We start from the raw sequence: 144,179 nt of genomic DNA, 5'->3' as shown, positions 1-144,179 counted from the left end.
GGTTGCTTCCTCCAGCACACCAGCTTCAAACAATGTTTTAAATCTTTTGTGGAATAAGAACAACCACAGTTTAAGTATTATTTCTTGGTACTTGAGGAGTATCTCACAATTCTTCCACCTTCACAGGAAATTATTCACATCCTTATGGGCATCAAAAGCCTCAGACAGTATTGGCTGGGAAAGACACAGTGGCCCCTAACACTAATTTGGATGCATAATTTATTTTCAGACTCGTGCAGGAGAATCTAGGGTAAAGACAATTCAGCAAATTCAAGTGAGAATGGTCTTTCAACCTAAGGATGTGTGAGCATAAAGGCCTTACGCCTTATTTCTGCTGCCAATATTTGCCACAGCACTGCCTGAGCCACTCAGTGTGACTGTGATCCAGCTCAGTGGGTCAATTTTAGACATGCCAAAACCTTACCCATGCACTAACCACTTTGGAAAGCCATAGAGCCAGTGGCACCAGTTCACCATCTCAGTCAAGCTTTGCCAAATGCAGGAATGGAGGAAAAGAGGAAAAGATTAAGCAAACTTTGTGCTCTTTACTCACCCTTTTCATGTTAGAACTGCCTCTCTAACTTAAATTAGATCCAAAGAGGGACTCTGGCAACCAGAATGACGTGGTGCAAGGCCCTACAGGTTACTGGTTGTCTGGGGGCAGTGTTAAAAGGGCACATTGGACTAGCTGTCCAGGCTCGGAAAATGCCTTCATGGGGCTTGCCAGATCTCTTTCCATGTTTCAGTTGTCACATATGAGATTTAGATCTCCTAACATTTTATGCATTTTACGTTTCTACAAGTTGGCACCAAGCCTCTCTTGCTCTGTGACCTCTCATGCTAGCTTCACCTGGCAAAAAGGGCCTCAGTAAAGGAGGCAATAATGCTCTGCAGCTAGAAACAGTTGGGCCCTGCCTCAAAGGAGCTGGGTTGGAAGGCACACATTCCCTGACTGCAGTCTCATGCTCAGGTCCTTCCACACCAAAACCAAACCCATGGAGGCAAATGTTAAGCAGCCTTCATCCTCACTGCTGGAGCAGAAAGGGGCAGGACGGAGAACTGACATCACGAATGCATTTTAACTGAAGAGCCACAATCCTACGTTCTGATTTCCTTCCCAGCTTGCTTCTGGGCTCACATCATTAGCAATCATCCAGTGCTCCAAATTAAGAGCAAATGAAAGGTATAACCACCAGAACGGATGGCCTAGTGTTGTTGGATGTTCTGCTCGATTTACTAACACACTTTTTTTCTTCCCCCATTAAAAACAATAGGCTAATTCACTCAACCACATTGGGTCTGTAAGTGTTGTGGTCCAGGGGGAAGACATTGTCAGGATTCTCCCCCAGGTCCTTCAGCCTGCAAACTATTTAGGCTCAATTTCTTCAGGAAACCACACAGTTTTATATCACAGATACTGTATAACAATTAACCTGCACTGATGCAACATTTTTCTGTGGTACAAATAGGGATGCTTTGGGTATGCACCCCTATATTGTAATTTCTGTCACACTACGTTTCAGTCGCTTCTCAACCAGGCAACATACTGGGCAACTCTGTTCACTTATGACATTTAAACTCAGTAAAATACTCTTCAGCAGATGTAGCTGCCATAACTCATTAATGGAAGGCTTATAGCAGATCTGTTGATAGTAAATGAAACCTTTTCACTATTTCTGTCCAATTAGAAAGACTTCTTTATTCAGGTAGTAAAGATCTGATTGGAGCACAGGCACCAAGAGTCCTCATTACAAAATCAGCATAAGTGATTTGGGTGAATGACACATTACTAGTGAAGCTTGAAGAACACAGATCTGCTGCACAGTACAAGGCACATTGGACTAGGTTTGTTTATCTCTTGCAGTGTGAAACTGCCTCAAATTACATCTATGCAATGCTATTAATTTAGACAGCAGCTGGCCCACTAGCCTTGTGTTAACTGTTCAGGAGCCTGCAGTGTGACAAACCTTATAAAGTGTTGAGAGCACCAACACACCTTGAGCCACAGAAAGGCACTACGCAGCAGTAGGAGAGACAAAACCATGCAAAGATTTCTGAAGACAAGGCAAGGTATCAGGGAAGAAAACATCCCTGTGCTGCTTCTTTTTGTCTTTCCAAGGAAGCTGTCTGCCGAATTCTACAAGGCTGGAAGCAAGCTGGCACCTATACGACTACCACAACACTCGAGGGAAGACCTTACTTAAAAACTTATTATGATGAAGAAAATACATCTACCAGAATTGATCACCAGTACACTAGCATGTTCTCATTCCCAGTATGAGCAGCAGAAATTTGAAGGCACACCAGAAGCTTTACAGAGTGCATACTCACTTCCAGAACACTGACAACGCAACAAGGAGTACTAAAACAATGACTGCTATACTTACAAATGTTTTTCTGTCTTTTAAATACTCCTTTTTGTTCCACTGATGAGATAGGTACAGAGTTCTTTTGTCCCCATGAATGCAGTACAATGACACTGGAAAGAAGTTTTTTAAAAGTGAGCATTAGAGACCCCAATTTCAGAGAGCAAGTTACAAGACAAATACATCTTTCAACCATGGTTTTAAGGAAACTTATGATTGGGAGCAATTGGAGCTGGTGATACTGCAAGCTGCTGTAAGAACGTACCATTCTGTCCTCAGGCAGCTGTATCAGTAGGGAGGCATGGTACAGCTTGATATTTATTCTAACCTGCTTTGTTGTTTTCTGTAGCACAGAGTTCATTAAGAAGGAAGTTTTTCAGACACAGAAAAACATAATCCAAAGTTACAATGACCTCTCTATCTCAGCTCCCTGCTGCATAGGCAGCTAATTATTTTTCACTTGCACATTTCCTGGGCCTTTCTTCATTGAGGTCAGTCAAGAAAACCTAAGAGCTACTAATAAAGGGTGACTGCTTCTCTACGTATTCTGGCACCTGGGCAGAAGATGTATATGCATCCAATCTTCTGCTCTTAACCTTTGAAAGTTTTGAAGACAATGGAACAGAGGTGGCACCTCCTCTAAAATCGGACTTTCCTGTTTCGATTTGGATTCCAAACCAAGGCAGGGAGCGCAGAAGCGACTACTGGGATTTCCGAGCTGCACCTGGTTATGCCTCCTTCGGCATTCTTCCATACACACAAACGAAGAGGACAGAACATGAGATAGAGGAGGCTCTTTCAGAGCAGAGGGGAATTTTGCAAGCATTTGGGGGAATAAAAGTAAGTCAGAAGCATTATAACTCTGTCAATAATGCATTATACTTGAAAGGGGCTGGGTATATCTATCACTTAGCAAGTTACAGTCTCCCTTTCAGGGGAGTTTCTGAATATAAAACCCTGACCTGATTTGATGGACCAGTGCCTTCAAGCTAGTCAGCACCTGCTCTCAAACTTGATATACTCTCAAACCGTTTTAAGTGAAGCCAAAGGATCAAACCTTAATTAGCGATGAAATACTTCTTATACTGATCAGTTTGCTCCAGATCTCCTGAGGGACATAGATTTGTCTCTATCTGGAATCCCCACCCTACCCTCAGCTGCTCATTAGGAGGTTTGTGTTTTGTCATTTGGCAGACACTTACCTGCTGTGCATGCTGCGATGGAAGAGTGCTTTTGGCAGTGGAGGCTGCATGGCTCTGGGAGCAGGGGAGGCAAGTTGTAGCAGCTTCGTCTCTTATGAGCACTCCAGCTCTGCCAAACCAAACAAGACAAGGTGACACGCTTTTCTTGCTGCTCCTGAGTCGACAGACTCACTTAGTTATTTGTTGGTCCCATCAGAGTTTTTTTCTGGTTTTTTCCTGCAGGGATAACAGTCATTCAGGTGTAACACTTCAATTAAAAGGCTTTCCTTCTCTGGCAGCCACAGCACCGAGAGTCACACCTCTGCTTAGGAAAAGAGCTTTGCTTCCAGCCAAAGCGCAGAGGTGAAGGTGTAGCCATTACGAGTTCCCACTCCTAATGTTTCACAGGTATCAGATGCCCAGTTCAGTCTTTCACAAAGCCTGAGCAAATGCTTTAGCATCTCAGGCAACACAAAGGTACAAAATATCGTTATAAATGAATGACACTGGCAAGAATTCAGGCCATAACTCTTATTGATCTTAATACCTCTGCTGAGCAGAGTCTGCTGCTAACAGAAAGAACAAAACAAACTCCATCACAGTCCAGAACAGCTGGGCCCTGATGTCTTGCTTGCTTGCTGTGGCAATGACTTTTGGTTTTTGGTCACTCAGCTAACACAAAGCTAACCTTGTCATTCCCTTAATTTTTGCAAATCTCTAAACACATCTGTCTAAATATCCATGACCTAGAGGGGAAAAATAATATATTTAAAATACAAAATGGGTGCCAAATCTAACTCATCAGTCTCTGCTGGGATTCCTGAGAGTCTTGGGAGGTGGGACCTCGAGCAGTTTATTTTGGCACCATTCTCAGCTAGGGAATCTTTTGATGGCAGTGACTCTGGAAGAGACTTACGCTTTGAGAAGAAAGAAGGGTAAGCATTAATGTGAGAGCTGAAGAAAGCCTTATAGTGCAAAAGCAGGGAAATTCATCTGCCTTTCAGTGTTTTTCATTCAAGGAGAGTAAGGAGGCAAGAAAAGGAATAAAACAGTTTATAAGTTATGAAAAAGACCTCATCTAGGTAATCCTTTTGACTACACAGGATTGCCCTTATCACAATCTAGGTGTTTTGTCCCTCCTTCCTTTCCATCTCCAAATGGACAGAAACTGTCCCAATCTATTGGCACTATCTTTGAGATAGTTTTCTTTGATTAAAAATGTTTTCATGGCTAATATGCTACTCGCACTGCCTCTTGTAGCTCTGCCCCAGGATTCAGCCCCAGAAACAAGAAACAAGGGAAATAAAGTGCTCCTGTAATTGGAAAGTTCATTTACCTTTTGTCTCCTCTACTAATTTTGTGGCTCAAATGCTTTTTAGGATACTGTCTGATCTGACAAGAAGGCCTAAGGTTTCAGTTTTCCTTTCTCAAGAATACAGCCAATCAAGTAATCAAGGTAACTATCAGTTATTATCTTTTTCAAGTTGTAGTTGTGAATAGGATGTCAAGAAAAGAACCGGGCAAAAGGGATTTTTTGACTAACTGTGGTTTCTTATCTTCTTGCAGCTATTTTTAACATTGGGCCAATATTTTTAGCTTTGTCTGGGGCAGGGGGAAAGAGTGAGAAAGAAAGAAAGAAAGGAAAGTTGTTGCTAGATTCTAAGTTTTCCAGAGTAGCTGGAGAGCTGCTACTGAGGCACTAGGCTGGGCTGTAGGAGAGCTGGATCCCATCTCTGCCTTTGCCTCAACGGTGCATGAGCCAGTGTCTGACAGGTATTAACCTACCTGCCAGGCTGTCTGCCTGGGGTCAGGCTGTCTTAGTCTCTCTTGCTCAATCTTTTATATTTTACATAGAATAAATCACTCATTAGGGCTCCATGCGCAAGATAACTCCATCAGTAAATGGTTAGATGAGCCATGGAGGAAGCAGCAAAGGATTGCAGTCCCTGCTCCAGGAGACATTTACACTCTTAAATTAAGTAGTCAGTGTAACGCAGCCTGGAGCACAGATCTCATTTCTCCTAGGTGAGTGCACCAAGCCACAAAATTATTCTTTCCATGGCCTCCAAAATATTTCAAGTATTTTCGCAATAGAAGTTGAACAACAAGAGGAGTTAAGAACTTCTCCTCCAGGAGAGAGAAATAAAGCCCTAATACCTGAGTGATACTGATTCAAATGTCCTCAAGGTGAGGAAGGAATGTAATCCTGGCCTCCCACATACAGAGTAAGTGCCCTAATCACGGAGTTCTTGGGTGAAAGTGATTAAATCTACTTTGTTATTTCCTCTCCTTAAAAGTGCCATAAAACAAAATGTTGCATTTGACACTGAGTATTCTGTCCTGAATGAGAAAAATCCATTCACATCCTAGCAGTAAAAACAAATAATTTTACTCAGCTGAAGTTAAACTTTTGTTAAAACTTTTGGTTAAACTGAGCTGAACTTCTCTATTTTTTTCCCATTTAGTTGCCATCCCAATCTGTAAAATCAGTGATTCACACTAGCATAGCCCAAATCTTTGTAAATCAATGAGATGATTTAACTAAAACCTTCTGTAAATAATCTGTTCGAAAAGCCAACTTCTGTATGGAATATCCAGCCCTCCTTTCTCAGGGACTTCTGTTTGAACATGGGAATTGAAAAAAAGCAGTTCTTGATTGAATCTTGTCTTGTGCAGTCTCAGCTTGTAAGGAATTTTGTTTAATTAAATTGGCTATAAATATATAAAAATATGTATATACATGTGCATGTATGCAGCTTGCTTTAAAAGAGAGAGATGGGCTAGGGGATGGGCTCCTGTTTTCCCTGCTTCCCACTGCTGGACCCAGGTTCTCGCTATCATACAGCCCTCGTATGGATTGTTTGCGCATGTTCACCAGGGAACTGGGTTAAATGCCTGTCCTGCCAAGCCCACTGCACTTGTACCATGAAGTATACTGCAACCAGCATTTCAACTGTCAGGTTGAAAAAAATGAAAGGTGGGGTTTTTTTCCCCAGAGATAATGGGTTACCCCTTCACATTTTGTCTCTTATTCTTAGCATCTTCGCCACAGCCTCTCTTCTGCTCCAGCTGTTCAGAAATTCTGCCTAACACCTATCTTAATTATTGTCTGCTACTGACCAGTCCAGCAAGACTGAAACCCTCAGCCCCCACTTCTAGATTCACCCACTGCAATGGCATCTTCTTTATTTATTCAGAACCAGGCCAAAGGCTCTTGCCGTAGGTATTGACAATGTCCATCTCCTTAGAAGTTTTGGACTTGTATACTCAAAGCTGCTGAAAACATTCTCATTTATTAATCCAGGCATGAAGAGGGGTTAAGTCAGTCACTACCAGGACAAACACACAGGAAAAGTTGCCTTTTTATGACCTATTTCATAGTCCTTCAGCTCTTCTAGGAGCAGAGAGAATCTGGAAAGTCTTGAAAAATCTGTGTCCTTTCCCCCAAAAAAGGAAGATTTCTGAAAAAAGATTGGTATTTTTCTTGCTGTCCTTGGATAGCCAAAACTAAAAGGAATTACTCAGCACTTAAAACAATTGGCCATAGTTTACAACCACTAAAAAGAAAGAACTCAAGCTTGCTGAAAATGGAACTTTTATTCAAAACTCTTTTGTATTTTAAATGATGAAAAGAGAAGAAAAATGAAAACATTTCATATCCTTTCAGGAAGGATGGAGCTTTAAGCAAGGACCTGACACCCCCAGCGGCGGGCTGGTGGGAAAATCTGGGATGCCAGACTGGCAGGAGCACCACAAGCCTTTCTCCCCATCTTCCAGTAAACTCAATAGGTTCCTGAAAAACCGTTTGGTTTCACTTAGCCAGCCCCTCCTCACAGCAAAGTGTTAAGTTTGAACATTTGGGCTGAATTTTTGAATCACACTTGCTTCCCAGGTGCTCAGTTCCACCCATACCTCAGCTTCTCATGGGCCATACGGGACGTTATATAGGGCTGGTAGATGCAATTCTGCCTGTTACCAGCACCTTTCAATACTGCAGAACAGTACAGATGTGGTTCAAGGGAATGCGAGGTAGTTTATGCACGACTTATTTTGGTGACAGAAAAAAATTAGAAACGTTATTGCATACCTAGACAATGAAAGACAACTTTCCTGGAAGGAATGACCTTGTATTTATCTAGAGACCTCAGTCAATATCTGATTCGGGCTGTGCTTAGCACAATGGGTACATGTGTGTGTGCACGCAGGTACAGATTTGCTTGTGTGTAAACAGAGCTGCAGCCTCTGCCCTGAAGAGCCTACATTCTTTTAAAGCTTTTAACATCCTTCATCACACCTATCACATAACTCTCCGTCTTTGCATCCTGCTGACCTCTGCAAACTTATGAGAGCTAACCTGCTTCTTTACACCTGCTTGTTGTGATTATTTGCCCCTTTAGGACTGCTGTACCAGGCACAGATGAAGTCAGCATGCTATGGACCTCAGCAAATGCAAGGACACTGGTGAGCTTGCGGCGTTTACCAGAGGGACCTTTGCAACCTGCAGGCAGGTCTGCTGAGCCACTTTTTTTCCAACCGTAGCTCCCTGTGGCCTATGGTTATGCACCATTTAGGCCCATTCAACAGCAGAACTAAAACACAGAAGCAGTAAATCCCACTGCAATCCTCTCCATATACAACACACTTTATTATAAAAGAATAAGGGGTTCAGCTCTGCTGGACCAAATCAAGTTGGCCAGTGTTAAGTATCACATTTTAGATTCAAATCCCTGCTAAACCCTCTGCTTAGGCTCGTGGTTAACATTATTTTTATATCTGTCTTCAGAAATGAAAGACAGCAGCAGCTCACACATAGCAGCAACAGCATCAGCAGCTTTTAAAGGCCAACTCCATAGATTAAAGGGTGATACACTGAGCACTGAAATCCCACCACCCCAGTGTCTACTGATTAGGTTGGGAGAAAAGCTGAGTGACAAACATGTTTCCAATCTGCCTAGCCCATGCAGCGAAATGGAGCAATCTGGCCTGAAAAGGGATTTAGACTTTTGTTGTGCACAAGGGGAGAAAAAGCTGATTTAAATCCATCAACAATGCTCTCCCTCTTGGTGATCTCAGAGATAAGGAACAGAGTCTGGACACAGTTCATATCCCACCTCTCACCAGGCCCCACACTTCCACTGAAAGACAAAAGCTGGCAGATGCGGGCAAACGATGCTGCCTTACTATTGAGCTGCCTGCTCACATAAAAACATGTTGTACAATGCATGGAGCCTGCCTGGGGCATTTGATCTAGCCATTTTTAAAGGGAGAGTGAATCCCCAGCCCATAGGAAGACAAATAGGTGGCTTTTTAGTTCATCAAGACCATTGCTATTAATTAATGTGTATAGCACTGCATAAGTAGAAAGGATCTTTACACGCAGACACAAAGGTCTTGCTCCAACCTGTTTACAGCCTAAACCAGATGGACATTTACACCAGAGAATAAACAACAGCCTACAGCTGGTACAAGTGGGGCAGGCTAAGAAGAGACTGGGGGGGGGGGGGGGGGGGGGGGGGGAGGAAAAACAAAAAAACCCCAAACACAAAGGAAAAGGAAATAAGGTTTCTAAGAGAGAGCTATTAGATCCCCTTACAAGGAAAGCAGATCACATGGTTTCCTTTATCCTGGTTATTTAATATATGCCATCCCTGTGACTGCCATAAGGAGTGAGCCATTACATTCTCTCTTTATCTCTTGTCATAAGGACTGAGAATGAGGTGATAACCCATTTTTCTGAAACCTCTCTCATACCATTGGGGGGGCGGGGGGGAATTTGCCTTGTTTTGTCCGAAAGAGACGAAAAGGTTAAAAAAATACAATTCTGGTTGCCTATAAGCAAACCTGCTCTTTGCTCATCTTTAATAATACTAATTTTTTAACGTAAAAGTAAAATGAGACAGCCATGCAGGGATGTATATGAGGAAAGTCAATCCGTGCAAAAAGCAGAGGCTTGTTTTCTTGTAGCAGAAATGCAGATGGTGCCCTATGACAGTTGTGAAGACCAACAAAACAGTCACTGGAAAACAGCAGCAGCAACAGCAGCAGCCATCACCTCCATTACTCTACGGATGCCCCTCGCGATAGGCATTAGTGCAGAGCTTTCTGGTTCACAATGATTAAAACAGACTTCAGCAAGCCCTTATTGCTACCATCTTTGGAGAGCAGTATTCAGATGCAGATTGACTTAAATCCCATCAACCCATTCAAGCGTTTGTACGCAAGTGTGTCTGTCTCTGCATGCGTGTATGCATGCATGTGTTTATACACATACACAATTCTCGCTATGCGCGCACCTTCTCTCCACCCTCTCGTTCAAAGAGAAAGAGCTAAAATTGTCAAAGACAAGAACGTGTATTTTCCAGGCTACTTTGTCAGATGCTCGTGTGTGCATCTTATAAATATTTCATACCAAATATTTAACATTATTCCTTCCCCAATCGGATCAGCTTTGAAATGCTCCTCAAAGTGAATTCTCCCCTAACAATGGCTTGACGCAAAAGCCTTTTTTCTCTCTTAAGAAGAGGAGGCTGCACATGGTCTGCTACCATAGCAGCATGAATAGTTCTTATTTAATGGAAAATAAAAGATACTTTACATGAATTCAGTGGGGGATGGAAAGCTGGGCACATGCGTACCTTGTGCTTCAAACATGGAGGAGCATCATACCTTGACCTCCCCTCTCCTGGTCCCATGATTATTACCCAGCTTGCATTAGAACCGTAATGGGAAGTGACAAGTTTATGTAAATGATCCACACAAGGATTTTGCTCTTGTACAACAGAGCAGTTACTCTGGGCTTTCTAATTATTTCATGCCTTGTGGTTCTGTGATGGGGCAGAGATGACTATTACTTGAAAAGTATATTGTGATTGACAAGCCACTGTCCCCCTGGAACTCATTAAGGCCTGTGCTTTGCAAGAGGGGGTAGAAAACCCTACCAGGCACACCACGTGCACACACACACACACACATCCTCACCCCAGTGCGGGTTGTTCTTTCAGATCATTTGTTGGGATTTTTGCATTGGTAAAGAAAAGCATAATCTGCATGTATCTCAAACAAGTACCACCTCCTGGCTACAAATTGACCAATTAATCTCTGCTTTCCCGTTTTTATTTTAAAATCTGTAAGATTACCAGCAACACACCTGTCAAACATGCAGCAGTCTTTGGATTTTATCACACTGGATGGAAAAGTCAGTTGTTTCACGGTACACCGTTCCAAAGAACAGGGCGCAGAGAGGGGCTGGGACAGGAGACAGGGGCTACCATAAAAGCTGCCACTGGTGCATTTCTGCTGCTGTGCGATTTGCACCACGTGCCTTCCAGTATGTATGGAGGGCCATTCTGCTACCACTGTGTGACCTGCTTGCCTTTTTTCTGGACTTCAAACTTGCAAACAAAATTGCAGTTTTGTTTGATGGAAGTAGAGCCTCTGTCTTTTTGAAACATACACCACACTCCAACCACGGAGAGGGGAAAAATGCTATTCAGGCAGCTGCATTAATGTTTCCCATTGTAGAATTGGTTTTGAATTCTGCTGCTGGTTTGGGATGTTACACAGTTTAGCATAAAATCAATTCATTGTTAACTCCATTGTGGTTGGATCTTATGGGCATGCAGCATTTCTTACTTTTAGTTACCTTTGATTCGTGATTGAAGTAAATCCTCCGGAGATGCTTAGGAAGGGCACACGGCCCACTTCAATAATTCCATTAGAAAATGCTGGCACTTTGGCTACTTCAAGCTGCTTCAATCTTTGCAAACAATTGAAAAAAACAACACACCAATCAACTTTTTTTTTTTTTTCCAGTTTTAATTTGACCAGGAGTTGGGTACTTAATTCACAACCTTTCTAGCAACCCACGTGACTATGGCTGCAAGAATTCAGCAGGGGACTTTTATGATTTTACAACCATGTTCCATGATAGCATTGCATTGAAATAACAGCAACCCATCTTTTCTAATACTTTTGTTGTGTCTAATTTATCAGTAAATTTCCCCCCAAAACATCTGGGTCACAGATATTTGATAAACAAACAAAATCCTCAAGATTCAACTCGTGAAGCTTAGGCCAGAAGCTGTATATCGTTGATAATCAATCAGCATAAAGACAAAATACAAGACAGAAGAATAATAAAACCAGTGAAAAAAGGGAGAAAGACAAAGAAGCATCTCTGTGTCAGGTACATTTTGGAGCAGTGAAAAGTAAATACACCAAGGACTAAGGAGGATTTTCAAGCACACTGAGCATTGGCGTAATTTGTCTCTGTTGAGGTGGCTCCCACACTACAAATCTCATAAGCACAGACATAAGTTAGTGCAATGATTGTCAAGCTCTGCCTTTTGAGTATCTGCAGTTTGCAAGCAGCTCAAGTGCACTATCAGGCTGAGGATGAATGATATGCGAAGGAATAAAGTTCAGCAATCATGTAACTCCTGTGCCAGTCCAAAATTGTGGCCATAGCAGGAAGTCAGTTAGCAGGGAGGGCAGAGGCCAGTGTTGTTGAGTTTCTCTGGCACATGGTTTTACGCCCTCTGTTCCTGCTTTTGCAGTGAGAGGCCACAATCATCTCCTGCTGGTGAACTGCACCCACTGCTCCCCCTTCCTTGACTCTCCAACAAGATACAAGTCTGATGGCTCTCAGCCACTTGAGACATTTCACATGCAGTTCATTGGGAGAGGAAAGTTGCTTACGTTCAGCGTGCACACCTTCTGCATATCTGCACTGAGTCAGACTGCTTGGGAGTGACAGCAGGAACCTCATTTGACATCTCATCTGATTTGGAGGCCAGCAGCTAGAAAATCCATAGTTTTAAATGTAAGCTGAGCAAGTACAAACTGAGGGACTCATTTTGTGTAAAGCAGAACTGTCCAGTAATCATTTAGCACCAGCACAGTACTTCTCTACTAGGCAAATTTTATCTTATCTCTGCTCAACCCATTCAAGTTAACACTCTAGCAATAGCTCACTCTCTCCTTCAGCGTCCTTCAGAAGCAGCAGTAGAGGACAGCTACTTTTTTTTTTATCGGAATGTTCGTGTAGCAGCTGAGAATCTATTGCTTATGCATCTTCAATAGCAGAAAATACATGGGCTGCAGGTAAGCCTGCTCTGATTCTCATCTACAATTGGATTACAGGCCAGTTTTAAAATACCTATTCTAAGACCCAAAATGAAAACAGGGGACTCCTTGAAACTGAATCTTTTGGAAGTTTGGACCCTTCTGGCTCCAGAGGATAAGCAGACACCTTTTCATTTTTATTAAGAACCTTGTGCTGTTGCTGTAACCAATAGCCTCTGACCATAGAGATGCAGAAGGAATGATAAGTATTGACGATAGAAAATATTTTAATGGACAAGAGCACCGTAGTCACTTCTACAGAGACTGTCAAAAACTTAACAGATAGAAAAATAGCTTAACAACAATCTGAAGTAAGCTCAATTAAATTCACCAAGGGACTTCTGAAGAACCGTTCATTTACACTGGAAGGGCTTTGAAAGAGGCTGGCCAAAATTATCAGTTTTGGTCATATTCAGCATGCCTTTATTTTAATAGCCCAATGGTTCTAATAAGGTTTCATTATCATTTTGAAGAGTACAGCTTGTGATCACGTACATAAAAACTGAGCTCAGGGAACTCCTGATCATGAACCTGTACCATCAGCCACAGCCACTAACTCTGTGGAAAATGGATCAGAGAAAAAACTAATGGTTTATTCAGAAAACATCTTGGAGAGTTTGGTTATAAAGAGAGATTCAAAGAGGCTGAACCATTTGCTTCGATGCTGGTGGTAATCAGGCCTATTATGTGGGAACTGTTGTCAGTGAAAGGCATGGCATAAGTGCCCACAGCCTATACTTCACCAAGTCTACGGGATTATCTATGGAAAAAGTTAAGATGGCTCAGTTCATATAAGTACACTAGTACAAATATTTATGTAAACTATGCCCTTAAAATCATCTCAGCTGCAATTCAGGCTAGCATACTTCTGACATGTTTACCTAGTCTCAGTGGAAGTGTCTGACCTTTATGTCACTTTACATGGATAATGCAAACTGCTGTTAATGACATATTTTAAATTGAATTCTGCATATTTTGGAATGGAGCAAGGCATATTGCGGAAGTCACATCCTATATCCACTCAGATGGTAAAGCTGAAAACTCTGCTTTTTACTAGAAAAAAATGCACTATTTTACTAAGTGTGTCTGTATATGCATGCATAGATTTATATGACTATTTTTATATATTAAACTATATATGTATAACTATATAGTATACAGGTGTTTACAGTCTTTAGACCTGGCTACTTCAAGTTATGCGAGTCTGATGATCTTCTACAGGTTGTGGAGCTTGGGGGTTTGACTTCCTTTTTCAACATTTAAGCAAATGGAAGGACTCGTCACACAGGGAAAACCTCATTCTCTCCATTCCGTGAAACTGAGTTGAAAGCCTCCCCAAGCCTTTTCTATGTGCGTTATTTGTCACATACTTTTTCTGGTTTCTGAATTCCAGAAACAGGAATCACAGCACATGCTAAAAAACCTGAAGGGAGCAGAGCAAAATTTTATTTCAGCTCAGGCAGGCTACTCCCTCCAAAAACCACAGAGAACATGGGCAAGGCCAAGATGGTCAAAGCCTCTTGGAGGGAAAAGCTGAACTACTTCTGAGCTCAAACCATCCACACAGCACCACCAGGGGACACAGCCAGAGGAAGAGTTTTAAACTTGAACCATCCGTTTCATTTAAATACTACATTATTAACAGCAGAGGCCACAGCTAATTACATCAATAACCTAAACCCTACCTAGACACAGCAAGACAAATCCTGTCAGCTTCATTTGCTGAAGGTTAGATGAGTTCAGTGTGAAATACAACTGCATCCTGCAGGTCTCAGTAAAGAACAGTCACAAAATAGCAGTCTTAAGCACTTGAGAGCACAATGAGACCATCCCATTTCATCACAGAATGAGAATCATACGGAATTTCAAACCTAGCTGCATCTGAGTCATTCAGATCTAAAAATCTATAGCTGGCCTTTCCATATACATTTCTGTTCTTTACCTTGCCCCCATCCTGCTGTGAAACGTGCAGTAATTGCACAGCAGATGACATTTGTTTTCTAAGAACATGACATGGCTATTATTAATGTGGCCTGGTATTACTGTTTTTCTTTTCATCTTTATCAGACATCTATATCTCTCTCAGAGGTCTTGTTTACATAAAACAGTGCACTTGGATGCATGGTGCTTAATGAGTTTCTGTATAACCAGAACAGAGTGAGTAAAGTACACTACCCTTTCTAATTATGAATCATTTGACTGTGTTAAGAGAAAGAGAACTTTAGCAAATTGTGCCAGAAAGATTCTTTCCAAATTTTTTTTATTGCTATGAAGAACAGCCATAAATTTTGAGTTAGGACAATGTTGCTTTGGCTCCAAGCAGAAGCAGTAGGGAGAGAAAAACCCCCGGCTGTGCTCATATTTCATGCTCCCTGATCAGTCAGTGATTCCTTGCAACATTTACAAGGCTATGCTAAGGATGATATAATGAAGTCAGGCAAACACTGGTCTGAGTGGGTCTGACTACACTGGGGATCCTGAGAGCACTTCCCAGCTTCAGGTTCACATTTTCCCTTGGATACACAGAGTCCACCCAACACCTCCCACCTTCTATCAAAAGAAAACCCAGGTGAGGGAGCAGTAAAGATGTCACGTTGTGCCAGTGCTGTGGCCTCCAGCCCACCGCAGAGCTCGCTGGCCTCACAGACAGAGGCACCCAGGCAATCCATGGCATTTTGATGGCCCCAGGCATTTTACTGCACGCTCCAAAAACTTGGGGTTTGGTATGAAAGCGAGACATGCTCACTTCATCATCCACACGCCTACCAGCATAGGGAGAGATGCAGCATGGCTAACTGGCTCTGTGCCCTTAGCAGACAGCACAGTTTCCACAAAAAACTACACCAGAGGACATGATTTAGCCCCTTTCTCTAAATTTTGCCAATCTAGTTATAAATGACTGAGTTCTTCCCATAAGCAAGGCAAACAATCACAATGTTCATTACTGCCGATTCCCTTGAGTGAGCACTGCACAGTACAACCACAGGCTGTCTTGTGCAAGCTCCCACGAAGCCCCAGCACAAAAGCATACCAGAGGTTGGAGGGGCAGAAACAAGGTCCCATAGCACACGTTTTTCAAGACTACTCTGAGCCATCTCACCAGGACACAAAGTGTCATGTTTCCTATGAGAGCTGCAGGAGCAGCAGGAAAACAGAATGTGTGAAGTTGCTTCAAGGCCACCTTTGTTTCCCTCCACCCTCCTTTCCCTTCCCCTACTCTGGACTGCATCCCCTAGGAGAGCCAGCTGCATTTTGCAGGATCTCTGGTGGAGTCCAGCACTACTAGGGTGGCCAGGGGCATACTTTCTTTTGTATATTTTGCAATACAGTAAAATGAATGTGTCAGATTAGTCAAAATTGGCACCCTCAGCCCAGAAGCCCAAATTGGATTTAACAGCAAATAAGAATAGTGATATCATCCAGTAAATAATGGAAAGCCAACTTGCCTGAACCAGAAAATTATTTCAGAGTATTACGCTGATACTTATTTTGGGGTAACAGAAAACTCCCATTGCAAGTCAGCAACAAACTTTACTTTCATCAAAATAAAGTAGGAACATTCTCACATTTTGAATTTTAACTCGACTGTTAAGCAAGATATTCCTTCCTCCAGCAGAATTTCCTGTTAAAATCGAAGCCTTGGCTAGATGTGAGAATACAGTAGATAAATTGTCCTGACTTCCCATTTAACTTGTGGAGCTTTACGCCCTCGTTAGGAGGACAGACTGTTGGGAATATCATAGGTCATGCTGCACATAAGCACTCTGGAGTAAGAGACATATAAGACATGAAAGCAAATAAGGGTCAATAGCAGAGAAAGAGTTAACAGAGTCATCTGTTAGGGAAACAAAATGCTCCATGCTTTAGGAAATATTTTTGAATCTGCTTATAGGTGTAATTTGGCCAGGACATTGTTGATCCCAGGCTGGAGTGACATCTTCTAATGCTAATTATTTTGTTCTACTTCTACATGCATCAATCTTTTTCAGATTAAAAAGGTAATTATTTTTTTTAATTAAATATCCAAATTATTTCCCTGGCTGAAGACTGATACTCTGCAAGCATACAGGATTACAAGGCATGATACATGCTTGATAAAATAGAAACTCTTACATAAAAAGAATCCAGATAGTTACAAAACAACATTAAAACTGAACTCTATGTGTGCATTTAGAAGACTGATCTTGCTTTGTAACTAAGCATGTCAGCACAGTGCAAATAAGTCTTGATTTTCTATCTGAGTGAGGAATATAAAACTGGCAGTTTCCTCAAGAAATACCATTTAGAGGGATTGGAGCTCTCAAGGACATCAGTCCAAAAGCATGGGAGAACAAAAGCCTGTAATTGCTACAGAAACTGAGCTGATGTGAAGAATATGGTAAAAAGAAGCAAAGCAGCAAAGGGTTCAGGGGAAAAAAAAAAAAAAAAAAAGAAAAAAAAAAGAGTCATCTTTCAAAGGTCAGAAGATTTTCAGAAACCCAAAGTAGAAAAGGGAACATAATAAATAATAGTAAACAATTAAAATGGTCGTTCTTTTCTTAACCTACAGAAAGACTTATTTTGAATATGGGCTGATGCTTATGGAGTGGGAGGAGGCAGGGTCCTTTTTTTATTTAGCTCATGGTTGAATTCAAAAGGAACTAGAAGGGAAAACCCAAGTGCGTTGGGTGCTTCACATATTCATCATAGACTCAAGTGCTCCTGTTCCATTTCAGCACAGAAAAAAATTCCAGGCTTTCTAGTCAAATAGGATATTTATTTCTGCAGCACATAGTCTGATTATTATGGATCTGCTCCCACATGCTTCATGCAACCCCTTCCTTAAGACTATTTCCTATAGCTCCATAATCCACAACATTGTTCCACATAGTAACAGGCTAATCACTGCCCTACTTCTAAAAATGCAAAAAGTTTTTGACACGCTGCCTAACAGTACTTCCCAAACAGCCCATAAACCTGTCCAGCAGATTCCTCCTCCATTTCCTTGCTTGCTGTTATCTCCCTCAGCATCTTGTCTTGGACAGTTTGATTTAGATTGCAATGTCTCTGGGCCAGAGGCCATGTAAATCATCTATAGTTCCACACAAATACTGAGTAATAGCAGAACCTCACTTCACATAAAATGCTTTCCAGTCTTTAAGTCCTAGAAGAAGTCTCAAACTTTTTGGCACTCCTGGATGGGTAACTGAAAGACAGTACTCCCCAGACTGTCAAATAAGTGAGAATAAAATCCGAGGTGAAAGGGAAATTTTTCAGAGCCTTCCCGAGCATTTTCTCTACATCCCACAATTAAGTCTTCAAGCTATACATTTAGATTCCTGATCACTTAGGTATATATCTAGTAACTCGGTTCCCAAGTGCTTTTTGATGCTAAAACTTTCAATCCTGGCTCTGTTGAAGCCAAAGATAATTTCGTGCAGTTAGACTGGGGAGGTTTTGTGTCTAAGTGACTTCCACAAAGGGCTGCCACCAGGAACTCTGCCATCAAAACTACTAATGCTCATGCACTGAACTTGGCACCACTTTCACAGTTGCCTTCCTTTACATCACTAGACTCTATAGGGGGTCCACATTTATCTGATAAAGTTATACATTGCATTACAAGAAGGGCTAAAAGTCCGCAATTTACCAGTGTCTTCAAAAAGCTACAGCAGGGAAAAAGCAGTCTGAAGGAAGGAATGTGTAATCTAAGTATACAATGGAAGTGTGGAGATCCTAAGGAGGAGGAAGGAAAATACTTATACTCCCACACCACCATGTGATACCCCAGTGCCCAATCATATGAAATAAGGTACAGGTAAAAAGGAAGAGAAAAAGGTCATTATCTTCAGCATAACATTTGACTGGGGAAAAAAACCCAATACATTCTGGGGTATCCAGGCACCTCTTGTATTTCTACGGCAAGAAAAACTTGCTCTAGGAACTCCAGAGGGCATAAGAACAAAAAAAGACATTACAGAAGTTAGTTTTCAGGCAGACTTCAGTGTGTGCAATAGCTTTTCCCTTTGATCAGCTTTATCCAAAAAACTTCCCCAGCATGAAACAAAGGTGGCATTCTGGTATGTGCCTCACTGGTCCAGGTCCAAATGCAACGGTCACCTACAGCGGTGGCATGGACCAAAGTCCACTGCTGCTGTTGTACCAACTTCACTGAGCTTCTGATCAGGATTTTGCTACCTGTGAATGAAATGTAAGGAGTCCTGCCCCTAGCTGTTTTTTTGCTCTTCAGTCACAGTAAGAGAGTCAGCAACCCACATCCCAAGCATGAGTCACAGTACATGTACAACCATTGTTTTAAGCTGTCCTAGGGTCTTGAATTGCAAAGTCCAGGTTTGGCTCTGAATTTCACACACACACCAAATCAGAGCTGTTCAGATGTGGAGTTTGATTTGGTTTGAAGCCTATGTAAGAGAGGCTGGTCCTGGTACACCACAAAGGCCTTGTGTCTCCCTGGGGAGAATACCACCCTTCAGACTGTAATATGCGGGAAATGAGGGGAAGAGAATGGAGACAAGCAAGGCCAAATCCCCCTTGTTTTCCCCTGGGAGCTTGTACATGTACAAACTCTTCAGTTCTTGCTGTATGTTGCACCACATCAGGATGGAAGCCCATTTTCCCGTGACTTTTTACTGGCATACTGGACACAAGCACTGAAGGCTGATGTAATGAAATGAGAACATGGACTGGGTAATTTACATCCTTCTGCTAAAGCACAAGCAACTTTATTAATAACGTGTCTTCTAGTCTCAGCCCCTCATCTAGGGTCGTTTTGCTTTACACAATCTGATCCCATATAAAACACTTTTCATCAAAATGCAGTTAGGTTTATCAGCACATGCTGTATAGATGTAAATCAAATAGTCTTTGTATAATAGGCTGCCCAGCTCCTAAAGTCCTTGCTGTGAGATGGAAGTTACCTATTCACCCCAAACACATTCAAGTATTCAATATAAAAAGCACTCTTATTACTAATGAAATATGCGACGCTAACATGTTATATGCTTGGGCTCTCCAGTTTGAAATAATGGGCAAATATAGATGCAACGCTATTTTTCTTCATAGCATTTTGAAGTTGCCATGGATATCAGATTCATATAATAATGCCCCTCAAAGACAAACAGTGGCCACAGAATATATCTCAGATGTCAGGCACTGAGAAAGGGGTGCATGTGAATGGTGCTCAAAGTAGTAAGCTCTGACATTCAGCTCCACAACTCCTGCAAGTAACAGCAATTTTGATCTGCTCTGAAGAGCTGATACGGTGCCTGGCTGTCTCTTTGTTGTAAGAGTCTGGGAATTTCCTGTAAAGTATGTAATATGCTTGAGGCATCAAGTTTTTTATATTTATTTGCCAAAAAAAAGGGTGTATTATTTGGCATTTTTCCATGGTGACTTAATTCAAGGGCTATGAACAAAATGGAAATGGAAAACACCTTTCAGTTACAAAATGCCACTCATGCACTCTCAATCTTGATAGTTTAAACCACAATAAGCACCATAAGAACCAAGAGAAAACCCCAAAGAGTTTCATAGCAGCCAACTGCAAGCATCATTAAGCTAAGCACAGCAAAGCCCTTTAGTTCAGTGGCCAATGCAATGGGGTCAGAGTGAGGAATGATGGGGTTTGTCCTCATACTATAATCCTGGGAGGAATAACATCACTGCATCTTATTTCAGCTTCCCCATCAAAGGCAGATGAAACCTACCCTGTGGTCAAAGATGAGGCAGAATACAATACATAGTACTGCAAACTTACTTTATCTCAAGTCTTGTGTTTAAAGTTTCTTATTGCCTTTTCTGGAGTTACAAGATTCTGTAAAAGTCCTCCTTTGCTTAAAAAAGGCTTCAGTCTTTATTATAAAGCGTAATGCCACGAGCCTTGAGTTTTCAGGAAGGCAATAGAGAGGTGGCTACATTATCTATGAACAAATCTGATTTAAGAGCTTGCCTTGCTTTGAACACAGATATTGCAATACCACATACAGGAAAAGTAGCTTTGAGATCCTTAAATGAAACACTAAAACCAGGTCTTTCAGTTATTTATTTCGTCTGTTTGTGATTTCTTCATGCTGAACTTGAGATACCTGAAAATACTAAGAGGGGCAGCAACTGAGTTTTTTCCTTTCATCACACTCCTTTAAACAGACTCCACAGATATGGAGGCATTGTTATTACTAGCCATTTCAAGAGATGTCTTGAGCCCAACCTCAATTCATGTTTTAACCAGCCTAAACATTGTTAATCCAAATCTTATGCTACCAGGATAACTTCAGGAATGCCTCTGGTTTGGTATAGACTCACCAGTCCACAGACAGGCCAAATACAAGACTCTGTCCTTGAAGCCTTTCAAAACCCCAAGGCAGGGGAAGTTCATTTCTCTTCTTTAGAAGGGCTACTTTTCCTAGACCACCAGAAAAAAAATTGCTTTTGGTTTTTGTAGCATCCTTGAGGCTGAAATTGGAATATTTCACAAAGAATCTATCAATATGAAGAAGATAAAGTTCAACTGATGGTGTCCATTTGCAGTGATGAGACCACTTAGTTATTTGTGAAGTGAACCTGAGAGGCAGGTTTAATAATAATGTGATATATTTTTATGCTCCTGGGACCTGCCTGCCTGTTCCTTCAGCTTCAGCCTTCCTGTGCTGCTGGTCACTTTGCAGTCAGAACCACTTACTGGATGTACATAAAGTAATATTAATTTAACTAGCTACTTCTATGCAGAAGAGGGTTTGGCTTATTTTTTAGAATTGTGCAGTATAGGGAATAGGGCAGTCCCATAACACTCCTTCCCCATGGAGACCCTGCACCCTCTTGTCTCTTGCCACCTTGTTTCTTATACTGGGATTTCCTGCAAGGGATGGTGCAATCTGCTTACATGCTAGCTGCTCAAATCACCTATGTGGTCTGGTGAAACTTTCACAGGCAATTTTTCACATCTGAAACATCAAGCTACAGTCAACAGTTGTGTCATGAGATAGACACAACTGCCAGTGGGGCAGTCAGAAGTAAACAGTAATCAACTTTTTGAAAAGCCGGCATTTATCACATGGTTATTGCTAGAATTTAAGAGTGATTCTTTAATACAAATGTTGAGTGCACATTGCCTTGAGGCAATGCATTTGTAACACTAAGAGTTCACATGTGGCAATAACTAGATTGATCATTAGATAGCAAAGGAGGGAGAAGTGTCCTCAGACTTCCTACAGAGTAATGCTCTTCTAGTTGCCATTTACGTTTAATTCCAAGTCTTGATGTAAGACAAGCTAGAGTACCTCATCATATACACAAGCATTTCAAAGTCTAGATCACTATGCAGTTTTGTAGCAAAATGCTACAGGTTTTTAAATAAACTATTAAATTGCCGTTGTCTTGACTTTCATTGTCTTGTATTTCATACAACCAGCTGATGTTCAAATGTGTTTTGTAATTTTAATCTTCTCCCTTAGGCTTACCCACAAAACTCTACCACATACTTATTCAGCAAATTAACTAAATTATTTCCTTCCCAAAGAAAAGCTTAGATCTTCATGGGGAAGGCTGATGTGTTTTTGGCAGAAAAGTCTGGAATTATGGAGTCACTGACTAACTGTAAATCAGCTACAACCATGGATTAAGGAAGTGTAGATTCAAAGAACATCATAGTGAAACAAATCCTGATTTTTTTTTTATAATCTGTAACTTCACTGACATCAGATGAACTACAATCTGACTCCTTCAAATTCTCATGCCCACAGTACACCGAGTTATGCATATGCAACACAAAGGTATTTTCACCACAGCCACCACACTAGGCCAACTTCTTCACTTTTATGTCTATTAAAGGTACAGATTATAAGCAATATATTTTAAAGAAAATACATAACTTGTAATTTATTTTTAAGAAGCATTGTGAAGTTCATTACATATAAAAACCAGAACAGGGCAAATTCTCACTCAACGTGTCAGTTTTGAGATGCTCTATTTAAGCAATAAGTAATCCTTCCTGCAGCTGCGAGGTGCAGCACACAAGTCGCAGACAGCTTTGGAAGACAGATACTTTGATGGTCAGACATGGACATGCCAGTTGGCTGCCTACCTTCTAGACAGGAAAGCTTAACATCCCTTATTGCCCAGGCACGACCCCACTGCCAGTCCCGCTTAGACAACCTCAGCAGGATAACTTATTCTTAGCTCTGTAGAAATAACATTGGTCCACACTGCCCACAACTCAAAGGCACAGAGCCTCTCAAGCTAAGACGACCCTTCCCTTGTAATCCCCCTTCCCCTTCGGCTGCTGACAGCTCTGGGTAAGCCCTGTGGGACCTGCAGGTGCCCAGCCGACTGAGTGGGGATCACTCTTCTTGTAGCAGTGGCAGGAGAGCTATCTCACTACCATCCATCCATCCCACACAGGTAAGGGAAGAGGAGGAATGGGGGTGCTGAGGACCACAAAGCCCATGCAACCCCATGCAGTGCTGATGTCAGTGCTGTTTCAGGGACGCTTGGCCAAACACTTGTGTCTTTACCATGGCCTTCCGCGTCTATCTCTCCAAAACTACACTGTACTCCTGAGTGGTCTTTTAGGCAGCTACTGGAGACTGTCCCCTGCTACATACCCCAGTGGAGAGACTTCCTCCAAGGGCAGGCTGTCTGTACCAGTGCTGGCGATGATGGTGGAGGGTCTCCGTTTCCTTCATTTGTGATGGAGGGATTTGAGTGGGAGCTGATTCCTGCCAAGCTCTTCCTATCCTGCACACACCCTTGTCGGAGTTCTTTGGAGAATACAGAAAGAGGATTAATGCTAATAGCTATCTGCCTGTCATTTGAAAATCTCAAGCAGAACTTGCTGGATTTTCCTCAAGAATCTCTAATGCACAATACTGCAAGGGCACCTGAAAGGAAACTTTGCAGGGAGTACACACAGCAAGCAACAAGGTGGACAAATGACCCTGGCAAGGGTACGAGTACAGATCACAGTCTACACACCAGAGGCGCTGAAGCCTTTTGGAGCAGGAAAAAGGCATGCATTTGAAGCCATTTTGCCACCAAAGTAGGGTTACCAAATTCCTTCCTTTCAATCATGTGCTATAATTCATTCTGCCATGCATTTTAGAAACAGTCACCCTGGGACTGCATTCATTTAGTATTGTTGGTAACTTAACACTATACAGGCAGTCCTTATCCAGCACTAGCACTCAGAACTTGCATGCGTGTAACAGATATTTCATTTCTTGGATCAGGCTAACAGCTTTATTAGTCAGGCCCTAACGAAGGATTCAATCTTAATCCCATAGGAAGCTTCAATAGGAGCAATTTCTGACCCTCGGGAGTCCTGACTATGTTTTACTTAAATAAAATAACCAAACCATTGGCATAGCCTTTGGAGATGCTGCATATAATTCTTGGAACAAGGCAGCAGAAGAAAATGCAAGGTGTAAAGAACTGATAAGATGACCAAGAGCTCACCAGCTGATCATGCACATTAGCAGTCAGCTCTCAAAGAATGGGGCCATCATCCAAAAGCCCCATGGATTATTGACATTACAGGAGGGAAGGCCACCCATCTGCAGTGCTGGATTTGTTTCCTTTACTTTGGCAAGGGGAGCATCGTAAGGACATTCATGCTGACCTCTCTGAAGAGCACTGTAACTCAGATACTCCTTTGGCTCTGGAGACAATTCCTTTAGATACTGTACTCAGCTGTATTCTTGTTATCCACAACTTTCTTCCTTTTGCCATGCCCCTACCCCATCTTCTGCACTTTCTCCAGCTATCCTAAAGAAGCAGCCATGCAAAATGTGAAGCGAGGTGTGAAATGTGACTTCATAGTCTCAAACCATGTGCCCTCTACTGACAATTTACACTAGTCAGGCTGCCAAGTACCCAAACACTTACTCTCCCCTTGACATGCTTCCATTCTGTTGTGGGCTGGCCCTGGTAGGCAGCTGAGCCCTACGCAGCTACACTCGCCCTCACACACACCCAAGTGGCATGGGGCAGAGAATCAGAAGGGTAAGCATGAAAACCATAGGTTGAGATAAAAACAGTTTAATAGGCAAAGCAAAAGCTGCACACACAAGCAAAGCAAAAGAAGGAATTCACTCACCACTTCCCATGGGCAGGCAGGTGTTCAGCCATCCCCAGGAAAGCAGGGCTCCATCACATGTAACAGTTATTTGGGAAGATGAACACCATAGCTCCGAATGTCACCCTTTTGTCCTTCTTTCCCCCACTTTTTATTGCTAAGCATGATGTCACATGGTGTGGGAATATCCCTTTGGCCATCTGGGGTCAGCTGTCCCAGCTGTGTCCCTTCCCAGCTTCTTGCGCTCCCCCAGCCTACTCACTGGTGGGACAGTGCAAGAAGCATAAAATGCCTCAACACTGTGAAAACCCTGCTCAGCAGTGACTAAAACATTAGTTTGTTATCAACACTGTTTTCGTCACAGATCCAAAACCTAGCACCATACAAGCACCTCCAAAGAAAATTAACTCTTTTCCAGCCAAGCCCAATACACATCCTCACCACAACTGCAAAAGTAACACTAGGATTTGTACTATAGCAACAGCAAACAGTTCCCCTTCATTCCATTACGGGGTATTTTTTAGTTAGGGTTGGTGGGGTTTTTTTCAAATCTAGAGAAATGCAAAAATATACCTTTTTCATTTTTGGCCTTCTCCCTTTGGTCACGCTCGTTGAAAACAACAAAAAGATCTGCAAGATACGTGCTGAAGAGCGGTTAAGCAGAACATGTTTTAAAATAGAGAAGTCACCAGTCACTGAGGTTCGGTGCTGTTACTATGCAATAAAAAACTACTGCCTTTTTCAGATTATGCTTTATTTACTTGCATGATTTTCTACAAAATGAGCATTTCTCCAAGGCTCCATGCCAGCCAGGCTAGGTTGTCAGAAAGAAACACATGGATATATTTCTAAGACATTGCTGAAAGTAGGTGTTGTATAGAGTATTTCAACTGAGGCGGGGGGGCGGGAAGACTGTCTGAGCCTTAACTGTGAAAAAAATGGACTATTCCAACTGTCTCTAAAAACAAATAAAACAGCAGAGAGCAGAGAAACTAGCTGGGCTTGGAGCTGTGAAGGCCAACATTCCCTGCCAGCCCCAGGCCAGCAGGCTTTTACTCTTTAATGGCTTCATGCCCTCTAATTAAGGTCTCCAAGTACGATCCCTTTGAACAAATGTTTACATTTCTCTTGTTAATTCCCATTACATAATAATCAGAGGCCACTGCAGTTACCTCAACACAGGCAAGATGAACCAAACACATGATCATATCAGAAGTTTTGACATTTAAGTACCTGATTAGTGCAAGCATAACAGAAGTGAACACCCGCAGGTGTAAAAAACAGATGAGCAAAACTGACAAAGCACATTTAAACTCCAGGTAAAAGTATGTAAATGCATCTCATGGGATTATAAAACCAAGGTATGACATGAGAGTCTCATACAACATCTTTAGTGCTTTTAAAAAACATCTTGCCCAAATTTTTCTTAAAAAAACATGAGTTACCCAGAAAAGAAGGAAAGTTGCCTTTTCCCTCTGACAGATCAGTCATTTGCTGTCTGTGCTGCTCTCCTTTGGGCAAGTCATTAAATCTCATTTGGGCTATATTTAGTCAAATAAATGGAGGCAATAGCACTTCCCCATGTCAGTGCTGTAAATGAGCAGGCCCTTTAACAGATGCGAGTCAGTCAAAGCTGTGTTTAGGGGAACTACAGAAGCACCTGGACAGCTGAGATAGAGGCAGGAAAAAGTCAAGAAGATTAGAGAAGCCAAGCAGGTAAAGACCTTCTTGTTCCGAATGTTTTTTTCTCTCTTGAGGGGGCATTGAAAGCTGTGCCTCTAAAAAAGAGAGCATAGAACTACAGAAAAATGTATATATAGGTGCATGGCAATCTGTAACGCTGGTTTGCTGAATTTTTTGTTTGTGTGTTCTCATGATGCTAGGAGACATCCTTAAAAAAAAAAATCATTGTTTTGCCTACTTGAAAAAAGAAAACCAAACCCCAAAACAAAAGATAAAAGCAGAAGGGAAAGACAAAAGCAGGTAAAAGGGATGGAAAATGTGTCGTGTCATTTTGTGCAAGAGTTGAGGGTATGGAAGTTTAGTGGAGACATGACATCACTTGGTCAGAAGGCTGTATCACAGCAGATACGTTAACCACCAGTTCAACTGAGGGCTAGCAGACCACAGTATGCAGTACTACAGCCAGGTACCACTCTGTCCAGGACAGCCAATTAATACAAGCATCACACAACCCCACCAGGCAGTCATCAACAAGGTGACAGAATCTCGGCTTTCCACTCAGGAGAATAAGGGTCCCAGCTCTTCTCCACAGCAGGCCTACATTTACTGCAAGCCTACTAGATTGGGCCAAGCTACAACAGTTTCTTCAAAATCATGATGCCCACTTACAACTTAACTTGTAATGGGTATTAACATTTTTCCTCCCCTCCTATCTTACATATCACATACCTGCCTAGAGCAACATTTTATGGACAGATATAAAATTTAGATAATGGAGGTTTATTGTAAAAATGCTGGCACAACTGTTACCAACATGGGACAAACTGGCGCCACTATAATTAAGTAGACATTTAAATGGGCAGTTGCTTGTTCAGTAGGATGAGTGTTCAGGTGCACAACATTAAGCCATTTCTCAACACCTCATCCTAGCCAGCCAGCTTTCATAAGTAAGTGCAGGAAGTGCTTTTTGCATGTAGCAAGAATGAAATGCTGGAATTCTCATGTTCTCCTCACATGCTTCATGGCAGGAACCACATGCTCATTTTACTAGAAGCAGCCCCAACAAAATGGCTGTCTGTCCCTAGCACTTGAATCACAAAATGTAGAGTCCTTCTTCTAATGGCAATCTGTGTTACAACTGTGGGAAGCTACACCTCCACTTATTTTCTGCTTTTTCTTCTGCTGCTTTCAGCAATGCTTACACTAGCTCAGCTGTGACCACTTTGCCAGCTCTAACATGCCAACAGTAATACCAAGCCACTCCAGATCCAAACACACAGAGATCAAGGTGCGCTGTACAGGTCTGCCAAGAAATCCAGCTCTTAAGCTCACGGCAGCATCCACATCTCCACAGCTCCTGAGATCAGGTAGCCAAGTGGCTTGCAGCCCAGTGCTGCCAGCACAGGGAACATGCATCATTCTGATGCACCTGGCTGTATGGCTGGAAGTACTTGATAAAGCCTTTGCTCTCATTTACCAGTTCTAGTCCCCAGTTCTTCCATCAGTCAGACTGTAACTAGTCAGTGATTGGTCAGACAGTCATCTTAAAACAAAACCTGTAAAGCTTTTTTATTGGTAGCTTTTCGAGGAGGGAGATTATAAAATACTGAGCCAACTATAAACAGCTGTATGGACTAATTTTCTTATGGTTCGCTGGAAGATCCAAAAGAGACCTTCCTCTGCATAAATCCCCTTATTTTCTTACTGAAGTGAAAAGCTGAGGCAGAAAAAAAGAAATTTACCAGCCTGAAACAATGTCTTGCTTGACTTCTACTTTCTTAAGCCTTTTGATGCAAAAACTGAAGGACAATATTTTAAAGTGGTCTTAGAAGAAAACAGAAATCCTTTTACAATGATTTTTTTTTAACAACCAGAAGCGACAAAAATAAAATCCTAAAATACTAAATAGCATCACTGAATTCCCATTTTAACATGCACTATGCACTTCATCTGGCTCTGCAGGTGAAAGCCAACATGCTTGCTTTCTCCCAGCTTAAACACAGGTAAGCTCAGTTTCCTCAGACACCTATATTCAGCCTTTTACCAGGTGCTCTAGGGGTTCAAACAGCCAACCATCTCCCTGTCTTAAGACACCCGTTTTTTCAAATGTCACATCTGTATTTGCTTGCTTGTTTGTTCTTGACAAGCTCCACCTCTTTCTTGTTTTGGCATTGCCACTTATTACTCAAACTTTTTGACAAGTAGCTTATCTTGCATCTTTTTCTCACCTATTTCTCTCCATCCCCCTGTATTAAATTAAACAATATCATTATGCAGTAAACAGCCCAATAACCCAAGTCAGCATATGGTATTCATAAGTTCTTACTGTGCAGCTCTAAATCTGTCACAGCCTCCATTTAAATATGTCCTGAACTTTGCAAAGGTCTGAAGTATGTGGTAAAGATACAGCTTCAACACCAGCAGAAAACCCATCCCATCAGAGCTGAAAGTTAATCCAGCAGTCAGAGACTTCATATACGGACAAAATGTGAAGGTCAGGCAGGAGAAGGGACGGCCAACTTTACTGGAAAGCACTGGCTCTACTCTCTGCGTGTAAATCAATTAATACTGTGCACATGCTTTAAGTCTGCTCACACTGTGTAGAAAACAGCCACAAAGCACAACCTGCTTCTGCTGGTAAGTCCAAGCGCTCCAGTCCCCCGGCCAGACTACCTGGGCACAATTGCTGCAGCGCCCAAGACAGACAGAACAGCAAGCATCCCCCATAACAGCCTGCCCACCAGGTAACATGATCAGGGCAGAAATTCTTCTTTTCTCTCCTTTGCTCATCAGCAGAGGAGGAGTATCGACAGTCCCCACCGTAAGAATAATGCAAAACGTTTTCAAAATGTTTTGTTATTGATCATTAGATAAAGGAATTCTCTCTTTAATGTGGCCATTGAGTCTGACAGCTAATTTAGTTGTATACACACAGAAAGCAGCAAACAAGAGCAAGCAAGAAAAACAAGGAGGCACAATCCACTCCTACGTTGTGTTTGGTGATGCTACACAGGTTACACTGGGAACTATATTAGCATATGACCTACATTTTAAAATTAATTTTGTTCTCAAGTTAGGTGTTCAGGTTTTTTTTTACTCCTGCAGGCAATTGGTGCTATTGTATGTGTATTAATATATCAGCTCCACCATGTGTTTCCCCTCCCCTCCAGTGTTTGCAAGGGAGGTTTTAAGTAGCAGGGGGAGGGTCTTCTCATAATCAAGGTCCAAGCATTGCTGACTCTCCCATTCTGCACACTGCAACACTCATGTCAGCAAAGCAGCAGTAGCAACTGATGAGTGTTCACATGGGACCACTCAAAGCTCCAAGGACAAAGGATAATCGGTACTGGAAATGGAGGAGGAGGAAGAAACTAAATGAGAAGGCAGAGCCAGTTAAAGTTTTCAAGGAAAAAAATAAAAGGCTATAAAAAAATCAGAAGGAGAAAAGGAAAAAACAAGTTGATCTGAACTGGAAGAGGGTTAAAAGAATGAAAGGTTACTGCAGGTATTTGAAAGAGATTAAGCACAAATTTTGAGATAAAGTTGATACAAATAACTGAAATTGTTAGCACAATAGATGTCTTTTTGAAATTGTCTAACAAGAAACAGAAGCTTTAAATAAGTGAAAGTAGTTTTTGATTTCAGTTCATTTATTTTACAGGCAAGGTTACATATGGAAATGCCACAGGCTGGGGTGACATTTTAATGGGTTTGGGGTATTATGACATGTAGACAATTGGAGCACCTCTGAGAAACACTTTAAAAGAGCACTTGGGAAGTGGCAAAATATCAGGAGGAAAACACAGATACCTTGCTTGAAACAGAAGAATGAGGACTTACAGCAACTGTCACCCAGCCAACCATGTAAAAATTACTACAGTCTCAGACACTAAGGAAAAAATTATGGGTATTAATACTGGGGACCAACCCTCAGATAGAATCATACCCACAGGATCAGTACTTCAGAGCATACTACAGCAGCTAACAAACTGAAATAGGACAATTCCACAAGAACAAAGTCTTTTTTTAGGTGAAGAACAATCTCCCCCTTGCTTATCTGTGAATTTTTGCTCCATCTACTATGTTTCATAGTACCTTGTAGCATTTGCATTACCTGTAGCCAGCTTTAGAGCACTCAAGTTCCTCAACTTGCTGGAATTAAATAGATGTTAAAAATCTTCTTGTTTCACTTTTTATTTGGTAGTGGTTTTGCACAGAAGTTGTCCAGTTACTGTGCCTAATTCAGTGAGCCTTAACCAATGCAAGTAACCTAGTTTGTCTGAACTAGCCCTTCAGCCCCCAGTGAGGCATTTTCAAGCAGGTGAGAGGTGGCTTCAGATCTGGCATTTTTAGGTGCTGTTTGCCTGGAGGACAGTGTTCTCATCTGGGACTTGCACAATACCTGCTTTTATTCCTGGCTACCCTGCTGGGACAAGGAATTTTCACTTCTTTCCATAAATGTTTAGTTCACAAGGAGAAGGCAGTTCTGTGAATTAGGAACAGTCTCATCTATGAAAACCAGAACAGAATAGGTAATTATGCTGTTTGCAGTCTGTTTCTTGCAAAATTATTTAAGTCAAGATTTTTTTTACCTTACATTTACAAATTTGCAATACAATTTTTTTCTGGAAAAAGTGTGAATGGAATAAACTAAATGTTAGACTAAAACATTAATGTTCTATTAGCATGAATGCTGAATTTAGTGGCTAGCCTTATATTCAAGGTGAAATTTGTTGAGACATACTGCCTCTGACAGTCACATTTGTGGGGTCTACATCAGCAAACCTTCCCCATCATGAGGCCAGATGTGTACTACTAACAGTTAGAGGTATTCACTGGGTCCCATCTCAATCATTCCCTAGCCAGAGGCAGGAGGGACTGTCATGCAACTCAGCTCAGGCAACCTAATACAGATGCACATGCTCCATCATATGGCACCACATGTGCTCCTCATGTGAGCAATGCTGTCATTTTGATCAAAGAGCAGGAACAGATCTCCTTGCTGGTGTGACAGGAGGAGATTTGCACAGTTCTAAGGTTGGGGCAACAGGGAACTGATAAGCAGGACCAGGGGACTGCTCACCAGGCAGCTCTGGCAAGCCATACCCACCTGACAGGCACTGGGATGCTACCTTCAGTCTACACGATATTCTCTACAATTTGGGATGTCCTCTTGACCTACATGGTAGAATTGTTTATCTTCTTCATTCTTTTCTTGCCCTTTTTTTCCCCCACCCAGTAAAGCTTGAATAATGTCCATGTTTTCCACACCTCTCATGGGAACTGTGGGTATTCTTTAATTTTCTTTTCTCAGTTTGGATAACTCCAAGATAAATTTAACAAGAAACTCCTTTCATAATGCCTTCAGGATAAAAAGGAAGAAATGCGAGGTTTAAGAGTAAATGAAAGATGACAGCTAAATCTTTAAAATCATAGAAAGACTAATCTGTTAACTACAGTATCTCCAAATCACATGAGTTCACTGATCAGAGCATATTATTTGTCCTTCTAGGTAGAGAGATGCATTTTGAAAAGCTCCAGTGTGAGCCAGTGGTATTGGACTTAGTGGAAATAATTAAAATAATAACTGTAATCACTACCAAGAAATACTTACAATTTAATTAAAGGCAAGGATTCTTTGTCAGTGTCTAACTAGAGCTCTCTATGGATGCGATTTTCAGAAGCACTGAAATTTCAGGGGGAATAAAGTAATTTTAGTCTTTTTCTTTGCCAAGTTTCCAATTCATGAGAAAGGCTGACAATATACAATCATATCTAGTTCTTAGAGGGATTTTTAGGTCATTAAATCCAGTCCCCTTGGTCCAGAAATCGAACACATCATATAACTTTTTATAAATGTGTACCAAAACCAGTGCTGGCTACAGAGGTGTCCTTCAGCAGTACTAGAGAAGATGTCTGCTAGCAGGTGGTGATGCTGGGTCACAGTTTGTTCAGCTGCTGTAAGCACCTAGTCCCACAAAAGTGGGAAGATGAAGCTCAACAAGCCTGACTCAAAACTGTCCTTGAAAAGTCAGAAACAAATGCTTTTCTCTGCCTTTAAATGTCATGCTCAGCAATGCAAACCAAAACAAGTAACACTCCTGCTCTCACCCATTATCATCAGCAGCATTTGTCAAAAGATGATCACTATCATTCATATATGGAAGCCAAATGAGCATTAAACAAATTCAAGCTTTAGGGCTCTTTTTTTGTAAGATAACATCAGATATTAGCCACCATTTCTTGCCTCATCACATGCTGATCCCCTCAGTAATCAGGATTTTAATTACACAAATCTGTCACTGGGTATTTTCTTGTATAACCACTCAAAGGCATGAGTATACTGAACTTGTGGCTATAGTAGAGATGTGTGTTACAGACAAAATTCAAATCGGGATATGGTTTTCAAACTCTTCAAAGTTCAGGTGTGCAGAGATCTATGGGTTTATATCAGGGTGTTTAAAGATAATGGTTTTGTGACCTTCTTTTTACTCTGACCCTAGAAAGAATCTTGGTAATTAGAGACATATGCTTATATCTGCATATGCAGACATTTGCCAACATTATATGAAAGGAGATGTTTGTGTTGGCAGTTTTCAAAGTGCTGGCTCTTACTTTTGAAAGCTTGTTGCAGGGAAACCCGATGAAGGTTCTGACCTGGGAGCTTCAGCTCCTAACAGGGTAACTTCAAGCAGTTCAGAAGTCTGGTTACTTCTGATAAACACTCTCCAATTTGATTGCTTAATAACCTCCACCCAGTAAGCCTTCAGCCTGAACTAGGCAACCCCTTCGGTTCAGGCCCTCTCACAGGTTCCAACATTTTCCCATTCATTCCCCAGTTCCCAAACAGAACCAAGAAGAGCCTGACACTATAATGATAAAAATTACAGATAAACTTTGCCCTGTTGCATGGGGAGAAGAGGCAGGGGTTTAATCCTTGTCCAAGTATAAGGATTTTTCAAATCTCTCTACAGGGCCTATGTTACTATGTCTTCAAGGTAGACTTTTTAGTGATACATAGAGGGCAGCTACTTCATTTTTAGCAGGGTAACCAAAATTAGAACTTGACTTTTGACAAGCACTGAGAAATTCCTTGTGTGATATTTCTCATCCTATGTGAGAATGACAAAACACACCACCCATTTCACATACTTCCTGCATGAAAGCACTACTGTTCCCATGCTTCAGCATCAGTTTAAATGATGCTGGAAAAAGCAGCACATACTTGCTTCTTTTCTTTGTATGCCATAAGCAGATGCTGTACTAACTCATTTCCTTCCACATTAATACCCTGTTAACTTACATTAATTTTTGCACAAGTTTGTAACCATAGAAAAAATTAAGTAACATTTGCTAAGGCTGGAACCAAAATGGTTTTAGTTCTTGAGACTAAGAATGCTCACTAGCATCCACATGAGCAGCTGACAACACCCTGAGCTAGGAAAAGCTTGGAACAGAGCTGGACTCCAAATGACCCAGTCCAGAAAAACATGTGATAGGACACAAGCCTCAAGCTCTTCCCACCACAGGAAAATTAGTTCACAATTTAACTGCTCATTGGTCAGCTTTTATACCACTCAAAGACAATATATGGATTAAATTAAGGTCTTTAACAAGATAAACATTACCAAAACCCTGGAACAGAGTTAAGATTAAAAAAATAGGTTTGAGGAATGTGGGGAGGAAAAGGCAGACAGTGATGCTTAACAGAGGTAAATATCCACAGAAGCAATCTGAGGGGCAGAGCTGGCTGCCTTCCATTTTTGTGATACAGCTTGGTGAGTTTGGAATGCAGCGTGTTGTGTCATAGGGAAGACAGAAGTTAGCAAAGGTAGCTTGGGATTTCCATTTTTTTCCACACTTTATTAGCTTCCATTATTTCTCTCTTCCTCTCTCAAATGGTTAGGCCCATCTCTTTCAGAAGTTGCACAAACAAGAATTTTTCAGGTCTTAATATCTTTCAAAGGAATGTTACAGATGCTGTAATTCCAAAACAAAAAATCTTGAAAGAGGTAGGCTTCTAGTCTAGGCACTGAGTCTCTCCTCAGAGAAGCCTATCTCTGCATTCACTACAGGGAGATAAAACTCCTTATCAAAGCAATTCCAGTGCCTCAAGGCAGATGATGCAAAGCCTCCCTGCTCCAACACCACTCCTGTTCTCCTTAGCACACCCAGGCACAGCACTCCGTATGCCAGCTTGGAAGGTCACAAGGAAGACCTTCAGTTCACATCCAAAGACAGGACTTAGAGCAACTCTCAGCACTTGCCAACTTACATCTCTGAAGGCAAGGCAGAGGGACTGTTGGACATCATTCAAAGACAAAAGTATAGGAAAAGTCTTTCACAGTAACATCGTGCTGATGCAGCTGCATCTTTTGAAATTGACTGAATGACACCTCCACTTCCATATTGCTAGCGCCAAGCTGTGAGCAATGCAGAAAACACAACTCCCATCAAAGCCAAGTCTTCTGCAGTAGAGCAGAGCTCATACAAAAAGACGACAGCCTTGGGTTGCTTTTAATTTGTATAATATACAGCTTGCCCTAGTTTAATACACACTGCAGCATTAGACAATTAGACATGCTGAAGTATCATTATTCGCCTGACTTGCAACTGAGCATCCTCTATCTCTGCTCCCCTCCTCTCCCCTGAGTGTGTACCATTATCCTAATTTTTGCAACTCTCACAGAATAGCTGCCCCACAACTATAATTAGTCCACCGCTTGTTTTAACAGCTGTATTTTCTAAATCAAAAGTGGCATTCTTTTTTCAACAATCTTGATTTGCAAATTTTTGCCTAGGATATTTCTTTCAATTATTTTTCCTCTATTATCACATCTTTGTGGGGAAAGGAAAGGGCTTAGTTGAAGTTAAGATTGCCAAACTTAACTTCTGAGCTTAGGTATATTACAGGATTAGTAATTTTTGAAAATGAAAACACAATAATCTTTTGCAGAAGTGTCAGAAAGCAGGAGAAAAAAAAGGGGGGTTGGAGAAAGTATTTGCAGCTGTTGTTTTATAAAGCAGCTCTATTCTAAGGTTTACAGCTTTTTCCCAAGGCATAGAAACAATGCTTCCCCTGTGACCTTGAGTAAAATTTATATAATGGAAGGATCACCAACAGTAATGTATACTTGTAAAATGTCTAACTGTTGATAAACTTTGCCAGAGATACAGAAACAGTAGAATGCACAATATATAGCAAAACACTGTGAAATGCAGTACATATGGAACAACTGAGGATGAGCATTGGAAAATTTTTCTACACTATTTTACATTATAGTCTACTTCGAGGTAAAGTTAGTATCCCATACTCATGCCAACAAATCAGGTCATGTGATCACATATTATCTGATATTGTAAATAAATAGGAATGTTGGGGAAACTTCAAATTGCTTGCTGGGACTACTTTTTGTCTAAACCTGCACTGCATTAGTTACCATTAATCCTGCTGTGTAGCTCCCAAATGGCAAGAAAAATAGCCACTTTGAAAAATTCCTAAAAATGACACTACTTTAACATCCATCATCTTGCTCCTTTCTAGCCCTAAGGAGTTCTTGTGCAGTCTTATGGGAAGTTTACAATATCTACTGCTAATAGGAGATGCTATTAGCAATACTGGTTTTTAGTAATACTATTTTTTAGATCTACAGGCTTGTGACATACAGCTTCTCAAATCTAGTTTCAGTTCATCCTTAAATATTTTCTTTTTCCTGCCTGCCTCTGTAAATATTACAAATGCCTGATGTAGCCTGAGTATTTTCTTTTTTGTACAATTTCTTAGCTGCCTACCCAAGTTCTTTTCTGAATATTTTCAAGTAAGTTCTGGGAACTTTATTCATGCAGCAGCAAAAGTTAAGGTAGTAAAAATAGGCTGCAAGTGTAATTTATCACATGAATGCCAAACGCTGGAATCCATGGAGCATTAAAACATAGAAATAACTTAGTCCACAAATTTAGTATCTTTTCTTATTCATTGAATAATATTAACTGGCAACTCCCTCATGCTGGGGTGAACATAATTTTTGTAGCTCTTTTCTGAAATGACCTGTATTAAGGCTCTATCACTTCTGAGGATCAGTATTTCTGAAACTGGACAGACATAGGTTTCCAAGTTGCCAAAAGTAGAAAGAGTAAAGAGTGGTTTAGCATATCCAGTCCAGGCAACTTCAAGATCTGCTCAGGGTCCTTTCAAAGACTACAGGACTGACTGGATTAAACTGTGGATTTATTTGGAGAGTTCAGAGCTTGCCTGTCTCAAGGGAGACCGAACAGCTCAAGAAGTAGTATCTTCTCAGGCAAAAGCTGGTAAGTTTGCTGCAGCTGAGCTTAACAGTCCAGAGTCTCCTCCTTTCTTTACCCCATCCACCCAGGCGAGACACAGAAGTACTGTGTGTTGAAATCTGCAGGAATTTCTTCTCCAAGCTGAAGAATCATATTGCTCTGAAAAATCTATTCCATTTTTACTAATGCTTGCTCAGTAGAAGAGTCACATTTGAGCAGAGATAGAGCCACCAGGGGCATATTTTTCTCCAAATAAAGCCATTAAAAAATTCAAAACATGCACTAAAATGGCCAAACTCAGAAAACTGCAACACCTCATTAAAAAAAAAAATAATCAAAAACCACCAAAACAACCAGTCAGGCGCATCACCATTGCAGGTACCCAAGCAGCATCAGGAATTACACTGCAATCTCTTGTGCCTTTCCCAGTTTGAGAGCTCTGCACGGTGTTACAACTTGCAGCTTCTCAAGGTTGGAGAGGCAGACAGCCCCAGTGGGGAGCCCAGCAGGCGCCTGTTGCATTTCTGCTCTTCTCTCCTATGTGGACTTTCCTGCAGCAGAAGGGAACAGGATGTTCATCATTAGTCAGCCACCATCTGTAGCTAAAGCATCAGATGGCAATGAAATGGAAGGGAGTTACTATTCTCTTCCAACCCTATTTTTTCAACAAGATAGAGGCAACATTCAAGACCTGAGATTAAAAGAAATATGATTACCATGGCAGAATGGAATTTTAGTCTACAGATTCAGGTGGCCAAATGTAGCCAAAGCTCACACATGGACAGACTCAGAGATGCTCTAGACCCTATTCCTGAACACTCCTTGAGAACCAAATATCAGAAAAGCCACATTTGTCTGCAACAGTGGTCATTGATTGAGGAAAAATACTTTTTGTATATGTCATAGCAGAATAAAAATATGCAGGCAAGAGAATACTACGCAGAGGAGAAAGAAACTAATAGTCCATCAAATTGAAACACTCTCTCAAAGCCCCACATCACTGACAGTCATGATAAAAACAAAACCCTACTCTGGGCCAACAGGTATAGATTTTTTCCTTGAGGATCTCAGTAGACAGTTCATGAAACAGTGTAGTTGCCACAGGGGGTTAGAAATAGAGTTTAACCTTGGGATTATTTCACATGGAAATTTGTTTCAAAAGACCCAGGCAAGCAGAACAAACCTAGAGGAAAGAAAATCTGGACTTGTGTATTTTGCCTACAACCTTTTTAGCAGAAGTAACACAATCTGTGATTGCAACATGACTCAGTGACTCATGTGAACATGCACCAATGTTAACAGAACTCTGCAGCCCCAAAATGAACCAGCAGGAAGACAACAGTGTATCCAGCAGCTTGAGCCCTGTATTCTTCCAACACTACGCCCCTGCTCCAGGAACTTAACATGATTTGGGTGGGCATTTTTCAGGTCTCAATCTCTACCTGCTGGATGATAGGCCAGCCTTTCTTTTTTCAGGTTCACTGACTCTGAATATTCGTACACACTTGCAATGGAGTGAAGCACCCACAATATCCTGTTTACCTGACACAATAGCCTACTTCATGAAAACAAACTGGCCCTAATCAGTACAAAGACAGTAAAGTAAGTTTGGAAGAATTGTGTCAACTCCAGCTTACATTGGACTGGGCAACTGAGAGGAGTGCATTGACAAGGACAAGAGAACCTCCTGAGGACACCTACTTTATTCCTTTACACCTTTCCTGTCTTTAAGTGTTATTCTTAGACCAGTTTTAAATATCACAGGCTATACCTCCAAGTGCTTCTGGAATTTAACCCAGCTTATTTAGAGCTATGCCTAGCATGTCTGTCCCACGCTGCAGTGTAAACAAACCTGGGGACAATGGGGCTTTCTCATATTCTTAGGAAGGTAGAAGCAACTTAGGATGCTTTTAGGAAAACTATCACACAAGCACACAGATTAGACTACAGGATGTCACCGGTATTGCTCTCAGTTGTGCCATTTGGCTCATCTTCACGTTTTTCCATGCTCTTCAACAAATACTAAATGTTTATCAAGCATAAAACGCATAATCATTATAATTCCAGTATATTTGCATTTTATATATATAATGAAAGAGAAGTTAACACTGAGCAGAGACCATACATAACATCTAAAAATATTTCACTGATTAATTTCAGTGGAAATTACTAAAGACAGAGCTTTATACAGTATTTAGCTATGGATAAATAATGCAATTAATCATGTGCATCTGAAAGAGGAAGAGACTATTATCCCTTCATGTTCTGTAACACTGGCAGCCTTAGGTTAAACATTTTCAAAGTCTTTCTCAGCTGAATCTAGTATTCCACTCTTTTGAGGAAAGTTGTTGGATCCCACTTAAAAGACCAATAATCCTGCAAAGAGGAAGACCACATTACCACAAGCAACTAAGAAACCCTCTGACTATCAATTATTAGACAACATTCACCAACAGGCCTGGCATGCTCTAAAATACATTAACTTGTAGCAATTGCAGGATATGTTGCTGTTTAAATCATGCACCAAGCATGAGAGATCAATTCACATCAAGAAAAGTCTTTTGGGTAGAAGATCAAAGCTCTCACCACAGTAAGACATTTCATGATCTGTCCCTTACATGCTGACATTACGCCTGGAGTTCCAACTTCAGGAATAACTGACTTTTCAGGTTGGCAACAGAACATGGAGGACAGGGGAGTGTCCTGACTACAACTCTTCTGAAATTTTCATTTTTCTCACAACTGCGAAAGCAAGCCATTTCACTGGGCACAAAACATGTTTTCACTATGAAACATTTCATTTGTAGGCACTTGGAAAAGAATCAAATGAAGCAGAGGGCCAGATGCACAAAACTGCAGGAGACCACTGCATGTCCTGCTTGAGAGAGCAGGAAACCATGTACACAGGAGTATGCTGGCTAGAGGTCCCTAACGGTACCTTGGCAATACAGGAGACAGGAACCCAGGAAGGTGGTGCTGGAGGGTACTGCACAGTCCAGTATAAACCAGGAAGCAATTCAGAGGCAGAGACCAGAACCTCTCCACGTGTCCTAACAGTCTCACAGCAATGGGGGTGAAAGCTGAGCATTTCAGGGGCATTCTCCAAATTACAAGTCTCATATATAAAATACTCAGGTGTGGGATTAGATATTTTTCCTCAGCCAGGAGTCAGGGCAGTTCCTGATGCTGAGAGGTCCTGCCTCTGAGGGAGGGAGGGCTGAAGGGTGTCCTTGCTTATCTTCTTGCCTCCTCCTGCTTGCATCTAGCAAGTTGCTGGAAGGCTGCAGCTGTGGGTTGACATTTCCATCAGCAGAAACCCATTGGCTTCCATAGCCCCATCTCCTGCACCAAACAAGATGACTGAAACCAGTGCTTTCCGAGAGCAGTTCTGCCCTTCATCACCTACTCCCACTGCTGCCCCCACCACCACTACCTCCCTCCATACACCGTATCTACCCAAAAAGACTGTTATAAGCTGGATAACAAACTTCACCCAAGATATCAAATGCCTATAACATGGTGGAATTACTATCTTTCCTCCAGCCTGCTTTTGTTGCACCCTTCTCTGAAGAGGCAACTAATATAGAAGCCAACTCGGGCCAGGGGCCCTGCAGGTCTGCCCCCAAAGGTGGCGATACCCACATTTTCACAGCAAACTGGCTGGAGACTTGCCTGCTTGTGCAGTCATCCCAGCCTCCTGAGGTCTTTGCTTCTGTTCTCACAGGACAGGAAGGATCAGCCCCCACTTTCTACACTCGTGAGACTGACCCTTAAGGATAAGCCATTGTGTTGTATTATTGAAAATATAATCTTTCCAACTGCATCGCTCATCACACTAACACGTTCCTGCTTTGGCATTCCAGAAAGCCTTCTGTGACCCTCCCTCAGCATGCTTTGCACCCCCATGCTCTGCAGCCACCAGATAGCATTGATGTCCTCTAATGAAAACAAGCCCTTCCTTCTCCTCGCTGAGAGGCAGGCGCTGTGACTCAGCAGAAGCTACCGTATGAATAAACACAGAAAACCAGATCCACCTTGACACAAGTAGCCCTTTGGCACCCTTCTGGCAATGCCAGAGAGCCCTGATGTGATTGCAAGCATGCCTCACACCTGCTTTAAGGTAATTTTGCCATGCCAGGGACAAGTAAAGTAGCATCAGAATAAATGAAATCAGGCCCAGCAAGGACAGAAATACTACAATGGCATTTCTGTGGGAACTTTCCCAAAAGTCATCTCCCACTGAAACTCTACTCTAGGGTGATGCTCATTCTGCTGGTCACATGTGGCTCCCAGATCTTTCCAGCTCATCAGCTTCTGAACATATGTGATGGCGTCTCTGTGTGGTGCAAAAAAAAAAAAAAGAAAAAGGTGGCTCCGCTTCCAACTCCACAAAGGATATGAGCAAGCTGTGTATGCTTCTGCAGTCCATGTCAGTCAGTAAAATTAGAACCTTACAGCCCTCTCCCTTGAAGACATGTAACTAGCTTATACATCAGGCTGTACAGAGCTCTGTTCAGGCACGAGTGCAGCAGGAGAACAGTAAGAAGAATGCTGGCTTGGTTTTGCCACCACCAGGATCTTTCCAGTAGCTGGTCATCTCAGAGAGAACAGCAGTGAACAGGCTGCAAGGGCTATGTGGAGATACAACGGCCACTTCTCAAAATTATCACAGTATAATTAGATACTGTTTTCTTTTAATTAAGACTTTCTGATGAGCTTTAAGCAAAACATAGGAGTAAAAATATCTGCAGATTTCCAATTGTTTTAAATTACAGATTCATGGCTTTGTTTTTCTTGCTTGCTTTTTTTTGAATTCTAAGTTGAAAGCAAACAGTCCAAGGTTATCCTAAAGAAAATCTAGGTACGTGAGGTTCTTGTTAATTCTGTCTATAGGGGAAAAAAATAGGCGGCTTCTCTTTAAACCTTTAAAATAAAGTTCCATACCATAATCAGTGCAATAAAATGAACCGGTCAGTTGTGTGAGAAGGGCAAGAGGGGCTAATTTTTCCAGAGATTCCCGGTACCGTCTATGATATCTACGCTGAAGATTATACTCACAAGCCTTTTACAGTACTGCTGCCATTCCATGCAAATTCCTTTGCTAACTGTGTATTAGTAACATTTACAGTGATCTTTTTAACCTCTGGGTCCCCAGTAAGAGGAAAGTTGACTGAAAATGCAGAGAGCAACGAGCACTTTATGAAATTTAAACTGAGGACACCCCAAAGATGAATGCTATTTCAGACATTTGTTGACTTTTTCCCTTTAAATTAATTCAAGCACTTAAAAAAAGCAAATAAATGAGGAAAAAGCATCCCCAAAGGGTTAAATTTTTCCCTTACAGCTTTTCTAAGCGGAACTTATATTCTTAGTCTGACTTAAGGATATGGAATAGAAAGGCTGCCAACATCTGTTGTGGTCAGACACAGATAAAAGAGACTAATTCAGGGCTGGAAGAACCCATGTACAGCATTCTGTGTTGCATTACCCTTTTCACAAAAGCACGCAAAATAGTATGTGATAGTATGGAAGATACATGCTCACCTAAACTTCTTCACTGTAAAAAGCTAGGAGTTTCACATGTACGTGGGTACCCTCATTGTCATCTCGTCACACAGAGACAGTGAGAGAGCACATGAAACACTGAACTTCTAACTCAGGAATTCCAAGTGAGAATATTTCAGAAACACTAAGTATATAGTCATGCTGCTGTATAATGGGAATGAATGAAAGAAAAGAAGAAACAGGTCATTTGTGAGCTTACAGGTATTGGGAACAATACCGATTTAGCTTGCCAACCATGGAAAAGTTAGCACAGAACAGACTAATATGCTAATTAACTTTGGATGTGGATTAGCCCAAACTCTATGAAGCCACTTAGAGCAAGAATATCCACACAGAAACTTCAAGAAAAGCTACTGTGATTTACATTCACATACTAATTCAGTTATTAAACATACTTCATGTAGGCAAGCCTTCAAATTACTGCAATCGGCAACTATTTCCAAGGAAGCCAATTGTATTATGACAGTATAAGAGGCATACAGTCAAAACCAGCTCAAAATCTATGGACTGCAAAACTATTATGTCCATCTCTGTTTACTTTTGCCAGGACTAATCTCACTATGGGAAGGGAACTTCAATATCTGAAGTGGATTTTGAATAACAGCTATTTTACTACAGGAAGGAAACATTTTACAGGCAGGCAGCCTAATTACCAGTGAGACTGAAGTGACACCAAATGTTTAATGTAGACATTTTCTTTTGGTGCATCCTCTGCTGTCCTTATTCCACAGAAGCACCTGGTGAAGTCAGGAGAAGCTCTGCACAAGGAAAGGCAGCCAGCCTGCCTCTTTCGTCACAAAGCAAGAATTATCCCTCACCTTTTGTTTGCATCAGTTTGTAAGATGCAGGCATGGAACTAGAACTCCCTGGCAATGGGGCCATGGCATTCATTGCTGCCAGGGTAGAGACTAGAAGTGGTCACAGGGTCTGGGCCCAGCTGCCCAGCTTTTGGGAAGGGTAGAGCTGGAGAAGCTCTGCCTTCATTTGTTCCCCTAGCAGGTGGCCCAGTCCTTACTCCAATAGATGACTAAGCTTAGCAGTATTTCTCTCAACCTCTTACACCCTGACATGCCCCTAAAAGCACATCTCAGCTTTCTGCAGATGTGCAGAACTTCAGTAATAACCAGTCAAAATCTCAACCATTCTCCTTTAGCTACCTCCACCCATTTTAAAATTCACTTTGCACTTCTTGATCTTAATAGCCTGGAGAACCTCATCAAACATTTCTCACTTGATACAGAATAGTTCAGCTGGAAAAGACCTACAACAGTCATCTAATCCAACTGCCTGACCAAAAGGTAAAGCCCATTAAGAGCATTGTCCAAATACCTCTTAAAACTCTGACAGGCTTGGGGCATCAACCACCTCTCTAGGAAGCCTGTTCCTGTGTCTGAACACCCTCTCTGTAAAGAAATGCTTCCTAATGTCAAGTCTGAAACTCCCTAAGCACAGCTTTATCAGATTATGAAGCACTGGATCAATAATTAGGGATTCTTAACGTAAACACCAGTTTCTTCTCATATACTTATAACTATGCATACCTTTCACAAAACAGGTGTAAATTTAGAAGCTGACTTTGAACTCATCCCCCATTGCCAAACTTTAAATTTTTTTTTTCTACTCAATAGCACACTTACATATTAAATATACAAAGAATTAAGTCTTATTTACTGAGGGTTTACCACTGTTAGAGATAGTTATTTTGCAACATTTAAAGCCTCCAAATATATTTTAAATTATTTATAAGCATGTATTTTGTCATAATAGTTTTTTTGCAAATATAAATGTTTTGAATAACTGATCTTTACTTTAGAGGCATAGAAATCAATTATTTAAAACATACTTTGAGGTTTAAACAACTATACCATGTCTACCTCTTCTGTAATCTCAGGCTGCATATATCAAAATCAAGATGCACGCTGCCACTTAAAGACAACTTGCTACAGCTAAATGAAGTATCCAAATGCAGCTCTTAGATCCCAGGCATGTTTCCCTGTTGTTAAATAGTATGCCCAGGAGGCTAATAGCAGTCTTTGTGCAAAACGCTATCCAGCAGGATTTTGCTGCCCAAAACCTGCCAGCCTCTAGATCCGTATTTCTACAACTGCAAAGGCAGCTCCCTGCAAAGAGACAGGGTTTGGGCAAGAAATAGGCGGCTTTAGTATACCACACTAGTTCCTCATCTTCCACAGTCCAAAACAGACTTATCTGGAGCCAATTTACCGAGTGTAATTCATACCAGACCCTTGCTGGAATGACTTGCACTCTTGCAGCTCTTCAGATGTATATCCAATAGGGAGCTGTCACTCTGTATGACTTTTAATACAGAAGTCCAAGTACAAAATCCAGTACCCAGAGACACCATGTGGCTTTGTAGCTCTCCTTGAGAGACGCTGAGCCAACATGAGAGCAGCTGGGCTACACACATCCATGGAGTCTTCCTACTTGTGACAGGTATAAAAAGAAGAAAATAACCTGTATTAAGTTTTGACAATGTTCTTCAATAAATAAGGAGGTCAAATATTTATAATGAGGTTTTCAGCCTAAGAAGTCATTTTTTAACTTAGCTGTTATTTCAGAAGGACATACCTGGTCCTTAGAGATGCTGAGCATTGGCTACACCTCAGAAGAAAAGCATAAGGTATATACAAATTTCTTATGAATTTAAGGCCCTGGTAGCCTTTCATAGTGTTTAAGAGCATGAAATCCAAAAGTCTCTATATAATAGTCTCCTATATATCTGATGCCCAGTCTATATGTATTACAAACAGAGAACCCAAAACACAATGTAAGGAGCAGTAGTAGCCATCCAGGAATATCTGCTGTATGCGAAGGAGCAATGCTTTGGAAACCATACGCTGAAGGTATGCCTCCACCTGCACCCTGCAATGCAGTACACGCACTCAACTTTCAGCAAACCATTTCCCATAGCAGAAGTAGCACAGGCTAGGCAGCATAAAGCTCATCAGGTGACCTCTCCGTAAACACTGGAAGAGAACCACAATAAGCAGAATTTAGCTCATTTCGTTGCAATTATAGTGTCCAGAAGTCCTTAACTAAAAAAGGGAAGTAACACTCCTGTTACATTTCCCTCAGAATAGTAGAAGCAGATTCTGTGCGACCTGCTGCATGGCTTTCTGGATATTAATATACAGAAACAAGATTATCTTCACCTGCAAGTAAACCTTAGACCATAACATCACTGTACTATCAAAAGGCAATTTCTAGCAGTCTCACATCACCCCTGCACCCTCACTATGTCTATTTTTCAACAGGGAGATAAGGTATAGGGAGACTATGCCTAATATCACACAGGCAGTCAGTAAGGGAGCAGAACGGTGAACGTAAAGTTACCGCATCCTAGATCACCACCCTATTTTCTAGAGCATCCTTTTAGCTTGAACAGAAGGAAGAAGCTCCCTCACACTGTGTGTCCAGCAGTTCCTGAACTGCAAACAAGACACCAAGCTTGCAGGGCAGTAGAAATGTCACCAAAGTTAAAATTAGTAGATTTTCATTAGCTAAATCTGCAAATGGCTTATGACAGCAACATGGCAGATTCCTAGTCATTCATTTTAATAGGCCCACTGCCTTCTGGTAAAGAACTAGGGATCTTTCCTAGATATTTTTTGCTAAAGTAGCTGAAATTTTTACAGCATTAGGTACCATATCAGTATTTAAGACTGTCATACTGAAAACCCTTGGCCACACACAGCAGCCTCACCAGCTTTGATATTTCAGTGATAAGAAAGTTCTTTTAAATTCTCACAGCAGGCAAAACAGGGCAGTGACCCCAGCCCCAGGGATATTTAGTTTCTGATCGCACAGGTGGTGTGGCCATCCAGCCCCACCAGAGCAGAGGACCAACAAGCAAAAAGGGCCACAGCAATGCCAGTGAGGACCCCAACCTCCCACACCACCCATCCATCATCTTGCTGGGGCCGGTGTGGTAGCCCAGTCATAACCTGCAACTAAAATCCAGGAAGCAGAGACAGGGAAAAGGTGAGGAACAGTGCTTATGTAGGTGCTCATCTAATTAGGTACTGAGGAAAAGAAAGATACAAGCAAGCTCCGCGGCTCATGACACACCTCTGCCACCTCCTGCGCTGGCAGTCTGTCCCATGCAAGCTCAGGGTCACCAGCCATAACCTACCAAAGCTGCCTGCTAGAAAGCAGCAACCATCCCATCACTCCATCACAATGCAAACCATTAGACACACACTCAAGTGCTTATTTATGAGTAAGCAGCACAAGAGCAGGGCTTGTCATAGTTCTCCAAACCTCTTGCAAGAGATTATTCAGCAGCAGGACACCATAGACGACAAAATCATCAAATACATCCTGGGCAACAGATACAGTATGAGGGATAAAGCCAAAATATGTATCAGATATGTATAGACTATTAGGAATACCAGCTTTAGGAAAATAGATGAAATTGCTGCCCTCATAAAACCACACATTAATAAGAGAACATGCCTACAGCTTTCTGTAGGCCATCAACATTTTAAACAAATGAAATAAAGGAATGCTTTTTCACCCCTTAGGCCCCACATCCAGTGACTTTAGAACACTTTTACAGTCTGCCTCTAACCTCACCGCTGCTTGGCACTAAGCAGCCACAACAGACAAGAACCTAGTCTGAGAAGGCTTGAAGTTAAAAAAAAAAAAACAACCCAAAACCTCAAGAATAACCTTTGTGAGATCAAATGCTCCCATTTCATAGATGGATGGACCTCTCCGTACTATGCTTAACATACATACACAAGCCCTACAAGTTAAAACAGCACAGGCTCAAACAAGGCTGGGGATTAGCACAAATCAGAAAACATGGAGAGCTTACCTCAGTTGTTGAAGCATCTTAAAAAAAAAAAAAAATAGCTCTGGTCATAACAGACTCATACCAGCTTAGATAGCTCTTCTTCCCTCCTCCTTTAAAGCCTTAGCTTTCTCCATGGTGCACCAAGGAGAGCAGCAATTACACACAACATCACCTACCCACAGCACAGCAGGGAAGATGGGAGTGTACATCCCCCAGCCCCCCAGCCCTTTATAGTTTGTTTTGCCACCTGGTGTGAGACACAGCTGGGATGAATCTTCCAGAACTGCTCCACCCAAAACATTAGGCTGTGTAATTTATGCAGACCTCATGGCTGTCAGAGTGGCACTAGGAGCCGATCTGTCTTTCAATGCAGCAGCAATTCTGTCTGCTAACCAGAGCAACAGCAGCTCCTCCAGAAGGCCCAGAATAAAAATGTAGTGAGCTTCTTTCCAATCTTTTGCAAAGAAAAGCTATTCCCTCTCATCTGTTAGAAACACCTTCCCAATGATGTGCTGCTTGCAGTCAAAATGATACCAGTACTTTGTTGACACAGACCTTTCATGGACAAACAAAGACCATAAAAATAGTCAAGTCATCAGATGATAGGGAAGCACCAACATATTTCCCCATGGCAAGAGAAAAAGCTATCATCATCAGCCTAAGAAGAAAAGGGTTGATTTTTGTTTACAGTACTTGAATGTGAGAGCAAACTGGGCCATCCATTTAGAGCTGGATCCTGCTCCCTGACTGCACAGCTATTTTTAACTTCTGTGTTTTTATAACAAGTCTGGCTACAAACTCTGCTACAGCTCCTCGTACAAAGAGAATTCATAGACTTTCAGCAAGACTGCTGTATTTTAGATTAGATGGCAATTTTATTTGAAAAGTGACAAGGAAAAAAGTGGTTTCTCTTACTTGGCAGATCTGTGCCCTGTGTGTATTCAGTTATAATTTATTCATGGTGGTGATGAAATACATTCCCCTCATTTTCAGTCACTCAGCCCCACAGAGCTGGTGGAGCTGAGACAGAAGAGCATCCGCATCTTGGGGCTCTGCAGAGCACATCTGTGTAAAACTTCAAAGGTTTATGGTGTGGGGTTTTTTTTCTTTCTTTTTTTTTTTTTTAATTTGGCTGGAATTTCCATAGGTAGCAAGCACAGGTGGATCTCCCCTACAGCTGCCCAACTGAGCTACTGTGTGTCCAGATGCTTGTACCATCCAGGACCCACAAGATCTATTCAGCTAGCAGTAGGTAAAACATCATGAAATTCATCATGAAGCCAAATCTATGAGATCCTCATATAAATCCCTTGCCTCCAATAGCTAGGACTTTGAACAAAAGTTGTGAGATTTATGATAAAAATCATTTGGCGTACATAAATGCCACTGAGGTTAAGCAAAAGCTTTAGAAGAGATGAGTCTGCAAAGGCAAGCAAGTATGTATTTTGGCCATAGCACCACCTCTGTCCTCTGGGCCCACTGCCACCACAGCCAGCTTTGCCGCCTCCTGCCAGTAAAGCCCAGTGCAAGCAAATGTGTCACAAAAGTCATCGTGTTGACTAGCTACCACATATATCACATAATGTGATATGCTTGTAAGAAAATCACATATGCTTGTAAGAAAAACTGTAAGAGGTGGTAAGTCCAGTCCCAACTTTTAGAAGCATTCCTGCAAAAAGGCATACAGAGAGGACAGAGGAGGAGCAGTCCTCCCTGTCCAGGGATGTGTGGGACAGCTTGGAAGACAAGCAACTCTCCTACAACATTTGATACACACATTTGTTTGGTGGCATGTACAAGTGGTATTCCTTGAAGTTGGCCACCAGGTAAACAACACAGATGACACAGATGCAGCTGAAAAATGTATTCCTTCCCTGGGGCTCCCTCCAGAGTCTAGCTTTTAGCTTCCTGAACTTTAGGGAAAAGTTTTATTTGGGGAACGTGGGGGTGTCGGTGATTTGGCTTTTTTAATTTCTACATAATTTCAGTAGATTCCCTAAGATAGAAAACTTTAGAAATCAATCAGCCAAATATATAAATAAAGGGGGGGGGGGGGGGGGGGGGGGAAATGATGTCACCCTCAAGCAGTTCCATCAAGGGATGACATTTTAAATCACATCATGTCTCACACCCATTTCTTAGTGCAAAATAAATCACTTGAACAGAGTGCAAGCCAATTTTTACTTTAAGAAATGTTGTGTCCTAAGGCTCTCTTCTTGAACTTCAAAAGCATACTTCATAATTACTCTACCTATCAAAGGAAACTCAATATTTCACCTCCAACCTCCCTCTGCTTGTGTTACAATTTTTAATTGTTAATAAATTATATTAATTTTAAACTGGTTATTCTCTCTTGAAATTACAAATAAGTATGCAAACTTATTTTAAATTAACATATTTACCTTAAAATTATATTTCAGTAATTTGTTTATGACTTTTCTTCCCTGTTAATTCTTGTATTAGGATTTCAATCTTGAGTTACCCCATTTAATTTTATATTAATACTGTTGTCTCAATTTAAAAGTCAAAACCTATTTCATAGAGCTTGAGATTTCTGGCAAGCAAATATTCTTTTTAGCACATTTATATATTTTTGTTTGGAGGCCTCATTATCCACTCCATGGGCTTTTGTCACTGCAGACTTCAGACACAGGAGGAAAATTGAAGGTCTTTTTTACAATCTAAAATCTTTTATTACAGGTGCATGCAGCACTCTCACAGAATATACCACATCAATATTTCGGGCAGGGCTATATTATTTTCTTCAGCTAGCAGATATTTCACTTAACACTCAGTCCTTGCAAATATATTCAAGAAGGCCAGACACAACAGACTCCAGGCATGGTATTTTCTGTAATGCTGAGGGTGCTTCTGAACAAGGAAGCAAGGTTCCTGTGTATACTCAGGTCTGATAACAAAGGCATCATTCTTCACAGAGTCCAGCAGTCAACATTTAAGAGCTCTCAGTGATTTTTCAGGGCTGGTCACATGCTTAAATGGGGGAATAACTATTACAAAATGGTAGAAAAATGTCAGTATGCCAATGCCAGTGTGACATAAATCCGCACTCTTAAAAACTCCATCATGCAGAAATTACCCTCATGGCAGGACCAACCAAAACAGGTCGCAAAGCCTTGTGCTCAAAAGTGATTTGAGCTAGGAAACAGAGAAGTTCACACTCAAGCAACGTTCAGTTGGCTTCTGAGGCTCTTGGAGTGGATCAAGGCATACTGGAGCATGCTGCAAGGGAAAAAACGCATCCAGTTGGTGAACTCAACTACGTGGCTGAACAAACAATTCCCTCATTGAAAGAAAAATCTTCCCAGAGATGCCTTTGGGATTCCTGGGCAGCACACAAGAAAGAAAAACAAAGCGGAGATTGTCCCTGGAGAGTACGTTGCAAATGTTATGTTAAGACCAGTGTCTACAGGACACTATTCAGTGCCAGGTGGGTACTCCTCAGTCTGCAGGGTAGTTTTTTAAATAAAACAAAAAAGAAGACTAGGACTGTCTCACCATGTCAGTAAATTACATAGCCACATACAAAATTATTTTTTTCCAAAGTATCATAACCAACTGCAAATTGCTCATATTAGAACAACTCTGGCTATCAAAGGTGAGAGACAAACAGCCTGTATCTCAGAGATTGCTGCTTCCCAAACCTGCCACATTTTGTCATCTTGCCCTCGTTATTCTTTATGCACAACAGTCTTCCTGTAGGAAAAAAATCTGGGGTTTGCTCTTCCTTCAGCCAAGCTCTCTGCTCACAACCAAATCCCCAGAGACAACAACTATTTGTGAGTCCTGACGACACCCATTGCTGGTAGATCACAGGAGGACTAAATCACAGGATGATGGAAGCAGTACAAGCACACCAAAGAAGAATAGTTTCAGACCGAATTCACGGTCTTGCATAAATCTCAAGACATGCTCCCAAGTCCCAGCTCATCAAGATGAAAATGTAGCTCCTAATTCTTCCCATATGTTTCAAACAAAATGTTATGAATGAAAGATGGATCCTCTTCCCAGTTGTTCCCTTCCAGTGCAACCCACCCAACTCCAGATTAACCCACTTCATTTTAGTTCCATCCCCTCTGTGTGGTCAGAAGCAAAGCAGGGAGATGTGCCAACACAGACACTGGACTTCTGCTCACCAAAGGAGCAGGCACATGAGGTAGAAGGCAGCATGCACTGGAAAACTCAGATGTCAAAACACATGTTTTTCTCCAGCAAAACGAGAGAGGGAGGGGTCGTGTGGAGCGAGGCAGAGCAGCTCCTCTCTTTTATGTTGTGAGAACTTCCAAAAGAGAAGTGTCTTTCAAACAAAAGTGAGGCACGGGTAGCTTGCCAAATGTTCTCAGCTTTTTTCTGATAGTTGTCTTTATTTAAGGAGCAATGTGTTTTCTCTTGAGCCTGGAATAGCCACTGGCTGAAGCAACAGATGTACCACACTGATGATCCTGAAGAAGGAAAACACATCTGTCTGCAGTAGCTTTTTTGGACTCTGAGGACCAAGTGTGTAAGCCTGTGGGAACTTCACAGACACTTGAAGTCCTAATTTATTCATTGTTGACTTATTTATATACCTTTATGCAAGAGCTTTGGTGATACACAATAATGTATACAGAAAAGTTTTAGCATATAAATTACATTTGTTCCCCATGTTAAAATAGCAAGCAGGGAAAAAAAAAAGAGGCTCTAGGTATCTGTGAAGTGGCATGTCATTAGATACTTGTGTATTGAAGTGGGCATCACACGTTTTATAGTGTACACAATTGGCACACCTGGGAAAATGCATACACTGCCAGCTAAAATGCCTAATCTCTTCTTTAGCACATTTGTGGTTTAATTACAAAACCTACTGAACAATTAAAATTCCGGTCAGCACACAGCAGCAATACCAGCCTTTGATGTGGGGTCAGTATTGGTCACAGTCCTGTACTCATTACATAGGTTAATCAACTTAGTGGAGTAAATATGACAGGACTGACCAAAAATCGATGTAATTACCATCGCTCTGAAAGCACTGGCAAGCAGGGCTGGTTTATTTGTTTGACACACAAGCATTATTTTTTCTAAATAAAACACAGATCCAGAGCTGTTAGTGTAAAGCAGATCTGTTTCTTCCACGAGCAGTCATCCCTGTCGTTGCTGCTGCCCACCTGCACACGCATGTGCACGGGGCAAGGTGTGCACCCCCATGTACACACATGCAGGCACCCCCACACACACCCCATCTCGTCATTAGATTTGTACGAGTGGTTACTACTGCCCCTGCAGCATCCTGCTGACCGCAGCTGATTATGTTCTGTGCTGACTTGCAAAGCCACAGTGCAGACCCCATTGCAGCAATTTCACATGAAATAATGCGCACATTACTTTTTGTCTCAGAAAGAGAGAGGCATCTGTGTGACAGTGGCACTTAAATGGGATGGGAATATATGGCAACATATGTTTGTGACTGCCTCAGCCAATCTTCACCTCCTAGTCCAGCTCACGAGCCCTACTTTTTGTCAGTACAAATTTTTGGGCACGGTTACTGCTTAATAGAAATGGTTGCTACAGCCAGATCAAATATTGCTTTCTCTTGCCCGGATGTAGATTCTCCTTGGAAGATTGTAGATTCTCCCTGGAAAAAGGAAACCCATCACAAGCCTCAGACAGGTCATACTCTGTGCAGCTTGAGGGATGTAGCTAAGGCCAAAATGTCAAAACCCTCTGCAATGGAAAAGAGATTCCTGCTGGCTTTCGGGTGGGATGCACAGTGCTTGCTTCCCGCCTTGAAAGCCAGGAGTTATCAAGCTGTTCAGACTGGGATTTTCGCAATAGGCACCCAATTCCCCCTGAAAGGAGAATGACAGCTAGGAGGTTTGAGCTGGGATTTTTGCAACAGTCACCAAACTCCCAGGGAAATTCAGTGAGAGCTGGAGAGTTTTGATCCCTCACATGAAAGTTGATAGCAAATTAATATGCATTTCAATGGGAGTAGGAGTAGGTCCGGATGCCACACTCCCATAAGCTCTTTTGAAAATCACAGCCTTAAATGGTAATATTCTGATATTCCAAATATGTGGGGTTAGGTAATTTTTTCTAATTCTTAAAAATGTATTAGTCATAATTTTCTTCTGCCTTTCACTGCCTATGAGATAAAAGGAGTCTGGCTTTACAAGCAGCAAGATTTACCAAAATAGCCCCAGAGAAGTTTTAAACCATTTTCTACAATATTTCCAAATTCTTTCCTAGTTTTTCTTTCTGTAAAATGTGTGCCATACAGGGTGTAGGACTGTGGGCACTGTCCTGGCTGAGCATTTGTCTGGGCTGACATATGTGTGTTTCAGATGGATGTCATCTGAACACTATTGATTACCTTTGTGGCATCCCCCCTAGGAACAGCCAGCCAGCCACAGGTGACAATTAACCAAGGGAGGAAGCTGTAGAAACGTGCCAGAGGGTACACACAGCCACAAAACACAGAGCCAACAGAGTACAGCATGGCATTGTAATGGCATGCTGTGCTTTCATTAGGCTGTGCTGAAATATTAAAATAGGACAATAAAGAAAAAAATGTTTTTGTAATAAACCATGGGCCATCCCTTTGTGAAACAAAAGCTTAATTGCTCTAGAGACAAGGTCTCTGTCTTCTTGTGCTTGTTTTCTGGTGTCTGTCTCACCAGCCTCTTTATATACTATTGGAATAACGATAAATAACAGGAGACTTTAAGTGCTACTATAGTGTTAACTGGTAATGGGTGTTGATGAACAGATCTTTACTGCACATTTTCTGTTTGAATCCTACTCCCTACAACACTCTGCTCTCTCGTTCTCCCCACCCACTGCATTTAAACGAACAAACCACGTTTTCTTTATGTCATCTCCATCCATCCCAAGAGCTTTGATCACCAAAGGGAACATGTCAGAGCTGGCAGTGTTCTCATTCTGGGGGAAATGTTGATATTTTGAACTTATTTTTCTTGTGCATCTGAATGACAGCAAGTATTTTCAACTGTTTTAGTTTTCCAAGGAAAAACCACTCTGGTCAGGATAGCTTATTTAGCTTACTTTAAACATTTCATTTGCAGTTTGACTTATTTTATTTTTTAAAATGACTTTTTAACTGCTTCCTAGAAAAATAAAAAAACAAACCTTCAAGAAAAAATTGCTTGGAAACAAAACGCTGAAGCTGCTTGTGGTAGCAGTAAGCAAAAAGGACATATTAATATTTTGCTTTTGTATTTTCAAATAAAATTCAAGGAAATGGTCACAGACCCATTAGACATTCACTTTTTTAAATAAAAATGTTCTTTTTGGTAGAAAAAGATTCCGTATTATTTTTCATGGCCTAGTTGAAGCTACCAGGGACAAGCACAATGTCATTTTGCTATTTCTCACCTCCCTATTACTGAGTTTTACTGCCAGTTATTCTGCGGACTTCAGCTGGGTCACGTGGAAATGTGGGAACAGAAAGTTAGTTACGACACCCTTGAACTGAGTTAGTGGAGTATCTGTACTCCATTAGGGACTATATAAATATGTATCTGAGGCAGATGGCGTAGTGTCAGTCACCAGCGCCATCCCTATCACCATTCACAGCAGCAGAGCTGCTGATCCCACGTTGATCATTTTCCTTTATCTCAAGAGAACTCGCTTGGCTTCCCTTTTTTATTCCCAAGTCTGGAAAACAGGAGCAGTCCAAGGGCAGTGCAGTGCAGCGCCAGCAGGAGGTGCTCCTATAGCAAGAAAATCTGTCCAACAAAATAAATCATAGATAGGTGGCACCAAATTTCCCTTCCGCTACATAATAAACATTTGGCATACTCAAAAAAGGGGTTTTGGCAGAGCAGGGAAACCAGTTTGAGCTCTCCTACTGCAGAAACCTAGACAGATGCAATATTTCTCTTGTTTTTAAGTTACTGTAATCAAGCATATTGCAAAAGAGGAAAAAAATAAACGAAAATATGTTATTAGGTCCTAGTAGACTTGCCATTTCTGAAATTCTTTTACAAATGCCCATAGAGTATTCCATCTTTATCCTCCCAAGTCACTGAGAATAACACATCAAAGAGCATGTTTGCATTTCTATAATAGATAACAGCATTGACATAAGCTTCAGGGTTCGTACAAACTATAAACTGAATTACCAATCTCCTATCTCACATATTTATAAACTGTAAGTTGAGCCTGGAGAAAAAATTCCAACTCCAGGTGAAATAATTATTCTGGAGCTTTTAAAGATTCATTTCTGAGCTGCAATCTGAATTCCGGTGGACGTGAATTATCAGTTTGGTTTGTATCAGCCTCTCTCTGCTTGTGTAGCAGCAGTCAAACAGTGACCCAGACTCTGCTGGTCACTGCAGCGGTAAGGTTGGCTTCATCGTTTGAACCAGAAATTTTCTAAAAGTTTCAGGTCTGCCTCTCCCCTGGCCGAGGAAGGATGTGATTTTCTGCTGCCGTGCTCTTGCATTGCCTCCAAAGCCTGCAGGACCCAGCTCTCCCACAATCCTCCAACATGCCAGAGCCTTAACTGAAGAAGCCTTGATGGCCCAGAGCTTCTGCTAATGATCCTGAAAGCATTATAAACTATGACACTTTTCTCCTCATGCCTTAAGGAGGAAGAACATAATTACCCTTATTTCTGTAAACCAGAAGGCTCACACAGAAAGGACCCATTTTTGGAGAAACTGGGCATCTTCCAACCTCCTTTGACACCAAAGCATCAATAAAGCCAGGGGGTCCTGCCTCAGAGGCAAAGGTCAGCAAAACATCTAGAGTACTTCCAGAAGACCACAGGTAACCCAGCTATAAGTATGCCCTGACAAAGGCCAAACTGGGAAAAGTCAATGAAATCTGCCTTTCTCCTGCCTTTCTCCTATTGCCAGGTGCTTGGTTGTGCGTGCCTCACCTAAACCACAGGCCGGAGACCATAGTTCTTGGGTTAGGACACATGTCAGTGAAATACAATGTTTGGAGATAGCATGAGTCATTCACGCAGCCACTCTCTATACAACTACACTGAGGTTTTGTGTGCTATATTGTCAGAAAGGAAAACAAAGTGAAAAGGCTATCGTGCTGTCTCACGCACATATGTTAAAAGAGAAACCGAAACCCTTAAGCCAATACCACTTCTGGGACTCCAGTACTGGTCTGAGCAGTCAGCTCCTCACCATTACTCCCCAAAGCCTCTCTTCTGCTGTTACTGTTCAGCATGCCCAAAAGAAGGAACAATAGGTGTCAGAGAAAATAGTGGTGTGGGATTTGAGGCAGGATGTTCTTTTCCTGGGTAGTTTGGCAGAGACTGACCAGAGACTAAGGTGGACACATTTGTTTCTAGACCTCACACAAAAACAGTAGACCCAATGTTTTATGTGAACTTCTCAGTAGCATTTGGTTCTGGAATATATAACAGCACGTAGGCATTTAGGACACGCAAAATTAAATTAGGGGACTTCAGTTATTATGGGCTTGTTTTGAAAATTCAGACCTCTCCTCTTAAGGTCTTAAGAAACTATCTTGTCAGGAATGGCTCTAGTTTTTCATCTTAGAGACTTTATATTGCATCAGCCCTATGGTTCCTCACCACAATACAGATAGGAAGAATCCATTTCATTGCACCATCCCTTACTGCAGTACGCAAACACTGGAAATCCATTAAATTCAGTACTATTATGTACCTTGGAAGTGAAATCATCAACTATTTTTATTTCAGCTATAGGACAAAAAGCTTTTCTCTAATGTGTTGCTAATTTATGGAGCACTTACTAATTTAAAAACCTTTCCTGACAGACAGGACTGGTTCCAAACCAGACCAGATATAACACACTAGAAGTTCTGCCATGTGGTGACAAAACCAGCCTATAAAATGACTTTTTGGAGATTCTTTTAAGTCTCGTCAGCATGATCAATTCTTGTTCGCTTACTACCGCATCAGTATGCGCAGAGTTGGCATTAGGATTTGGGGTCGGATCAGCGAAAGGATTCTGGTGACAATAGCAGCATTCACAAGCTCTGTCAATGTGGCATGCTTTATTTAATTCAGCAAACACTTAGCTTTGGCAGCAGAGAAAGGCAAAAGCAATGCAGACAGAAATATTAAGGTAGAAGTACAGAGAAAAAAATTTCTCCGGCTAGACCATGTCTAGATTCAAAGGAAAATTGGGGGGGGGGGGGGGGGGGCAAGGGAGTGGGATTTTTTTGTTGTAGTTGTTGCACCTGGATTGGTTTTTTTTTTCTGAAACAGAGTCCTGTTCTTGTGCTGCAAGTGGCAGAAACATGAGGTGAGGATCACTAAGTGATGAAGGCTCTGCAGCTGACAGATTACAGGACAGATTCAGCTCAGTCTCTTTAACTTTGTTTCTCTGCAAACTGAAACACTTTTATTTTTCTCATTGGAGATAGTCTCTAAGAGGATGGATACATGGGAGAGAAGAGAGTTCAGTTTTCTGGGAAACAGAGACACAGCACTGAAGAGATGCTCAAAAAGGCCCTAGAAAGTACTTGACTCTTGAATAGGTTATTATTTAAAAAATTGGACTGTGTAAGTGAAAGATGAAAAACTGTTCCAGTAGACTATGCACCAACACTTTAAAATGGAAGTTTACAAACAAGAGCCCCTTTGTTCAGTGGCGCTGTTTCGTTTGGGGTTTGGAGGTTTTTTTGTTCCTTCCTGGCTCCAAGTTGCCTTAAAGAAACTAAAAATAAATCTTGCTCCAAAATCTTGCTGAAAAAATACTTCTAAGTTAAAACACACAAAAAAAGCACACGAACATGATGGGATGGTGTCGTGGTTTAACCCCAGCCAGTAACTAAGCACCACACAGCCACTTGTTCACTTCCCCCACAGTGGGGCAGGGGAGCAGATCAGAAGAGTAAAAGTGAGAAAACTTGTGGGTTGAGATAAAGACAGTTTAATAGGTAAAGCAAAAGCCATGCATGCAAGCAAAGCAAAACAAGGAATTCATTCACTCCTTTCCATCACCAGGCAGGTGTTCAGCCATCTCCAGGAAAGCAGGGCTCCATCACACATAACAGTTACTTGGGAAGACAAACACCATAATGCCAAATATCCCCCTCACTTCCTTCTTCCTCCCCCAGCTTATATACTCAGCATGACATTCCATGGTATGGAATATCCCTTTGGCTAGTTCAGGTCAGCTGTCCCAGCTGTGTCCTCTCCCAGTTTCCTGTGCCCCTCCAGCCCTCTCGCTGGCAGGGCCCAAGAAACCAAAAACTCCTTGTCTTAGTGTCAACATCACCCAGCAACAACTGGGTAAAAAACCATCAGCGTCCTATCAACATTGTTCTGACACTAAATCCAAAACACAGCACTGCATCAGCATCTATGAAAAACATTAACTCTATCCCAGCTGAAACCAGGACAGATGGTATGTTTGATCAACTCTCATGTCAAATGATTTCAGAATTTAGTTGCAATAGAGAAGTGGGGCAGATCCTCCTGTACATCAGGGAAATGGCCAACACCACCCCAAAACTGAGGTTGCTCAATAACGTGCAGGTGCAGTTATTATTGAGTGTCCCTGATACCTTCACATGACATCTCACTGCCAGGTGTCTTACTTGGTTTTCTCCAAATGGCTTGCAGCTTTTCTGCATGTACTGCTCCATAACCATCACAGCTGGCAGTTGTGCCAGACGCTGTGAAGTTTGAAGGAAGATGGGGTCCAGGGTACAGCATTTGCTGTGAGGTTCTTTCACCTTTATGGAGAGGTCTCCCTGCCTTTCCCAGGACAGCGTCAGCAAAGGCACTTCATACACTGCAAATAATGTATATCGAGGCTGCAGTCAGCAAGGTGGGTTTCTGAGACAGGAGCTGGACTTACAGAGTTGAGTGAGCAGTTTTGTGTTCTCCTAATAGTTTCATTTGATTTAAGCATTTAAAGTCCTACAGACTTAGAGAGTTGTCCTTATACTTTTTATGTAAATGAAATAAATCAGTACTACTGCAAAATTCCTGCCAATAAAGAATTCCCACTACACTAGTGTGTCTGAATAGTCAGACCTACTCATCACTACTAAACAGATGGTGGGCTGTTCAGAGAAACCCTCCTAGGTTAAGTAAGTATGGTTGATGGTGTAGGCCAGCACAACAGCTTGTTTTCATGTACAGTAACTTGTACAGAAGAAAACCTTCCATTGGAAAAGAAAAGTATAGCCAACAAACTAGCCCAGCTTAGACGCACATGAATTTCCCCACAGCTACATGCACTGAACTCAGACAGGGCAAGGAGGTAACTACGAAGAAAATGCCCTGGCTCAGCAGCCTCCCACTTTGCCAGGGAAAGGGCCGAAATCTTCCAGTAGGAAAATCTCTCACAGCTTCCCAGCTTGGCCATCTACTTGAAATAAAAACACTGTCAATCCTCACAGCTGAAGTTGTACAGCAAGTTATGCTGTGCTGTACAGCCAAAGTGAGCGCTGCTGCTCTGAAAGGCCCCGCTGGGCTGCCATCACCCTCTACATGAGCTAATCAAAGGGCATAAGCAGGACTTACGAATTGAAATAACACATATATTTAGTATTTGTGTCTATCACAGACCTGCAGGGTTACAATTGCTAAGAAAAAGGCGTGCCAAGCATGTTTCACCTGAGCAAAGAAAGGGGGAGAGCAAGGTTTCCCCTGCACCCAAGCAGGGAGCTGCGCCAGCCCGGTGAAATGAGGGCAGGCCCGGGCCCTGCTTGGCCACTTGCTTGGCCACAGCGATGTTTACACCAAGCTGCTCAGCCTGGACATATATGCTATACGTATACATACACGTATATGCACATACAGGTGTGTATTCTGACTCTAATTGGGACTGGAGTCCTGTTGTGTTCCTCATGGAACAAACACAGAGGATACCATGGGCCTGCTCCAAGGGGCAAGTCTCTGAAGCCACAAGCAAGGATTAATTTTAAGCAACTGCTGCCAAGACTGCTGAAAGTACGTGCCTGAAAACTCTTTCAATGTCCCTTGTGCTGGAGGCCGAGAGATTAGGAATGTGCAACCAGCCTCCTTCAAACACCTCTGACAGGACCCTAAGCCCAGCAGCACTGCGGCGACCCTGGCAGCCCTCCATGAGGAGATCGCGTTTTCTCCCCTTCACCAAGGAACAATTGATATTAAACACTTCTAGGTCTTAGCCAATGCTGTTTTCTTTTCCTTTGTTGGCCTCATGTCTGAGTCTCATAAAACTAAGACCGAGGGACAGTAAGTTACCTTGGGGCAATTTTCACACCAACCATCTGTTGCACGTAACTTCACAGGTGAAAGGGCCGGCGCCCTCGACACATCCAGCACGGAAGGAAGGACTCCCCAGAGGGCAACTGCGAAGGCGATGCCACATCTCGCAGTCAGCCCCAGGGCTGCTGTAAGCCTCCAACAAGCCTTGCTTTCAGAGCTGAACACCTGGCAAGCTCTTCCATCCCTGGCATGGCCAGGGAGCCATTTTCAAGGATCTTCCCCCCAGTCTTTACCCACCTTCTTCAACACCACTGCTGCCAGTTGCGCCTGAGCATTTCCCAGCTGCAGGCAAGGGGCTGCCTCCTCGCCATCCCCTGCCTAGCTCTGCTCCCGCACTGCCTGCCCACCACGGCTCCCCTCCTGCACCTCTGCCAAGCACCCCACTGCGCCGTGTGGTCTCTATCATCATCCGTCTTCCCCGGAAACTGCTTCCAGCGATCCTGTTGGGGCACGGGCATTGTCTTCCCGGACCTGATAGTAGCCCATGTCTCTTTCCAGGATCCTCCAGCCACACAGCGATCCCAAAGGAAGCTGAGCACTTGGATCAATCTCAGGCCATGCTTTCTCCATATCACCCAAGCATGGCTGACATTTAGGCTCCTGGCAGAACAAAAGAGGCAGAGCAGTTAAATGTTAACTATTGCATGCTTATTAAATTATGTCATATTATATTATTATCTCCGTTATCATAGGGATGGATCTCAGAATCGGTGTGAAAATTGTTGCTGCTGCCATTTCCTCCTCTACCATATAATAAATGGTTATTTGTGCCTTTGACAGGAGTAAGGCACGCTGGATCCCATGCTCGCGTGACAGACGACATCAGGCAGAGGCCCTTAGCCTGGGCTGAGGGTGCCTGGTGGAGGCTTTTGCATGTACGCCAACCCCCACTGAACCAACACGCAGGCACTGGCCCAAGCCCGATAGTTACGGGCATTGCTCCACACCAAGTTATATTTAATGAAGGGACCTAAACTACACAGCAGATGAGGAGAATCCCCTTTGAAAAGGCTTACAAGCTGCCACCTGTTTTTCCCAGGTCAGAGTCAGGACTTTTGAAAGCACATATACTTTATAATATCCAGATCAACTGAATAAAGTAACACTAATAGGACTCCCTCCCCTGCTTAGGCAATGGGCACAAGGCAGCTGCCTTGGTGCCTGGGTTAAAATTAGTAGCATCTCCCAGGGGATGTTGCAGGCTTCCCCAGCTGTGGGGAGAGTTCATAGGGAGGATGTGCAGCAACAGCAAGGGAGACAAAAGTGTGACTGAGGGGACAGGGAGCTTCTGAGAGGTGAGAAGGAGCTGAAGGATAATGAATTTCCCCAGCTGAGGATAATTCAAATGAGGTCACATAGGAGCTTCCTCCAAAGCAGAAGCTCCTGTCTTTGGAGCAAAGACCTGCTAATTCAGAGAGCTTCCCATGTGCAACAAGAGGCTGTGTGGGCACCTCCATGAACTGTTGGGGGAAGCAGGTGGTGAGACCTTCCTGCCTGAGTCAGACCTTCCTTCAGACTCACAACACCAAATCCACCAGCACAGGCTAGCGTATGGATGAAGTAGAACCAGCTCATTGCAACCCTGCACAAGAGCTTGCATAAAGCAACAGACCTGAACGCCCCCCAAAGGTGCTCTGCGCCCTTTCTCTGGATCTGCCTCTGGAGTCTGCCTCAGCTGTCCTTCAAAGCATCCACAGCAGTTCCTAAAGCACCACCATTTTACTATCTACATATAAAACCTCCTGATGTGTTGGGTTTTAGTGAACCACAAACTACCTTAAAAATGCAACGTAAAATTAAAGAATTCACTGTTCATAGCTTGTTCATAGCTCCAAGTAGGGAACCAAGTAATTAATATACAGCTTAATCTACAGCTTCTGCTATCCTTATAAAGCTCCAGCGCTTTGGCCTGCAGCCCCTTTGCTTTAATTGCTCTCGCTAAAGATAGCACTCTTCTAATGCAAAATAATCTGGTGAATCCTATGCCCGTATCAGGGCTAAATGCAGGGTGCATAAGAAGAAAAGAGAACTCAGCATAACAAGGTGTTTGCTTTCATTCAAGGGAAAACAGAAAGGTTTACCAAAAGTCAAAATAATATATCACAGATTAAATTAAACCCCACTAAAAGCTAATTTTTCTAGTTATCTAGTATTATTTTGGTTATGGTGAATGTTTCATCGATGGTCTTTTGTTAACATATAATGTTGAGCCACAACCTGCCTGCATGCTAATGATACCCTCTAAAGAAATAAAAATACCATGCAACACTTCTGTACTTTCTTATATAAAGATTATTTTTTTTTATGAAACACTATTTAGATGCTGCATGGCCAGCAAACATAAATAAATGTTATAAAAAGTAGTCTTGGCTGTGAGAGAGGTCTGAAAGACTGAATTCCTCAAGGGACAGACAAATAAACCAGGGAAAGTTTTATTTCATTATCAACATAGTAGTGGCACGCACACATCAGCTGGTATTAATCTTGGTTATAGCTTGAGGCCAGTGACTGACGGCATGTTGCAAATTCAAATTCTCAAGGAAAAAAAAAAAAAGTGACCCTCTTGATTGATATATTAAATCTCATTTTACATTAGATCAGATTGCAGACATATGACTTTTCCATCACAGCACACACTTGGGTCAGTTTCTGCAGGTTTTGGTTTTCTGCTCCACACGCCTCTGCTGTGTTACCTTCCCTGTGCCCAGAAGGACTGTCTGCAGCTGGAGGTTCAGGGACTTTTAAAGCTGGAGGTTGTATCTGACCTGTCATGTTTCATAGCTAAAATGAATTTGCCTAATCCTTTTCTGAATCCGTTCAACATTTTGGTCTCCATAACATCTTACAGCAAGGAGCTTCATAATTTAATTATGCATTGTGTAAAAAGGTACTGAAATTAGTAAAAGTTATTAAAGTCTTTTAGCCGAGAAGAATATTATTAGCTGGACTCTCTTGTTTTGTTGAAAAGCTTTGCTACGTGGGCAAGGAGGGTCAGATCTGCTGCTGGAAGTTCACCCAGATGTGTAAGTTTTGCAGCTACTCCTTCCTTCTGACCAGCACAAAGCAGGAGAGGAGGTAAGGCAGAAACAGGAGAGCAAGCATGGCTTTCTGCGGAGATGTGCAAGCCAGAAGATGGCTGATCAGTCATGGCATAACAGCCTGACCCAGCAGATGGGCAACAACAGCCACAATCTGAACCCTGTCTGGCTTCAACCCTTCCCAACCCGGCCAATCTCAACAGGTCCCTCTCCCTTGTTACCCTTCTCCAGTGAGGCAGAAATGACTCCTTAGGCAGTGGCTTATTCTCAGGGGGGCTGAGCACCCACAGCTCTAGCTGAACTCAGCAGGAACCACAAGCGGTCTGAAAGACTCAGGCCAGCACCCCACAGGGAATTTTGTGATGATAAGGGCAACCATTCACTTACTGTTTTCTCCTCTACACCACACTGTCTGTAATGTCATCCCCCTCTTTTCTAGCTCAGGATCTCATCTGTAGGTCCCTGCTCCAGCACAATTATGAGTCAAGGTCTGCAGAATTTGACCCAAACCTCCTCATGTATGGTGTTTGCCCTCCTTCGACAGCCCAGCCACACCCGCAGGACTTTCGCTCACATCCCTTTACTTCCCTCAGCCTTAGACAGCCTTCCTGAAATTGTGAATTGCAAGCCGAAACTGCCTGTTTTCACAGGACATGGACGCAGTAACCCATGAGACCCACGCAGAGGAGAGCCGAGCTAAAGGTGAAGCGGCCAGCTGCAACTTGGTCTGATCTCGCTCTTCATCAAAAGGCAAACCCTAATTGCTCTCCCCATAAGCCGTGCCTCTCTGCCTTGCAGTCACCATGAAGACACCTATTTTTGAATCGTTATCAGACCCAAAAGCGTGAAGCTGTGATGCTGGGATGACGAGGCTCTGACCAATATCCCAGACTCCTGCAAACTCCTCATTGTCTTCTTCTGACACTTCCCTAGCAAACACCACTGCCTTTGACTGGCATTCAGCTGCTACTGTTCAATACCTCTGTCAGGCAAATTAGCAGCAGTTACTTCCTTGGGAAGTGAGAGATGGTACTTTAAAATAAGACCCACCTCCAAATAACTTCCTCAGCAAGAAGGAAAATTTGCCACCTCGTTACTCGCTTCAAACACTTCCCCAGGGGGAGTGCCCCGTATTTCTCCAAGTGCAGCGAGTTCCTGGTACAGCCCAGCTGCCATTCCCCCTCCCCATCCAGCTGTGTATGGGCGATGGACTTGGTCACACAGAGGTCAGAGAATTAAAAAAAAAGTAAATAGAAGTCATGCCCTAGGAGCAAACATTCACTGCATTGCTGAACTGTCTTACTAACCCAGGAGAAGCCTCCCACACTCCCATGCCGTTAGTGCACAGCTGCCACTGGAAAGTTGCCCACGGAGCCTCCCTCCCCTCCCACCTCTTTGAAAGGACCTTGTCTGGAGCTACCAGGCTTCTGCCGGCAATATTTGTCAGGGCACAGAGAACTAATGTCACTTAAAAACAAGCAAGGGATTACGAGATTATTTGTTTTCGTTGTGAGCACATAAAGGGAACGGCCACTGTTTCAAAAGCTAGGAGGAAATGCTGGTGCACAGTCAGCTCGGCATGTTCAGTATATATTTGGCAGAATGTATCAATTGGTTTAATGCAGATTTCAAAAACAGGCCTAGCTAGAGCCATGCCAAGGGCTTTTGTAGAAGGATGACTTCTCCACAAAGCACCTTACATACTTCTGGGGCTACAGATAGTAATTTTGCACTGTACAAGCAAGTACCAGTAGAAATAAACATTTTCAGCGCAAGGCTTCCAACAACATATGCACAAAACCCCCGGCAAAAGCCCCTCGGTGCCTTCCCTGGTGCATCCAAGGAGTCGCAGTGTGAGAGACATGCACCGGCACCTCTGAGTGCAAAGCTGAAGAAGAAGCGGGACTCGGTCAGAGAGGCCTTTGAAAACCTGCCCACGGACACTACCCCTGGGTGCGGCATCCTGGCTTTCAGGGATGGAGAAAATCTCATGTTTTCTGGGACACATATAACATTTATTTACTCAGGAGCAGAACTTGCCCTTCTAAGAAAGCAGGAAATGTTGACGTAAGCGGGCAAAACTGCTACTCTGCAATTAAAATGCACTCCTTGTGCCAGAATCTCTCATAAATGTAGTGTCCAACAAAACTACTAAAGTTTGGATTTTCAAAGGGCCCCTCGGGGATGTGGTACTCTACTCCCTTTGAACATCTCTTCAGTCCTTTCAGAAATCTCAGCCTAAAAATCCCTGCTGGGGGGCAGCACATTGCTGTGCTCTTTTGAGGTCTTACCTTTAATACAACATTAATCTCACATTTTGCATTCTTCCATGCATGGCTTTCTGAGTTTGGTTTTGACTCTGGGTCCCTCCTCCCCTTTTATCCACATGCTGTGGATTATCTGATCTGATGAATCATCAGAAATAATCCTGCAACAGCACTGCTCGATGTAAGGGTTAGTTTGCAAGCTACTTCGTGTCACCATTTATTTGAATAAACTGTGCCACTTCCCCTGTATTTTATCTTGCGCTTAAAGAATGGAGAAGAAAGCAGTCCCTGAACTGCTTACTATTTTACTCTCAGAGTAAGAGAACATATTTGTGAGATCTGAGCCACCAATGCCTTCCTCTAAACAAAAGGTCTTACAGTAAAAACGTGCTGGTGAGATTTTCCCACTCAAATCTCATAAAGCCCATGTTGTTGCAAGGGCTAAGAAAACCTAGCTCTTTAAATAGAGTAATTCTGGGCTAAGAACATTAATGGCATCCCAGAACTGGAAAGCTGGATGTGTAAATTAAAAAGCAAAAAGCACATATACACTCTTAATATCCTAATACCTATTACATGTGATCTCTTTCAAAGTAGCTTTAAATGAGAAGTACAGTTACTCTTTGATATAGCTGCTAGAAACGTAGCCAGGATGTCCTTTGTTGTAATTTTAAAAAATGAGCCCACATCTCATAAAGATTCATAATAACTGAGTTTTCAGAGCCAGCACATATTATTCCCTTTTTGGTTTTTTCCTCCATTCAGAGCACAAATCTGCAGCAAATACGGAGCTGTTTCCTTCACTCGGCAGCATCCTCTTGACTTCGCTCAACCACGGACCGTTAGAAAGAAGCCTTTTTAGCCACCATAAGGGAAATGACGATGCATGTGGTGAGAAATCCCACCCCACCCTAAGTCCCCCCGAGGCTACTGGGGACTGGCATCGCTGGTTCATCAACCGGGACCCACAGCCCCAGCAAGGTCTGGAGACCACAGCAGGCAACCCACACTGATGAGCAGCTGGATATGGGTCATGGTCACAGCATCTGCAACCCAAACCTGGACCCAGATCCAAAGCTACACCAGCTATCTGGCCCCTGTGTTAATAAAAGCACTGCCAAAGGGACCATCTGCCTGGTACAACACAAGAGCGAGGGTGCTTTGTTTTTTGCCCCCAAAACATCCAGATATGTTATTGACCACTTTTCCTATGGCATTCATCTGAGGAGCCACAAGCGTTTTACACAGAACGTTGCATTTGTTCTCACAGGGTGAAAAAGTCTTAGAAGTACTATCCTTGTTTTAGAAGGAAAGAACGGGTCCATATTCCTAAATACACTCATGCAACCTGAGGCAGCCAGGGGCTGGCTCGCTGGTGGTACAGCACAGCAGCAGCGCATGTGGGAGACCGCAGCGATAACGCTGGAGCCCAGGGCTAATCGTCGCATCCCTGCTCACCCCATGTCCTGACGGAGGAGGATTTATTTGCTTCAGAAGGAATTTGGGAATTCAGCCTATATATTCAACTTGCACATAAATCACAGATGTTATCTAAATAGGGTGGCAAACGCAGACCCAGGGAACATGCATAATTCAGTCACATTGCCTTGAAAAGGCACTGTAAAAGCTTGTTTTGAGAGATTTTGAAATCCAACATCCTTTTTTGTGCTTTGCAGTCCTGGGGGAGCCCAGAGGTGGGTGGCCGTCCCTGTGGGCCCAGGGCGAGCAAAGTGTGCACAGCGGTGGTTGGGCCCCCGGGGGCTCCCCTTCTGCACCCCAGCCCTGCCACCCATGCACCTCACAGCTCATAAAAAAGTCGTGCAGCACCTCAGCAGCGAGGTGCATGCCTGTCCCGCTGGGGAGCCACAGGGCACAGCGTGGGCTGCTGCAAAGAGCGCCTGCCCCACAGCACACCCACCCTTCGGGGGGCCACCCTCCACATTTCCCACCTGGGGGAGGAAAACCCACTGAGGGCTTGCCTGGAAAGATTCCCTCCAGACTGGCACTGGCCTCTCGGGCGGGGGAGGGGGGCTCTTTGCCGCTGTTCACTCGTTTGTCGGTCAATATAAAGTTTTGCCCATGGGGCCGCTCAGCCCCGGCCCGGCCGGGCGCAGGGACGCGCCGTCGGGCAGCACTTCCAGGCGGAGCCTGCCTGGCTCCACAGCCCGGTGGTTTTAAACAAAAGGGTTGGTGTTTCGGTTTGTTGGATTTATGTTTTTGGTTGTTTGGTTTGGTTTTTTTTTTTTTTTCTTCTCTGAACGTAACTACAACCCCCTTTGCAAGCATATATTTTATTTTATTTTTTTTTCCCTCCCGGAGAAAACCAGCTCCTTCCCGCCGGTCCCTCCCCACCATGTGCGCAGCGCTCCCCCCTCTCCCCCATGCCTCCGGGCTGGCATGCGCCCAGGCCGGAGGCTTTTTTTTTTTCTCCTTTCCTTTTTGTATTATTTTTTTTAAATTATTATTATTTTATTTCCACTGCACATTTCGGCTCCCCAAACTCTTTGATCTCCCCCCTCTGTCTCCTTACCCGGAAGAAAACCCTTGCCCGCTCAGCTGGGAGCTCGGCGCACACGTGGGCGCCCTGGCGCGCCTCCATGCTCCTGCCAAATTTAGTCACACAAAGGGCCCGGGGGGGGACCGAGGGGGGGATGAAAGGGGCCGCCGGCGGGACATCAAAGGCGCCGCCGCCCCGCCCCGCTCCCGCCCTCCCCTATATAGGGGCGCCGGCGGCGGACGGCGCTTCGCACGCCAGGGTGTCCCCCCTTCGCTTCTTGCCATGGGGAGGGGCGGGGGGTTCCATAGCACCCCGCTTTCCTCCGCTCCCCGGTCAGCCCCCCGCCCCGAAATCCCGCTGCCCTCGCCGCTGGTGCTCGGCCCGCCCCGAGTTCCGCTCTCTGTTTGCCCCCCAACCCCATCCTGGGGACGGGCGAGCCGGGGTGGTCATCGGAGAGTGCTCCAAGTGCGGAGCCCTCAACGCTGAAATGCAAGAAAAGAAAAAAAGAAAAAAGAAAGAAGAAGGAGAGAAGAAAGAAAGAAGAAAACCTCCTAAAACGCCAAAACCCGCTTAAACGACCTAAAAAAGCTAAAACGCAAAAACGTCCAAAATGACAAAAAAACCCAACCATCCCCCCAGGCAAACCAAACACGCGAAAATACCAAACTGCGGTAAAATGAAACGAAACCCACCCGCACCTAAAACGGAAAAATAACCCCTGGTGAAGTCCCAAGCAGCGGGCGGCCGGTGCGGGCAGGCAGCGGGCACGGCGGCGGGCGCGCTCCCGGCGGCGCGGAGGGGGGCGGTGGGGTCCTGCCGGGGGCGGGCGGGGGCACCGCGGGGCGCCCCCCCTGCCCCGGGCCTTGCCACCCCCCTCCCGGCCGTGCCCCCTCCCCCGCCCCACGAACTGCGAGTAAAGCGGCAGCTTTGTGTTGTCTCCAGTCAAATCTGGCGTTGGGGTTGAGGTTTCCTGAATTTATCCTCTTGCCATAAATCATTACGGTCTCCACCTCCCCCCCCCTCCCCCCCCGCCGCCCGGCCGGCCCTTTTCTGCCTTCAAAATCCTTCCACCAAAAACTGATCCGGGAAAAACTCCAGCCCACATGAAGGGGAAGACCCCGGGACGGCGGAGGGGCGGGGGGAGGATGCTTTGCCAAAGGGACTCGGTAATGAAAGAGGCGGGTGGCCGTGCCGCCGGCTCCTCCGGCGGGGACCCCCGCCTGCTCCCGGGCCGTGCCGCCCCGTCGGGGGAGCGGGCTGCAGTGCTCGGGCGCTTGCCGCGGGGGTGCTTTTTTCCCAAAAGGGCCCGGGCGGGGGCACCTTCCCCCGGCGCGGGTGCCCGGTGCCCGCCGAGCGCCGGGAAAGGGAGGAGGGTTGGGAGGGATGCGGCGGCATCTCCGCGCACAAACCGTCCCCGAGTCGCCGTTTTCCAAACAACCGCTTCCCAGCCGCCTCTCTCCGGCCGCCTTCGGGAGAGGGGGGGCGTCCCTGCATCCGGGGAGCGTTGCACAATTAAGCCCCTTCCCAGGGTTTTACATTTCTAATTTCTTTCTTTCTCGATTCTTTATTTTACGCACTTGTTCGGCTTGACAAGTCCACCCCCGTTTCCCACTACCTGCCCCCTTTCTCGGGGTTTCGCTGGTCTCTGTTCTCAGCTCGATAATTTTAATTGCCCGTTGGCGGGCAGCGGCGGGGCGGGCGGCCGGGCTCAGCCCGCCCGGATCCCAGCCAGCCGCGCCGCCGCGCCGGCCCCAACATCTGCTGGAAACGGATCGAGCATCCACATCTTCCCGTTCCTCCGGCTCCCGACGCCTCAGCGGTTAGCAGCCTCGCGGGGCATGTGCAAAGCACGAAGCGCACTTTTCCGATGCCAAAATCGGGGGAAGTTGTTTCCTGCAAAATGTGCGCCCATCGAGTTCGCAAAAGAAAAGAAGTTGTGGATCCTGACGTTTCTCAAACGCAGCGCGCCTGCTTTTGTTTGGATGATTTTTTATTATTATTACTATTATTTTTAAAATTTACTTGTGCCCTGCGCTGGGGCGATGCCGTGTCAGCCGGGAGCTAACGGGGCAGCGGGCGGCTGCGGGAGCGGGACGGGGCGCAGGGGTGAACCCCAGTGACTGCGCGGGCTGCGTTCACCGGTCTGAACGCGGGGCGAGCTCACCCCGGCTGGTTTTCTCCCTGTTGCCCGGGGGCTACTACACGTTTCTGCCGGGCACTTGCTGGATTTAATGGGATGTGTTAATTCTGCCCTTCGTTCGAAGTAGGCGCGGGCAGCGCCCGGGCAAATCCTCGCACACTCCCTCGCTCCCCCTACCCGAGCAGCGCCATGTGGCTGCAGCACCCCGCACCCCCCAAAAAAAAACAACCAAAAAACAAACCCGAGGAGTCTCAACAAAGCAGCCTTAAAAAAGCAGGTCTGCCTGCCTGGGGGGATGCGGCGAGTGCCCGTGCCCGGCTCGGCAGGCTGCTGGCTGGGGAGAGAGAAGCGCGGCAGTGCCCCGGCGCAGCCCCCCCGGTGCGGCACACGCACACGCACACGTGCGCACGCACACACACACGCACACACAGACTGCTCGGCGCAGCCTGAGCAAAGTTTGCCCGGGGGCAGCCCCGCAGCCGCTCGCCCCCGAGCCGCCGGTCCCGGCCCCCTCCCCGCCCCCGCCGCCCGGCCCCCCCGCCCCGGGCGCTGTGTCAGTCACGGCGGCGGCTCCTTTCATCTCCGCCGCCCCCGCCCCGACGGCGGAGGGAGGGAGAGAGGGAGGGCGGGCGCGGTGCTGAAGTTGCGCCGCCGACGCCCCGCGCCCCACCGCCGCCCCCCGTGGGGCGCCGCGCCCGCCGGCTGCGGCAGGCGGCCCCGCGCCGGGCGCTGAGCGCGGAGGCGGCCGGGGGCGCGGAGGCGCCGCGGCGGCAACTTTTTTCCTTGCCCGCGGGCGCGGAGGGAAGCGGGGGGGCGCCTGCCCGCCCGCTCCATCGCTCCCGCCCGCCCTCCCTCCTGGGGCTGTTTCTTCCTTGCCCCCCCGCCCCCCGCGGTGCCGCCGAGCCGAGCCCAGCCGTGCACGGAGCCGCGGGCGAAGCGGCGGACAAAGGCCCGGTGGGTGCGCGCCGCGGGCAGCGCCGTCCCCGTCCCCCGGGCGCCCCCTCCCCCTGCCCGCCCACCCCCCAGCCGTTTTAACTCGGGCCCTCCCGGGTGGCGGCAACTTCACTCGGAGGCGAAACTCGGGCGGGCTCCGCTCCCCTCCACGTCCCCTCACCCCCGGGGTGAGCCCGGGCCCCGGGGCAGGGGGGGCGGGGGCCGGGGCTCCGGGAGGGCGGGCCCCGGCGCGGTGCCTGGGGGCGGGCGGGACACAAGCGGGTGTATCTCGACTTACTCCGGCCGTGCGGCGCGGCAGGGGGGAGGCTCCCCGCGGGGCCGTGGCCGTGCGGGAGCTGGGGTACCTCGGCCCCGAGGGGGCGGGCGCGCGGGCGGGGGTCTCTAGCTGTCGAGAGCAACCCCGAGGACTTCACGGGATTTTTCCTTCTTCTCTCCTCCTTTTCCTCCTCTCTCCTCCTCCTCCCTCCTCCTCCTCCTCCTCCTCCTCCTCCCCCCGCTGCTCCTCCCGCTCCCGCTCCCCTTCCCGCGGCGGGCCGGCGGCCGCAGCAGACGCCGCGTTGCCGTGAGGATGCCGCAGCTGCCGGGGGCCGGGGGCGGTGGGGGGGACCCGGAGCTCTGCGCCACCGACGAGATGATCCCCTTCAAGGACGAGGGGGACCCCCAGAAGGAGAAGATCTTCGCCGAGATCAGCCACCCCGAGGAGGAGGGCGACCTGGCCGACATCAAGTCCTCCCTCGTCAACGAGTCCGAGATCGCCCCCGGCGCCAACGGGCACGAGGTGCGCGGCCGCGGGGGCTCCGCGGGGCAGCGCGGAGCGGAGCGGCCGCGGGGGCGTGGGATGCCGGCGGGCTCCGGGATGCCGCCGACGGGAAGCGGGGGGAGGGAGGGAGCCTCGGCGGGGCACCGGGGAAACCCCAATTTGCCGAATTTTGCCTGAAAAAAAAAATCATCCTACCCCATGTCCCGTTTCCAGAGGGGCGGCGGGCAGAGCCGCGCGAGCTCCGCGCCCCTCCGCGCCCGGGGATGGTCCGGGAAGGGGGGGCGGGGGGGGCGGCCCCCTCTGCGCTTCGGCCCGGGACGAGAAAGTTCCCGCGAGTCCCCCGACGGTGCGGTGGTATTAGACCTCAAGCAGCCATGAAATTTCCTCGGTGAAATCAGCGGGGTCGGAGCATTAGCCGTAAACTCTTTAAGGGATTTGCATAAAACTGTTTCGGAAGAAATTCCCGACGCTAAAACAACTTTAGGGCGAGCGGGGAACCTGCCTTTTTTTTTTTTTTCCCTTCCTCTTTGCCTTTTTTTTTTTTTTTTTTTTTTCCCTAAACATCTGGTAACGAGGGCAACCTGTTTTTCATCATTATTTTTGCTATCTTTTTACCAAGAGTGTTTGGACTGCAGAAGCTCCAAATATTTTCCAGAAATAAGCCAGTTCCATTAAATGTAGGGCGCTTCTGCTAGAAGCGTTTCGCAAAGCCCCATAGTTATTTATGTCGTTTCTGGTACAGTTGCCTTCCAAGTGACTTAAGAGGGAAAAGAAAGATGCTTACATCTTACTCTTAACTTTTTCCATTCTACAAGAGGCTGTAGTGCCATGATCGATACATGAGCATCCATACAATGACTATCCTTTTTCTTCTTCTTTTCTGATGGTGGATCCCCTGTGGTCAGGTTTCGAGGCAGACCCAAGCGCAGGATTCCTACCATGATAAAGGCAGAGAGCACTCCGAGGAAGGTGAGAAGTGCATGGTCCTCTCTTCTGATATTGGCCCTCTTAGTCCCCCTGTGAACCTCCAAGCAATCCTCAAAACGGGAGCTCGGTTTCTTTGGGGAAACATAAATCTAGTACCTTTGGGGGAAGGGGGATGCCAGGATGCTTTCAAAGTGCATTTTAAAAGGAGGTGAATGTGCAACATGTTTATCTTGAGTGACCAAATGGTATTTCAGTTGTTTAGAAACTGATAAGTAGGCCAAATGGATCTTCGCTGAAGAAATAACTATTTTTAGGCTATCAGTTTAAACACATCTATGCCCTCACTCATGCAGTGCAGCCCAGTTGTGTGTGTTCAGAAACTCTGTGCTTTTTTTGCCATAGCCAAAGTCTGTTGCTTAAATCTCCTCTTCCAAAATCGAAGCTTTAACAGACCTCTTGCTTTTTTTGATGTACCAGCTGGTTAATTTTGATTGAGGAGGACAGACGAAAAACAGTTCATCGAGTATCTCTTAGGAAGCTGGGCACATGTACAAAGAATGTGTGCTGTGAAGGATGGGAGATTATGTTTAAAATGAAATGCTTATCATCACAAACCAACCAGATCATAAATATCATACAAAGACAGACACAGTTCAATCCCAATGCTTTCTGGGACTCTGTGGCGATCTTTCTCCAAACTGGTCAGTAAACAGCCTAAAAGCAGTAATGTCCACGCTCGTACCATTTTGGCACTGAGGAGGTGGAGGTCAGCTCTATATAGTTGTCTTTTCAGCCTTGCATACTTGTAAAACCTCACTTTTGAGTAGTACCATTGTCAACGGTTATATAGGTGGGAGACCTGCTCAGCCCCCCTTTGTAGGACTGGGACCCAGATTCTTTATTTTCCTGCAAAATAGTCTCCCTCACTTGGCATCCCTCTTGACTGTAGTGCCATATGTGTGCAACAGTCAGGTGCCCCCCAGATCATGACGGTTTCCTTCCAAGCCAGCCTCTGCCCTCTAATTGTGTTCCCGGTGAGCGTGGCCAGAACGCATTGTTGACCGCACACAGTGGCTCAGTGAGAGAGGGAAATGATTATATCTAGTTATCACTGCCCTGTTCCTCCCTTTCCTAACAATGACATTGGAAACCCATACTGGCAATACTTCTGAATCCGCAAATCCTAAAGGGATGTGTAAAATGGGGGGAAACTGCTACTTGAGAAATGTGATGTCACTGCTCATGTTTCTGCCTTGATTTGAACAGGGACTAGCAAAATAAATTGGTTACTCTGAGCCTATTCCATATTTTAAGCATAAACTCTTCACTAAGAGTACTTGCTCCTTTAAGAATTGACTCTTCTTAAAAAAATGTTACTACAAATTGCTGTGGACCACTTTCAGGGGTAATTTCCATGAGTAAGGAAACGTTTGCATGCAGAACATTTTTATGAATGCACAGTACCTGTTTAAGTGCTCTAACTTACAAGAAATGCGTATGTGGGGGATAATGTAATCATTGTTTCCTCTTCCATAGGAAAGCATCCAGACAGTGGCTTATACAGCAAGGGACCATCATACTCTGGTTATTCTGGGTATATCATGATGCCAAATATGAATAACGACCCGTACATGCCTAATGGATCTCTGTCGCCACCCATCCCCAGAACAGTGAGTTATCTCTTCCTAAGACTGGGTTTTGCGAGCTGGGTTTCCTCCCGTTCGGTCTGCAGTGTGTGCTCACGCTGGGGTTTTTTGGGGTAGCTTCAGTCATGGTGAAGGTTGCGCTTCTGCTGTTCAGAGCCTCCGTCCAGTGGAGTTTGAGAGGTCTTGGAGGTGTTGGTTGCGATTCTGGTGGAAAAGCTGAGATTAACATCTGCGGGGTCTGACATCCTTTGAACAGGGATGGGGGCTTTGGGGAAGCAGCCCTGGTTTGCAACTGTAGGATAATGTATGGCGGAATGATGTAAATGCCGTCTTTGTAGTGACTGGGACAGATGTGAATTTTCTGGCTTTAACTCTTCGTTTGTTGAGGAAAATGGAGGGCTGGAAGCTGAACTAATAAAATTGCTTGTCAGTGAGATGAAAAGATCGGATTTTTAAATTTTTTTTTTTTGCCTTCAGATACGGCATTGCTCTTTGCTGATGGAAATTTATTTCTGCCATCAGTTGCTCTGCGTGAAGGCTTTATGTTTCTGGCAGTATTGCTTTGAAACATACTCTCTATCTCCAGCCACAAATTGTGAAATGGTTGTTTAAGAATTAATATCAGCTGTGATGCAGTAGTTAGAGCTTTCCTTTATGTTGCGGCAGGCACTGATTCATCCAGGTTGGTCCCTCTGTTTCCATTGGTGTAGATGCACGTTTGATGGATTTTAATGTATTTTTAATTTTGGATAGTCAGTGCCCATTTTATTTTTGTAAATCTCTTGGTATATGTACAGAGCGATGGGGAGGGAATGTTAAAATGAGCTGTGGAAATGAGAGTAGTAGAACCGGAGTGGAGCAAGAAGCAAATTTGGTTGTACGCATCCTGCTGAAAAAATGCCACTGCGGTTGTGTGTGGTGTGATACAAGAAGTTGGACGCTGGTATTTCCCTGTGATAAAGCAGTTTTCTGTCTTACTGGCTCTTAGATTTTTACTTGGTGGTCTCTGTCAAACAACTAGCATTATTTTGCTTTCCGATGTTCTTGATTTTTCTTTGGGGTTGTGGCTTTTGACTTCAAAAACAGGAAAGAGGGGGCCTAATCTGAATTGGTAATTTGACAGTAGCAAAGCATGTTAAATTAGTGGATGTTCGGATTCAGAATGGCAGGGCGGTTTGGCACTGGGAAACACAGATCTGCCCTTTCTATATGTCACCATTTGCGTTGGAAAGATGCAAAAACTCATGCGATATATTGTTTTCTATAGCTCTGGGGCTTTTTGTGTATAAATTACAGTTCAGAGGCCTACAGCCATTTAGGGTGAAGCATGATGACCATGGTCTGTTGATATTTGTTGTTGTAAACACTGCTCTGCGGAAAACTTCGGTTCAGATGTATCATGGGGGAAAGGATGCAGCTTCTCGAGAGGGCACCGGGACTCAAACCTGCCCCTTTGAGGACTGGGAAACTTCAGACATTTTTTTTTATGCTTTCTTTCCCACATCGCCTTCCTTAGAAAGTCCCTAGTGCTGGTGCAAGGCTTTGAACAACAAAATCCGGTTTAATTATTCACTGAGGATTTTCTCTGTGTATGTGTGCCGTGGGGCTGCCGCTCTTTACTGATCGGGCATCGATGTCCCCAGAATATTGGCTTCTTGTGGAGGTTGTCTGCTCAGGTACTTGAGGAACCGTCCTGCGAGGGTCCATTGGAGGGGAGGAGCGGGGGAGCACATCTGCTTTCTAATTGTAAAGCTGCCTGCTGAACATCTGAGGAGCTAATTTAGTTCAGTGTTACTCTTGCATGTTACAGCAGCACCGCTATTTCGGTAAAATTGTGCTGTTGCAGGGCTGCAATGTTGACATAAGCCTGGAGTTCTTTCAGTTTAACCACAAGGCTACACGCTTGAGTTATTAAATAATTTTTTTGTTTAATTGAACTATAATCTTTGTTAGTCTCCTAGCTGACAGCTGGGTTTTAATGCGCGTGAGATCAAAACGCTGCATCCAGGAGATGACACGCTCGCTCGCTTCATGGCTAACCACAGCTCCAGAGTGGCACGCTGCTGGCTCTTCACCTTTGCAGGGTCCCAACCGCCGCCCTGCAGGTTTGCTCTGGCTCCCCTTTTCAGGGGGACTTGACGGGGCTGAGGGCAAGGAGCAGCTGAGATCAGCAAGCACTGGAGGTGGAGGTCTCCCCTGGGGTGTCAGTCCCCGGCCATTTGTTCATGGAGCAGCCCTGCAGTGTATACCTGCGCCCTTCCATTTGCATGACAAAGCCGCTTCTTGTTGATGCATCTGTTGCCTGGAGGTGTTAGGCAGGATTAAAAAGCTGCCCTGGGGCGCTGAATCTTTTTTCTGCCTTGGAAGGACCCGGCTGCCTGCAAACCGCCCAGGGGATGCACCCCTGGGGAAATGCGGCCGGGCTCCGGAGAGGGACCATCTATGATGGAGGTGGCCTCAGCTCACTGTGCCAGGGCAGAGAGAGCAAAGCTTTCTTGGAATGGGAAAAAAGTTACTTTCACCAGCATATATAGGGAAAAAAATGTCTTACTGTTTTTTCACAAAAGGCAAATGCTTTGCATGCTTACTTTGTAAAATGAAAAGTATAAATCTGTAGTCATACACAACATGTCTAATAAGACTTAAAAAAAGGAAACTGAAGTGTAATGTCAGTGCGGCTTTTGGAGGGGAAAGGGTGTTTGAGGAGGATTTCAAATCTTCCAAAATCTATTGCTGGAGTGGTCTCATCTTCCCCATTCTCCTCTTCTTAAAAATTTTTATCTTTTTAAATTTTTTTTTATTTTACTGGCAACTGATTTGCCTTTTAAAAGTTGTAATTTTAGGAGCAGGAGAGTGTTAACTACAAGTTCAGGTATGAGCCTCACGCCACAGTATGTATTCTTATCAGATAGCTGCATAAGTGAAAAAGCAAAGAAGTTGGTTTGGTTGGCTGCAGGAGAAGTGGCACATGATGGTACTAAACCCGCAGTAACACCTGGTGAATGTGCATCCTGTGTGCTCGAGTTATCTTTTGGTGGTTTCTCAGCATTGTGGGAGTACTGAAGATGGGAGATGGAGACAGCTGTTTGTTTTCTAACGTGTGGTTTTTTTCTTTTTTGTTAATGAGACTAGTTTTGGGGGAGCAAACCTTTCTTTCTGTATGATGGGAACGTGGGGACAAAGGAAGTAACTGAAGAAGAATCATTTATCAGTGTCTTAAATTAATCCAGAAAATAATTTTATCGTTGTTCCTCCCTCTTTTCCAATGAATTAAACTTACTGTGGGAAGGTAGAGGATTTCTGCAACCTTCCTTTTGTCCTTATGTCTTCTTGAGGTCTGGTTTTATTTCTTTGTGGCTAAACTGTCTCTCTGTAGCAGCTGGAGGTGTTAAATAGTTGGCGGATACAATCTATCCTTACAGTCACCTTACAGTGACTTGGAAAACATAGCATATCGTTTGAAAATGATGAGGGATTCTACTGAGAGAGTTTGAGTGCAAGGAACAACGTTTATACGTAGGACCGCCCTACCCTGCCTGTTTTGGATATTCCTTGTATGCTTCTGCATGACAAGGGGTGTGAAGATAGTTCCTGCATTGAAAAGCTAATGTCCCAGGAGAAATTGTGCAGATAATATTGACGGGAGGAAGGGCAAGGGTAGAAATAGCAAGAACGAGTGGCTACAGAGCCTCAGTAAGAGGGTTTTGTTTCCCTCGCTGCACCTTGCTGTCCCTCTGAAAGCTGGCTGGTTCACTTGCTTGTAGGGAATTTCTGGGACCCCAAGGGGAATGTACAGGAGCTGTGGGACACGTACCTGTTTTTTCATAATCCTGAGAGTTTGCTTCTGCTGACTGTGCAATCGTAGGCACTTGCTGGGAGCCGTGGTCAGCTGAAAGCTCCCTGGCCCAGTATGAAATGGGCTTCGTAGCACAGATGTTGGGGCTCAGCTCCTACTCCCGTATCACCCATCAGAAAGCTTTGCACTGATTCCCCAGCTGGCACTGGAGCAGGATGCTCCAAGGGCCAGAGGCAGCTGTGGTCCTGTCGCACGTCTCTTCCTTTCCCCTGCAGCCCCAGACCCGTGCCTGAGGAAGCAGGTTGCATGGGCAGCGGGGGGCTCGACAAGCCAGAGCTGCTCACCCAGCGCTGAGGCTCTGCTGCTTCACCCTGCATGTGTCTTCTCAACGAAGTTGACTGATGCTGATTAGCTCCTTAACTTTGAAATCAGGTGTAGAGGAATACAAAGCTTCTTGACTCTATGGAAGCAGAACTTGCTGGGATTTATTTGGGGTTGCATGGGGAGGAGTTTTAGCACTATTTGCTGAGGGGCTCCGTGTGTCGCACCAAGTATCAGCGCCGAGGGAGAAGAGGAATCTGCTCAGCAGTAATAGAGGGACCTCTCTGCTGTAAACATGTCTGTCAGCTGCTCTGACTCAAGCATCACAGCTGATCGAAGATACGAGCCAGGTCTCTGTGAAACACAAATCCAAGCCATGAATGGTTGCGGGCCGAGTTTTGGTGGTGCTTTCTTTCTCCCTCGTAGTGAAAAGAATTCTCTGGGTGGAAATGGGGGCAGAGGAAGTTACTGTGGTGCCTCTGGGTTGGCTTTTGTCTGAATCTTGATCTCATTGCCCGTGATAAGATGGCACCATCCAGGCAGTCTTATGTATGTATATCCATCATTAGCATGGTGGGCACATTCTGGTGAAGAAAACAGTCTTTCTACTTTTGGTGCCTTCTTCTTGTCAGGGTGATGCAATTAGCAAATTATCTAATTGCAGATGGGCAAGGGGGAATGAAAGTGGTCTCCTGATGTCTCAGTCCAGAGGCAGCAATTGCGTGTGTCAACGGAGGCATAATCAAAACTCCCTCCCATTACAAATCATCAGAGTCGGAGCTTTTTTATTTCGGTATGTGTGTATGCTTATGTTCTAAAGCTCCTTTTTTTCTATATATCTAGGAGCTCATTCAATATAAACTGTAAATAGTGGAGCTGATGCTTACGTTTTAAGGTGGTTTAAAAGCAAAATGTCACTCCTGTTGTTTTGGTGCTGTGCCACCTCTTCTCCAACTTAATCCCAGCCCAGAAAAAACATTAATAAGAATAGCTTGTTACGGGCTGCAAGTGCCAGGGAGGATATGGCTCAAGAAGAAAGCCTGAAGCTCCACAGGTTCAGGCATCAAAAGAGGAAAAGACTTTATCCAGATACTTGCAACACTGTATGGCTGCAGGCATCGAAAAGCCTGGGTACCGCAGGCCTGGCTCCTCCCGAGTACTTAACTTCTGTTTATAGTTAGGGAAAACTCCTCCTGATATGGGAAGGAAATAACCCACACAAAAGCATTTTACTGCTGCTGTGATATTTCTGAAGTCCTGTTAGAGGCATGTGCTTTTTTTGCTAGTAGTAAAACACTGTGTCTCTCAGAAGGCGGCAGATGTGCAGGAGTCTGCTTTAATGTGGACACTGAACACTTTGCAGCCTGAGGTCTGCACGTCGCATGGCCTGCTGTGGTCTCCTGTGTTGCTCTCACACAGACGGACACCAGTCCAGCATGCAGCTGGTCCAAGGGAAATGCTGCTGCGAGCCAGGCGGTCTGTGGGTCCTCAAACTGGCGGAGGCAGGTTGTCCCCAGCATGTGCCCTCCCCACTTCTGCAGGGGAGCCATGTGCTGTGATGCTCCAGTTGTGCGTAAATGACTCCCATTTTCCCCAGACTGACCCTGTCCTAGCTTGCAGGCATTTTTCCTAAGCTGGTTTTGGCTGTAAGGTGTGTTTGGCATGAAGACCATTCTCATCTGGCCGTTGGGTTTGGTCCCTTCTTGCAGGACACTGGGGGGAAGGCAGCACAGCTGCTTGGCATGCTGCTCCTGCCCGGGCAGTTAGGGATTAGTGTCTCTGTCACTCTGGCCCTTCATAAGCATTAGATTTACTTAAGAAAACTGCTTTCAGAATAACTTAATCTAGCAACCCAATGGCTTCTATTTTGAGACTTGGATCTTGTGGATATGTTTATTTAGTTTGGGTTTCCAACTTCAAAGGAATCTGTCCTCTCAGCAAGAAAGTGATTGAGCACTTAAATAAAAATGTATTCATTGAATCTTTGGGATTGAGCTAGAAGTGCAGTAGCGAGTTAACGTGTGTGCCAACTGTGCTAATCAGCCAGGGATTGCCTGTTCTCCTAAAGGAGAAGAAAAGTGGTCTGAACTGCCCAAGAAGTGGCGTGCCTTCCTCTGGCTTCTGGTGGTGGTGCTCGCTGACGCTTCAGGTTGAGATGAAGGACCTAGAATATCTTTTTCTGTGATCTTCAAAGATACCGGATCCCTCACTGTAGAAGAGCATTTTCACAGAGCTGAAAGGCCGGATCAACATTTGTTTATTTTCTTTAAGTGTCTGTGGGTATAGGTAAGGTTGGAGCATAAAATCAATAGGAATGAGCTTAGGCAGCAAAAAATTACGAGTGTAATGTTAACAAGGCTTTGGTTGAATGTTTATATAATGGGCAGTTTAACTTAAAAAGTAAGTGTACTGTTGTCATCAGCTGTAGCACATAAACCAGAGAATCACCTTGGTTAGGAATTATTAGGCAAGCCTGAGAGAGGAGTTAATTCCCAAAAGCGTCTGTCTATCCAAGTGCTTTCAGTACTGCAGCCCTGTACTTCAAACAGTACCGCACAAGTCGGCAGGCAGGTCTGCTTCGCCCGGGCCAGCGCGTGGCGGGGAAGACCCTTGGGAGCCTGTGGTTTCATGCATGCGTTTGCCACGAAGTACCTTCTGAGAATGCTGGTGCTTCAAATGAAAAGGGGTGCGGGTGCTCGTGGTGCAAGGGAGCTCTAGTAATGCTGCTCTGGCAAAGAACAGAAGAAATCATTTGCTAGACCTTGTTTTTTTCCTCCTTGCTTTCTAGGAAAGCTTTAAAGTAGCTTGAAGCAGGTTGCTGCTGCACATCCAGTGCGGTGCCAGGCACTGCATGTACTCGATGGCCCTGCTCTGAGAAGCCCACAGCTGTGGCTCGCGGGAGCTGCAGCAAGCCCTGCAGTGTCGGCGCGGGGAGTAAGATTTCAGAGAAGTGAAAGGCATGATGCTGAAATCCCATGGATACTGATGGCAGCTCAGCTTCTCCCCTTAGTGATAACCAAAGAAAACCAGTCTGGAAATGGTCTGATTTGTCATGTACATTCAAAAAACAGGGAAAGGGAACATGGGGGTTTTGTTGGGCATTTTGTTGGCTCAGAGGTGGGGAGTGATGAGCTCTAACAAGCCATCCCTGTAGGCCCTGTATTTCTGGGTTGAGGTCCTAGTGACACCGGCTGCTCAGAGCCAATGCTCTGTCTCAGTATGTGGTCATTTAGCTATGCTCTAAGTCTCCATTTCTTGGATTTTCTGCCTCTTTCTGTATTTCAAAACAGCCTCAGAGATTTGTCTTTGTGACTGTCTGTTGTCTCTCCACAGTTTTGGCATATCTTCTTGCCTTGATCTTTCTTCATGCCTCCCAAATCTTGCAGTGGCATGCTTTGTCTAGCATAAAAAAAGTACAATATGGAGGTGACGATTAAAGGTGTCAGCGCTCGTCAAACGCAGACCACGCATGGGGAGAAGGCCTTTTCCCTGCCGATGTGCTAAAATGCAGATAAACTGTGTCCAGCGATGCAAACGTGTTTACTTTGTTAAAATGCCACAATCCAGCGATTTGTTTAGGGTCCCTAATTTCTGAAGCTGGACTGGTGCTCTGTCAGGTTTAGGGAGCTGCTGTTAGAAGTGGTAATTGGTTTTGGTTGTGCTCAGCCTCCTCCAGCCCCAGCCCTGTGCTGCCTTCGCTGCAGTTCCGTGTGACTCCCGTGTACCCCCATGGCGAGCGAGGTTCCCGCCGCCGGCCCGTGTTGCATCCCACACAGCCCCGCTGCGCAACGGTGGCACAGGGCATCTTCCCGCCACGCAGCTTTCCGAATTAACTCTTACAGAGCGACTTCCTTCTCACATCTGTGCCCTTTCCTCACGTTTAGGGCTTGTGGCAGCTTGTTTCCTCCTGTGGCATTCTTTGTGGCCTGGTCAGCAGTGTTGCTGTTTCTTAAACTGAAGAAACACTTGTTACGGAAAAGTTGAGGTGACGCAGGAGAATAGCCGGGCGTGACAGTGCAGTGGCCCCTCCGAACGCGAGGAGGCTCTGGTTTCTCCCCTCAACGGCTGCACGTGAATTAGCCCCTGTGAAGAGTAAAAATTGTCCCAAGGTTCACGTGCAGGTCCTCCTCTCTCAAATACAAACGCATGCGCAAGTTCAGCCTCTGGAGGAACGTTTGGGAGCGGGGTGGGGGTGAGCGGGTGGGTGACACTTGGGATGGGAGCCCAGGGCGGTGGGGCGGGCTGCAGCCTGCCGGGTCCCCTCCGGGATGCTGGGGGGCGGGATGCTGGGGATCGACACATGGAAAGGAAAAGCGGGCTCAGGGGGCTGGCACTGGGAGAGCTTTTGAGGATACTGAGGAAATAAGCCATGTATCGAACATACTAAAATACATTTTGAAAAACATCTGCAATTAAAATAATTACCCTGAAGAATGCCCCTAAAGCTTTTTGCTTTGCTGCCCTCTGACAGTAGCGTGCTGGGTTGGATTTGCGTCTGTTCTTTGCTGCCCCATTTCCTCCTGCACACAACTGAAATTCAGCTTCACAAATAAGTTTGAACTGAGCATGTTGGATTTGGAAAATTTGTTACTCAAAAGCTTCTCTCTCACACGTTATTTCATGCCTTAAATACCCCTGGTATAGGGGGAAAAGGAAGCTGTGCTGGATTTAAAGGAAGGAAGAAATAAAACTTTAAAAAGCTTATCTTGTTAGTGTGTGGATTTTTCTGGGTTTGTTGAGACTTTTTTTTCCTTCTCAGTTATTTTGAGGCTATTTCTAAGATTATAGTGCAGAGATCCTGTTTTAGATGTAAATGTTCAGAAGGAAAACTCGGAATAGGAGAACAACAAAAAAATGCTAATTTATTAGGCAACTCCCCAGACAGTTTGACAGCACTATTGCAAACATTTTTTTTATCTTTTTTTTTTTTAAAACGGCAACTAAGACAGCTTCATACTTTGTAATAAGGAAATATTAAGAGACTCTAGGAGAGCTGGTCAAAATGCTGTTTTGCATGAAACTTTTTTAATTCAAGGGGCCCTCCCAAAACAACTTGTGCAGAAAGCTTTCCCTCTTTCTTTGAAACTTCAAATCTTTCCTTTTCTTTCTTTTTTTTCTTCCCCAGGGATAAGTGTATAAATGAGAATATTACGAGCTAATGGGTCAGAACAATAAATATTCAGTCGAGAAAAGTGATTTAATCAAAGCTGGTTCAGAAATACCTGTGTTTGAGGCACAGGTAAACTTTTTAGGAGAAGGAGATCTTAGAGGGGATTTGGTGGAGCTTGTCTTCCAGCTCTGGCTGCGGGACTACAAGTAAATGCATTCAGTTAGTTAAACAGTTGTGTTTGCTGCACAGAATTTCCCTCTTCCATTAAATGAATCTTCCTGACCAACATCTACTGGACAAAGCATTTTTTTCGGGTCCGGTCAGCACAAGAGCCTGCGGGTGGGTCTTGCATTTCTTTTCTGGAGGCAGTGTCACAGCCCCAGAGCCCGTAGGTCACCTGTTGGCCTTTGATGCGTTACCTGCATCCCCTCTCCTCTGCTTGCTGGGGTCTCCCAGGAGGGGGTGGCTGGTTAAGGCAGTGGCTGAGATTTGAGCGTAGGGGGTTAAGCCAGGACTGGGGGAGCTGCCTGTAGTACTGCAAGAGCCTGGTAGGTTTGTAGCTGTTTCGGGGGTGGAGCAAAAGTTTGTGCCTGTGCAATTAAGCATGAAATAGGTAAATTCTGTGTATAATTGCCCAACGTAGAGTCTAGCGTGAGGACGTGACCCGTGGAAATCGCAGTGCGTCGGTGGCTGCTGGCAGATTCCTGGGAGGTATCCCTGGTGCCCACACTAGCACGGGGAGGGGGGGTCGTGTCCTCTGCCTCCCCCTACCCTGCTCCCAAAAGCAGAGGCACAGTCTGGGAGGAGGCTTCTGCAAATGAGGATCTGAAAAAGAAAAACTTTTTCAAAAGTTTCTGAAAAACTTTTGTTCAGAGACTTAGAGGAAGATGATGGCAGAGGTGGGAACAAAATCCGCGTTTTCAGGAACCCGCCTGAAAGACATCTTGCTTATAAAGATACATTTCTTGGGTGGTTTGGTGGCTTTTTTTTGATGTGGTGTTTTTGTTTTCCTTCAGGAAAACAAACCAGAAATCTAAGAAAGTAAAAACTGGGATGTGCGTGGAGGGAGAGAATAAGAGTGCAGATAAGAAGAAAGCTGGTGTCAGTGTTGGCTGTGGCTGTGTTTCATACCCAGCCTTTCAGTTAAGGACTGAACAATCCTACTGAGGTTAATAAGTAAAAGCAAGGAGGGGCTTAAGAAAATTAGCTTAAAAACTTCTTGTCAAAAAGCAGACTTCTGTTTTTTTCTCTTTTTTCCTCCCTGCCATCACAGAAACACTTGTATCTTCCCACTCTGTTTTCTGTTTGTTCTCCTGCCGTGGGGGGAGCAGGCTGCTTGCCCTCAGCACCCCCCACTTTTGTCTCCATCCCTTTCTCAGAAATTCAGTGCAAACACGGTGAGATAACCAGCACGATGTGCTCCCTGTCCCAGGAAGCTGCCATCGATTAGTGGCTCTTGCACACGATATGCTGGCGACGGCCAGCCAGGGCTTCTCAGCCAGTTCACCAGCCTGGTGGGGCTTTTGTTATTTACCATGGGGCTGGGAGGACCTTGCTCAGCTGCTTCTCGAAGCAGCTTTTTGGGACGGCATCTCAGCAGCAAATCTGCTCCAGCCGCCATGGGCACTGGCCGTGGCCTCAGCAGTGTCCGTGCCCTGTGCCTCAGCAGCCTCTGGAGGAAAGAGTGGTGGGAAGAATGGTTGCAAGAAGGTGCTGGCTGGTTTGAAGCTGGGGGCTTAACTTCTTCCTGGGCATCCTGAAATACCTGCTGCTTTAACGTGCGCCCAGGCTGTGCTCGCTGGAGCACAGCTCTCAGCTTCCAACCTGTGTTTCTTGGGCAGCGTGCTCCAGTGGCATTGTCTCCCCAGGGATACCCTGCTCATGTGTGTTGGTTTCTTTTTTCTTCACAGCTCTGTAGCTGCAGCCGATACAGGGTGGCAAGAGCTGGCAATTGCACATCCCCCAGCACCACAGCCAAACCTAAAAATCGGTTTGCTGCAGTCATGCCGGCCGTCACTTTGCAGGGATCAGGTTTTAAGGAACTGGTGAGGTTTGTTGTCAGGTCTGCCGGCGCTCCCTAAGGTGGTAATCAAAAAGTCCTGTGTGAGGAGAAGTTGTGCCTCTGCTGGGGCATGGAGAGCTGCCTGTGTGGGTTATGCAGTGGGCTGCGCAGGATGGAAACCTGGCCGATGGCCTTCACGTGCCTCTCTTGGGGCTAAATGGTATCTCTTAACTTTCAGTGAATAGCTGCAAAAAAGTAGCAAGCTTTCAAGCAAAACTATCAAGTAGCAAGTGAATCCCTTGCAAATGAACACAAAAGTCCCTGGAAGGGAAAATAAGCAGTAATTACAGTAAAACATACTTTTTCATCACAGTAATGGTTTGACGCTGAGAGGCAGCTTTGCAGCATCATATAAAAGCGACTTCTCTGCTGCTGTTTCTTCATAGCGGCGAGTGTTTTGGAGACCTTTTCAATGCTACACATGTTACTTTCTCAGTTTCTGGAGGCTGGCATTCATTTCCAGATACTTGAGACTCCTTGTGGGATAGGCAGAAGTTGAATTAGCTGCCCTGCCAACATGGAAGCAGATACCTCTATTTACAGTGGCTGCTCCAGCTCCCTGTGTCTTGCTGCGCTTTCCTCAGTGTTGCTTTATGAGCATCCCTCTGGTTATCAGGATGGACACCAGAGCCACAAAGAATCAGTCCTGATTTAAGAAAGCCAGCTCTGCAGAGGAAGCAGTAAATTTGCTGGGGCTGGCAGGAGAAGGGCCGGCGGGGGGTGGGCAGGGGGGGACTCCAAAACTTGGATTAACACAGAAAAGACTTCTGTCTTAATACTGCTGGAAAACTATAAGCTTTTACATCTTGCTAAAGTGCTTGCTACTTTGGCTCTAGTTTCAGCCTCAGTATGGTTAGTGTGTGTTGAGGAACAGTCAAAGGAAAAACGAGACAGTTTCCCAGCCTTGAAATGACAGAGACATAAGCTCTATGTCCACAGGGAGGGAGGGCAGATCCCTTTGCTGTTGTCTTTGAGTCGGTGTTTTAATGACTGTGGGGAAAAAAGGAGTGTTAGAACAGCAGAAGAAAAACGATACAGCTAAGAGGAAATTATTTTTATTGCTAATACATGGGTGCTCATAATGTTTAATTCTTTACAGCTTATGCTTTATTTGCACATTCTTCCTTCCTCACCACTCTGCACGCTGTAGTGGCAGCTACCATATTTCAAAAATACTGCTCTTAAAAGCTCCTGTTCAGTGGGTTTAGTATGAATAAAAATATTTGTTGAAGTAGCGGTGGTGCTCAGACTGGTCAGCATACAGACACAGAGTGGTTCAGCTGCTGCTCCCTCCCAGGCTCTCGCTTTTTATATCCTCCTTATCCCCCTTCCTTTCCACTACTAAGTTTTAAAAGTTCCTTGGAAATATTTTTTCAGGGCAGCGTAGAAGTACGTTTAATCAAAGTTCAGGGTAGTCTTTCTTGATAGAGATTTACTTTTGTTTTCACTAGCGAAGCCAGATGAAGAGAGAGGAGGACCCTGGGAGCCTTTGATGCCCCTGAAAACAATGTTGTGGCAAGAGCAGTTTTAAGGCAGCCTCAGAATTGTCTGTGTGACTGGAGGAGAGGAGTCTTAGAGGAAGCTTTGTGGTATTTTACACTTTCAGATAATTATTTATCTTTCTGGATAACTAATGGGGGTTTAGTGTTTGTTTGCCATGTGCCCTGTGTCTGGCTAAGGGTAAGTGAACCACTGTCAGTTTGCTACAAGGAGCTGCAGAGGGGAGGTGACAGCCTAGGCATCTGCATTATTTTGCCTTGCATCAGGTGCTAAAAGTCACTAAACGTACCATGAGTCACAATATTTTTTCCCAATTTGACTTGCTTGCCCAATCGTATTTTTACTTCAGCCTTTAGGCTTGAAAAAGCATGTGCATAATCAGTTCATTTTGTGTGGTCTAGGCTATAAAAATGCCCCCTCTGTTCTTCCCATATGAAAAACCTGTTTTTAATTTTGAGGAACTTATATAATTTTCTGTGCTTTCTTTTGTATCTCAGATTAAAAACAAATGCTCCCTTCCCCTAACTTTGCATGTTCCAATTACGGAGTTGTGAAAATAAGTCATCCTTCAGCTTTTGTTACTTTAAAACAGCTATCGGTGATGTCAGAGTCAATACTAAAAGCATTAAGAATGCTGGCAGAATGTAATGCAGCTGCAATCCAACATGATGTTGGAAATGGGGTTGAGAGCATAAAGGCTTTCCATATTCCCAGGGCGCACAACTGCTCGCGGCCTTGGCTTTGATCTCTTCAAAGGCTGCTGCCTCCTCCTAGATGGAGAGACTTGGCTGCCACTCGCTCGCATTGAAAAAAGGCAGAGGTCTCTATTCAGGCAGAAATCAATCACTGTACAGAAACAATTATGTGTAATTCAACCATCATGAAAACAGGGCGAGATTATGGGTTTGTTACCTGAGTGACTGCGTGGAGATGGTGAGCAGCGGACACGGGAGTCCTGCTGACATGCCACATCTTGATGACAATTATAGACACATGAATGATGTGGCGGGCGGGGGCGGCGAGATGACAAATGCTGGTCACGCTGTCCAGCAGAGCAGAAAATGAGGTTACAATTGGGAGATAATGTTTGCATATGTAACCATATTTCAGCAAGCTGGGCAACTTCAGGGAATAGCGGAGACAGGCGATCGTAAACAAAGTCGGTGTGTGCCAGGGCTATCAGCTTTCTATAGTGCAGAAATGCATATGTGCAGTGAGAAACCTGGGTGCCATGTCCTGAGGAGCTGCTTGTTTAAAACAGCCTAGCAGCATTTTTTGCCAGGGGAGGGAAGAATTTCCTGGGGAAAGGAGAAGTCTCCTGAGTTCGGTCCTCAGAAGGCAGAGAAAGCAAACAAAAATCCTTCTCCATCTCTCTGTGTCTCGGGACAGGGTGGTATTAACATGGCAGGGAGAGATTGCTGTTTACGAATGGCATGGGCGAGCGCGTCTCACGTCTCCTGCCTTCCCCTCCCAGCAGGGATTTAGGCTAGCCTCGTGGTAGCGCATCTCTGAGCAAGAGCATTTTTAGATTTGCATGGTAACATCTTGGCTGCAGTAGACTGTTGGTAGTGTGACGTGATGCTCAAAATATCTTCTGATGTCTAATGGCCTCCTTTAATTAGGAACTTTTTTTTTTTCCTTCCCCTGAGTGGTGAGCAATAGCTGGCATGTGTAGTATCTGCCATGAGAATATTTATTTAAAATATTATTGCCTATAAAGCCTTAAAATAGTTTTCCTCCCAAAAAGGCAAAATAAAACACAGATGACTGATTATAAAATGGTATCCCCACTCAGTTTGGTACACAGGATGAGCTTACCTTTTATACTGCTCAGGCTTAGACATCAGAGGCACAAGAAGCTGCTTTGAGTTACAGATCTTCAAACAATAAGTCAAAACAAAAAATCAATCCCTCCAGTCCCTGGGTGCAGTTAGCTAAAGATAAAAGAGAAAAATAAAGTTATGCTAAAGCAGATAGAGGAAGGGAACAGATAGGCCAAGGAAACACAGAGGACAAGTGCAGAGTTGAAGTGGGCCTAGTGTGAGCCAACATCAATGAATTTTTATCTTATCAAAAAGTTTTAGGGTTGCCAATTCTTTTCAAACTGGATTCACTCTGCTCCGGGGCTGCCTGAAGCGTTGTCTTCAATAAAAGTTGCTTCTCCCCACCCTTTACATACCTCCCTCTCACTCCTAAATGTAATCACACACAGGGATTAGGCTGCACCTCACTCAAGGTATGAAACTTCTCTGCAGACATCAACAGTAAATTAAGGACTCTGATAATCACTTGTTATTACAAATATAATCGGAGATTTCTTCTTAAGTATTTGGTGAAAGATGCATAATCTTAAAAAAGTAAAACCATTTCCTTCTGGGGATATTCCCCCCTCCCCCACACCTTCCAGTAAATCTAAATTGCAAAGGAATTTTTTAAATAGATTTTTTTAATTGCATTTTTTAACCCTTTCTCATAGCTAATTCATGGCATTTTTAATGCCACTTAACTGTCTTGATTGAATCAAATATGTGGCTTAAGCCTTAACCTGTCAAGAAGAGAGCATTGTGCCCCAAAGTTGCAATATGCAAGCTGAACCCTTCCCTGTGTGTCTCTTCAGGGTTGACATCTCGGGGTGCAGTCAAATGAAAAAAGCCTTCTTTGGAAAGAAGTCTGTTGGCTTTGGCCGCCTTCTGTTTCTGTTGCATCTTTAAAGGTGTTTATAATAGGGGCCAGCACGCATGCTTGAGTCCCGGCACAAGGAGCTTAAGGTGTCTGTCAGCATCCCTGGCTCAGAGTGGCTGGTGCTGGTACCCACCCACGGGCGTGAGAGACAGACAGGAGCGGGTAATGCTTCAGGTAATAGCTACTCCAACAGCAGAAAACACATTTATCCAACCAAAAGTGATTAACAGATATGGCTTGTACATTGCATGCAAAAATACCTGGAATGCACGAACATACAAAGGATTGGGAAAGTCTAGTTGATGCACGACTTCAGCCCAGTAGCTGCTGTCTCAGGGCCTGTTTCCCATCTGCAGTGCAGCATAATATCCATTTCATAGACGAGGCAACAGAGCAGAAGAGGAAGAATAAAAGAATTCAGGATATGCAGGTGCAAGTAAGCTGAGGCAAGGGTATTGATGTTAGGTCTTGCTCTTCCCTGAGAATTTGAGGAGGTGATTTCAGACAGCTGCCTGGGAACCTGGGGCTGAGCTCTTCTTGCTTCAGGCTGCTGAACCGCTGCTGCCTTCGCTGCTTTGAGAAAACCATAAATCATGCTTTTCTATGTAAACAATTGCATGACCTGCTACAGAGGTGTTCATGGGATTATGAACTGAATGGGAAAAGGGTTAGTGAGTATAGATATTACTACAAGATACGGTATGGAAGATGTGGCTCATAATGTGAAAAAATGGTATCTCCAGTCTCTCATTTGGTAAGCTAGAAGTTACTGTAGGTAACTACTCAAAAGAAACATTCAGCCAGTTACTGCCTTAAAAAACACATTAAAAAATGCAGCTTGATAATTATTCCCATTCATCTCTGGGTAGATTGCATCTTAAAGATAATATTTTTTTAATTGCTTTAATATTCTCCTTACAGTTGTCTTCTTTGAAGTGAAGAGCAGTGTGGTATGATACCTCTCATCAGGAGTGGCTGCACAGGGGGCTGAGCTGAAGCTGGAGGCTTCCCAGCTGCAGCTGCGTGTTGCAGAGCTGCTTTCGTCCTTTACCAGTTTTAGTTTCCTCCAGTCCCAGCTGTAGGTGAAGTCTTGTCAGCACTAATTGTCATTCTCTCAAAAGAAACATTTTGTTTTGCAGAGGCAAGAACGGGGCCAGGGCTTGGTACTCAAAATGCTGTGTATGGGATGTGCTGCTTACTGGCCAGTGGTTTTGCAAAAGTGAGTGGGAAGAAGACCAGTAGTCCTTGGGACAGATGATGCAGAGCAAAGATTACTGCAGAATAGTAGATCCTGCCCAGAGAAGAGGGCATGCGAGGCATGTGGTGCATTGTGATCGTTTCCCTGTTCTTCCTGAAGGAAGCACAACCTACAAAATGTGTTGGTTTGAATCAGGGTGAACTAGGAGACTTACAGGGCTTAAACAACCCAATCTGAAATGGGAAGTGCCTTAGCTGTACTTACAGAGTATTTTGCTTTTTTTGTGTTTGTGTGAAGTGTGTGTTACATTGGAAACAAAGGATGGAGCAGAGGTGAATGGGAGCTGCAGCGTTCTGCCTGGCCTCTCTGCCCCTTCTGCCCTAGGAAAGCAAGCCCATACCTACTTGCTTTGGGAAGCATCAGCCATCTCCCTTTCCCGTTTCAAGTATGTTGATTGAAGTATTGGAGATACGTGTGTTGACTGGGCCTGGTTCCTCTCAGTGTGGGGCTTTTCTTTCTTTGTCGTTTTTGATCCGGCCTAGCTGTGCATCCCAGCAATAGCAGCTCATTGATTTCATAGAATCATTTAGGTTGGAAAAGACTTTTGAGATCATCAAGTACAACCACTAACCCAGGACTGCCAAGTCTTATCACTAAAACATGTCCCTAAGCACCACATCTACGCTTTTTTTAAACACCTCCAGGGATGGTGATTCCACCACCTCCCTGTGCAGCCTGTTCCAATGCTTGACCACCCTTTCTGTGAAAAAAAAAAATCTTAATATCCAATCTAAACCTCCCCAGAATAACTTGAGGCCATTTCCTCTTGTCCTGTTGCTTGTTACGTGGGAGATCTACCCCCACCTGCCTACAACCTCCTTCAGACTCCCCAAGTCTCCTCTTCTCCAAGCCTGTGTCAGCTCGCTGTGGTACAGAGACTTGGTTATTTTGCTCTCCCAGTACAGTGTGCAGGGAATAAAACCAGTAGGCAAAGGCTGTGTCAGGCTGGGATGGGGCAGGGGCTAAACACAGAGCAAGGGCATGGCATGGAGGCGTGTGGCGAGGAGCTGGTGCACCCATCCTGTGGCCTGAGGCGAGTTCCCGGGAAGCTGGAGCTTGCGGGACAGTGGTGTGGGCATGATTTCTCAAAGCTGACCTACTTAGCCTCTAAAGTAAACACCAATTTGTGGTCTCTTAGTAGGGAGGGAGCAGTCCAATAACACTGGGGTAACTTTCTTGCCAGCAATGCTCATTGTTCAGGGCAGCATTTAACTTCATCTAATTGGGACACTCGAGTTTCAGCAGTTGGCTTGCAAAAACAGCAGACAACCTGAAGGTGCCAAATGATTTGTTAGACACCCGTGATACATAACCCGCATCTCTCCGGGAGAGATAGCCCGGCTGGATCCTCCTGTGGGTGGCACAGTCTCTGGGGGCTGCTCGTTGGCATGAGCAGGTACTTCTGGTGGAGAGGGGGTCAGAGCCCTCCTGTGATGGCAGTGGGAGCATCGGTGGCCTGTGAAGGCTCAGAAACACGAAGTCGGTGCCTTGAGGTCACTCCAGCAGCAAGGAGCCCTCTGTGAACGGGCTGCCCAGAGGTCTCTGTTCAACTTCTGTCCCGGTGGAGCCGAGCCTTCAATAACAGGCAGATATTTGCAGAGTGTGTATTATGGAAATCGGACCAGTCATAACTTGACTGCTCTAAAATAACACGCGTCTCTTTAGAAGAGTGGCGGCATAGTTTTTTTTGGCTGGAGGCAGAGACAAATTTGTGTGAGCAAGGCAGTGGCCTGTGTGGGGCGGCTAGGGGCCAAGCCATGCCATTCCCACCCCTCGGGGCACTCAGGCTGTCTTGGGAGGGCACAGGCCCGCAAGGCATGTCCCATGCTCCGGCGGGAGGGTTTCACTCCTTCCCGCTCCTGCTGGCTCCCCCTGGCCCCCAGCCCCTGCCCCTCGCAGCGGGCATCGTTGCAGTTAGGAGGCTGCCATCACAGCAATTAGGAAGTCTCTGGTGCGGCCATGCAGCTGCTGATCTGCATGTCTGCCTATGTTGGGCAACTTGCATGTCACTCTGCTTTCCTCCCTGGGGCTGCCAGCATGTGGCCATCTCCTGCGAGCTCCTTCCCACGCTCCAGTGGGTGCTGTCTGGCACACACATGATGCAACTCCTGCCTCCGGTGCCCTGAATCGGTCCAGCTCGGCGGAGTGGCTCAGCAGTGCACGATGGGTTTGAAACCAGCTGCCTTGCAGGGTTTTGCTTTTCCTTGTCTTGGTGGGTAGCTGGGGGGAGCGTTGCTTCTCCATCAGCACTTGCCCAGGGTCACCTGCAAGAGTAATTCAATGTGAAAAGTAAGCCCAAGTCTCATTGCTGGAACTTACTGTATTTTTTACGTTTCCTGCCTTTCTAACCAACCCGACCCCCTGGCCGTTCATGTTGCCCTCTCCTCCAGAGGAGGTGTCAGCACGGCAGGAGGAAGGCTGTCTTCTGCTCTCCTGTGGCAGCCTCATCAGCTGGACCTGCAGAAGTATTGAATTAGCTTTATTATGCCGCTGATTTGAAGTCATTACTGGTGTAAGCCGATGCAGTTCCATTATTGTTGATGGGATTGGGGCTCTTCATGTCACAGGTGAATTGGACTCAATTAACCAAAGCCATGGTCTTAATTAGAAGCTCGGCTTTCAGTGGCTCCTCCCGGGCGCCGGAGGTGGGACGCCCCCCACCTTGCCTTGCTGCCCCACGGGGCTCTGTGAGTTCAACGGGAGAAGGTGCCACTTCGTCCTGTGCAGCATCCACAGGGACTGCATGGCATCCTCTTCTCAGGCTATGTGGCCTCTCAGCTTTGCTCTGGGGGAGAGGAGACCCAGCACGAAACCTGGAAAGTGCATACCTGCCCCTTTGGGCTTGCTAGTGCAAAGCCTGGCGCCTGTATTTTGCCAGCTCTGGATCTGCCCCCATAGTCTTAAGTGGTCTGGCCAGTAGATGGGTGTTTTGCTCTTTACTCGAGAGATTGTTAGTCAGGGGTTTTGGCAGATGCTTGCCTTGACAAGCTAAGTGGGAGGTTTCATGTTTTCACTAGCTGACAAATTTTCAGTGGCCCTTATTAAATATTACTTCCTACAGCTAGGCCTGGTTCTCCTGAGTGCCTGGATGAAGCAACAAGTCCGTAAGTACTTATGAAGAACGTGGTGCTCATTATCGCACTTACACAGGTAGAGAAGCCCAGGCACAGGGAAGGAAGCATCCACTTGTGGGACAGGCCAGTGGCACACTCCCAGGGAGGGCCAGGCTCCTGCCTCCCGCTGGGCTGCTGTGGAGCCAGGACCAGTGGGCTTGCAAATGGTCTTCTGCAGCCTGCCTTTGCCTTTCCATAAGAAAATGCAGCTTCCCAAAGGCGCACTCGTGCTGGGTGCTGGCCTGTGCCACTGCAGCAGGGTTGGTATGTGGGACCATCCTGAGGGCATGCCCGGCTGCCTTGCCCCTGCTGCTGGAGGGGACAACAGCCCTTCTGAAAGTGTGCACCCTCCTGCTAAATATAGCATCAGTGCAGGCTCTATTTTTAGTGTGCATTTTAAGTGCGCTTTTCAGCAGGAGCCCTGCAGGGTTTCGGCAGCAGACCCCGCAGCTGGGTTTCCCAGCAGTTTGTGTCCTTTCCTGGCAAGAAAGGATGTGCTGGGGATGGAGAGCTCACGTGGCTCTCACTGGTGGCCCCATGTGCCACATGCTTACCCAGCCGGCTGCTGCAAAACAGGCGGCATAGCGGCTGATTGCTGCCTTCTGCTAATTAAGAGCTCCTTCCCCTGCCTGGCCTCTGGGTTGTTCTTCCCTTCTCTCCCCTCCAAAAGCTGGTAGGAGCATAGCTGCTTGGAGACTTCTGCCCCCTGCTCAGGTGTGGCCGCAGTTGGTCAGCGCGCTCCAGAGTTAAGAGGGACTAAGCCATAAGTGTGGGCGAAGGTTGATTTAACCTGCACCCTCAAGTAAATCCCTTTCAGACCACTTCCTCCATTCAAGTTAGGGTTCAGCACATTGCTGTTGCACCCTGTCATGCATCTCACTGTGGACTCACCCTCCCTCTAGATGGCAAGGAGAGGGTGAGAAGATGAAGACTTGGGCAGCAGGGGAAGGCTCAGCACGCCGTGGTTTAGGCTTGTTGCATGAGACTGAAGTGTTTTGAGCTGTTGCTGTAGATGCTCACTCACCCAGCTGTGCTGCAGGTGGCAGCTTTCCTTGGGCCAAGCTGGAGTTTGCACCCACCAGCAGCCTTGGGGGTGAAGCATCCCTCCCTGCTCCACGGCAGTTTGGGCAGGGCCGCTCTTCCTGGAAGCCATCAGGAAGGACTCTGCGGTTCCGTAGCGCATGTCTGAGTGTGAGATAATGATGGCAGACCCATGCCTAGTGCCTCTGATTCTGTGATCTGCAAAATGTACTCGTAGCTGCACATGCTGGCAGTACCATCCTGCATGCGGCCCATTCCCTGGGGGAGGCAGGGGAGAGAAAGGTGCTGCTATTTTTGTTCCAGCAGTGGTTTATGATGGTTGTATCTTTGCCTAGATAAGTTACGGTGGGTGGCATTCACATCAGATGCTACCCCACACCCAAAAAGCAGAAAACAAACAAAAGCTGAGATAAGCGGTACTTTAAGGAAGATCAAAAACTCATCTGTGTGTTTCTTCTTCTTGGGGGAACCTACGGTCCTACTGACAGATCAAATACAGGTTTATGTATGTATATGTATACACAAGGCTTTCGACAGGCCCCGTTGTTCCCCTCTAAAAGTAGCAAATGAGCAGAGAGGATATGACAGGTTTGGTATAAATCACCCCATCAACACACCAAAAAAGTGATCTCTGAAAAGGTTATTTTTGTCCCAATGTAGACGGTCAAACATTGCCTCAGTAGTGTTGCTGGGCGAGTGCAGTATATGGTGGGGTACAGTAAAATGGTTTTCACATGGTAATAACACAAAACACGCTTCTTGTTACTTATGTCCCTAACAAACTTGCAGTGGCATGCACCATTACTTTCTAAGCCTGGTTTATTCTCATTTCAGCTCGGCTTTACTGGAGCAGCCCTTGCTTGCGCTCAACATGCCACGTACCTATCTGTGTATTTCCAGCCCTGTTACCTCATATAGGTTGAAACCTGATGGCCGAATGAAAAGCGTAACATTGTCGAGCTGCATTTTCTTGCTGAAGTTTTACATGCATCTTCATTTCACTGGCATAACTGGCATATGTAGGGGCTACTCTCTGCTGCTATTGCTATGCAAGAAGTCAGCCTCTAAACTTAGCTCTGATCTGAGCCACCTTCCCCTGAAGATGCACAACACTTCTTTTCACCGTCTTTGCTGACAGGCAGGTTTTATTCAATTCATGTCAAACACCCTCTTTCAGTGCTGTGCAGCGCCAGTGTCCGAGTTTTACCCTCTTTGTCCCCGGTGCAGTGGCCCTTCTGCCACAGCAGCGTGAGCGGCACCAGGCTGTGCCCAGTGTAGGCAGCAGGGCCGGTGGGCTCCTGGCATGCATGGCTGTGGGAGCTGCCACCGGTGTTTTGGAGGGCATGGAGCTGACTCTCCTCCGATCCAAGCAAAATCCTGTGCCAGCTGGGTAATGGGGAGAGATTAATGACTGCCTTGGAAGCCAGTTTTCCAGCATACTGGCCGGAGGGCAAGCATCGTGATAGTTGTAGCAGCTGGTTTGGAGAGGAGGGAAATGAGGGGAAGATAAAATTGCACGCCCAGAATGCCAGGGTAGCCTGTGTCCATGCTTTGATGTCTTCTCCCTCCACACCCTCCTGTGGGTTAAAAATGAAACTAGACTGCATTTATAATGGGTGTGTGAATATCTGTATTTAGCTCCAGCGAGCAAGCTCCTGGGCTGGATCCTCGTATGTGGAGAGATACAGTTCGGCCAAATGCAGGAATGGGTATTTTCTGTGCCCTCATTGTGGGGACAGACAACACACACACACACACACACATCATTTCATCAGTTCAGGCATCACAGCCAAACAAATTCTGACACACATGTACATGCTGGGTTATGAAAGGGGATAAAGGGAGATTAAACACGGTCCTGAGGTGTGTAGGTCAGGGTGTGGGTTCCCCCCGCCCCACTGTTGCCACTGCTTTGGTTAGGGCTGTGGGGAAATGACCCTGTTTGGGTCCGTGGCGAGGACACGGGCACTGTGCGATAAGCACTGCAGCCCAGCCTTGAAATCTCTTAAAAATGATTTGTGCGACCAGAGAAGCAGGGGTGAGCATCCTCCCCGTGCTGCCCATGGGAGGGGGCGGGAGCTGTCCTCACACCCTGGGGAAGGCCAGGGCGAAAGATGGGGTTCCTTCCATGTGGCAGGCAGGGTGCATGCATGAAGGCAAGTAGCTCTGAGGAATTTAGTTTCCCTCCTGTTACAGTGCAACACTTCTGCATCCACTTCTGCATGGCGCGCTTTAATCAGCAGCCCTCCTCCCTTGGCCCCCAGGCCTTGAAATTCCACAAAACCCAATTAACAGAGATGAGAGAGCTCTAGCATGTATACATATGAAATTTCAGAAGGCTGAAAAAGAGACTCTTAATACCATAAAGCCTGCCCTAAAGTAAAATTTGCATCTGAAATCTACATAGTTAACCCCGTGAGGAAGACAGCATAGCTGAGCACAACTTTTTTTCCCCCCAGAGGGGTAACTTAGCAGGTCTGCTCAGTTTGGCATCAGCCAGCTTGCAGCTGAGGAGTGCTGCAGAGCGAGACCCGTGCTGCATGTACAACCTGCACAGAGCACCGAGGAATTGTAGATCCCAGCTTTAGAGACTGTACTGCAGTGGCCCGAACAAAACAAAACAAAGCAAAACCCCAGCCTGAGAAGACCATGTGAACTTCTCTAGGTTGGCGATCAAAAGCAGGCTGAGTGGACTTGATGCTTGCATAGACTCATTAAGGGAAGTGTTCAAAACTGATCTAATTATCACTTAGAGGTTCAGTACATTCAGCCCAAGGCTCCAGGTGTTTCACACTTTATAACCTGGTACTACACTGGCTTGTTTAAATTGCCCATCATGAACTGTCCTGAGAAAGACACCCTCTCTTTAAAATAATTACAAACAAACAATCCTCAGCAAATCCACTCCTTTCTGTAGGGTTCAGTGTTCAGAGGGGAACTGCCAATAAAGCTTCATTCCTGTTCTGTGCTTTTATCTATCTCTTTTGCTATCTTGTTTGTGTGAGATACAAAATTTTCCCTCCTATTAATCCTACTTAGAGCTTAATCATGTACTAATTAGAGGTCTTACTGCAGTTGCTCTGCTCTTTTTTGAGTTTCTGTATGTGCACCTTACATTAAGAGTGGTACGCAAGCACCTTCTTCAATTAAGAAAAATTAAATGAGCTAAAAAAGTGTCACCTGAGTGCTTTATGTAATTTCCCTAGCTGACAGTGATGGGTTTGGCTTTAAAGTGGCTGGTATCTGGGGAGGGTGGTAGGGACTGAGCAGTGAACACAGGTAAGTATTTCCCTGCAAAAACATGAGGCCTCAAAGCTGCATTTTTTTTTTATTTTTTTTTTTATTACCTCCGGATTCTGCAAAGGGCTGGTTATCTCACGCTGCGAGCCAGCATGATCAAAGCCCCAGGAAAGGTCAGGCATTCCTCCAGGAGTGACACTCGGCTGCCGGCAGCACTCCTCCAGCCCACAGCTCCCACAGCCCGGGCTGCAGCACTGCACTGAAATCCTTTATCTCGTTAAGGAGTGAACCTACAGATTAGCCAGCCTGGCCTTAGCTTGATGTCAAGAGCATGTAACACCTGGCCTGGGTTTTCTGAAGAGGAAAGGTGTGGGTTTTTTGGTTGTGTGTTGGTTGGGGTTTTTTTTTGTTTTTTTTTAAATAATTTTGTGGGGGAGGCAGTATTTCCTTCCTCTGACTTAGTGTGACAGCTCAATGCTGTGAAAAGCTGTGCTCCATCTCTGTGCTACACTGAAGGAGCTGCTCTCCTCATGTTCTCAGCTCCTAATTTTGTGCAATTGATACAAATGGTGAGTTCCAAAATACTGGGCATAGAAGAAATTATCCACGGTATCTTCCACTGAGAGGATATTGTTTTCCCACTGTTTTGATAGACTGGGATTTAATTTCTCATTTTGAGCCTAGTTATCCCATACGAGCTGCTTGTGTGTGGGCAGGGAGGTTTGGGGAGAGTGAGTGGAAGGAAGAGATGTTTGAAATGAGCAAATCCTGTCTCCGCTTATGCCCATTAGATGCTGTGGTGTTGCATCTCGGCTAGTTGGGTGATGTGAGGGGGCTGCACCCCTCAGGTTGGGGAGATGGGGATTCACTCTGTGGCTCACGGTCCCATCTCTGGCTGTGGCTGGGGGCTGACCTGAGCCCGGCTGGCTGCTTGGTGTCTTTGCCAGCTTTGTCTTCAGGCCCCAGGCGCTGAAACTAGAGGAAAGGGGAGGGGGGTGGTGTGCGTGTGTGCTTCTGCCTGTGGTTCGTGGTGTGATACTGTCTTGGCTGTGAACCAGCACCTGTGGGATGGTGGAAGCATGTTAACAGCATGAAATTTGGGGTGATTTTTATTTTCAAACGAGGTTAAGGTATACCGTCCTAGGTATAGGATAGGAGTGAGAGAGTTAGACATGCTTTTTCTTGTGCAGCATGTGATAATACACAGTAAGGGCACTTACTGCCACAAAAGGGGAAAATTAATTTATTTTTTTTTTTTTTGGAATCGAGCACTTGATTCCTTCTTAAAAGTTCTGAAATACATGCCCCTGAATCTGTCTCCCACCTTGCTTCTTGAATAAAGGGGCGGTAAAATTTTACCTCATCCGCAAACAAGCATAGCAAACTGTGCAGCTGGCTGTGGATATGTGGCCTCTGGAGCAAACGGAAAATGAGTCTGCATGCAGCATCTGCGGGGCCTGCAGCAGGAGCGCCCGTCTGCTGCCCAACCTCCCAGTGATCCTCAGATCCCAGAGCATTGAGCTAAAAAGCGCGTTCCATCTGCAGGGGAGAGGGGAGGGTCTGGTGCTGACCTCCGAAATACCATGCTGGGAATGGGGAAGGGGTCTGCTGGGAGCAGAGGAAAGAGAGAGGGGGAAGGGGTGGTGGTGGGGAATTTCTCCAGTATGTGGCTGCAGACCTTGACCACATGCCGGGCTGGTGGTGCCAGCTGGAGCGCCTGCTGTGTGGGAGCGTGGCCGGCTGAGTGTGCCCAGCACCAGCACCAGCCCACGCTGGGCGCTGCAGCAGTTCCGGGGTGCGCTGCCCTGGGGCAGCAGGCGTGCAACGGGCAGGTCGTGCAAATGTACTTCGTGTCCACCCCAAAAAAAGAAAGGGGTTAGCATTGCATTTGGGCACTTGTGGTATTCCTGACCACCTGCCCTGTCAGCAGTGGAACGGAGGAGAGAAGGGCTGAATGCTTCTCTGAGCTCTCCTGCTATGAGCTGATTTTTTGCCTGATAAATTGTTTAGTGTTGTTTTGCAGAGTCTAATGTGGCCACATTTCTCCCAAGCGCGGCATTTATTGCAATGAAAAGTACTGAGGAGGGATGCAGTTACGATAAGAAACTGTCCACCTCTTCCTTTGCCACACTTTGGAGGTGGCGGGGGGGTGTGGTGTGTTTACACAGGGAAGCGCTACTTGCATGAAAAATCAAACTGTCGGTAATGATGGGGCGATGGTAAACTTCAGAAGTGCCTCTTTAATGAAATCAAGCATAACTCATATAATGTTTGTGGAGTTTAGTAGGATTGAAATATAATTGCAGGGTGACCCGTTGCTACTAGCAGGGCTCCGTGTGCAGCTGTAAGCCCATCTGGAAGGGTGATTTACTGGAGGCTTGGGCAATCTGGCAATTTAGGCCCTTTTTTATGATGTTTAGACTTCTACCTGTGTTATAAAGCACAGTCCAGGGTTTTTATGAGGATGTAGGTGCCTGCTGCACAAAACTGAGGTCGTGGGCTGGGTGTGTTTCTTTCCTTTCAAGAGTGACTTCTTAAATTTTAAAGGGCACCTCTTGAATTAAAAAAAAAAAAAAAATCAAGTCTAACAGCAGGCAGAAATATCCTACGCAGGATTTAAAGGGAGTCACGTGTCTTGTGCATACCAGTAACTTTTTTGTAAGCCCCGTGGCCAGCTGGGGGAAGGAGCTTAGTAGTAATAGACTAAAATGGGTGGGGTGGGAAGGGGGAGCAGGTGAGCGGCACATTTCTCACGTTCTCCCCCCATCTCACGGGCTCCCCAAGCTGGGGCTGCCCCACCCGCTGGAGAGCCTTCAGGTCAGTGCCCAGGATGGCCGTGCGCCTGCATGGGTCAGGCCTGAAAACAAGGAAATGTCTGGTTTTGGGGAGCCTGAGGGTGCTGTGCAGTAAAAGGAGCCAAGCAGGGCCAGGGGGTCCCAGCAGCTTCCTGGGGGTGAGTGCAGGGTGAGGATGCTCTCCTAAGCTGCCCTGGAAGACAGCAGACACAAAGGTGGGGTGCTTCATCTTTTCTGGGTACCCTTTTCCCCCCTCTGCAAAAAGGATGGTGAAGTTTGTGTGGGCCCCTTATAATTACAGTACTCCCCTGACCTGAGTCACTGAGTCATCTCCACCGGCAGCCCATGGCTTGAAGGCATTGGTCCCTTTTTTCTATCTTCTAAGAAGCTGTTCGGCAAATGAGACTAAAAATACCAAGCATTTAGATTATGTGTCGATAGCTCAGCATCCAGCAGTGTTTCTCGGTAGGTTTATTGGTCTTGTTCATGCCAAGAGTCCAAATGAAACAATTGGCATCGATGTTTTGGGCCAAAAAAAGTGTTTGCAACATACTTTTTTGAGCCTGTGCCTTGATTGAGTCATTCTTTGTTCATCCTTAGCTGTGTGCTGTGATTTTTATATTTTTAGCGACGCGTAAATGTAATTTTAGGGCATTTTTTTGTGTCTCATTGACATGACAGACCCTCATGGGACTGATCTATAAAATTAAGTTAGTAGCTTTTCAACACTTGTGTTTATACTGAAATAATCTTGCACAATGTGATAGAGAAATAATTCCTGTTGTGACCTTCTGCTGATGGTTCAAATAACCTGTCTAAGAGACATCCTGTTTCTGGAGGGCCCTATTGCTTTAATTCCTGTTAAAATTGGTTTTTGCCTTCTGTGGAACAGTGCTGTAGAAATTAAGTACTTGCAAATGCGTTTTACCTCCAGATAAATGTTGCAGTTTGCATTTTCAATCCTAGTGAAGCTTTAGCAGGCTGCTACTTTTGGCTTAATCATTTGTACGTTTTTAGGGATTTTTTTTAATTTTTTTTTTTAGTTTAAAAATGAATATTTTATTTTAAGCCTTTGGACCATCTTGCCCACATCCAGTGATGGATGTCTAATGAGATGACTTTTTACCTCCACTAAATGATTATATTGTTTGCACTGATGTATGCTAAGACTTGATGCATTAAATCTTTGGTCATTAGCAGATGCCATTAGCAGAAAAGTCCAAATCACTTAGAGCTGGGACTTAAGACTTTTCATTAAAACCTGAATTTGCATGTTATTGGATAAATCTGTTAATACGGTTTAGCTGGACTCAGGGAAGTTACTTGAAAACTTTTTCCAGTGTATATGCAGGGCCAGTGGTGCCTGGGAGCCTCAAATTTAGAGGAAGTGTCACCTCTAGTGCTTCATACCCTGTCATATGCTGAGTGATCCCTGCATCAATTCCATCTGGCCCTGCCTGCCCCTGCCACCATCTGTGGCCCACAGTCCCCGCTGTCAGCATTGGGCTTCAAGCTGGGCATGGGACTGCTCCACTTCTGCTGGGAAATCCCCCTGAAGCAGCTAAAATCCCGGTGGTGGGGGCTCCTCGCTTCCCAGCAAAGCGTGGGCAGCCCTTCTTGGTGCTTCAGAGCCGGAGGGGGTTGGCCTCAGCAGTGGTTTCCCTGTGGGAGCCTTTCAGCAGCATTGGTGTGGTGAGATGCAGGGCTTGCCAGGAGCAGGGACCAGCCAAGGAGTCACTGATGTCATCAAACTCATCACTCCTTCATCTTCGCATCTGTTTCTATCTTGTGCTGCCCCAGCCTGTTTTTTAGAGGGCGGACAAAGCAGGAGCACTTGCAAAAACATCGGTCACGGTGGGTAGTATGGCTAGCACGGCTGGATCTCCATTTTGCTGGAAGTAAGCAGTGGTTGCCTAGTCAACCTCTAAGCTGCAAATTTAGGCATGGTGAACAGAGGTTTTGGGCACGTAAAGGTGGGTCGGGTGCTTGCACAGGCATCTGAGCCCTTGTTCTTACCTTCTGTGAGACAGAGCCGAGATACCTTACTGACGCCTGTCATACTCTCACGTTTTCTTAATCAAGAACATTTCTGTTCATTACATTTTAAAAATTGCTGCTCGAAGAGAATTTGACCCATTTCTCAGCCTTCTAGGCCTCTGACAGTCTGTCTTATGCTATGTGGCATTGAATAGGCTGTAACATAGACTTAATGTAAATACATTTAAGAGAGGTCCTATTTCAAGCACTTTTGATCCACTGTGTGTACAGTGCCGAAAGGCATCTTCCTGTCACCAGGGTGCAGGACAGATTTTTTTTCACGGTTCCCCCCAGGAGCCTAGGTCTATATCCTGTGGGACATGAGAAGGCCCATGAGGAAAAGTCGTCCCATCCTGTGACGCACGTTGTCTGCCAGAACAGGAACACCAGGCTTCAGAGGCTGCCATCAGACCGCCCACTTTCACACAAAACTTGTATGCTTATGTAGGAGATGGTGTTTCACTTTCTGAGTGGTTTTCATGCTCAATTTAAGTGGGTGCTCAAGGGTGCAGAGGAGTCCCCAGTTGAATATCGGATCGAAACACATCCCTTTGCTCAGGAGAGGAACATTAGCTTGTGGGTCTGAGTACCTTGGAGAAGAGAAGGTGCCAGAGTTGTGAGCAGGGATCCTGATAACCTGGAGGCAAGCAAAACAAGCTTGTGTCTTTGTCCTAACTCAGCCGATGGTTCTGGTGACAGAAACCAGAGCAGCTTTGTCCCCTGGGAAGAGCTGAAGGTGGCACAAGAGGTGACATTGGGGTGGGCTCCAGCACCTTTTCCCCTACCCAAAACCCCTGGGGGTCCCTGGCACATAGTGACCCTACTGATCCCGCCCTGGCAAGTGAGTGGACTGTGGACACTGGTTCCTCTGGTGTCCTGCAGACTTCCTCTGCTGCTTTAGAACAACGGTCCTTATTGTCAAAGCAATTAATAAGCCAGACCCCCGCGACTCAGAGGCTCGAGCCTGGGCTTGTTAAAACATTGTGGTGCCTGTGTTCCCCTTGGCCAATAAAGAACAGAAAGGGCTGTGGGCAGGTCAGGAAATGGCAGGGGAAAATGCCTTTTCAGCTGATGGGACTGGCTTGTGTGTGATAAGGATGCACGAGGCAGAAGCAGGGATGCTGCATAGGAAAAAGGCTGCAGAGCTGCAGCCCATGGGCATGTTACCATTTAGAGTGTTTCCAGTGCCAGTGGTCCCATTACCAGGTTTTGGGAGTGCTTATTGACCCCTGGGGTTGAGTGTGTGATTTGATGCTGCAGGTTGCTGTTTGTTGAGGGTCCAGGCTTCTTGGTGCACATATTTACATCAGGAAAAAGATCAACTGTTCAGGATGGGCAAAATTAAAAGGACCATCGTGTGGGAACCGGAGCTTAAAATGAGCATCGGCTGCCAAATTGTGGAGTATGTACTAGCAATTAATTGCCAGCGGAGAGGATCCGCTACTGAGTTTGGAGAATGAAATAAAACATTGCAAAATATTTCAACAGGGAAAGCTTTCCCTGCAAGCTTGTGACTTTGTCGGCAATTTAATGCCCTATCAGTTGTTAGTACCTATTTCTAAAACGAATGGGCTGTGTATACGTGAGCGTGCAGCGCGTAAATAGAAGTGGGCTTGTCTTCCCTGATCCGAGCCTTGCAAGACCCGCCTGGCTCCCCGTGTGGTTCACCAGCACGCCAGGTCTCCTGACAGCCTTCCTGAGCAGGCAAGAACAAACAAATTAAGAAGTCACGGGAGAGAAGAAAATGAAGATAGCAGGGGATTTCTAATCAAGCTATTTTAATACTGGGTGTGCTTTAATCACTTACTTAATGGCAGTACTTAATGAACACTTGAAGTAAAGCATGTTTCTGTCAGAGATTCAACACCCGTGTTTTTAAAGCTGTCTTGAGGGAACTCAAATGTTTATTACAACTTTTCAGCAAAAACCTGTCATAGTTGTGCTATATTAATTTCCAGGATTGAGGGGAAAGGGAAAGGGGGGGGGAGTTAGAAAAAGGCAAGAATGTACACAAGCCATTAGCGTGGTGGTTTCTCACTAATGCTGCAGTTAACTTGAATCCAGTTGCTTATTGTAATCCATCTAGATAGATGCTTATTCTAGGCTTTATCAAATTGCATGTACTCTTTTCTTTGCAATGCTCCCCTGGCTGTTGCACGGAAGTTTTTACTGCACACCGACCCTTCGGGCAGAGTGGTTTGCTCAGACTCCTCTTGCCTGTCCTTGTACGTTGCCTGCATTTCCCACCGTGACACCCCCTTTGCTTCAGGTGCTGATTCTGCGTGCCTGCAGACCATGGCACAGCACCATTGGCTGTGAAGCTGCCTTTCCCATGCATTGCAGCCGCAGCTGCTTGCTGCTGGGCTTCCCAAAAAGAAAGGCGGTGTGGGACTTGGAAAATGGCACAAACTTTTCTTGCTCGTGAATAACCACGGGAAGCTCTAGCAAGGATCCTGGGTGCCTCCTTTGTCTGCTGGTGTGCTAGAAGCTGCTTCTCTCCTTCTCCCAAGGGTCTCCTGGGATGCTGTGGCTCTACCATTGCCTGATGAAACATGCCCTGGGGAGGAGGGGAAGCTTGCAATGACTGACTTAAAGTAACTTTCTTGTTCTGCTCTTCCCTGGCTCCCAGCACTAAATACAACTTAATTACGTGGCAAAGCACTGGAGTACAGTATGTGAGGAAAAAGGGGACCAGGCAGATTTTTAATTTCTGACCTTGGCAAGCCATCAGTTTACCCCCTGAAACATGTGATTTTGATTCTGGGTTTGTTCTTTGAATAAGTGTTAGCAGCGGCAAAGCCGTAAAGCTTTGCATTGGAGTGGATGCAGCATCTCACTTTTGCCTCTGTACTGTGATGTGAGTCACTGGGGTATCACCCCCACTGCTTGTAAGCACAAAAGGTCAGTGAGATAAATGGCCTCCCGTTGCTGGGTTGTGAAGCAAGACAGAAAGACTGCGCCTTTTTTATTTGGCTTTCATAAACCACAATATTCCTAAGCCCCTGTTTCCTGTGAGCAGGGTGTTCCTGTGGGCATGCTTTCCCATTGCTGCTCCTTTTAGCTTCAGGTGAGGCTAAAAGTAAGGTTACAAATCCACCACCCCCATACCTGCTGTGTCATTTTCCCAACTGTACCGTCTAAGGATTGGAGGTTTTGAAAATTAAGCATAAAATGATCTCTGCTGTCAAAAGCCTAGGAGGAGGTTGGCTTTGGACATAAACCTATTGCTCTAAATAAATGATTTGGGGATGGGGGGAGAGTAACTTGAGCTCTCGATACATCAAGCTTGCTGCATCTCTGCAAAGTTGTCTGTGGAAAGGGATTGTGTGAGAGCTCCCAGGGAGGGGGCAAATTGTGCAGTTATTGCTGGTGTTGCTGAGATTTATCTGTTGGTAACCAGTTCTGGCCAAAACACCTTAGTGTTACCTCTCCTTCTTCCATCTCTGGTCCCCCTATGCTTGTCCGTGATGAAACTGGACATGAGCCTGGTTTTGTCATTGCTGTAAAACTGCGTGCTTCTTGGTCTTGCATTTTTATTGCAACAGCTGGTCAGCAAAGGCATAAATGCAGAGTTAGTTTAGCCATTAAAATGCTACTGCTATTTTGAGAGGACAACTGAAATGGCTGTCTTCTGGGTTTGCTAAAACCTTCTGCCTGAGGATGATTTCAGGGCTCTAGAAACTAGAAATTAAATAGGCTGAAAAGGGCATGGATTTTTCCTGTCTCTTCAGGTCAAGGTATCCTCAAATCCTCCAACAAATCAATGGTCCTTTTATTTTGGGGTACTGCTGTAGCAACAGTGGAAGTGTTTGGGTTTTTTTGAGGAGCTATCTGTTACTGTGTTTCCCCCCTGAATTTAATATTTGCTGTCAAAAACTTGAAGCCATGTATTTTTTAAATTACCCTCTCTTCTAGGACCAAAAGTGAATGCATCCATTTCCCCATCCTTAACTTTTGGGTTGGATTTTTTTAATTGGTTTATTTTAGTTTGAATTGAGAAGACCATCTGCTAGTGCCTGTGCCCAGCACACAACTTGTTGACAGGAGAGGAAAAGTAGACAGGCTGGGGCCTTTCTCGGCATTTTAGAAGCAGCTTTGTGTTTAAAGATAGAGGAAAAACAAACAAAAAAACCCCAACAACTGAGCACTGCTTTGAGTGTTGACTCAGGGATGTTTGCATCTTGGGTGCAGGAGCTCACTTGCTCGCAGTTCTCTCCGAACCTCCCTGCCTGTCCTCCTTTGTAGATGCGCATTCTTTGAAGGGTCGTTAATTTAATATCTTTCTCTGTGCAGCAGCTGGAACAAATGGTCCCCCCAGCTCCAGTGGGAGCTCCTAGCCGCCTGCCTCGCCCAGTGCTGACCTACAGGCATTTTTGCCATGGCTGTCTCAGGCTTTTTATAGTTTTTGCACACTTGTTGCATATAGGATACCTTACAGGTGCAGGCCTTCATTAAGCATTAACTAGCTGTTCGGGGAGGGCTTGTGTGATTGTTGGCTTTTTTTCTGGTAGTCTTGCTTTACTTCAGAAGCATTTCAAAAATGAGGGAAAGCTTCATGGATTCAGACCAAATCAGAGATGCTGTGTTTCACCACTAGCTCACTGGATATTAATTTAAACTGTCTCAAAGTGTACTCCTCAGATGAGAGGACAGGCGCTTGTTTAAAATGGTGAGTAACTCTGTGACTACACATACGGCATCGCCAGTGCAGAGCACTTGCAGGGATCGCCCAGCTGCGTGGCAGCAGCTGTACCAGTGCCATGGCTGGGGGATTTCTTCCCCCCATCTTTGTCCTGCCAAAGTGCCTTGATTACAGTTCAAGCCTTACCTCTTGCAGACTGTGACTGCTGTTCGCAAGGGAAACGTTTGCTCTTGCACTGACTTGTGCAGTTGTTCCTGCATTACTTTGACACAGCAATTGTTTTAAACCAACGTCCAGTGCAGAGCGAAGCTCCTACTGGGTAATGCCTACTGCTGGGTCAGGATCTTCTTCCCTGTCAGCTCTTACCCTTTCTCCACCATCATTATATTAGGGATTTTGGGTGGGGGTTTTTCAGGCCCATCATAAAACCGAATAGCAGCCTCCTCATAGCACTGGCTGGCCAATTAATTTGGCTCCTGCTGTTTCCAGTACATGTATATTCTCCCAACTCTGCCTGTTTGCCCTGTTGGTGTCCCTTTAGGGGACCATCCCCTGCCTGCACTGCCTCACCTTAGCCTGAGCAGATGCTCAGGAGAAGTAAAATATACCGACTGTGAAGGCCCAACCTGGTGAGCAAATGTCCAAGCAGCAGAAATGACCCAAGGAGGGCAGGGAAGAGGTCCCGTGAGTGTAAGGCCAGTTCCCAAAGGATGCTGCCATCGGCTGTGCTGCAAGACTTTGCGTTAGGACTGGAGACCTGGTGGGCCAGCAGCCTCCAAGGAGGCCACCAAGGTTTGCTCACTCAGAAGCGAGTGTCTCTTTGAGCTGGGTTCCGTGGGGCACAGCTGGGTGTCCGTGTCCACAGGCCAGCAGGTGCAGGTGTTCCTTTGCTGTTAACCCATAATGCTCATAACAGGTTATGCTGTGCATGACAAGATGCCCTGAAGTATAAGGGAAGGTCTTCATGATTGTAAACCACAGGTCCTCATTTTTAATTGTTTATTTTTTTCCAAATTGCAGATCTTGAGTGAGGCTATATATTCAGTTTCCTTTACTTTACAGGTTGTGTGAAGAAGCTTGGGCCCAGAGTTTAATGCAGGTGACTAAACTGATGTGATGTGGTAGTACACTATGTATGCTACGTCAGAGCCATGTTAAGAACCATTTCAACAAACATCCAACTTCTTCAGATTGTCTTGGAAATGAGAATTGCATCCTCATCTGCTTTATTGTTTCTAGGTGCTATTTAGGTACCAGCTTAGATCAAATTATGTTTTGGTGGGTGGGTAAGCATCGTTTCTGTACTGAAATATTGAAGAACCTCCTGTAGGACGATGGGTAATTATGTAATTGTCTCGTTGAAGGTGTGTGGACTGATTGGGTTTTGCAGGAGAAGATTTTAAGGTTGTGTTGAGGAGAAAAGGTGCTCTCCAAACCGTGCCTATATGAGACGTAAACGTCACCGGTGTGCCGCGGAGAGCTGTGGCGGTTGCTGGCTGAGTTGGCAGTGCTGAGTCACGGGGGACAGAGTTCCCCCTGCATGGACGTCGTGTTGACCCAGGGCGGCGGTCACTGTGTCCAGGTCTCTGTCAGTCACTCCAGTGTTTCTGCAGCTGTATGCACCATCTTCAGAGGATTTGGGGAGGGAAATGCAGGAAGGATGCCCTGGTTTTGGGAGGAGGAGGAAGCCTATGGGCAAAGACACTGGGCTGCGGTAGGAGGAGTCTAATCAGCGCTGTCTGGTACCTCAGCATGAGATAGGACTTCGGCCATGTCCTGCAGCCCTGAAAAGCCTTTGGAGCTGTAATGCCTGCTGCGAGCAGTACACAGTGGAAGGGGCTTCAGCATCGTCTCCCGTCCAGATACCCCCAGGCGAAGGGTGCAGGCCAGCATCTGTGGAACTGGCTGGAGTGTGTGGGGCCGGTCTGCTCCTCCACTCATCCCAGCCTGGGGTTGGGAAGATTGCGAGGGCGGTGAGAGGGGCATCCAGCTCTGCATATGAGATCTTGGTCTCCTGCCCTGAACCTGCTCTGGGAGGACGGCCCAGGTAACCCATCTGGGTCGACTTGTAGTGCAGGTGCCATAGCAGAACCTACTTGCTCCATAGGGCTTTTGGAAAATCTGCTATCAGGCTCAAAACTGTATTTTGTGTGTGGTTTCTCCCTGTCAGTCCCTGTGGTTACCTTGGTGGTGGGGCTGTAGGGGATGGGAAGGCACAACTTGTGCCCACCAAGCCCCTGTCTAGTGGCACGCCTGGGTGCCCAGCAGGATTTAGAAGCCAGAGCTCCATAAGCCCTCCCAAAGCAGTGTTAGGGAGGTCTCAGCCAGGCCCGAGAGCATTATTATTATTAATTGTTTTATTATTATCATTATAATTATGCTCATTATTATTATTTATTGTTACTGTTTCTTCTTTTTTTTTTTTTTTTTTTTTTTTTTTTTTCCAGTTTCTGGCTCTGCAGACCCCCAAATGCTCTTAATGGAGATACAGCCCGTTTATATGTTAATTTTAAGCCTGCTGACAAGCGGTTTGCTTTTCTCATGACTTCTCAAGGTTCCGTCGCCCATTGAAAGCTGCTGCTGTGGGCTTAGGGGATAAGGTGCCGAGAACTAGAAAATAAAATAAAATCTGCAGGGTGCTGGAGAGTGAGGGAGCACAGGGGCTGGCTTTCTTGAGGTACAAATGAGTGATTTCTGAAAGCAAGTAACCCTGATACCAGGGGTGTGCATGACAATTACACTCAGTATAATACAAAATGTTAATTACTAAATTTTGAGAAATTAATGCTGATTAGCAGCTCTGTGTGTGACCTAAATACATTTATTGCTTGATCTTTATTCATAATATACAGTTTATTGTTGATAAAGCAATTGCTGAATGGTGGGCTGGCCCACAAGTCTCGTGGCTAAAGACTGAGGCCCGATTTGTAAATCATCTGAAATTTGTTGGCATCTGTTTTTTGTTTAATTTATACAGCCAGGGAAGATGAATAGCAGTTTGAGCTATCCCCTTTACAACCCAGCTCATAGATATTATTGAGAATTCATATTGCTTTTATTATTTGGTCACAAAAATGGACCTAATGCTTGTTGGCTTTAAAACACCTACTAGCGCTGCTTTCTCTCTCCATCTTGCAAAATATAAGACAAGGCCGAAGCTTAAATTAAAATCCTCAGGTTCTTATCTCTTTCCCACAGGAAAGCAAATCTGTGTTGAAAACCATAAAATTAAGAGGAGAGCAAGGATAGCATAATTTAGCAAAAATTCATGGCACCAGATTCTGAGCTATATGACTGGAGGGATAGGTCAGACATTAAGAAGATACTGCCTACTAATGCAAGTTCCTTAAGGTGGTGCTCTGGAAACAAGGCAAGCAGAAAATGCTGCACTGGTTCCCGTTTGCTCCCTTTCCTCCACTCCTACCGGCCTTAACAATAAATTGAGTTGTCCATTCAATAACCCTTCTGCTTCCAGAAGTCCAGAGAAATCCTGAGTTTGTACTTGGAGTATTGTCCTAACGTGTTTGTGCTGGGATTTCAATAGTGAACTCAAAGAAAATTAATTTCATTGAACTCCTTTTTTTTATTTATTTTATTTTTTTCTTAGTTCCTTATATTTGGCAGACTTTCCTTGCTGAGTTTTATCGGTATTTCTGTCTGAAGGACAGTTAATGTTTTGCCTTATTTTTTTTAAAAAAATTATTAAAATCCTGTTTGCACCATAAGTATTTTTGCTAAGGGGCAGGGTATCGTGGTGGGATACAAATGAGGAGTGCCTGTTACACGCTGGCATCATTGCTACAGCTCGTCCTGCCACGGGAAGAGCAGCTTGTGTTTCAACCAGCATTTTGTCAGGGCAGATGAATCCCATTGTCTTGCAGCCTTGATCCACGAGTGTGATTTTGGGGGGTGTCCTGCCATCATGCTGAGTGTCCCCTCCCTCCCCTGTGCCTCAGCAGGAAGCCTGATGAGAAGCGTGCATCTTGTCCTGCATGGGCATTGCCTTACAGCACCCATTTTGGGATCCTCTCGGGTATTTATAAGCACTTTGATTTCAGGCCACTGCCAACTGCTTATATGTCAAATTAGGCTTTTAAGGGTGTTTTTCAGTTGCGTACTACACAAATAACGAGATTTCAACCAGAGTTTGTAAAATTGCAAGGGAAAAAACCCACCATTCCTTGTGGCAATGGAGGGGTGGGGAGGCACAGCCTGTCCCCACCACTGCAACGCCACAGCCATGCAGGAGAGCAATGGAGAGGAAGACTGAACTCAGTGAAAGTTGTGATGTTCTTAAGGCTGGAGATGTGGCAAACATACACTTTAAACCTTTTATTTTTTTTTTTTAATTCTATCCTGTAACTGAAGGGTTTCTTCAGCGTTGCTGCTGGCTCTGCCATACTTTGGATACAGCCCTTGGTGCGCAGTGCCTGCCAGCCCGGTGTGGTGGCGGTCCTGCCCTTCAGCCTTTCCAGCCACTGCTTTTCTGGCCCCATCTCTGTATTTCCCAGATGCCTTTCCTCCTATTCCTGTCCCCCACTCATTTCCTCAACGCCCACATCCCTCCTCAGGCATCAGTGATTCAAGGATGCCAATTCTGGCAGAAAACCTGGTTGCCATCCACCAGGCCCAATGTCATGTCTGTCTATCTGTTCCTCTCCCTTCGGTAGTGCAAATATGTAAAAATTGCATTTCGGAAATGTTGGGGTTTTTAGATTTATTTTTTTAAATGCAGAAGCCCCACCTTGCTAACACTTATTTTATTTTTTTTTCTTCTCTTGCAGTCAAACAAGGTGCCAGTGGTACAGCCTTCTCATGCGGTTCACCCCCTCACCCCCCTTATCACTTACAGCGATGAGCACTTTTCCCCAGGGTCGCACCCATCTCACATCCCCTCAGACGTCAACTCCAAGCAAGGTGAGCCCGTCCATCCCAGCATGGTGGGGATGCAGAGCAGTGCTGGTGCCCCCTGTGCTGCTGATAGAGCTTTATTTGTAATATTTTAGATTTAGAGGGTGGGTTCCAGGCATGCATGCCTGCTTTCAGAGATGGTCATTCTGCCATGATGCTGGTATTTAACTTGGCTGTTTAAATCCTCATGCTCTTTCTAATGTGATAATTTGGGCGTGCTTTACTCGTCAAAATCTTTTAAAATTTCAGTAAGCAGCAGCCAGTCCTCGCCGTCCCCTGTGGGGCCCAAGGCTTGTAGCACGCAGAAACAGCAATCATCCCTCACCTTCTCAAAACCAGGGGAAAAGTACTTCAGCAGTGGTGTTATTGAAACTTTTCCTTTCCCCCTTTTACTGAAAATTGTATTTTATGTCCTTGTATCCTGGCTGTCTGAATTCTTCCATATGTCAGTTGGCATAACAGAAGCATAGCCCATAAAATACAGTTTTGAGCCTGTGCAAGTTAAGGCTTTGCAAACATGACATTTTGTTTAACCTTCTCGTGCCGGCTGCCTTCTGCAGAATGCATAGTTTTAGATGTCTGAGTCATGGGGGTCAGTTTTCTCTGCACCCCTAGGACTCCTTCAAACAAAAGCAGCCCCCCAGATCCTCATCTGGGAACATCACACCAGCACCCTCCTGGTCAGTCTGCGGGCTGCCAGGGAAGAGGGAACAACCTGTGAGGTGCTGAGCCCAGCCTGTGCCGAGAGTACTTGACCAGTGCCCCAGCAAAGCTGGGGGTTTCCTGGGGAGGGTGTGCTTGGTTGCATTGAAATGCAGGAGCTGGGGGGGATGTGATGGTGGTTGGGGTGGTGCAAGGGGAGGACTGACCCTGGCCGGCACAGGTCTGAGCCTGGGTTTGTGTAAGTGCCTGAGAAGGAGAAGCCTGCATGGGAGAGCTGGTGACGACGAGGGAAGCAGAGGGAGCAGAGGGTGTACAAAGGCGTTCACTGTAGTCAGGACATCTGTGTGTGGTCGTGAAGTCTGTCTGTGCTGGGGCTGGTCCTGGAGGGTGCCTTTCCCTGCTGTTTTCTGCCCTCGCATGTCCCACCATGTGGTGTGACACCTAATTGACAAGATCGTGAAACTCTGCTTTACCTGGGCACACATCCATGGGCACAGTTGTCCCATTTATCTGGAGAGGTGTCTAGCCACCATCGTTCAGGGAGAGAGACCTTTCTTAGTTCTGACTTGCCCTGAATGCCTAGATTTTTTTTTGGCCTTGCTACACAGATAATAACATGGGCTACATCCAGAAAATTCCATGGCCCTGTGGCTCTGTGTGGTTTTTTGCTCTTTGCTGATTAGTTGGTTGTTGTTTTTTTTTTAGGGAGGGGGAATACAAAAAGCACTCTGCCTGGAAAGCCTGGCCTGTAAATACAGGTATAATATCTTTTTCAGAGTTGGAAGAAGCAAATGGAGACCTCCTGTCCTCATTTGTCTTCCTCCTTTGCATCAGTGCCCAGGAGAAGGATATTCACATTCATTCCTTGAAATCCCAGTGGTGCCACCAGTTAGAGAATGGGGTTTCCACTTCTTGTGCAAGCTGGCTGCAACGGCTGGGGCACACCCTGCTGCTGCAGTTCATGACCTTAAGTGAAAACCTCTTGCCGCATGATAGGTTTGCCCTCCTGCACTCCTTCTTTGCCTTTACCCCTAGGTTATTTTTGTATTCCTGTCCTGCAGACCCAAACCAAACATCTAGTTTGTTGTTTCTGCTGCCCATTGTCCCTTCTGCCTTTTCTCGCCCCCTCTCCTGTCCAGCCCCAGTGCATCCCACCACTCACATCGCCATCTCCAAGCACTAGCCTGGCCAGGGGCTCTGCCAGGGGGCAACCAGGGGCATCTCTGGTGCAGAGCTCATGTCCCCCCCGTGTTCCTGAAAGGGCTCTCGATCTCTTTGCTTAGTGTCTGGTGAAGATGGGGATGGATAATACAGACTTCTGGTTTTGGCTGTGACAGTCTCCTTTATGTGTGTGGTCTTTCTATACTCCCTGTTTCGGTGCCGCTGGCATGTGGGAGCAGCCCCAGTGAAGTGGCCCATGCAGTTGCTGTGAAGAGAGGATTTATTTTTTTTTTCCATCAAGTCCTCTGCCAAACGCCTCCAACCATTGTTTCTGTCCTTGCCTCCCACCGTGGATTTGGAACAAGGCACTGCCCTGGCACCCCAGCCCTGATGCCAGGGCCAAGGTGCCCTCCTCCCACCAAAATCCCCCGACAGGGGTGTCCACAGCAGCTTGCCTGCAGTGCTGCGTCTTGCACCCCAGGCACTTTGGGAAGGAGACACAATCACCACCTTGATAAAGTCAGTCACTTCCTCTCCTTTGTTTTTTTTTCTTCTCTTTCTTTCTTTCCTTCCCTTAACCCTCTCAGGAGCAAGAACTTGCTTTGGAGAGCACTGGCTGTATGGTAGCTGTGCGTGTTCCTGCTGGCCATTAGGTGTCTAGTAGCCCCCCATCAGGGTCCAGAAGCTTTGGACTAGTGATAACCACTGTGCATTAGTGCAGGGACAGCAGCGTTGTCTCTGTTGGTCAGAAATGCGGATTTTGTGGAAGGAGTGTCCCGGTTCCTTGTGCAGAACTTGGTCTGGCAGGGGCAAGGTCGTGCTGTCACTCCCAGGAGCATCAACCATCACCAGAGATGAGAGAGATGAGATGCTGGGCTTGTTTTTCACCTTTGGTTGGTTGTTGTTTTGTTTTGTTGTTTTTTTTCCAGCTGCTCTGGAAGAGCATTCCCTCTCACATTAAAACCCTGGGGTATATAAAGTGTTCCCTCTCTTGTCAGCCACCAGCTGTTTTACACCTTTGAAAAGACAACTAGCCAGAAATTTGATCCTCACTCAGATTGCGGTCCCAAGTCTGAGAATTTACCTTTTTTGAGACAGTAACACCACCAGTATTGTTGTCTGTCTTTTCCTGTACATAGTCCTGAAAGATGTTCTTCAAATCTTGTAATTAAATTCAGTAGATTAAAATACAAACTGGGGGGGCAGGGGGGATAAATCACTGGCATCAATCTATAAACCACGTCTCAAGGTAGCGCACACATTCAGTCTTGGACCTTTGGAGCGTCACCACATAAATATTTAATACCCCTTTAAAGGAGCTGATTTAACATGTGAAGTAGACTTAACAATTCCTTCTGCTTCAGCCCCCTCTTCCCCAAACACATTTAAATAAACCGATGTCTTTGTGGCCTCTGCAACCATAATTCCATGTCTCCTGGGGGCACAAGGTTTAGGTGAAGAATGGAGACCACAGACCCTTTTGGGACGAGGATTAGCTTTAATCTTGAGGTGATTCTTGCAGTTGTAGGACTCTGTGTTCTGGGGAATGTGAGCTGATGGATCATTCCTGATGGGGCTCTTATTTTTCCATGAAATACTACCATGCAAAACAGATTGACCTTGGAGCCCACAGGAGTCAACTTGATGAAGAGCTTAGTTGGAGCTGGAGTGACAATTGGAAGCCAAATGAATCATATCAAGTGTGACCAATACAGGCCTGAAAATTATTCTTAATTAACCACTGATCCTCTGTGGTAGCAAGTTTCCAAAATCTGTGAATCCATAAGGGAGCCCATGAAAATGTACGAGTAGCAATTTACCTAATCTAATAGCTCTACTGTAGTGCCTCTTTGACAACGCCTTATTTTCCTCTTGTTTCATGCAGTGTTAGAAGAGGTCCTTAGGATTTGATCGGGTTTGGTGAAACCATTGAGAGGACAGTATTGCCTAACGCGCTTTACAGAAGATCTAAACTTGCAGGGGTCCTTACCTGTACAGTTATGTGCTCCTTCCACTTTGTTTTTTCCAGTATTTCCCTTTGAATTGCAATATCATGTGCAATTTATCATTTATAAAGGTGGCATGGGTAGCCTTTTGCTTTTAATGCTAACCAAGAAGGTGGTTATTTCTTATCCAGAACACTAATTCCATTGTAGCATTGGCTGTGTTAGCTGTGAACTGTAGCTCACGTGTAGTATTTTGAGGGGGAAAGTCATTCATTCTTCTGTGCTCTTTAACAGGCATGTCCAGGCATCCTCCAGCTCCTGATCTCCCTACCTTCTATCCCTTGTCTCCAGGGGGGGTTGGACAGATAACACCACCTCTTGGCTGGTAAGATCTTTTAGCTTCTTTTCAGACAAAGGTGCATGTTCACGCCATTCACTGTTGTTGAATCAATTGCAGCATTTACAAAGTAAGAATGTGGCTGCAGTAAGAAATTACTATGTTATTTTAGCTGAAAAGATCAAAAAATGGCGATCTTGGAAATGAATTGAATCTGGTTTTTGAACACTTACAGAAATTGAAGTGTGCAGATTTCACTTTGAAGTCTATATATTTCTTATGGCTCAGATTTGTGGCTCTTGGCATTCGGAAAGATAGCAGAAAACAGTTCTCAAGGAATTAAATGTAAATTTTTAATAAACAAGATTGCAATTACTAAGGGGAGGGGAGGTAAGAAGGAACTTTGAAGTGTGTGTGTGGGGAGAAATCTTGAAACTGCACCCAAATGGAGAACAAACTTTCGTAGTCTGCTGCTTTTTAGCTTCTGTATGGAGAGAAGCCTCTGCCATTGGGAGATTTCACTGCTCTAGCTAATACTGGCACTCTCAGGATCTCTCTCCGCCACTCAGAGTGTCATTTTCCTCTTGGAGGAAACACGTGGTATTTTCAGAGTAATCAATTCAGCAGGATGCTTCATATCTGCTTGGGGTAGATAGGTACTTGCCCTCAGCTCTGTCGGAGAAAGAAATAAGAAAACTCAGCAACAATTTCAGTACTTTACAGTTTGTATCTTGACTAGTCTGTGCCCATGCAATAAGCGATGCAGATTTTTTGGGGTTTTGGTTTTTTTTTTTAATGTGTCTATGGGAGGGAGACATGATCCAGATGACAGCAGGCAGAGAAAGTAGAGAGCAGAAGATTGTGAAACGCTGTATTGCTGGCAAGTCTTTCAGGAAGTGTCACATACCTTTTTGGAACAAATGATTATCAGATACCAAGCTAAAATATGGAAGTATCTGACTCTCTATTTTTATATTATTACCCCCTGCCCCCATTTATTGCATTTATTGGGCTGACTTCACCACCACCAGGCAGTTCCTGGCATGCATTTTCCAGATGTGGTTAATCATTTCTTCTGAATGGTTTCTAGATGCAGAGGCTGGGGGGGAAGGAAGAGCAAAAAAAAAGAAAGGGAGAGACTAGATCTGGTCTTAAAAGGCTTGGGGATGTGTTCAGTGGCACTCACCAACAGTGGGACATGCCCAGCCATCCCTTATGCTATCATCCAGCTGCCTTCTGTGCAGTAGCGCTGCTGAGACTTCCTCCACCTCCCCGCCCCAAGCACTGCTGATTTCCAGTAACATACACCAGGTGTGAAACCTCTATCCTGAACCTTACGAACACCAATATCCCTTTTTTCACCCCTCTGAAAGCTGATCTGTCAGTCAGTCAGTCAGTGAATAGGCTTGATGCATGTGGTGGTCTTTCTGGGCTGGTTCAGGTATTGGGGCAGAACCGGTATTTGTTTGCGTTACCGTAGCGTGCTACTTCAGGGTGTTCATCATAGTTGCAACCTGAACCGTTGGTAACTGAAAGTAACCAAAATGTAATCATGATGATTAAAAACTAGAGTTCAAATGACAGGCTGCTAACAAAATACTCTGTATCTATGGGAGTATAAAGGAGGTAAGAATTTCACCCAAGCTTCTTTTACTGGATTGCAAAGTTTGATCTTTAAGTATAGTTAAGATGGCCTTGTGTTTCTGTGGGCTTTTAGGTGGCTGTGGTTTGGGGTTTTTTTATCAAATAAACTTCTACTTTTTTAGAAAAGCTGGCCACTTGTATCTCACTATAGAAGATGCAAATGGAAAGAGTCCGTCCTAAGCTTTCAAAGATTTAATAAAACCGTTCAAAAGGTTTTCTAGCTTAATAATTCACAATCTGGTTTTGTGCTGATCTACGATAGAACTATTTGGAATAAGATGCCTCTTTCCTAAGAGCTGGTTAACCAAATCTGATACCAGTGCTTTTGAAACTAGGTGAGAGTGGGACAGAGATGGAGGAGTGTGCATGTGTGTGTGTGTGTGTGCGCACGTGCGTGCACATGTGCTCTGGGGGAGGAAGGCTGTTTGTTTTGGCTTTTCTCCTGGGTGTAGAGCCAGATTGGGAATCTTTAATAGCAAGGGAGAAAGCCCAAAGTGTTCAAGTATTTGTTAGTTTTTAATACAGCAGAACTCTTGAAAGTTTTACCTGTTACTATTTATTTGTGACTAGTACTGAGTTCCCATCAAGTGCTTGTAACTCTAGAGTAACTATTGAATACCGTATCATATGATTGATGGGTTCCTTTCTTCTGTGACCTCAGGCAAGGTCAGCCTGTATATCCCATCTCGAGTGGATTCAGGCAGCCCTATCCATCCTCACTCTCAGTCGACCCTTCCATGTCCAGGTAGGTGTAGGAGGTGAATGACTGACTGGGGAGTAACTGTTGGCATTAGAGGGCAAGTTGGTCTTCTGCTTGCATCTTGGTCTGCCTTTGCTTGCTTTTCAGTCAGCTAAAACCTTATGCATACATTTTTATTTAACTTATTTGTGTATATACAGTTTGCCTGGATCCCACACTGGTCTCATTCAGCATTTTCTTGGCAGTCTCTGGAGTATTGCAATTAGGAGCACCGGTGAATTGTCAACAATTAATTGAGCTGTTTCATCTGAAATGAGTCATTAGTTCATTTCTAGATGCAACGTATAGTGTGCATCCTTGGGTTTTGCTCATGCAAGTATGCAACCAGGTGGATTGTCACTGTAGTCTGTGTTCTCTAGTCCTAATTTCAAAGTCTTAGTAATTAGTCTTGAATCATTTAGGTATCACTCTGTGTGGAAACTTGCTCGCAAGTAGGTATTTTATAGCCCAGAGCCACTAATGGCAGGGGATGCCAGCACAGTGTATTTGTACTGGTGTGTGAATCAGGCACTGTGTCTTTATGTCTAAGTGCAAGCAAGCAATGCTAATTGAGACCTGGCCATGACACACTCCAGACCTCCTCTCCTCTGCTTTTGCACTCTAAAGACAGCTTCTGCATCCTGTGCTTTGTGTACACAAGGTTGCAATATACCATTCTTGGTTGGTGTTTTGTGTGACCTGTAGAAGACACATCCTCTTGCACGGGGATTTAAGACAGGCCACTTGATAAGTGGTGGGTCCTCTGGCTTCTATTTGTGTGGACTCCTTTGGATTATCACTGTCCCTTCACTTCTTTACAGGGGAATGATAAGCATGTGCCTGTCAGGGTGACTGCGAAGAAAACCCATTCTTTCTCCGTAACAAAATTACTTGATTTCGTTACAGGGCTTCATGTTTGCTTTATTTTGATGGCATGAAGGAGAAGGGCAAGGGGGCTAGGGAATGGAGAAAGGGGAGGCTGGATGCCGTTCCTTAACCAGCACTCATTCAGCAACCCTTTGGGGCGTGAGCTTGCTTTTCGTGTTAATGGTACTTCCTGCCAGTTCAAAATAAGGCATGCAGGTTTTCTGCTGTGCTTGAGCTTGCAGTGCTCAGCACCTTCAAGATCTGTTTCAGCTATCCTTGGGGATGACCTGGGTTCATAGGGTTGGATGATTGAGTTAGTGGTACTTCGGTTTTCTTCTCCATTTTCCTTCTTGTACGAATGAAAGGAAGCTTTATTTGGAAGTCGCTCTCTCCACCCCCCCACCCCCACCCCTTCTTCCAGGATGCAGGATTTTTAAAATGTATTTTTATTTTAAGCATTTGAGGGAACGATAGTGAGTTCAGGTGAAGTGACGTTAAAATCTTTTAGCTTAAGTACCTTGAAAAGTAAGAGATTCCCTAGAGAGCCATCAGGGACTTCTTGAAAATACTCTTCTTCTTTTATTTTATTTGTTTCTGCATGGCAGTTCCCTCCTTTGCATTCGCTGGTGGTGGATAGTTTAAGAATGTTTCTATCTTGGTGTGAAAATACAGTTTTTGGTTAAGAAATGTGTATTTTTATTGCTAGTCAGTGCAATAGTACAACCATTAAACATTTCTTGTTTGCATTGCTAAAACTGTTTGCCTGAAAGGTAATAAAAGAACTTCTTTACAACCAAAATGTTGACTGATTTTTTTGTGTGTTTGTTTTTCTTGAATAAATGGGCTACAATGCACAAATCTTAGCCAAATGGTTTTCATGCACTCTTAAAGAATTGTCTTCCATTGCAAGCTCTGTAGCATTTACATTCTTGTAGTGTTGACATTCCTGGGGCATCCCACTGCTGTCATATGTGTTTGATGCCTGTCTGCAATAGGGTTACAGACCTTCCTTTGTTTTCTCTTTTAGGTTTTCACATCACATGATTCCTGGTCCTCCAGGCCCTCACACAACTGGAATCCCTCACCCAGCTATTGTAACACCTCAAGTAAAACAAGAACATCCGCACAACGACAGTGAGCTAATGCATGTGTGAGTCTGCCTTTCTGCGCTAGCCCTTATTTTATAAAAGTTTGAGAACTAACTCTATCTGAAGAAGAGTCGAAGATGTTAAAATAAAAAAAGGTGCCTTTCATGAACTCTCTTGAATTTTAACTCTTCTCCTATAACTGAAATGGGAGATGTGGGGCACTATTTGGGAAGAATAATGAGACGTGAAGCCATTTTTCATTCCAGTCCAGCACTTGTTAGCTATCAGCAACAGTCATTTTGATTCAGACATAATCATGGACCTGTCTACCTGTGAATGTTGCTTGAGTGTGAACTCACAACCTTCTGCTGGAAAAGATCTTAACTGCAAAATTTACTAGTAAAAAGCAGCCTTTTGCCATACTAAGCAATAAGGCTTAAGAAAGAAGCGGATGAGGAGCTATCCTCCTGTCTGTAGCAGTGGTCTTTTAGGGTACTATGGGTGGCCTTTCAAAAAGAATTGAGAGAAGTGATCAGTTTGGTGTAGATTCACAGATCAAATGTTATTTGCTAGAGACTGTCAACCTGACATCCTCCCTGAGTGTTAAATTAAGTCAGTTCTCTGAAAAGATATGAAAGTGAATGGGACATGACCGCTGAAATTCTCATTCTTACTACTTAAGTGTTACTGTAACCACAGGTTGGTAATTTTCCATTGGTTTTTTTTTTAGGCTGAAGGTAAATGGATGCTTTTTTTTTCCCCTCCTTTCCCTTTCCCCCACCACGTTTTAGGAAGCCTCAGCACGAACAGAGAAAAGAACAAGAGCCAAAAAGACCTCATATTAAGAAACCTCTGAATGCTTTCATGTTGTACATGAAAGAAATGAGAGCGAACGTTGTAGCAGAGTGTACTCTGAAAGAAAGCGCAGCTATCAACCAGATTCTTGGCAGAAGGGTATGTACAGGAGGGTGTGTGTGTACTCACGTGTGCTGCTAATTTGTGTTTCCTTTGAGTTGGGTGTGATGGCTGACTTTCTGCTTGAGGTGCTAACTAATGTGCAGCTATCAAATTAGCTATATAAGATAAAGCACGCAACTAAAAGCAGTATCTTCATTTTCCTTTTTCAGCATTAGCAACATCATCAAATTCGTGTCTGTTCCACTTGTGGTGTCAGCACCTCAGGCATGAAATATCCTCATTCACACATGGAAGTGCATTCAAATCACCTTCTGGGTCCTTCCATACACTGCCATCCATCAGAGCAGGAGGGAATCATTCAAAGATGAACACTGGACACCAGCAGAGGTGGAACTCAAAAGTGAATGTAATGTGGTCCAGTTGTAGAGTCATGTAGGCTGAGAGGCATCTGTGCAAGGTCATCTAGTCCAGCAGCTGCTCAAAGCAGGCCCAGTAACATCAGGTTGTTCAGGGGGTTGTTCAGTCAAGTTTTGAATGTCTTGGAAGTCACCAGCCAAGTACTGATGGTCCCCGAGCCTTGCTGAGGCCATTTCCTTCTGCAGCACTGTAGGCATATTTTGTTCTTTCCGTGCTCTGAAACAAAAAGAGATGCACACCAACCCAGAATGACAAACTTCATGTTCATGGTCAGTGTTGTTCTTCCAAGGGAAGGCAGCAGAGGTAGATGCTCATTTTGCCCTTGACTGTCCCAGAAATGAGAACAGGGGCAACTTTTGTATCAGTCAGAGTTTGAGTAGGGAGTATTCGAATCCCCCTTCTTGACCACTGACTAAGGCAGTATTGAGAGACACTGCAACTCTCTGGAAATCCTGTGCTTTTAAGTGGGAAATCAGTACATGACCGTAACTGCTCCTTCTCTGTTACAATCTGAAGACCCTCACCCCACCCAACCCTCTCAAACAGAGCATACATCTGTTGGTACTTGTCCTGGTTCCTGGTTCCTGCAGCCTTCTGCCTTGTCTCTGATGTTCTTGTTACCTTCTCTCTAAGGACATCTCAGTGCTTGCCTTTTCCATTCTTTCATCCAGGTCTCTAGGATCGTTTTTTCATTCTCACTCCCTCAGTAATCGATCTCAGTTGCTTAGTATGTCACCCCTGTTTTCTTGGCTTGAATGAGGGCAGTGGCTTGCTTATCTCTGTTTTGGTAATGAATCAAGCCTCAGTGCCTCTTACCTGCTTTTTCCACATCTTGGAGTCTTCCTTTCAAGTTACTGTTCTCTGTGAAAGTACCTCAAATTTCATTTTTACTGTGGTACAAACCATGTCTAAGTTATCCAGTATAATTGCTTGGAGATTAATTATTGTCAAATGTTTTGTCTTCAGTCCTCCTGGTCACTGTTTACTATACCCTGTGTCACTCTGTAACAAGAACTACCTCTGTTTTCAAGAGCTAACGCTTCGCACACTGCTGGGCTCTGTGATGCCACTGCATAATGTTCACTGCCTTCCAGTTTTGGAATGCACGTGTGGAGTCTGAAAATTGCAAATAGGCTGAACTGCTGTGTTCTCAGTAACACATCGAACTTGCCAAGTCCAGACAGACAAGTGCTTTAGTTCACGTCTTCTGACATGTAACAAACCGACATATTAAATCAAACAAACGTGATCTGATCTGAAATCCTAGTTCTGTAAATTATTCTTGCATGAGTCTCTTAATGATTTCATGTGGCTTTTTTTTTAATAAGTTCTCCCCCCCATGCATATTGGCAGAGTCAAACAAGAAGATGCATCTAATGCTGCAGCAGTGGAATCTGATTCAAAACAAAAGGCATGTACTCTTCTTGGTTCAGGTCTACGATAGGTGTTTCAACAAGACCAAAATGATTAGATACTGATGTAGCTGGTGCCTTTTCAAATGTGCAGATGTGAAGGGTTTTTTTTTGTTTCAGGTTGTGTTGTTGTTTTTTTTTTTAAACTACGTAAAAGCAGTAAGTTTATCCCTACTTGACTACACAGGTCAACTCATGTAATTTGGAAGACTACAGTTCTGTGGTTTCTGTCTCTTAGAAACTTTTTGCTGTTGCCATTTTCTTCTGTTGTAACAAAAAGAAATCAGAAAGCAGGTACCTTGAAGCTCAGTACTTAAGAAGTTGATCTTGGAACAGGAGCCTGCTGACACCCAGAAAGCCCTCTGCATCGGCATTGAAACCTGTGTGTAGATGCTGCTTAAAACCAAGGCAGCAAACCTTTCTGTGGTGGGGAGCTTGCTGCCCTTCAAAAGCAGCACAAAACCTTTCTGTTTTGTCAGGAGCTAAACGGTGGGGTTTTTTGTTGGATTGGGGATTTTGTGTTGGCTTTTTTTTTTTTAAGTAGTGTGAGGAGAGCATGGTTCTGTGAGCAGGTTATTTGGTGAGCCCTGTTTCCATAAATGATTTTTGTCTTGCTCAAGGCACTTGGCAGTTGCAGAGCTGACGAATGCCTGAAAGTTGGTTAAAAAACACGGGTGCTTGTAATTGCTAATGAATTTCATTTTTGCAGTGGGGAAGGACTGAATCAAAGTCACAAGAACACTTGCTCGTGTCATCTGTTGCCTAGGTATGAGTTATGTCCTAGTCTAATGCTATGTTTATTTTGTTTGCAGTGGCATGCTCTCTCCCGTGAAGAACAAGCAAAATATTATGAACTAGCTCGTAAAGAAAGGCAGCTACACATGCAGCTTTATCCAGGCTGGTCTGCAAGAGACAACTATGTAAGTCACTCACTTGAAGGCTTTTTTTAAAAACTAACTTCCTTTACCTAACTTCTTTTTATTTTCTTCTTTTTAATTTGTGGAAAGTTTTGGATGGAGGGACAAACATAAAACATTAGCCTTATTTGTTTGTACTTCACTCATCCAGAAAACTTGAGATGTTCTTGTTGTAGTTGACATGCTGCTTATGGAAGTCACAGTTTTTCAGAGGAAAAGATGAAAACTGAGGTTTTTTCTAAGGCAATGACCCGTACTGTCTGAAAGCATATGTTTTACTGTACAGCTGTGATTTTTCCATAATCTTCTATTGGATCACTTGCTATCCAGAAATCTTCTTTAGACCTGAGCAAAAAAGGGATGTCTCTCTTGAAAGAGAACTGAAAGCCCAGGGGTCTTAATGCAGACTGAACTTTAGCTGAAAGTAATACAGAATGGTCCATCTCTGAAATAAGGCCTGCAAAATTTGTATAAGTAAACTTCCTGACAGATTCTGCTTTTATACCATTCAGTGAAGCTACTAAATTTTCTTAAAATTACTCTTACTTTATAATTAAATATCAAACAAGTGTTAATAGCACACTGTAAGCACAATGGCATAATTGTGCAGTGCAAGCTGTGCGATGAGGTGTCAGTTTAGTCCTATGTTATGTTATGAAACTAACAAGCAGCATCCTGAAAGACTGATCCTAGTCTGAGATCTGGGGTCCCTTCTGTCCCCCCGTCAGCTGTGGCATTATTTACTGTGATAGGAGGTGTACATGCTATATCTGGCTCAGTTTTTCATCTGCATTAGGTGGACAGTCGTATTTTTCTACTTTGGTAATGTCTTGTGGACATCAAAGATTGAGGTACCTAAATACAGTATTAACAGAAACTGTAGAAACTGGCACAGAAGGTATTGACACAGAAACTATGTGATTGTCTTTTGAAGCAAATGCCTTGGTCTCGCTGACAGCCATGCCCGGTTTTGTAAGCACAGACGCTACTGTAAGCCCTAGCAGCTTGTTTCTGCCTGTCTTACAGTCATCTTTTCTCGTAGATGAGTTGTCATGACCTTACGCAGATAGGGTTTATTTCCAGTAACCGGACCGTGTCAACAGAGCTGTCTTGAAATATACCTGGAAGCAAATAGGGCCTTAGTGATACGCTCCTGAAAATGATGGGATTTCGATTGTCTTGAACTTACTTGCTGGAAAATCAAACCACTTTGGAGCCTTGTCAGTTCATGCTTACTGGACGTCAGCCTTCAAGATTGTCCTGCGATGATTGCTCATGTTGACTTTGGGCACTTGACATGTTTTGCCCACAGCCTACTGCCATACAGCACATGCAGTGGACCTGCAGATTCTTAAAAGCCTTGATAGACATCGGGAGTGTGTAAGGTGGCATGTATGATTTCTTTCTTCAGTGTGCTTCCAACCTACATCCTGTATGGAAGTATAGCTGCGATGTACTCCAGTCCTGTATGTTACAAGGGAGAACTCTGGTAGCTTCCTCTCGCAGTCCTTCTCCCTGCCTTGCCAGGAGTGCACACGTTTGTTGCAGTGGAGGTGAGAAGGTGATCATAGTAGATGTATCAGTGAAACCTTTTCAGGTATATATAACCCTTTTTTTTTTTTTTTTTCTTTCTTTCTTTTTTCTCTTCATTTTTTTTAACTTGGATACAATTTCATTTTTTGACTGCTTATTTAGCACAGATATTACTTCAGTATTTTGAGAGTTGGAAGTGACTTCCATTTCATGTGGCTGAATTTCATAAAACAGTACAATTAAAAATATGTACTACTTGGTTTTAATTCTTGTATTTTAGTTTGCCTGGTTATGCAGGATTTCAGAAATGTCAAGAAAATGTTAAGCATTGCTATGCAACTATTGACAATATCTGTGTGCTTTTTTATTAATGACATCCAAAGCAGTTCTGCAAAGTTGTGTGGTAGTCATGAGAAGCACAGTGTCTTCATAATGTGGTGATGTCTGTGTGCTGGAGTTGTCAGAAACTGCTTCATTTGGCAATGCTGACAATTAGTTTCCAGCCCAGCCTTTTCCTTCTGCTCCTCTGCTTCTGGTATCTCATAGATGGATCTCAGATCAGCTTTCAGAATGTTTTAGCACTTGAAGTCAGCCTGCCATAGAGAATAAACCATAGTTTTCCTCCTGTGATTTTTGCATGTTAACATCTGCGCTAATGCACTTTCCTCTGTAAAGAAGTATTGCCTCGGTGCCTAAAGCATATCACTGCGAGTTTCCAAGAGCCCTTGAAATCTGCTTTCCAACTTCTAGCCTTGGTCCCATCTTCGGGAGCTCGCTCACAAGGCATTGCCCAGCCCTGCTGTCAGCCTGAGTTGGGCAGACCCAGACTGTCAGCGGGCTGGAGACAAATTCATCTGCTGTAGCTTCAGTGTAGCCTGTATTTGGAGCCCTTGCTTGCTGTCCATCCGTGAGCACTGCGGTGGTTTGAGGTGGTTTCTCGCATCACTTGCTTTCCGTCCTGTCACCTTCAGAGCTAGCTTATGGCACGATGTGCCCCTCCACCTCAGCCCTTCCAGTCTGTGGCCACTGTGCGTGGCACGGTCTGTACCAGGACATGTGTTGGTGGCTGCCAGCTGTGTGTGTGGGGTGGCCCCTGGCTGCGGGCAGAAGGATGGACAGCAGGCTGCAGTCCCGCTTACAGCGTCTGCACCAAGGTTCGCCTTTGCTAGAGCTCATCTGTTAGAGCCTGTCCTGGCACCTTGAAGGCTTCTTTAAAATATAAACAGATATGCCTTTTTTTTTTTTTTTTTTCCCCCCAAACATACAAGAAAAAAAGTTTTGACTGACAATGTAGGACAATAAAGAGAAGTCATATGGAGGAATATCAAAGCAGTAATTAGGGCGATGCAAAATGACCGAGGTTTAAAATTGTGGGTATAAACTGACCTTTTGTTTCCTGAAAGACTGTGTGAATGAGGAGCTCTGGCCTTTTCCATAGATGGGGGTGCGGGAGAAGGTTGTGTGTGTGGGTTGGCGCAATGAGCCTGTGCTGGCATGCTGGTGCCAGTGTGGTGTCCAAGGCAGACAGCTGCCAGACGTCCTCTTCTGCCCTGCACCTTGGTCGCGTTAAGGGTGCTCTGCTGTACTGCAGCCTGCTATTTGCTTATTGTACAGCACGTTCTCCAGACCAGGCACAGCCATATGAGACTTGGCTTTTGTTAAGGTACCAGCGTTATCAGAACAGTTTTAGTTGGCTGGTGTGCACCCTGGGGGCAAGTCATGGTCATCCTGGGTACTTTCAACACCCTGTCTGCTGTTGCCATGTATGACAGTGTAAGTATCTGAATGTGTGAAGAGCTCTTGTAAGAGCCATAAATTATGATATCAACATATGTGTCATCAGATTATTAAGCGTGAGAAGTCTTTTAGATGCTTGCGGCTGCCAGGGTTAGTTGAAAAACTGCCAGAAATTGTAATTCCATGTGGATATAAAAATGTGTATTGCTCGTGCATATTTCTCCATAGATGTTGAGGGCAAACCTTGTTACCACTGAAACAGTTGCAAGTGGGTTAGAAAAGGTTTTAGCTACCCTGAAACCAATTGGGTTTTTTCCTAAATGCTTTCTCAGTGTCCAAATGGCTTTCGTTTCTATGCTGTGTGGTGGGGGAGTGACCAAGAAAAGCTCTACACATGCAATGGTATGGTGAAATTTCCTGTTTTTTAGGGGAAGAAAAAGAAGAGGAAGAGAGAAAAGTTGCAGGAATCAGCATCAGGTAGGCCATGGCCAACTCTTACTTACCATTCACCTCAGGTGTATTTTAGAAACCAGGGCTTGTGCTATTTAATTTTTACATGCTTTTCTCTAACACTTGCTTCTGATGGATGTTTTAAGATACTTCACTTTGAATCCAAGCTTGTGAAAGTGCACACAATACGTGTCTCCTTTCCCTTATGCCTTGATGTGCCGCAGTCCTGATGGCATCAACATCTTTGGCTGAACTTCTGCATTGCTGCAGTCACTGTCCTGCTTTACCTTTTGCTTTTCTCCTCAGCCAGCGCTGTATCATCCTTAGATTTAACTGTTCTCAAATACTGTGGGATTATTGGACACGAGAAACTTTACACTGACCTTTTTGTAGCCACTGTATTTTTATTGCTGTATTTTGTGTTTCTGTGTACACTAACAGCTGCCTAGTAGGTTGGCTAAAAGCATCAGTGAGGTCTCCTCTTTGCCTGTAAAATATATACAAAGAAGCACCCTGTTTTCCACAATAAAAATGGCTGGTATAAGAACCATAAAAAACCCAAACTACTAAACCAAAAACACACCAAAAAATCCATGTAATATTGTAGCAAACAAACTTATTTGGAATGTGGAAAAAGTCTGTAAAGAAATTTGTTAAAGGAAAACAATCTTCTACAGGTACAGGCCCCAGAATGACAGCTGCCTACATCTGAAGCATGGTAAGAACATCTCTAAAGCTTTCCTGATGATAAAACTGAATTGTAAAATAAGCTTTCTTATAAATTTTATGCAATAATATGAATTTAGCAAAAATTGCAGAAGTTATCATATCCCAAAGCTAATGTTACTTTGACTACTGATGGTTTTTATACCGGCTATCTATTAGGTGTTCACCATTTCACTTCTCAACCTTAATATTTTCAAATTGACCATACCTCACTGACTCGCTGCAAGTCTGCCTGTGAAGCACAGGGATGGGTTTATTAAGCAGTGCAAACCCTCCCAGCCAGCAGACTGTCACAGTTCATAAGAGCAGGTTAGATGCTGGCTTCAGAGTACGTTTTATGTGCTGACATCTTTTAGATGCTGGCTGGCTGGGTACACTTTTTAAAAATGTATTCACCTGTATACTAACAAAAAATCTGCTAAAAGATGGGGCTGTATAGTTGTATCCAGAATTTCTCAACTGTACAGTGGTATTTCATGTGTGGTACGGGTTGGTTTTGTTGTTATATTTCCATTGTGTGTTTTTTCTTTTATCATATCATCTGCACTAAAGATGGAATGACTAGTGATCCCACATATCCAGTAACAACATCTAGTCTGCTTCTGAGTGCACACAGACCACAGTGAGATCCTAATTTCTCAGTGTTGGTGTTGGAAGGCTGGGCCTTCTCTTCTTCTCACTGCAATACATTTTCTAGTAGGAATGGTATTCATTTGATACAGTAGTTGTTCTACACTGTCTTAATTAACCCAGACTGCTCTCAGGAGATCCATGAGAATTCCAGCAACCATGCAAACCCCCCTCCTACGTTCTAAAGACACCTATACATTGTAACAAAAACTGTCTCTTTATCGCCTCTCCCTCTGCCTCGTTTGGTCGTGTGATCGCCTTGGCACTCAGAGTGGTCAGCAAAGCAGCCTGGCCTCCTTTGGCCCTCTGCTCTGCTTGGACTTGCAGCCAGAGGAAGCCAAATCTGAGTTTGCTCTGTGCAGTGTGGCAGTCATCAGCCTGTAGTTATGCCATTGTCCTGGTTAGTCTAAACTCTGTTGGATCTAAGACTTTGGGTTGTTCGTTGTTGGTTTTGTTTGTTTTGGTTTTTTTTAACATGAAAAGGCAAAATGCATGCTCTTTTGTTTCTTCCTGATAAGCAAAAGGTTTTCAGGCAAGCAGACAGTCTTGCCCTTCGCAATGTGCCTGAGTAATGCTGATTTTAAATGTGGATTGCAGTATTTGGGTTCTTTAGCCTACACAACAAATGTAGCTGTAAAGTATCATTAGTTACAGTGACTGCTGTAAGTATTATATCTATTATTAAAAAAAAAAATAAAAGCAAGTGTTTTAACGTTGAGTTTTAGAATTGGTATTTCAGCTTAGTTGCCCAGGTCCATGATTACTGTTTTTTTCCCTCTCAAGTTAACACAGAACCTAGTAAGCAGAACATGCATAATTTTATCTGAATTGACTTAGAGCACTTGATTGGGATCGGAATACAACTCAAGTTCAAGTGACGGTTTGAAAACTGAGGGATATTTGGTTTGTTGGATGCCTTACAATCTAAGGATGAGTGCCTTGCCTACACTGAACTGTTTTGTTGGAGCTTCTCTGCATTTCCATAGTAAAGGATTAATGTTCTGAGTATGTGGGTTTTCTCTCTTTCCCTTTTATCTCTACACCCCTGCCTTTCTTCCCCTTAAGCTTTGCAACAGTGTGGAAACTGTTGGCAATAGCTGTCTCTGTCCTCACGCAATTTGTATGACGGAGTATGAGGACAGTAGGTATCTTCTTCCTCTGGAGAGGGAGTGTGCTGTTGACTCCATATACGTGCATGTAGGCAGCCTCACTAAACATCGTGTGCCGAGGGAAAGCTCCCCACTGCAGACGTACAGATGTGCTCTAGCTGGAAGTAAATGCACAAAATGATTTAGGGAACCTGAATCAGCCAGACTTCAAAGTAAACTTCTGAAGGTTAAGACTCTTGCCCTTTGCAAGCCTAATCCAACAAATGTTTTGCCCACAAGCGTAATATCTTACCAGGCCCACAGCAGAGCTGTTGTAGTCTTTACTGGATGGAGATAATAAGTTTGGGAATGCCTTTCAGTGAGTGCCGCAAAGAGCTCTTGAAGACAGGAAAACACTAGCTTTCTTACTCGTAGGGATGGTGCAAGGAAGAGGGGGAAGGAGGGTGGGAGGTCTGGGAAGGAGACAAGCGTTCTGTTATCTGAGAAGAATCAGAAATGAGTAGGTGGCAAGACCAAAGAAAGAATCTCGAGATCAGCACAAAGGAGATCAGCCAGGGCTGTAATTACAGTGATGTAAGTGAGAAGGATGAAATGGTGGGAGGGTTGTGTGGTGGGATGTTCAGAGGAAAGTAACGGAAGAGACGCGAAAACAGAAATGATTTAAGATACTGTGAAAGTTTTGGGTGTGGGGTTTTTTTATGGTTGGGTTTGTTGTTGGGTTGTGGGGGTTTTTTTTTGTCCATGAACACTTAAATTAGCTCATAACTGATTTTTAAGGTGGACCCCAAACCTGCGTTTTTGGCTTGGACATCATTTGACCGGTGAAGTTAAGGTGGTAGTGTTAAGTGGCCCCTCTTCCCAGGGTTGTACGCAGCAGCAGGTTTCTTCTAGCTTCACTGCTTAGGATTTAGCCAAGTTCCATGATCTCCTCCAGCCTGCTGAATGACTGGTTTGCAAAATATTTTAATATTAGAGTGCTTTAGGAATACTGCGACCTGATGCTCCAATCTTTGCTAAATTATCCTGGGGTACTCCAAAGCATGTTGCCATTCTTTAAGAGTTGTGGAACTGTCCCCAAGCAGGATTTTGTTTTCAGTTGACATGGCCCAACACCGATGTTTGAAATAACTTTTATTTGTTGAAGAAATAACTCGTGTTTATTTTCTCCTTTTGAAATCAACCGAGAGTGGCATAAGACCTGATAATGCTAAAAATGAGTTTGGGAGAGGCCAGGAGGGAAGGGGAAATGAGGAAAGCCAAGATTAAGGACAACATAGAGATTGCTGAGTACCTTTCAGAAAGGTGGGTGTTTTCTTGTTACTTTAAGCACAGCCTTCTAGAAGACTTGTAAATGGGAGCAATTCTGTGTTGGAAATGGAGATTCCCCATTTCCTATCCAACTTGACTTGTAGAGGGGGGAAAATGCTGCTTTTTAGCATCTCAAATCAGCAAGGAAGTAGAAGGGTACTACAAAAAATCCTCCTGATTGTTCCATAACATGGAAGTAGTTAACTTATGACTTGCTACGTACAGTAATTGTAAAAGGCACACCATTTGTGACATGTGGCAGGATGCAACTGGGAAGTCCTCACAAGCTACATAATTCAACATTGTGTTTTGGCATATCTTCGGGGGCTAAAAAGAGTGACAGAGGAGCTTAACAGACATTTGAAAACCTGTGAGAAGTGTATTTGTGGCTTTCAAAAATTCCATGACAATTAGCATTTAGATTAGCAAAGCTTTCAAAAATGAGAAAACTTGACTAATACTGATTTACAATCAGAAGCACTTAAAAGGATCAGATTAACACTCTTTAAACAACGAATTATCTGTAATATTTCAAACTTCCCATATGGAAATGAGAGCCAAATTTTGGTGCAGAAGTGTTGTTGGGATAGTGCTATAAGAAATTTATACAAATTTATAACAAATTTATATTAAATATAAACAATTTATGACTGGGTTATCTTTTCCTTATTACCTGGAAATAAAATGGAGTGAGGCTGTGAAAGCAGACTATGAAGTGGACCTATTTACAGCCAGAATACTGTGGAAAAGGGCTGTCTGATGACTGTGGTCATGATTGACCATGGGTTTCTGGCCAGCATCCTAGAAAGGAGATGCAAAGAGGATGTGGTACCTTGCTTTGAGGGACATGTTTTCCAGCCTGGGTTGTCCAGTGCTCTTGAAGTTGCTGCTGGAGTAGCTGAAAATGCTCCACCCCTTTCCATGCCCCTTGTCTGCTCAGCAGCTTTAAACAGCTTCTGGGGGATTTGTGCAGAAGATAGCGTGGGTGAGAATTTGGGGAAGGGGGTGGTGGTGGTGCAGAGATGTGTCCCCGCTTGCTTTAAAAATTGTTTCCTACGTGACCCATGTTTCCCTGTTCCCTGTTTTACCTATGCACGGTGGCAAGGCAAGAGGGGCAGAACGAACAGGAGAGAATTTGCTGGATTGAAACATTGATATCGTTGAATACTTCGGTTAACTTCGGCCCTTTTCAAATCGGCACAGTAATTTCCAAAGACAAGGAGTCCAGCCCTCAGACAGATCCCCTCCTGCAACTTAATTCTGACCTGACATTAATCTTGCTGGGGTGAAAGACAGAAAACCTCCTCTCTCTTTCAGGCTCCCTGACTTAAAGAAAAACATCAGAGGAGCGAAGGTGCCGAAGAGGCGGCCGCCTCCTGCCTGAGCAGCAGGTACAGCAGGGCACTGACACCTGCTGGGAGCCCTGCGGTGGGGCAGAGCGAGCTCCCCGTTTACCAGCTTGGCGCAGGACCCTCGTGAAGGGCAGGAGGGAAGGAAGGAAGGGTATAAATGCTGTCTCGGGTGCAGTAAGAGACTATGGGAGGGATAAGGGTAAGTCAGGGTAGGAGCCAAGCATAGGCTTTCTAAATAAAAAGGCCGCAGAACACTTTCAACTAGACCGACAGCGTAGATACGGCGTTAGAGAAACAAGAAAATTTTTTTACAAAACGGGTGCAGCGTGGTCAGCTGTGAAGTCCTCCTTCAGCATTTCAGGTTTTAAACTGAAACTGACAAAGGGCAGAAGTAGGTAATTCAGTAGGTGAATGTTTATTTTGCCGGAGATGCTCAAAGTTGCAGATGCTGCTGCAAAATTAGAGATGCCTAATCAAGTTTGAACTCGGCCACATTTACAAGGGATTAGAACAACCCCGTATCGTTTCACTTCTGAGGTGTTAGCAGTAGGCAGCTTGGGCTAGAATGAAGGAACACTGGGATGACTATTGTTCTAACTTTTCCTGTGGGATAGGGTGGGGACAGAGAGTTGATGGCTGGTGCGCCATTCTTCTCTGGAGGAAAACGGTATATTTTAGTGGATTGAGTAAACTCAGTCTCACCAGATTGATAATTCTAAGGTCGTGAGAAAAATTCTGTAGAAACAAACTGTTTTATAAAGAAAACATAAGATTTTGAAATGTGGTTTCACTCTCAGTTGGAAGAAAACCTCAGCATTTAGTGTTCATCTCAGGCCTGTATTGCATTTTCATTTTTTAGAATATTTACATTAAAAAAAATTAAAATGAGAAATGGATACCATATTTCTGAACAGCTAGAAAGCAAGTTGGTATGACATCGTCAAAGTGTTTCTCATTTGTTTCTGGTGACTAAGCTTGGGTGAAATCTGTCCTCTAATTTCAACAGACTTGTATTCAAATGCAATTCTGTCAAAGCTTAGCAAGCTCTAGCACTTTTTGTTTCTGACTTTTAGAGATTTTTGTTGGATTGAAGAGGTTTTCTGATACACATGAATGCAAAACTAGCCATCCTGAAGACAAAAACAACAAAACAGAACCGAAAAGCCTAAATGTGATGTTGCAAAAGTCACTACTAATAGAGCCAACCCTCTCATACTAGTCAGTTCCTTAATCTTCTACTTTAAGACTTTTTATGCAAGTCATCTTTCAGGTCTCTGATCCTTTACCCACTCGTTAAGACTCTTACCGTATAAACAGTTTTGAAAGTGTGCAGATTGGAAAGCTGTACAAGGAAGGAAGCTCACAGCAGGGCCAGCTGAAGCACCGCGGTCTAGCCAGTTAAACATGAGACTGGCAGCCAGTTAGCATGGGTTTTAGCCTGACCTTTCAGGACACCAGCTTTCTGCTGTTGGTTCCAGTGGCAGGAGCAAATGTTGGAAGCATTTGTGCTGTGAAGGTGTCGCTGGCACTGGGGCGTAGCGTGTGAACAGGGTTAGATGCAACTGAGGGAAATGGTACCAGTGACTGTATCACTGAATTTGTGTTCTTGTCACAGGCATCAGTAGAGTGAGGTCAGGGGGTAAGAGAACTGAGGAGGCTCAACTGAACAGAGACAGATAATTTCTGAAGTCGCTTCCTCATTGCAAAAGTAAGATACATGTTTCTTCATTAAGTTGCATCAGAATTAAACTCGGGAGTTTTGAGAGCCCTCTACCCTTCATCTCAAGGATACATGAAATTGCACAAAGTAAAATGTTAATTGCCAAAATAACTACATATAATTAGTTTTACGGTGTGTGCATTTGCCTTGATACTAGGCAAGACCATGTTTTGATGAATAGTTGGGTCTCTTGAGGTACATAACAGGAGCTTGTGTGTTTCAGACCAGTAGAGATTTTCTGCTGAGGTAAATTAATTGCATCAAAGTGAAGCTGATGTGTTTGAATTCTGTCATGGTTTCTGCATACTGCTGTCTTACACTGGTAGTGTTGCTTTGCGGATGCCTGTGTGTAGAAGAGTTGATGAAGCTCAAGAAGGTATTCAGGTTACATCTGACTTACCTTTGGTTGCATGAAGGCAACTATTTAAATGAATGGATGTATTGGAAGATGTAAATGTTGAGATGGTCTTTCAAGAGTACAGTGTAAATTCTACCCTGTGTTTAATTGTGGCAGAAAAGATGTTCTACAGAGGAAAATTTACCTATGTTATTTCTTTCTTTTGAAAGAATCTTCACTTACTACTTTACCAGTACCTCAAGTCTTTTTGTGTTACAGCAGGTGAAAACTGAAGCAGCAGTTTCAGTGCCCCTAGAACTGATGCATCTTTCTTCACAGCTCTTGGGCTATAGAAGAAATGATTAAAAAAATAGTCTTCTGAATATTTACTGTATGCCACAAAGATACAAAAAGGGGAGAAGCCTATTTCTTCCTCCCTTGCAGATCACTTTTAGTATATTATTCCACTTTAACAAGCTGCTAGAGACAGCTGTCTAGAGGTAGTTGTTTTTATTACAAATATGGAACCTCTCTCCTCTTCCACCCTTAACAGGAAAAGCATGTCCTGGGTCTTCCAGTAGGATCATTCTGAAGATTGTAGCACAGTGATAGAGCTTCTAGTTTCATGCTGCCTACACTGGGGGCCTTTGATAAGAGCCACACCTGCTTTGGCATCACTAACTTAAGCCACACAAAGCGGGAGCCTTAAAATACCTGGGCATTTCCCATGCTGACACCATCCTGCTCTGGAAGGGGTCTCTGACTGGGGGAGGCGGGGGAGGTATTTCTGCTGCTCACTTAACCCATGTAGCTTAGGCCAGACTAAGAGGACAGAAGTTAGGACGACAGACTCCACCTGTAATCAGTGGAGAGAGATTTTCAGGGGTAGATAGTTCAGCACACCTGAACCACCAGTGGGTCATTTGTTACGGAGTCTCGATTCACAGTTACCAGCGATGGGCTGAGGCTAACGGGGGGGGGGGGGGGGGGGGGGGGGGGGGGGGAACGGGACGGACACACACCAAACTCCAGGAAAACTTGCTCGTGACATACCTTCAACATAGCAGTATCTGTTACAGTTTTAGGGTACAATTTTATGTAAGTTCTTTGGCAACAAAAGCAGTTTAAAAGGTTTCCTCTGCTGCCTGCTGGTATCCAGCTCTTGCAGGGAGGGCTTTTTCCTGTCTCCTGTAGCTCTCTCCATCCATGTGCTGTAGCAGCTTGTGGGACCCTGCAGCAAACTGGATTACTAAAACGATTGGGGTTTTATTGGGAGATGATGGGGTTTTTGTTGGGGTTTTTTGTTTTATTTATTTTTTTTTTAGAAACAACAAAGGTTGCGGAGTGTTTGTTTTGTTTGCCCTGAACGTTTCAAGGATCTGGTTTAGGCTAACCCACAAACCATGGCACAGCTGGGCAGGAAGAGGAGCAGACTGCAGTGCCGGCATCTATCTGTTGCGCCTCAAACTCTCTCCAGCTCTGCCTCTAAAGAAAATAAAAAGGGGCTTCACAAACAGCACGAACCTTTCTGATAAATAACGACCTGGTTTTGCATACCCAAGTTTCTGGAGTATTGGATAAACCCTGGCAGTAACTTGAACATGTTATTTTGGACTTCAAAAGAAATGACAGTTTCAGCTGCCGGGTCCTGGAGTTCGTTTGAAGTACTGGATTAAAAGCCAGGTTTAGAGACTTCACTTTTTTTTTTTTTTAAATACATATAACTGCTGTTATATGTAGTCTTGTCTCTTCTTACAACTGTATAAAAACAACCTATGGTGGAGGAAGGTGTAGAAAAAAGGGCACTGGTTTAAAACTTTCACTTTCTCCTGCTTTCTGTGAAGGGCTAGCTATCTCTTTTACTCTGTACTTACTCCTGTACTGACCAGACGCTCTTGACTTCTTCTGTAATGCGTGTAATCCTCTCCCTTGTTCTAGAAAATGCAGATGAGTTAAAGGCCTAGAGGAGGAGCACAAGACCCTTGCGGACCCACCCTTCCATCCACCTCATTCCCAAGTGTGGGGAGGAATTCTCATCCCCCTGCGATGTTCTTGCCCTCAGCCACTAAGACCAGGCTTGTTAGGAGGCTTCGGTTTTACTGTAGTGATTCCTTAAATACAGTTTTATCACTTCAGTAGGAGGGCTTTTTCTTTTACACCGAATTATTGTTGAATTTTATTTGTTTCTTTCTGGAGGTGTTCCCCCCTACTCAGTCCACCCCCCCCCCTCCACCCCCCTTCCCTCCTGCAGTCAGACGTATGCTGCAAATGGCACAGACAGTGCCTCCTATTGTGGCTCAGGCTCAAGACTTCACATATGTAAAATGTGACTTGCAGCACTTTCTTTGAAGCCTAACCACAGCCAGGGAGCTGTAATTGCAGTCTTTGATTGCACCGACTTCACTTGTGGATTGGGCTTTGCTAGGGCATGCCTCGCTTGGCGAGACTTCAGCTACAGCCCCCCAGTGAAGCCTTAGATGTGGGAAGTCTTCAGTCTCCTTAGCACATGCCTGCGGTTTCTTGAAAAGAATCCTGATTTGACCTGTTTTATATCTGTAAGGCAACACCATCATCACTTGTATTTTTTAGGTATGACTTGGTTTATCAGCAGCAGGAGCAATTTCCAGCATGTAGCCTTAATGTGCAGCTGGGGAGAGGCTGGGTTCTAGATGCTGTTTTCAGGGCAGCTACTGTGTAATTTGCCGTACTGCAGTATTTGTTCAGAAATAAAAATACTTGGGGCTTCACCGTGCCTGTCCCCTTGCAGAGCTGCAGTAGGTTCCGCAGGGTCCCTGCTGGAGCGAGGGGCTGAGAAAGCAGCCATGGCCGCTGCTTGAGAACGCTGAGGGCCAGAGCAAGGCCACGGCCGTTATTTTAACCTCCTGACTTCAAAGACAGCTTGCTGGTAAGGGAAGGGGGGAGGAGGCAGGGAACCATCTCAACAGAAGAGCATTTCATTTCCTTCGGTGGAGTAGACATTCCTGGCTGCTAATGGGGAGTAGCTCTGAATCACAGCGCTTGTATCAGACTGCTGTGAACTACTGGCCTGGCGCCTCAAGGCCATTCCTCAACAGGAAGCTGAATGTTTTCATGTAAGACTGAGAGGAAAACCTTCCCAGGAAGAGCAACCTGGACCAAACCTTTGAAAATCCGGGATGAAAAGGCACAAAATAAATATAAAGCTGCAGGGTGCTCTCCCCAGTGTTCCTCTGCTGTTTGCTTGGCCTCTTTCGTGCTCCTTGGAAAGGTAGAGGCCTTCACAGCTCTTTGATCCGCACGTGTTACAGAGCACTGTGCTACTTTATATATTTTAAAAAAAAAAGGCAGGAAGCTCAGAAGGCTTTTTTTAGTTGGGACTTGGGCTGGTTTTATGAGGAAATAGGAACTGAATTAGTCAATACAGACCACCTCTGTTGAAACCGCTGGTTTTCCAGTGGACTTTCAGCTGTGCTGTTCAGGAGGCTGCAGTGCCTTTGTATGTCCTTCTGTGGCTACCAGCAGCAGGTGACAATTATTCATTATGTGTCAGGAATGGTGGTAATTGGGAGAGGGAAGAGCATCCTTCAAATTAAAGCTATACCAGCCAGTCTGATATAAATCTGTGCTTGTCCTTTCTACTGTACTTAGTCTGCAGTTGAACTCCTTCAGTGTCCGCAGCTTCCCTTTCCACTAAAACAATGGCCAGGTGGGCAGCCTCTGATGAGGCGTCAGCTTGTTTAGTAAAATTCTGGGGCCTCGGCTTGCACTCACTAAAATCAAAGGGTCCGTAGTCAGTTTTGGAGGCTTTCTCCCCTAGAGTATATTGGCCTGTGTAACTCTTTATTCAGGAGCTGTACTCAACCAGTGCAGGCAGAATGCTCTGTGTTGTCATGGCTTACATGGAAGGTGCAGCAGATGGGACATGGGTACCCAGTTATAAACGGCCCTGCTTTAAATACTGCTGCTGTAATACTTGCTGATTAATTCTGCTTTCGGTTCTTACAGGCTCAAGCAGTCTATCTATTATGATTATTCTAACAGAAGTTTGACTTGTGGTTTAAGCCACTTCTTTATAAACTTGTTCTGTCTTGCCTTGCTGATTCAAGGTGCTGGCAGCGTATCTTCTTCATGTGACTAAGCATTTTGTGCTGCTTCTGGTGAAAATTCACTCACTCTTTCCACTGAACTGCATTCCTGTGCTAATTTTGGTCATTCTGAAAAGCTCCGGTCATTGAACCCTCTACTTGCTTGGCAGCTGTGTAGTACCTGGAGGCCTGGAGGTTAATGCAGATTTTTTTGAGATACTGATAATCCTGGGACCGTTACTGGAGAGCATGTGTCCGTCTGTGGAAAAATGCCTGACTCATTAGACAGGCTTTGGGTGGAGTCCCTGTTAGAACCCAGTTGTCTGGGTCAGAAGGGCAGGGGTGACGGTTGAGTTAGCAATTGTGTAAGTCAGCTGATGTAACCCAGAGGCCTAGTGATGAAGAACTGTTCCTCTCTGGATCAGCAGTACCTACAAGGCTTGCAATGTTGGCCTTTTCACAAGTTATAAGGATGTAAATCCTTCCAAGATCCTAGTGAACTTTATGGCTAGGAAAGAAGCCTGTGGCTCTTACTCAACAGGAAGGTGTTCCCTACCCTGCTGAAGAGCAGAACAATTCCTACCTAGGCATGTGGACGCATGGTAGGGTCAGTGTTCACACAAGCCTCACCCACCACATTCCTCTACCCAGCTGCTTGCAGAAGACAGCATTTCTTCATTTCTGCAGGGAGCAGAGTTTGAGGCTCTGAAGTGGAGGTTTAATTGACCTCAACCACCATAGTACCAAAGCCTGAGGATGTTTAGTTTTGTAACAGATATCTAGGTCAAATGTTGTAGATAAATGAAATCCACTACAAAAGGGAATTACTTCTGTGATATGCTGAATGTCTAAATAGCTTAAAACCCCACCTTTCTAGTTGGTGTGGACATCTGTTTAGTCTAAAGCACTCTCCATAAATATTCTTGCAAACTTCAAGCAAGAGCAAGTAGCAATGCGCTGCACTTGTTTGATATTGCAGATGCACATTCCGTTAACACAGTTGTGTCATAGAGTTACAGTGACCCATCACCAGCTACTTTGAAGGATTAAAAAAAAAATAATAAAGGCTTCATATAGTCTTTATCACACACATTCTCTCTCTCTCTCTCTCCTCCCCCCTCCCTCTAGGTGGGAAAAGAAATGCTTTCTCAACTTGCAAAGCAAAGGCGGCGACACCAGGACCCCTTCTGGAGATGGAAGCTTGTTAAACCCTAGGTGTGTCCTTCATCCACACAGACCACCCCCAAGGAGTCTGTCTAGGATGTCATTCACCCTGATGTCACTGCTAGAGACACTGAATCATAAAGACAATCACTGCCAAAATCCTTCACTATCACGAGGTCCAGCCCTGATATAAATAGAGCAAATAAGCTCCTGGGTCAGCAGAGCAGCTTTTGTCTTCACTCCACCTCTGCCTTGCACTCTTAAGCTCCCGTCTCATCTGTGTCCATATCGAGTCAGCAAACAAAGTAGCATGGCTGTCTCTGCCTGCTTCAGCCAGCAGAATAACGTAGACCACAGCTGCCCCATACAGCACATCGAGGAATGGAATTTGCCTGGACCAGGATGACACACTCAACCTTCTTTTTATTTAATGGTGCGACAGGATCAATTTTGGTTTTAGCTTTTTTAAGAAACTTGAATGCTTTTATATTTTAACTTTTAGTTTGTAATTTCATTGGTGTATATTTTACTAGGTATGAGCTTTTAAACAAGTGTCAGAAATCTGAAATACTTTTTAAATAAAAGGGGGTTTTCTTTTTTTTTTTTTTTTTTCTGCCAGAGGAAAAGCCTGTATGGAAAAAAAGGTGGCTTTTTTGTTAAACTATTTGTAACAAATAGTGGCCTCTCAGTCTATATAATACAGTGTCCTATAGAACTAAATACATGTAACAACATCAGCTGGTCAGTAGACACCTTAGTCTTGCATCATCTACTCTGTAAACATAGCAATACATCCAGCAAATCTGACTGCAGTGAGTTCTCCTTCTCACCCATTCCCCTTCTCCTTGTAAAAAGCCCAGCACTTGAATTATTACTTCAATTGTTCTGTATTTGTATCTGTTTTTGTTAGCCTGTTAGTGGGATTTTATGCCAGTGTTGAAATGAGCATTGATGTACCCATTTTTTAAAATAGTAAGGCACAGCCTTTGCCAAAAATACTGTCAACCGATTTTTTTTTTTGTCATTCCAGTTTGAGTTAATGTGCTGAGCATTTGTTTTTTAATAAAAGCTTTGTAATAAAACTAAAGTCAGTTGTCTGGCTTAAAAAAAATAATGAGGCTAGCTTGCACCAGAATCCCTCAAAGGTAGGAGCAAGCCCAGGAAGGCACAGTTACATTTAAGGCTAAATGCTTGTGGCTCAGTCTTCTCTTAGAGGAAATGCAGCGTGTCTGTTTGCTCACCTGAAGTCACATCATTGTGGAAGATGACTTACTTCTTCTTCCTAAAGAGAGAAGTCGTCTCTTGTTTTCATACCAGGAGTAAGGAATGGGCAGGCTTGGTGCTCTGTTATGCTTCTCGGTTAGGTTTGGCCCACATGAAAGTAGCGGGGTCTGTGATGCCTCCCTCCGTCTTCAGTTTCCTACTAAAACCTTGGTGAACACAGCAGTGGTTATAAGCTGATAATTAGGAATATGGATTCCCTTCTTTCTGGATGCAGTTCGTGCCCACACAAGGGGTGGGAGCCTACAGTTAAATTTCTTATAGCTGTATAAATTATCCTTCACTCTGGGACCAGAGCTGGCTGCAGCATCAGCTGTGGAGGGCCCAGTTTCATGGTGTCAGATCCAGAGAGCTGGCATGACCTCCCTACTGCCAGTGGTGCCAGTGGGATGTTCCTGCAATAGCAAGCAGCTCCTCTGCATGCTTCAAAACTGGAAACGCAGGCAGTTGAGTCTTTCAGGCCCCAAACCCTACCAGCAACTTGTCTGACACCTTTTGTTCAGGGACTGATAGTCCACAGCTCTGAAAAACAGACACAGTTGCCTGACCTCTACTAAAGGACTTCAAAAGGAAAAAAAACCCACTCCAGCTATAGATAAACTAAGCCAATGGTTTGTGAGCACCACTGCAAAAGAAATGTTACAAACTGTACATCGAATCAGCGTACCTTGTATTCTAGCTCCTCAATCCTGTTTGGTGCGAGACCGGACTGAGTCAAGCTCGAACTACAAGAAATGACAAAGGTAAGTTACTGCCTAAGGAAGCCTAGTTATTGGAGTGTTTATAACTGACCCTTAAACTCTGTTGCATAAGAAATTTCATAATTAAAAATGTCATAAAACAGCTTCCTTTTAAACCAGCATGCGCTGCACACAATTGTAAGAATGTAACCAGTGTATTAGTTCTTAAAATATTTATTTCTAGCAACTGATGATTACCTTAAAAAAAAAAACCCAACAAAAAACAAACCAAAAAAACCAACCAAACAAAAAAAAATAAAAAGCAAAACAAGTGACCAGGCAAGGGAATGCGCTCAGATGGCAAGATAAAAGACATAGAGGAGAACAGCAACTGTATACTGGAGTTTTGCAAGACTTGGCTGTGTTTCCATTCCAGTCAGTTATCCCAGCCTTTGCTGGAAACCTGTCTGGTTTTTGGTTTGGGGTTTGGTTTTGTTTTTAAAGGGGAAAAAAGCAAGTACTTTAGTGCAGTAATTGTTCTAAATCAAGGATTATTGCAGCGAGTTCTGTAAATTACATGGTCCAAAGATAACAGTTCTTTTTAAAACTTAAAACATAGTTACTTGATTTAGATCTTTTAATGGCTATTTAAAAAGCCACTTTTACTCATTTTGAAAAAAAATAACTGTTCCCAATAGATGTGTTAACCTTATGTTGTCCCAAATAAACACACTATGTATTTGCCTGTCTTAAGGGCGAAAGGTCTTTCAGCTCTAATAGTGAAGGAGAAAAAGAATTCAGGAGCTAAAAATAACATCTCTGCCATTAACATACAGTGAGCAAGCACCGTGTGTTGGGTTCATTCATAGATTGAAGACCTTTCACATATAGCAGCTATGGGAAAGGTTAACTAATACACA

General features: G+C 44.7%; 1 protein-coding gene and 1 long non-coding RNA gene across 5 annotated transcripts; one reads left to right on the top strand and one right to left on the bottom strand.

Moving 5' to 3' along the window:
- Window positions 1–71,610: 71,610 nt before the first annotated feature.
- On the top strand, window positions 71,611–142,380 carry LEF1 (lymphoid enhancer binding factor 1). 4 transcript variants are annotated; one of them, XM_037380876.1, is made up of 12 exons: window positions 71,611–71,996; window positions 72,884–72,947; window positions 74,442–74,575; window positions 112,933–113,065; window positions 117,124–117,214; window positions 119,472–119,555; window positions 121,444–121,566; window positions 122,296–122,458; window positions 125,064–125,171; window positions 128,867–128,915; window positions 129,566–129,606; window positions 141,263–142,380. In XM_037380876.1, exons 1-11 carry the CDS (start codon window positions 71,787–71,789, stop codon window positions 129,598–129,600), a joined length of 1,194 nt encoding a protein of 397 aa, XP_037236773.1. In that variant the 5' UTR covers window positions 71,611–71,786; the 3' UTR covers window positions 129,601–129,606; window positions 141,263–142,380. The 4 variants fall into 4 exon arrangements, with proteins under 4 accessions (XP_037236773.1, XP_037236763.1, XP_037236790.1 ...); XM_037380866.1 differs by lacking the exon at window positions 129,566–129,606; XM_037380893.1 differs by lacking the exon at window positions 119,472–119,555 and having other exon boundaries at window positions 71,612–71,996.
- Window positions 141,816–143,358, bottom strand: LOC119144934. Its single transcript, XR_005103254.1, has 2 exons — window positions 143,247–143,358; window positions 141,816–142,728 (listed from the first exon to the last, which is right to left on the bottom strand). It is a non-coding gene; the product is annotated as an uncharacterized LOC119144934 (long non-coding RNA).
- Window positions 143,359–144,179: the final 821 nt, after the last annotated feature.

This window comes from Falco rusticolus, chromosome 1 (assembly GCF_015220075.1).
Source record: "Falco rusticolus isolate bFalRus1 chromosome 1, bFalRus1.pri, whole genome shotgun sequence".
In the NCBI taxonomy this organism is placed as follows: Eukaryota; Metazoa; Chordata; class Aves; order Falconiformes; family Falconidae; genus Falco; species Falco rusticolus.
This window is presented reverse-complemented; position numbering and strand designations above follow the sequence as displayed.

Bases quoted from the DNA above. Each gene is read 5' to 3' on its own strand.
- LEF1 (XM_037380866.1), top strand. From the start codon at position 71,787: ATGCCGCAGCTGCCGGGGGCCGGGGGCGGTGGGGGGGACCCGGAGCTC. The intron at 121,567-122,295 runs GTGAGTCTGCCT...ACCACGTTTTAG, and splicing joins GACAGTGAGCTAATGCATGT to GAAGCCTCAGCACGAACAGA. The intron at 125,172-128,866 runs GTAAGTCACTCA...CCTGTTTTTTAG, and splicing joins GGTCTGCAAGAGACAACTAT to GGGAAGAAAAAGAAGAGGAA.